The sequence below is a fragment of the Callionymus lyra genome, chromosome 17 (genome assembly GCF_982586985.1).
Source record: "Callionymus lyra chromosome 17, fCalLyr1.hap1.1, whole genome shotgun sequence".
NCBI classification, from domain to species: Eukaryota; Metazoa; Chordata; class Actinopteri; order Syngnathiformes; family Callionymidae; genus Callionymus; species Callionymus lyra.
Genome location: NC_141834.1, coordinates 2,355,048 through 2,499,226, shown reverse-complemented (window position 1 = coordinate 2,499,226; position 144,179 = coordinate 2,355,048). Strand labels below are relative to the sequence as shown.

The window sequence follows — 144,179 nt, the reverse complement described above, 5'->3', positions numbered from 1 at the left end:
TATGATGCTTGGTTCTTACCAAAAGAGGCATTTCTCTTTTTAACCTGTAGGAAGAGAGAAAGAAACGATAACACATATCTAATAAATACAACAGTTGTGTAAAGTCAAAAGATGCATTTTAAAAGGAAAAGCACTAAATAATCGCAACATGTAGTCATTAAATTGCATCTATATATATTATTTTAACATAAATTCACATTTCCTAAAAAAGTTCTTTAGGAACATCTTTATAAAATGTATGAGCCACATCCTGCTTTACACAAGTTGGTCTTCTTTGAGAAAATCTGACAGGGTTTTGGTTCAATAAAAGATATTTATTCAATTATATTTCAACACAAACCTGTCAATCTTCATATCGTGACATTGACACATTATCATTAGAATATTGAAATATATGCGGATGGTAAGAGATATAGTTTAGTCTAATCTGTGTTGAAAAATGTATTTGAGACTAATCTTTTCATTCCACTCGCTGTGCCCCAGATTTGCGCTGCTGCTCACATGTTAGAGCTGGAGTTAGAGCTGGTTCGGACCTCCAGCCCTAATGTTACATAATGGCTGACGGGCTGTGAGAACAAAGAACCAACAAAATTTAAGCCAGATTTGTTCCTAATAGTCTTCCTCCTCTCTGACTAGAAGCTAAGAGGCAAACTCTAAACAAGTGACGGGATCTTTACCTCTTTTAAAATAAACTTTATTTTGGTTCGAGTCATTATTAAGAACCAGCTGCTCTCATTCAATATATATATGTTTAGATTATTTGATTAAAAAGGGCAGAAAAACGTTAAAATTGTGCAAATATTACATTACAAAAAGTCGCCCACTGTGTTCAAAGTATAAATAAAGCGACAATTTGTATGTATCCAAGTGATTTTTCACGTCATGAAACAAATCTTCAGTTGATCAAACAAATATAAATCATTAATTGGTGAGAAATGCAACTGTACCACTATAAACCTTAACAACAAATACATGCTGTGAAATGAATTTATCCCACAGGGATAAGCAATTTAAAACGCAGCTGCACTAAGAAAGCATCCAAAACCTCTTTTATTTGAACACCATTGGGTATGACTGGCATGTCCAAAATGTTTAACCTGTTTTAATCAAATAGGGATTATATAATACACAATACTTTTTAAATTGTAAAACATAATTATTTAAAAATATCAGATATTTTCAGGACAAGATTAGGATTCATATGAAGACGCCACAAAGTAAAGTGTCGACTCTAAGCCAATATTCCCCATAAATGTGCAGCTCCTTTGAAACCAGGGATGCAGAAACAACAACCTGAAGCTGCTCCACCAAACTGAATATACAGTCGGTGCAGAAATTATTCAGACCCCTTTACTTTTGCCTCCTTGTTTCATGGCCTCCATTTCCTTAAATCAAAGAAGTTCATTTTATTTCTGAGTGTGTACCAAGCTTGAGAGAAAAAAATTTGACTTAAAAAAAATGGATCGAAAAAGAAAAAGTGAAGTAAGTCCATAAAATGGTCTTAATTATTAAAACCCCAAAGAGACATCATTTTGGTACAGGTCTGGCTAAGGTTACAAAATAATTTCTGAAGCACTGAAGGTTCCTTAAAGCACAGTGGCCTCCATAATCCTTGTGTTATCTCAGGGTCAAAGTGACCCAAAGGCCCAAAAACAAATGGGTTTGTGGTATCCATTGTATTTGTGACACCCCTTGTGTTGCTTTTGGGTCAAGATGAAGGACCTCCCTGGCGTTCATGAATACATATGCAGTGGTGGAGGTCATTCACCTTGACCCAAAAGCAACACAAGGGGTGTCACAAATACAATGGATACCACAAACCCATTTGTTTTCGGGCCTATGGGTCACCTCGACCCTGAGATAACACAAGGGTAAAATGGAAAAAGTTTGGCACGACAAGAACTCTTCCTAGACCTACCAAGTCAACTATCACTACAGGTCTCCACCACGGAAGCCTCCCTCTCAGTGCAAGAACTATGAAAGCCAGCATTGATTTGTCTATAAGAGAAAGATTATCTGGTCTGACGAGACCGAGATTGAGCTTTTTGGCGTTAATTCTAAGCACTATATGTGGTGAAAACCATGCACAGCTCATCACCTGCCCACCACAATCCCAATGAATGTGACCAAGTACAGAGATATACTGGAAGAAAACATCTTCCCCAGTGCTCTGGACAACTCACTGAACCAAAGTTTCACCTTCCAAAAAGACAATGAACCTAATCACACAAATAACATAACAAAGTGTGTGGACGTCTCTGTGGCTATTCTTGAGTGGCCCAGCAAGAGTTCTGACCTAAACCCAATTTAGTTAAGGGGCTTCACTGTGTGAGTTGTGACTGTTCACAAATGAAAGCAATCCTTTCAGAAAGAATGAAATAATATAAACATCTTACGTAATGTTGCTTTAAAGGATGCCCTAGAACATCTCTGTGACTATCCTCGGCTAGAGACGCACCTGAAACCAATCTCTGAATAGATCTGAAACCAGCTGAGTCTGACGCTTACCATTTATCCTGATGAAGATTAAAAGAAAATGATGCAGGAAAGAGTGCAGCTTGTTGAAATAATCTTATACCTTGGTCTGTTACTGACTTAGCCTCCTACTGACCAACTACTTTGCTTAAAATCATCTTGTTCTTTCTCTTTATTTCTCTGTGTTCTTGTTCTTATTTTATTTTGATTTCTTTTTTGTGAAAAATTGCTGTATTTGCTGTGGCTATTGGAAAAAAAAAAATCCCCAAGGAGACCTCCTGAGGGATCAATAAAATCCTACCTTACCTTACCTTACCTTAAAATACATATACATATGTTAAACAAGCTTCCAAACGTTCATCATGCCTTTGATCACAAAATAAAAAAAATCATTTTCACATAACGTATTGGCGTTTTGGAATACACATAGATTATAGAGCAAATAGAACACTATTGTTTATTTTTCAATACACGTTTAATGCCAAACACAACACTTTAAATCTTTAAATTGACATACTTTTGAGATAAAACTGGAAGTAAAAAACATTAAATAAATTATCAGAGATAATCATGCAATATTTTATTTTTATACTTTTGACTCAGTTGTCAATCTCCTTTCTGCTCCACTAACCCTTTATGGATCAACAATAATAGTAATAAATTAGAAAGCACGTTAACACAATCAGATTAGAGGTTATGTAACCATAGAAGGAGATTTTCCCGTTCAGGCCTACAAGCACAAATGTTTTTTTTTGGTTCTATTCTTACTCATCAAAACACCAACTCACAGAACTGCAATTCTAATTTTTGTCAGACACATTACTGAATGTATAACCAATAAACAGAAGGTCATCTAGTTCTGACAGCATTTTACGGAAATCCTGGCCTAAACCAAACTATCTGAGCAGATCAACTTCAATCAAGAGAAAAACCTAGACTGGAAAATAATAATATATATCACAGCATCACTTGGGCTAGTAAAAATGATTTAACTAAGCTGACTACATAGTATGCTTTGAAATAGATAACTAGTCGCCGAGGCCCAAGGTAGTTGATAGAGGCTTCAGAGAAACTCATACAGAGATTGAACAAGGGACTTGAATTGGAGTGTCTTCATCTGTTTGACTGCTGGCTGAGTACTCAGTGAATCGGTGTCGGTGAATTCTCTGATTGGTTTGAATACTTTTGCCGCCATGACAAGATCTTAAAATGTCCTCGGATAAAGAGGAAGAGGTAGCCTTTTCTTTTCCTAAACACCAAGGCCCTAAACTTTGCAGGCTTGAAGCTCATTCTTTCATGCGATGATCCATCCAAGACCTTGGAGCCGACACCTGCATCCAAGCACTTATGTTGTTGTTTGACTGTTAATACGGAAATAAGTCAGGCAGTTGTTCGTAAGCATTCATAAATATCATGTCATAATACCATGGTCTAGTTGTGTCGAGCACAGAAGTCTTTTAAATTCAGGGTAAGAAAGAGTGGAAGTTTCTCCCAATCATGCATTTCAAGGTCACAAGCCTTCAAGTCTCCCAGCAGAACAATGACATGAGAAAAATGACTCCCCTCTATTGACTGCAGAAGATTAGGGCACTGTGAACTTCTAATACTATAGGTACGTAGGCACAACCAACAACCCTTTGGCATCTACTGGGTCTGATGTAGGCTCTGAGTTATGGGCGTTATAAACAAGCCCACCCTTCGTTGTTGCCACGCACCATATACAACTCCAGAACTCAAAGCTACTTCTATGTCAGAGACACCAGTTTAGACCCTTTATCCCCTGGCTCATTAAACCTTTAAGATAACTGGGGATGGTCGGACTAGAGAGCAGATCCAAAATCGAGACATTGGACACAAGTTCAGTCACCATTTACCACTGCATGACACATTTGCCACTATGAAAGTTGCCATACTTGGTGAGGGAATACTAAATGTTAGACTAACACTAGATCTGGTACTTATAATGCGGCAATTCTACATCATGTAGACCATGACTTTCATGAGTTAAAAACGTTATTATCTCATTTTTATTCCATATTACATGATGAATAAAACAGTTTTTATTTGATAGCAACCTAATTTTTTTTAATGAATATATGTTTATCTTATTTGAGATCATGTTACTATAAATTGTGAAGGGTTACCAAAAAACATGTTTATAGAATATACATGGATCGTTTTTTCCTGTTACGATAAATATTAAAAATAATATTTGAATCTTAACTCATAGGCCATCTCATGCAGTGCCCAAAGAGGTCGCTTAGTTCACCTATTAGAAGGACCTGCTCAGTCCCTTGCTTTTTTTGCATGACAGGTGGCAACTTAAATACACTCTATTTGATTTAGTCAATTTAAATGTAAATAAAAGTTAAAATATGTTGAAACTCAAGGAGGTGGATTGTTGTGTTTTTAAAGCTCTTCATAGAAATAAAACAAGAATTTAAACTCTAGCTTGTTATGTTTGTCTCTACCTGTGGAGACACGTGCACTCACCTGGTGAGCCTCAGGGGCCGCAGCGTCAGTCCCTTCTGGAGCTTCTCTCCGAACGCACCGAGCGCCACCGACACCGCCAGGACCAGCAGGACCGAGTCCGGCCGCATGCCGTCTCTCGCCGTCTCTCCACAGCTCCGAGTGTCGCGAAGTTTCACCGCGGAAAGTTCCTCCACCAGTCCGGCGTCACACTCCGTGACAACATGGTACGACAACCGCACACAGCTGGACTCACAACCGGGTGCCGGGTTGTGTTGCAGTTTTAATCCCGGACAGGAGGCGGAACCGACTGCCATGAAATCCAATAGAGGTTGTGAACCTCAGCCTTCCTATGAGACATTTTTGACTGTGCAAAACATTGATGGATACCACATTTAAGATCTTGACATGGGTCACTGGGACCTTTACTGTTGAAAGGGTCTTAGGCAGGGGTAGGCAATTAAAATTCTTCAAGGGCCACATTAAATTCTGTGAATTTTGTTAGGGGCCGTCAAGCAAAAAGAAAGAAGAATAAATCCCTAAAAAAAAAGGACATTCGTCATTAGGTCGTGACATTTATTAAGCTAAATAAGCCGCAATTTTATTCTTATATGTATTTTGAGTTTTTTTCAAAACGATTCTTCATTGAACTTAAAAGGGATGAATATATACACAAAAATTTACACACAAAAGGGAGGTTGACGTGTTATGTGAAAATGTAAATGAATTATAAATACAAAATACATTTGTTAATGCATTAGAACCATTTATACATGATCATACTTTGACATTAGAAGGGCCGCATTAATACAGTCAAAGGGGCACATGTGGCCCCCGGGACGCACTTTGCCCAGGTGGGGGGTTCCTATCAACGTGGCCCTGCTGGGCTGAGTCAGCAAAAAACATGGATCTGCTCTCTCATAGACTCAAAACTTGAACCGGTTCAAAGTGACAAGTTTTACTTGAAAGAAAAACAGTGTACACGTCAGTTCCAAACTATTTAGAAGCACAGAGCTGTTAGGTCGCTGTTATATCTTCATCCCAGATTCACGAGCAAATCTTACTCCAAAGGTTTGGACCAAACACCAACTTATTTTAGGTCGAGGTCAAGGTTTGCTACTTCATAGATCGTAAAAACATGATGTCCTCGAGTCGTGTTCATGGTGTGAAAAGTCGTAAAAATGTTAAGAGTAGTTGAAAGAACGACAACAAATCAATCAGAGTGGATGAAGTCACCGGTGGTAAAAGGTCGTGGAAAAAAATCCCGGAGATCAAGTCTCATTTTTGATTTGTAGTAGGTATTATTTTAAGCACCTCAGAGCTCACGGTGAATCAGAACAATATGATGAGCTCTGCTTTGTTGTCAGATCAGCAGACTTTTAATGGATTATCCACAGTCGTCTTATGCTTCAGATTCCTCTGCTGGTCAGAGATTATTGTTTAATCCTTTTTTTTTTGGGGATAGAATTTGAAAAACACGGAACGTCAGCATTGGAGCTGCAGCTGCTTCCATGAGGGTGCATGTTTTTTTTTTACACGTGGTCTGATGAAATCTAGTATTTGACAAATAAAAAATGAGTTATGAATTTAAATATAAAAAAGTGTATTATCTGCAGATCATTTTGCAGTAAATCATCATATTGCCATTAATATTTGATTAGCGTTGAATTTGATGAACACATCTCTCAGTTAAAGTTGAATGAATTAATAAATAATTGTTTATATATTAATATTAATAAGCATCATTCATAAGAGCCACTTTTAATGACCTCTGACTCCAAACTATGCTCGATTTATATCTTCTAACGTGGATTCATAAACAGTTTTGGTTACTTAACTTAACATTACCATGTTGTGCTGAATGCATCAAATCGTGCTGATTATCTAAAGACATGTAAATGTCTTTAGATAATCGTATGTATGTTCAGCAGATCATCTCAGAATTCTAAAGATTGAGGGATAGGAACAGATGATGAACTACCTTGACTTGAAATCACAGCAAGGCCCGCGTAGACCATGAGCTCTCCTGGTCCAGCTTTGTCAGAACAGTCTCTCTTGGATTTAGGGCGGGTAGTGATCTGGTCCATGTTGGCAGTTCTAGCAATAAGCCAGTCTGATCTTTACCTCCCTGCCCTCGCCTGCTGACATGTTGGGCCATTTGGGACTCATTATTTGTTGTGTCCTTATCCTTGTTGGTGACGAGGACCGGGTGAAATCCAGCAGTTTTTAAGAACTCACAAGAAAACCATTCATTTTACTGCTCGGGATCTTTCAATGAAAACATTTGGGTTCATGAATAACATTTTTCTGTCGAACAAAGTACTCATCAAGTTTCGTAATTATAATCAGTCATTTCTGTGTCCATCCTTGAATGAGTTCATAGTAATCATCATTAAGACGACGTGGAACATGAAGCTCAAAATCTAATAAGTCTCACAGGGATTGTCGAAGGGGAAATTGGAGGGTTACAGTTGAACGATTCAATTTTTCCAGACACGCCCTCAGAGGAGAAAGTGAGAGCGGAACATTGCAATCTTGATTTATGGTTGTATTTGGAAACAACATTGAATTTATATTTTTAAATCAACTAAGTAATCGTCCTCTCTCAATCATGTCACAGACTGTTTAAGTCAAGGTCAACAATGTGAGGACACATACAAGAGAATGAAAAGTCAAGTGGTCTTTCTTGTGTCTTACGTATTTATTTAAAAAAAAAAAAAGAAACACGATATACATAAAGTGACTTTCTGCCAACCTTTTTCAAGAATAAAGTTGATCCCTCATGACGTCACGCTGCCTGCGCTAAATCATTATCACCAGAAGAGGGCAGCAAATCCTCGCTGCTCTTGTTATGGACGTCTTCGCATATCTTGTCCCTTCCAGTTATTTCGTCCAAGTTTAGTTCAGTTTTGTGGCGGAAAGGTGAAAATGATTTGTTTAAAATATCTATTGATTTGTTTTTTAATTGGACCAATACATTTTTAATTTTATTTTATATAAGAGAAAAACGTTATTTAAAAAATGCTATTATGAGGTAATCAATCGAAGTAAATTACAACTTTTAACTTAAGGTGAATATGTCATGTTTTAGTTTTCATACATGAAAATAAAGATATATACTTATATGTGAGTAGATATTCAAGTAAATAACTTTTCAATTGTAACCATAAGGGATCAGAAATGACACTCATGCTCTCCACTTGTTTGTCAGTAGATTCAAATAGAATTCCTGAACTTCTGCCTCTTGTCTCCTATCATTCAGTCATTAACTTAATCAATATCCTGCTATCAGAATTATCCGGTACACATCATGTGTCTTCCTCCGTCTCTCCCCCACCACTCACATCTCCCCCTCTCCCCCTCTCCCCCCTTTCCCTTCCCACACACAGACACACTCCAGAATTAATCTGGATTTGGTTGGTGGAGGATTGCACCACTTGATGCAGTGCCATCCTCATGTCATTACATAAAGCCCCCCCACCCCACATGTCCATTTATTAGACATTCATCTACTCACACACACACACACACACACACACACACACACACATTCACACTCAAACGCTGTTCTACCAGCTGCTCTGTGAAGCACAATCACATGACAGATTAGAAAAGATGCAAACACATAAACAAGTGACAGAGTCCTCCATGTCATCACTTTAATGTTTAATAACATAATCTGGGTATGTCGTCACATACAGCCTATACGCTGATCGTTCTCTCCACACGACCATAAACTTGCCATTTTTTTCTGACCCGTACTTGACCCATAGGTCGTCTTGTTGGCCACTTTATCGAAATAAACTAACATTTTATTTACCTTCAGAAACGTTAAAGGATTATCCGTGGCTTTATATACGTTTGTCTGGATTATTGAACAACCCGTACATGGATTAACACAAATGCACTTGTATTTGAAAGCAAGAGTGAACACTTACACTTCATCTGTGGCCTTTTCAATTGCAGCTGAATATTAATGGACAGGATTTATTTTTCAATTAAAGTTTTATTTATACCATTTAAAAATTATTATAACGGTACACTTTACATTTTTCTAGGAAACAATTTTTTTTGAATATTTATTTATTTATACAAAGAATGATTTAATATAGTTTTGGGTGGATTTTATAGTAATAAACATCATTTAAACTTAGGTTTTAATTGTAGGATATGTGTTTTTTTTTAACTGCAACCTCTGTTTTGGTAGAGAAATCAGCACGGTTATGTCCAGTGATATCTCATTGACTTTCATAGTGAATACAAGGGGAAATAAAACATTTTCATTTTGTATTCGTCTACGATGATTAATCCAAATATGAAAATGTTTAGAGAAATCTCCAACCCAACTTCAAAACCCGTTTTGTAATCGTCATTACTGATCATTACAGAATAGTTACCACACACTTGGGAGGTGACGACACATTTAGATCTGTTTTAAGAGTAGAGTTCAGTGATGTTTTTTGTTTGGTCCTTCATTCTGAAGTGTTCATTTAATTGAACAAGAAGAGAAGAAGCTGTTTCTGATCTCAATTCAATTTAATTTAAAGTGTCCAGCCAAAACAGAGTTATCTCACGACACCGTTTAAAGAGGGAAGACAACAACACAATTAGCATCAGGCGTGAGAAACAACCTATTTTTTCGAAACCTCGAGCAGCACCAGACTGTGAGGGAGAAGAGAGACAGGGAAATGGAATGATGAGAAAGGGAGGAGAGACAGGGAGAAAGGAGTTTGGAGTAGGAGAACATGGTCCAGACAGGGTTATAGAGAGAAATCTGGATCTGCCAAGTTGAAATAGATCCTGGATGGAGGTGGAGCATTGTGGGTAAGTTAGAGCTGTAGGGTTCTAAGAGACTTTTTTAAGCATCATTGCTCAAAAGAGTTCTAGTAGTCTAGTCTTGAGGTAACACAAGCATGGAAGAGCATCTCAGCAGTCAAGAAGACATGGCCTGATTTTTGAAACATTACAAAATGTCTGTGAGCGATGAAAGGTCAAATGTCTTCCAAAACCTCACTCCAGTCCAGTTTCCTTGATTTTAACCCTCTGGATACTATTGTACAGGTATACTACATTTGTAGAAGCTTTTCGATTTAATCTTTCCAGTTGTCGATAAGAAACAAAAATATCAGATGCTCAAATATTTCCTTGGTTTTTACGGTTGGTCTAGGAATTTAAAAAATTGAGAATCACACAAAATATGACAGTACGGACGTGTTCAGATCAATTGTTAGCTACAAACAAAAAACAACAGGAAAACATCACTTGTAACAACATACATTTCCTGATAAAAAACATTAATTATAATCAATAATAACAACATTTCAAACTCCTTAAACATTATGCCACCAAATTGTTTCATTCAAGGAGGATTGCATTGGTAAATAACCTAAAAAAAAATCCATAAAATGATTGTGGGTTTCGCAAGTATAAAAATGGAACAGGACAAGTGTAAAGATCATATCTCTGTATATCAAATCTCATCTGCAGATCATTGCACAATAACGCCAGAAAAGTCCTTTCGACTTTATGCAAATCCTTTCAGCATTCTTTGTTTGATTCGAGTGGCATCTCTATCACCCTTGTCAAACTGTTGCTTCACATTATCTTTGCATCCACGTGTTCATATCTTGTTTTTCTTTCCACTCCTGAAAGTCACAGATAGAAGCACCACCTTTTTTCCAGTCAATCTTTACTTTTTTCACTGTTTATTTTACCACCAGCAGGTTTTGCAGGTGCTGATGCTGCACAATGAAAAGCGATTGTGGGAGAGTATAGGGATGTCACAAAAGTGCAACATCAACACTTTACCAAAATAGTAAACAGGATGTGGAAGTAGAGGATGATGACCTAATATTGAGCATGGATGAGCAAACTCTGATGAAACAGCAAACAGCTTTATTTCCAAGCCAAAATGGCCCAAGTACAAGATGTCTTCTTTATTTTTCACACAAGATTTTAAACTGAACAGACTGCCTTGAGCTGTTGCATCATCCGAACAAGATTATGGATTATTATCAACTATATTCCTCAATTCCCATCCCTTGTTTTTTTCTTTGCGTTTTATTCTTCTTGTTTAACCAATTTATAGTTTCCCTTTCAATTTTGGACTTAGCTTTTTCATAATTATTACTTGTCCTATATACACTGATTTTGGTACTTCCTTTTTTTTCAGTGTTACACTGTATTTAGTGTCCTACATTAATGAATGAAATATAATAAATAGTGCTATTTTACCTTGCTAAGTATGATTGTAACATATGTATTGCACTGAAGTGAATTTGTCTACAACTGTTACTACTACTCAAAGTGTTTATAGGAGGCACAGGAAACTGGGGCCACCTGTGTTTAGAAGATGCTCAAGCGGAACCCTGGCCTTGTGCCACTGGCGCTATTAGCATGTAATGATGCTTGACTTCACCACCTTCCCTCGTTGGATTCTTCATTTTGTTTCACAGCTGTCTTTGTTCCTGGATCAGAGCGACATCCATGAAAAGCTTCAGTCTGGCTTCCGTAAACATCACTCTACGGAGACAGCTTTATTGAAAGTGTCCAATGACATCATGATGTCGGCTGATTCGGGTCAATACACTGTTCTGGTTCTCTTGGATCTGTCCCCAGCCTTTGACACAGTTGATCACCAGATCCTGCTGAGAAGACTGAGGGATGAAGTCGGACTGTCTGGGTCTGTGTTACAGTGGTTCTCATCGTACCTTTCTGGGCGCAGTTTTAGTGTATCTGCCAATCAAATGAGGTCTGAATCGGCAGATCTGTTGTGTGGAGTCCCTCAAGGTTCTGTTCTGGGTCCTTTATTGTTTTTGCTGTACTTGATTCCCCTCGGTAAAATCATTCAGAGATTTCCAGATGTTTCTTATCACATTTTTGCTGATGACATCCAGCTCTACTGCTATTTTGATCCAACTGAGCCCCAGAAGCTGAACAGCTTAGTCAATTGTTTGCTAGAAATCAAACAATGGCTGAGTGAAAACACTTTGCAGCTAAATGTGGACAAAACTGAAACTCTGGTGATTGCTCCTGATGATAAGATTCCATGGTTGAGTCAGTACTTGGATCAACTTACTTCTTTTTACTTTCAAAGCTATTCATGGTCAGGCTCCTCCTTACATCACTGATTTGATCCAGCCTTACACCCCAGCTCGGGCTCTGAGGTCTGTGGATCAGAATCTACTAATGGTTCCTCGCACACAGTTCAGGACTAGAGGAGAGAAATCCTTCCAGGCTGTTGCTCCTAAGCTTTGGAATGATCTTTCTCTCTCTTTGCGCTTGATGGATCTACTGACTCCTTCAAGAAACATCTTAAGTCGTTTTTATTTGCTCAGGCTTTCCCTTGATTTTCTGGAACTCCTGTTGTGTTATCAGTTTTATCTTGCCCTTTAAAGTATATACTTTATTGAGTGTTGTTTTGATTGTTTAAGCGCTTTGTGACCCTGGTCTGGAAAAGCACTATACAAATAAAAATTACTTACTTACTTACTTACTTATTCATCTCTTGCATATTTAACACTGAACTAATGCTGTGAACATGGTTGTGCTCTTAGACACTCCTTTGACAGTCATCCAGGAGTGAAAATAAGAATGAACTGATGACAGCTGTAGATAGGATGCCATGCTGATGGATTTTAAAGATTTTCCAGGGGAATTTTGATTTAGAACTTATGACAATTTTAGATTGTCCAGATGCACATTTTTCTTAGATTGTCTTGAGTAGAAAAAAGCCGGCACCTCTGACAAAGTCTGTGAAATATTTTGTGATTGAGTTAAAATACTTTTAGAGAAAACTTTTGCCCAAGTCATAACAAATGTGACATTTCAGGTCGAATCACAATAGAATAGAATAGAATAATGAGTTGCAGTTCTCGAGACAGAAGCTACATTTCCACCATGGTGGCGGCTGCTGTTAATTGGCTTAAAGATATGGTTCAGTAACTGACGTTACAATCTTAAACAGTTTTTGATCATTAACCAGTGAGTGGTGTGCGCCCAATAGTGTATGAATGCTTTTGGTGGAAATGTATTTAAAAAAAGAAACAACAGACATCTCAAGGCTTTAAATAATGATAATAATAAAGACATGGATATTTCATTCTAGACTATTTACTCAAACCACCTCATAAAGTTGTGGTAAATGTGTCACATTTTAATTACAGCGTGTATAACGTAAACATCTTGCCAGTCTGGAATGAATGGACAGCGTGTTTAAAGTGTAAAACAGTAATTTGGTTAGGTTAGAATATACATGTAAGTAAATGTTGGTTACCTGTGTTGGTATAACTATTTGACCAGAACTAAACTAAAATGATCTTCACTTAAAAACTAATACAACAAAAATCAACGTCAGAAATGTGTGTTTCTAGTGTCATTTAGAAGTGGTTACTGGTGTTTGTAGCTAAATCAAAGGTCTGGAAAAGCGCTATACAAATAAATATTACTTACTTACTTACTTACTTACTAAATTAACACTAAATTTGAAGTTCAGACACTTTTCTTACTTTGAACACATCATTTCAGTACAGATTTAACAGTTTTGATTGACTAAAACAAGACTAAAATGTTCAGACGGTAAGTCGACTGAAAGCTTGGCTAGAATAAAAATAGTGATACAGAAACTAGAACGAAGGTTTGATTCAAAGACTAAACTAAAACTAAACATGCTAACAAAAATAACTAGTGTGTATAGCTTGTTTGTTCCCTTGTTTCTGCCCTTATCTTGGTCTTTGAGTTGTCTCGATTTTGACACTCTTCGGTTTTGGTATTGGCTGATAAAAGTCTACAAAATCCCTGCTAAACTAAAAATTGTTGAGTATTCAAAACAGACTGGATGGAATGCCTGCTGTTGCCCATGTAAGGATCTAAAAAAAGAATAATTCAATTAAAACATACATGAGAAGGGATAATGTAAAACATTGAAAACCAAATAACCCATAAACTTTCAATTTGTATAGATGTTGCACAAAAATCAACTTGAATGAATTGATTCCCAACATTCTGTACTGTATATAAACCCCAAATGTAGCAATATTCCTGGTAACGTCATTAAAACGTCTGTTCACACAACATTGTAACGAAGTACTTATATCATAAGAACACATAAAAACAGTTGATGAGCTGGAATTTAGTCACAATAACTTAACATTGTAAAAGCAAATTAAAACAAATCAACATCAAACAAGGTTTAATGTTACATCAGTTCCTCTAATTCACTTCTTTCTGGCGGTCCAATGTCACAAGGCTGTTAGACAAACCCCGATTTCTGTGGTTACACCGTGATAAATATTTCAAATGTTGTGATGGATGCACACGTTATCTGTTGTCCGACATCTCTGCACCTCTTTTCTCCAAAATTGCTTTCCTCTGCAGAGAGAATGCTTCCGTCTATTCCGCTGTGACGGGTGAACAAGGACAGGAGAGTGTTTTCATGAGAACTGAACCAACGATCAATTACTGTAGATGGTCCAAACTTCTAAACAAGTTGTTCGTATCGAGGCTCAATTGAAGAGGTCATCAGACCACCAGATGACACATGAATCTGGCTGATTCGTTTACAAAATTAGGTTTATAAAAACACAAACCACAAGCCTGTTAAAAACCTCAATTTTGCAACAGCATTTCTTAAAGTCTTCTGCCCCTTTCACCGTGAAACCAATTACACACCGCCTCTCTCTTCTCTTTTAAGAACCACACTTTTGCATCCTACCTGCATTGTTCTGTATTTGGGACAAGATAGATATCCGCCTTCATATGCAGAATCGTTATTAAGAGTGGCTAAAAGTTTTAGGAGTTACAAAAGGGACAGTTTGTGTTCTCGTTCAACCAAACAGAATATTACGAACTGTACGTTCTAAGATGAACTGAATGAATTCCCATCAATAGCTGGTACTTTTATTATCTGAAAAAAAAACTATTTAAAACATTAATTATCTTTTACTCTTGGGCCTTTGGTGGGACACCATTATCATTTTGGTAACCCATATAATGTAATGCTCAGTAAAACATCTATTTAAAACCAACTGATGACAGTATTAAGCAATGTGTTGTTAAATGTTAGATGTGCTGGTAGTATCATTGGTTATTAATGTACATACTAATGTTTGCTGCTCCTTTGGCATTTCACATGGCAGATGTGTTTCATAACACCTCTGCGTTTCCCCGTGATCAGAGCAGACGACTGCGGGGGATTAGAATACGTGGGCACTAACGTAGAATCCCTGTGGAGGTTTTTATGTGGGGCGACATGAGCCGGTGGTCAAGTTTAGTTCACTGCAGAGTCTTTTGAACATTTGTTCCAGGAAAGAGCTCTATGCACTGGGCTCAGATCCGGTTAATTCTTCTGCGATTAGCATTTGTGTGGACAAGACAATACAGAGAAACCAATTACACAGCATGGTTCAGTCTTTTTCTTCATTATAGCCAGTTATTTTTCTTTATACCAGCCTGGAGGACATTCTGTTGGAGAAACCGAATAAACTTAATTGAAGCACATACTCACTGAATTACATCCATCGAGGAGCTTATCATCTGCATTAGCAAAACATCTTAAAAAGTTATGAATGGATCCCATGAGATTTTTATTATTTAGATTTTATTTATTTTTTAATCATTATTTAAATAACATGTTATGGTAATGTCTCTTTTTGTATTTTAACAATATATTTTTTATTTATTTAGTATTATTATTTTATTTCTGTGTTATGTATGTTCTGTGCCAACACAACAAATGTCTATATATAAGTAAGTAAGTAAGTAATATTTATTTATATAGAGCTTTTCCAGACCAGGGTCACAAAGCGCTTAAACAATCAAAACAACACTCAATAAAGTATATACTTTAAAGATCAAGATAATACTGAGAACAACACAGGAGTTCCAGAAAATCAAGGAAAAGCCTGAACAAATATAAACGTCTTAAGATGTTTCTTAAAGGAGTCAGTAGACTCCATCAAGCGCAAAGAGAGAGGAAGATTGTTCCAAAGCTTAGGAGCAACAGCCTGAAAAGATTTCTCTCCTCTGGTCCTGAGCCGTGTGCGTGGAACCATAAGTAGATTCTGATCCACAGACCTCAGAGCCCGAGCTGGGGTGTAAGGCTGGATCAGATCAGTGATGTAAGGAGGAGCCTGACAATGAATAGCTCTGAAAGTAAGAACCAGAATTTTAAAGTTGATCCTGAAAGAAACTGGAAGCCAGAGAAGAGTTTTAAGGATCGGAGAAATGTGAGTTCTTCTACTTTAGAAGTGTTAGAATTCTCGCTGCAGAGTTCTGAATCAACTGCAGGCGAGACAACTCCTTCTTGTTAAGACATGAAAACAAACTGTTACAATAGTCCAGACGAGAAGAAACAAACGCATGGATTACAAGCTCCAGATCATGTTCCGACAACATTTTCCTAAGTTTAGAGATTTTTCTCAGTTGAAGGAAACAGTTTCTGGTCAGTTTTCTGCAGTGTCGAACAAGAGACATGTCTTTCTCAAATACAACACCCAGGTTTCTCAGGCTCAGTTTGACAGACTGACCTAAGTCACCCAATACTGACTCAACCCTGGAATCTTATCATCAGGAGCAATCACCAGTGTTTCAGTTTTGTCCACATTTAGCTGTAGAGTGTTTTCATTCAGCCATTGTTTGATTTCTAGCAAACAATTGACTAAGCTGTTCAGCCTTTGGGGCTCAGTTGGATCAAAAGAGCAGTAGAGCTGGATGTCATCAGCAAAAATGTGATAAGAAACATCTGGAAATCTCTGAATGATTTTACCGAGGGGAATCAAGTACAGCAAAAACAATAAAGGACCCAGAACAGAACCTTGAGGGACTCCACACAACAGATCTGCCGATTCAGACCTCATTTGATTGGCAGATACACTAAAACTGCACCCAGAAAGGTAAGATGAGAACCATTCTAACACAGACCCAGACAGTCCCATTTCATCCCTCAGTCTTCTCAGCAGGATCTGGTGATCAACTGTGTCAAAGGCTGAGGACAGATCCAAAAGAACCAGAACAGTGAATTTACCAGAGTCAGCCGACATCATGATGTCACTGGACACTTTCAATAAAGCTGTCTCCGTAGAGTGATGTTTACGGAAGCCAGACTGAAACTTCTCATGGATGTCGCTCTGATCCAGGAACAAAGACAGCTGCTCAGACACCACCTTCTCCAAGATCTTGGACAAGAAAGGGAGCTTAGAAATAGGCCTGAAATTACTGAGGTCAGTCGGGTCTAAACCTGTTTTTTTGAGCAGAGGCTCCACAATGGCATGTTTAAATGCATTGGGAAAAACCCCTGTGGAAAGGGAGAGGTTCACCATATTGGTAACCCAGGGGCCAATTACATCAAATACTTTGATAAAAAGCCTACAAGGAAGGACGTCATCTGAGCAAGAGGAGGGTGTCATCTTGTTCACTAGTGCCGAAATATCACCCAAAGATACAGCAGTGAAGGAGGACCAAGAGGAGGAGATGGGCTCAGAGACAGTAGGGGTTCCAAACAAAGGGGGAGAGATTTTCTCTTTGATCAATTTAATTTTGTCAATGAAAAATCTCAACAATGCATTGCTGTCAGCTTCACAGAAGACAGGTGTGATTTGAGGAGCAGGAGACACGAGAGAATTAATCGTGTCAAACAAAACTTTGGGGTTTTTCCTATTTGCTGCTACCAGTTTTCTGATGTAATCAGATCTAGCAGTTTCTAACATCTCATTGTAAGAAGTCATCAGATCCCTGAGGTGAAGTCTATGCACCTCAAGTTTAGTGGACTTCCAGAGACGCTCAGTCTTTCGACAAAGTCTCTTCAGACTCAGGAGATCTTCATTTGTCCAAGGGCACCTTTTTTTCTGAATTTTCAAGTTCGATTTAACAGGTGCCACTTGATCCAGTATTTCAACACAATGACCAGTGAAACAGTGAATCAAACTGTCCACGTCTGGGCAGTCATCAAAGGAAAGACGGTCAAACATAGCAGAAAAACTGTCTGCAGTATCGGCTGAGATGACACGCCACTGAGACCTAACTTTCAAAGGCTTAGGTTCAGGGATGAAGTCCAGGTTAAACAATACAAGAGAATGATAACTCAAATGGACATCATGCACAGATACATTAGAAATGTCCAGGCCAAGATTAAAAACTAGTCAACAGGTCTAAAATGTGGCCTTTTTGATGAGTGGGTTCAGAAACATGTTGCTCAAAATTAAAGGCTTCTGTTAAAGTTAAAAGTTCTTTAGCAGAACAAGATGTGACTTGTTGAATATCCTAACCCTTTGATGAAAGACAACTGGAAGAGATGCAACTTGCTTAACATCTTCCCTAAAAAGAACTGCTCTCCTTGATTTAAACTTTTTCAGATCTATCCAGGACTGAGAAACCCCAACAATGGCAAAATGTCATCATTAAGCAGGAGAACACTGTGGTGGCTTATGTGTGGCAACTCACAGATTCTGAAAGTTACGCAACAGGTAAACACTTTGCAAACTCAAGTAAACGGCTATGAGGCTTCACTGAAGAAGAAAGACGATCAGATTAAAGAACTGGAAAAAAGACTGGATGAAATCGAGCAACAATCACGCGGAGATGATAATGTTATCTCTGGTTTAAAAACTTGCCACTGTGCTTATTCCAGTGTCGCGGCTGGAAAAAATGCTCAAGACACTTTAGCTGTTGTTACAGAAACCCTGGAATCTCAGGTTAGGTGAAATTGTTGGACTTCTGTTCAACATGAGCTTGACCCTGGGAAGAGTTCCACTACTGTGGAAGACGTCCTGTGTGGTACCGGTGCCGAAGACTCAGCACCCTAAGGATCCCAGCTGCTACAGACCTGTGGCCTTGACATCCCACCTTATGAAGGCTCTAGAGCGGCTGGTCCTTAGTTACCTGAGTCCTCTGGTGTGCTCCTCCATGGATCCGTTGCAGTTTGCCTACCAACCTGACATCGGCATGGAGGACGCCATCATCTTCCTTCTCCACCGAGCACTTTCTCACCTGGAGTCGCCTGGAGGCACTGTGAGGATCCTTTTCCTGGATCTAAGCAGTGCTTTCAACACCATCAGGTCAGACATCCTGAGGGACAAGCTGGAGCTGTCTGGAGCGGACACTCACCTCACGGACTGGATTGTGGACTACCTCACCAACCGTCCACAGTTCGTGAGGACCCGGGATGGTGTTTCGAAGACTGTACTGTGCAGTGTAGGGGTCCCCCAGGGAGCGGTGCTGGCACCGTTCTTTTTTTCACTGTACACTGCAGACTTCCAACACCTGTCTCCCACCAGTCACCTGCAAAAGTTCTCGGACGACTCCGCCATCGTCGGCCTCATTAAGGACGGGGATGACGGGTCGTACCGGGGACTTGTCCAGGACTTTGTTGACTGGTGCCTGGAAAACCACCTCAAGATCAACTCCAGCAAAACTAAGGAGTTGATTGTGGATTTCCGACGGTGTCCCTCCATTTCCCCCTCACCACTGAACATCCAGGGACAGGACATTGAGATTGTCACGTCTTACAAGTTCCTGGGTGTTCACCTCAACAACCGCCTGGACTGGGTGGATAACACTGCTGCTCTTTATAAAAAAGGGCGGAGTAGACTCTACCTGCTCCGGAGATTGAGGTCGTTTGGTGTCCGGGGGCCACTCCTGAAGACTCAGTAGTGGCCTCTGCCATCTTCAACGGTGTGGTCTGCTGGGGGAGCAGCATGACAGCAAAGGATAGGGCTAAACTGGACAGCCTTATTAAGAAGGCCGGTTACGTCCTAGGGCGCCCCCTGGATCCTGTGGAGGAAGTGTCTGGGAGGAGAATATGGAGCAAGCTGGGCTCCATGAGGAAGAACTTATCTCACCCTCTCCAGCACACACTGAGGGCATTGAGGGGCTCCTTCAGTGATAGGATGCTCCATCCCCGGTGTGTGAGGGAGAGGTACCGCAGGTCCTTCCTCCCTGCTGCCATCAGACTCCTCAATAAGAACACCTCAAGATAAATATTTAACTGCACCTTTCTTGTTATTTTTGTAAATATGATTGTGAATATATAATATAGTGCAGATTTATTTTCTATTCTATTTAGATTTTATTTCTTTTTCTTTTTATTATTTTTTATTTTCTTGGTACATTGCTCTGGCTGTTGTTGAACCGAATTTCCCCTCGCGGGACAAATAAAGGATTCTGATTCTGATTCTGATGCGGTACTTTTGTCTCAAAATGCAAATAATGCAAATTAACTGTTCTATAAATCTTTCAATAAGGCATTAGATGCATAATTTCCCTTGATGAATTTGAAAGCTAAATTTACAAAAGGGATGCCATGGATTACTGAGGAATTAACTTTTAAAATTAGAAAGATTTCTAGGGAAAAAAAGAAGATAAAAAAGATCTCTTCTCAACCCCTCCCCCATAAATATCCTAAATTATTAAAAATATAAAAACCAATTCACAGCTTTATCGAGAAAAGCGAAGAAAACATATTACTCTAATCTATTTAACCATGCTTCAAACAACATCAGAACTACACGGAATCTCTTAAATCATGTACTAAATCGTACCAAATCTTCATTAGCCGCCCCTGTAGAGATGAATAGTAAGAATGGGGTTGTCTCTAATTCAATTGATATTGCTAATGGCTTTAATGACTTTTTTACATCGGAGGGCATAGAACTGGTATCTTACATCAGACATTCCGATATAGACCCTTGCTCTACTAGAGGCCAGTTTCCTTCACTTCAACATTTTGACCCGCCTACTTTTCTTGAGGTTTGTAACATTTTTTTTCTTTTTTTTTTAATTCCACCCATGGGCATGATGGCATTAAAGCTGTCCTTATTAAAGAGACCATTGATTATATAATAAATCCCCTGAGTTATCTTCATAATCTCAGGTTCTACGAATTGGTGCGAAGCCCTCTAACCGCTTCGTTATTGGTTTATCCTCGAGGCCCCGCCTTGTCTCCGATAAAGCTTAATGAACTCGCCACCCAGCTGGGTGCAGTCCACTTCCTATAAAGGCGGGAAACACCCGCCCCACTTCCTCCAACTGAAAACTCAGCGAGAAAGGCGGTTGCTGGGCGACGAGGTTAGAGGGCTTCGCACCAATTCGTAGAACCTGAGATTATGAAGATAACTCAGGGGTTCTATTTCATATTGGTGCTCCGCCCTCTAACCGCTTTGCTATTGGTTTAAACCCAAGGCGAAGCCCGACGGGATCAATGTACCCCCAGCTATGGCCCAGCCGGCCCAGGATCCAAATCCATTGAGGCCGCGGGCCTCGGGGGAATGGAATCCCTCAAAAACAGTATGAGCTACTGATCCTGTCACCATTTCGAGGAGATAGGCTCAATGACACTGATGACTCCTCGACTCAAGGAAGACACTCAGGGCTAATGGGGAGAGCACAAGCTCACTCTTTCTCTTCGTGGATGTCAGGTCCAGAACGAGTGAAACCTTAAGGTTAAAGGAGCAAGGCTTAAGTGATGAAGTTGACTGATACATACTTTGACTCCTTTCTACCAGTGAGTCCTCGACAGCTGTCCCAGGTTGTTTCCTCCTCAAAGTCCACAACATGTTTTCTCGATCCTATTCCCACATGGCTACTTAAAGAACTGTTCCCCTTACTTAGCACTTTCATACTTGACATTATTAACTTGTCAATAACTTCCGGCTATGTGCCTCAGATTTTTAAAGTTGCAGTAATTAAACCTCTGCTTAAAAAACCCACTCTCGATCCAGAGGTCCTCACTAACTACAGGCCTATCTCTAATCTAGTATTCATTTCAAAACTTCTGGAGAAAGTGTTAACGAGTCAGCTCTGTGATTATCTCCAGGACAATGATCAATTTGAGGTGTTTCAGTCTGGTTTTAGGGAACACCACAGCACAGAGACCGCCCTGGTAAAAGTAAGTAACGACCTACTGATGGCCTTACTGCTGGTTTAAATCTTACCTGTCGGATAGAACGCACTATGTACATGTCAACCACCTCTCATCGACACACACTAAGGTCAGCTATGGTGTCCCACAAGGTTCTGTTCTTGGTCCAATACTATTCACAATCTATATGCTCCCACTAGGGGACTTGATTAGAAGACACTCTATACATTTTCACCGTTATGCTGATGACACCCAACTTTACTTGTCCATGAAGCCAGATGAAAGAAATCAGCTAACACAATTACAGTCCTGTATCACAGATATCAAGTCATGGATGACCAAAAACTTCCTCCTACTGAACTCGGAAAAGACTGAGGTTTTACTAGTTGGTCCGCAACATCTCAGACAATCATTAACTAATGATCTAGCTTTACAAAATGGACTTGCTCCTGCTACTAGCACCACTGTAAAGAATCTGGGTGTATGCTTTGACGAGGACTTATCATTTAACTCACACATAAAACAAATCTCACGGACTGCTTACTTCCACCTTCGTAACATTTCAAAAATTAGGCATTTCCTTCCTTTAGATGCTGCTGAGAAGCTCATCCATGCTTTTGTTACCTCCAGGCTGGACTATTGTAACTCTCTTCTGTCAGGCTGTTCTAAAAAGTCTCTCAGAACTCTTCAGCTCATTCAGAACTCTGCAGCTCATGTCCTGACTAAGACTAAGAGGCGCGAACACATTTCCCCTGTACTGTCTTCCCTACATTGGCTTCCTGTAGAATTTAGAATACAATTTAAAATCCTTCTCCTAACCTATAAAGCCTTACATGGTCTAGCACCAACATACATTAAAGATTTAATCCAAACTTACCAACCCTCAAGGACCTTACGATCCCTAAACTCTGATCTACTAGTTATACCACAAATCTCTAAATGTAGATTCGGAGCCAGGGCCTTCAGTTTTCAAGCCCCTCTACTGTGGAACAAACTACCGGCTTCAGTCCGGAGGTCAGACACCCTCTCTATGTTTAAAAATAATCTTAAAACCTTACTTTTCGATAAAGCCCATAATTAACTTGACTGTTTATCTCTAGCTGTCATAACTAACAAAACTGTTTATCTTAGCTGCTATAGGCTGAAAATGCTGGAGGAGTTTTAGTTTTAGTTTTAGACACCGAGCTCTGTATATCCTTCTTTTCTCGCCGGGGCCGTTCTGGCTTGGCCGGTTCGGGTGTGGGGGTCTGGCGGGTGGGGCCTGTGGGTGCCTTGGGCCTGGTGGTGGTGACCGCTGGTGCCGCGATGGCCCCGTGTGCCGGCGGGGGGGCTGGCCCGCTTCCGGGGTTTTTTTGATGGTGTGTGGGGGCGGGTGCTGGCGTGGGTGGCTGGGGTGGTGGATGGGGGGTTGCGCTGGGGGCGGGGCTGGGGTTGGGGGGTTGCTGGACCCGCCAACGGGGTCGGCGGGTGAACCATCAGGGGTGGGGCTGGGGCTGGCCGGGTGTTCTGGATGACCTTCCGGCCCCGATGGCTTCACCTGGTCTGTGGTGGGGGGCCTGTCTTGGGGTGGGTGTCTGCTGCAGCGGTGGCTGTGGTCCTCTACCCGCCCTGTGTGGCATGTGCTGTGGTCGGGGAGTTTGTCGCCCTTGGTCCTGGGGGTTCGTGGCCGGGTTGGTCGGTCTTTCGGGGGCTTCCCGGGTGGGGGGGGGCCACACTGGGCGGGGCCACATTGGGGGGACGGCGGAGGCATTGGGTGGACCCATGTTACCGTAGTGACCATGTACCGCCCATGCAAGTGCTGCTGTCCCCCTGGGTGCTGCATGGTGGGTGGGGGCGGGGGCTGGGGGTCAGTACGTGTGATGGGCGGGGCCTCTGCACCTTAGAGACCGTGGACCGCCCATGGAATACTGCTGGCCCCCCAAACTTCCCTCATGGGGGAGGTGGGCTGCGGCTGTTGGGGACGGTCTACAGTTCAAAGATTGGGGGTCGTTCCCGGATGGCTGCAGCCCCATTGCCCCCGCCCTGCCCGCACAACCGTGGCCCCCCTGTGACCCGGGGGACCTGGGCCAGTGCCTGGCCATTGCTCCCCCGGGCTCATGCGGTGGCACTCGACCCGGCTACTGGCCGTGTCAGCAGGGTATTGGGGGGGGCTCCGCCGCCGCTGCTGTGGTGGATCCCTATCTCCTTGACTTGGTCCCCTGCTATGGACTTGGTGGCAGCCTGACGGTCTGGGGGTCCTCCGTGGCCCAGCCTGGCCCCGGGGCTCTATCGTTCTTCTGGCTGCCCCTCTGCCCCGGTGCCTGCGCCTGGTGCCTCCCCCTCTCTGCTTCCTCGGTCGTCCTTGCCTGTGCTTGCCCTCTCGCGCCCCCGGTGGTGGTCCGCCTTCTCGCTGGTGTTTGGGGTCGGCTCTGGTGGTTATCTCGCCTGCCGGGTCCTGCTCTCCCGCGGGTTCCTGCCGCGGCTTGGGCCCCTGTGTCTGGATCTGCTGTGCTAGGTATGTGCCCTCTGGCCTGGCTATTTCAACCTCCCCCCCCCTCTCCCCTCTATATATCTTCACCCGTCACCGGAGTCTGTATACCTGTGTATTGTATACATTTGTCCCAAACCCACACCTTTTTATTTCTCTCCCGGAGCCCCAGGGATCCACCTCCAGAGCTGCTGCTGATCCAGGGATCCACCTCCAGAGCTGCTGCTGATCCAGGATCTTCACCACGTCATCAGATCCCGAGTTCTCTCCAGCACCCCCATGGACCCTCCTACACTCTCCTCTTTTCTCTCACTATATCCTCCCTCACTCCTCTCCTTATCCATCTGTCTACCCCCCCATCCTTCCGCCCAGCCGGTCAAAGCGGCAGGCCGTCAACAATGAGTCTGGTTCCGCTTGAGGTTTCTGCCTTCTAAAAGGAAGTTTTTCCTCGCCATTGCTCACTGTACAGCTCACTGTACAGTGTTTTGTTTCTTGCTCTTTGTTGAATTGCTGGGAATCTATTTTTCCTTAATCAACTGTAGTCTTATTTCAACTGTATAGTGTCTTGAGATAACTTTGTTATGATAAGACACTTTAAATAAAATTGAATTGAATTGAATTAACCTTAAGGACAAAATGTCACTCATTTGCAGCAAGCCCAGCCGCCTGTGAGCTGCTGCCATGAGCCCTAGGTAGGGGACACACAGCGCCTGCTAACGTCACATGACGTCAAGCTTCCAGCAACTCTGTTGTCAACCGGACTAATGGTTAGAGCACGAGGCTGGCTCGTGGATGTCTGTACCAGAAGTAGCGAGACCTCAAACAAAATGTCCAGTGGGACTTGGTCAAGAGGCTCAAATGTCAGCTCTGCGAGAGAATCCAACACCAGCTGGAGATCCCGCCGAGGGCTGGAATGCCTCACCGGAGGTCGAAGCCAGTAGGCCCCAGCAAGAAACGCACCACCAGAGGGTAGGTATGCGCCGAAGAACCCGTCGTGCCTTGTTGCTATGGCTGATGTGAACACTCAGTGTCGCCACAGTCCGTCTGCTATCCAGTAATGCTGCAGGAAAAAAACAGAACAGCAGAGACCAATCAGGATCTGGGGTCCAGGGACCTGTCTGCACACCAGTGAGAGAACATCCCTCATTTGGATGCAGCGTGTGGAAAATGTCCGGGTCCAGAGTCCCGCTCAGCTTGTCCCATGCAAGAGCCACACTTTGAGAGGCAGACCCAGCGCCAGGGGTGCCGTCAGAGTCCCCCCTGCCCGGGGAGTACTGCGCCACCACTATTAACCTCAGACTCCCTCGCTTCGCTCCCCGAAACAAGGGGAGGAGGCGGCGCGGAGGAGGGAAAGCAAACAGTAGCCGGCCAGCCAACTTAAATGGGCCAAATGTCTATTTGAAGTTCTCCTTTTGGCGTAGAGGTCCGCCACCGTGTAACCGAACCAAGACCACATCTTGGCAGCCACGACTCGGAAAGACCCCATTCGTCCTGGACAGCCCCCCTTGACAGTCTGTCTGCTACTACATTCAGCGCACCCGGCACATGCTGAGCTTTGAGAGAGAGCAGGTGACGTCTGCCCACAGCCAAATCTTCTTTGCCACACTCAGAAGGGCTGGGGATCTGACTCCACCCTGGCGATTCACGTAACCGGTGGAGCTGTGTGATAGCACTAGGACGTTGGACTGTGACATTTGGGGAGAGAGCAGGACGTTGTGAATGGCTTTCAACACTACCCAGTTGAAGTACACCGGTCTGTTCCAGACACTGCTGGCTTAGGTCTGACCCGAGGTGCCTCCACAACCTGTCAGGGATGCGTCTGTGAACACGTGTGTAGTGTAATGAAGGACGCAACCTAATGGAACTCTCCTTCTGAGGTTGGTTAGAGAGTTCCAAAAAACTTGATGTCCTGCAAAACCAAAGCGGGAAGGCTCACAACCTCCCTCAAATGCATCAAGCCCAGCCGCACTGCTGTGTGAGCTGCTGCCACGAGCCCCAGGAGGGACATAACAGCGCCTGCTGCCGTCCTTCTTTCTTCATGACGGCGAGCTTCCAGCAACTGTGTTGTCAGTCGGAGTATGGGCTGGATACTCGTGTCCGGGAGGCACGCATATCCTTCCTCCCTGTTTAGCAGTACCCCCAGGTAAACTAACTGCGGGACTGGAGTCAGAGCGCTCTTGCTGAGGTTTACTATGAACCCCAGTTAGGCAAAATGGCTCAACATCTTCTGTGTGTGAGCGTGACTTTCTGCTTCTGACCTGGCAACAAGTCGCCAAATAGGTCAGATCCTCACCCCATTTGCTCTCATTGGTTCCAGTGCTGCCTCCACACACTTAGTCCATAGGTCCTGGGTGCCATAGAGTAGCCGAACGGGAGTCGAGTGTACTGACACACACGATCCTTGAGGGCGAGACACAAGACTCTGCTGGCGGACCTGACCTGCTCGCTCATGCAACCTGACCAACAGGGGTGGCCTCGTCTGGTCTCGGGAACGGCGGGAAAACCCTTGGGTGGTGAGTTCATTGAGCTTTCTCAGAGACGAGGCGTGGGCCTCGAGGATAAACCAATAGCGAAGCGTTTAGAGGGAATACCAATATGAAGTAGAACCCCTCACTCATATCCTGTCTCTGTCTCTTAAAACTGGAATTGTCCTGCAGGACTTGAAAATTGCCAAATCCATTCCAATCTTCAAGACTGGTAACTCCAATTTAGTAATTATGGGCCTATATCAATTCTACCTAGTATATTAAAGATTTTGGAAAAGCTTATTTACGTTAGATTATCCAACCATTTAGCAATGAACAATATTTTCACCAATATGGCTTTCGTAAACAACATTCTACTGAACATGCCCTCATACAACTTGTCAACTATATCTCATCAGCCATTGATAATAAAAAAAAAATGCCCTTGGAGTCTTTCTAGACCTGAGCAAAGCATTTTGTCAGGATCCACTTCTGTTTTGCTTTATTATGTCAAGGTACTTCCTGCTTCGCCATTTTCTTTTTCTTTGAGAGTTGACGGGTCCGGTTCCTGACAGTGGTTGGCAAAGTCGCACAGCTGCTGGTGATCAATCAATCATCCCTGAGGGATTTAGAAGCCGATCTCCGGCCAGCAGTGTCAGCGCTTTTCCAGTCCCACCTGGTCAATTTTTGACTCCACTCAGTTATACCTGCTTGCTGCTCCAATGTTGTTCCTGACGTTTCTCTAGTCAGCATTTTTGTTACCCAGTTTTGGCGAGTGTTTGTTTTGACTTCTATATTTTTCCCCTTCAGTGGATTGTGAGTCTTGCTGCCCTGTCGGGATTGATTGACTATTATTTGAGAGAAAGGACTCTGGACTCTATCGCCTTTTCGTTTTGGAATATACTGTTTTGGACCTTGTTGCCATCCTGTGGACATTCTGTTGTTCTTGTGTCTATTAAATTGTTATTTTGTACTTTTCTCCTGTCTGCTGCTTAATGTCTTCTGCTTGTGGGTCACCTTGTTAAGTATTTCATGACACATTTGACACGATCATGTAATATTAATTTCCAAACTCAATAGATATGGAGTGGAGGATGCTGCCCTGAAATGATTCAAAAATTATCTATGTAACAGGGAGCAATATGTTCATCTAGCAGGCATTTCTTCTATGAAAGCGCAATTTAGGATCAGTGTTCCTCAGGGACGAATTCTGGGGACTTTTTTTAGTTTTCATTAATGAAACAAATTAAAACATTCAACATTCTAATTAAAAATGCTCAGAATGAGTTAGCAGTTATCGCGGAGTGGTTTAAATGCAATCCTCAATATGAAAATATTTTACTTTATAATTTTCTGCAATATTAATAAATGCTACCCTACTAAATTGCTAAAATTGTCAGATCATACTCAAATTGAATTGGTTCAACACACTAAATTCCTTAGTTATTAGAGTTAGGGGTCCCAAACGGTCTGATTATATTAATCTCATCTCTAGAAGATTAGCAAAAATGTTTGGCATACTTAAAAGTTATTCCCTTAATTTACTCTTCAGCCTTTTTAACATTATAGTTTTTATTTATTTATGTAGTTTTTATTAGTTATTGCAACATTGTCTGGGCTGCAACTTACCCTTTATACATTAATAAATTAAGAGTCATACAGAAGAACTATCTTAGATTTATATCCCACTCTAATAGATATGCACCCACAACACCGATTTAAAGTACTCACTATTAAAAAGTTTAATGTTAACCAAACATTTTTATTAATGCAAAAGTTTATAACAAACAAGAACTTCCAAAAACTTAAAAAACTCTGCCCTAAGCTTTGGAATGACCTCAGCTTAACACTGCGATCAATGTCTTCTTATACTGCATTCAAAAAGCATCTGAAGGAACTATTATCATTCTAACGTTAAAAATCAATCTTGATTAATGTTTTGTTCTTCTGACTTGTAAAAGATTTGATTTCTACCCAATTTTTCTGGAATGCCATGAATGCGTTGTTTCTCTGATGCATATTTAAGTTTTGCCTTTTCTTGGATTGTTTTTTGCCTCAATGTCATGAGTCTGCTTTGAGCAGGTGAGGATCTCTGTACAAGCCTGTAAAGGCTTTTATCCCACCTTGCATAGTTTTGTATTCCTTAGGAATGAAATTAGAAAGTATTTCAATACTTGTCAACAGAGACATTCTACAAAAGAGATGTCACACGAGAAACACTTCAGGCATTAAAAAATTGGGAAGGGCTGTGGAGACTCTGGCGACCAAAATGTCAGTGATGACTGTATCAACAACAACAACAGCAACGGTTGCCTGACAGCTCCTCTGTCAGCTTTGACAATGTTAACTGTGGCCGACAGCAGCTTTGTAAGCAATGACAGTGTTACGGGAGGTTCAGTGACCATTCTGTCAGCAGTGACAGTGTCCTGGGGTCTCACAACCCGTGAAAGGTCAGCGATGACATTAACTATCAGCAATGAATGAATGCTGAAAATAAATTGGACAATTTAGTGACGCAACATGGATCAACCACCACTAGTTAAATGCTTACCACGGATGAGGTTTCAGAGATGCTTGAGTTGCGATGATAGTGTTTATCTGTGCAAATGTAGGAAGCTGAAGTGATTTTGCCACTTCGGGGAATGCAAAAATAGCTGAGGAAAAGACAGACTTAAGCAGGACGTCCATATGAAGTGAGGAAACACCCATTTTAGTACTAATGGTGAAATGAAATTTGTGGTCTAGTGAGGATTGAGGGGCTTTCAGTAATAACTTTATGGGATTGACGAAATTCCTGGGAAAGGCCATATAACATCTTATGTTAAGCTGAACTCCAGCCATTAATGCTCAGAGATGCAGATTTTTTTTGTGTGTCGTAAGTACATGTATCAACAAATGAAAGCACTGATTTTCTATCATAAGACATGCATTAATGGTACCTATTGTTGCCAGAGATGCAAAACATGAAGACAGAATTTGTGAAAAAGTGAAATAACAAGACCTTACAGTTAACCTGGCCATATGAACATACCCTATAACTTATCTCAAGGAATTAGATTTGAATCATTTCTGGCTAAGAAAGTAACTACTGTCCTTTATCCAGGGATAAAGTGGCATCTCCGAAAAACAACTTCAAATTTTCTGAGCAAAGTGCCTGCACTGTGTAGAGCATATCAGGAGAAGGACTGGATGGATTTTAAAACTGTTAAGCAGAAACCAATTTAGCACTTCAGAAACCTGGTTAAATTCAGTATATGGGCGACCGAATGTCAGACAACACTTTTGACTGATTCTGTCTAGTTTTCATTAATAACATAAAGATGGTATTTTCTTTACATGTATCTCTTGAGTACTACCCTAATTACTTTTTCAAATCTATAGACAAAATAATATATACTTTTTCTGCAATAAATCAAACATATATTTATTGATCTCGAACAGAGGAATTCAGTCATTAAATTAGACAAATTTAAAAAGAGGAGAAAACAACAACCTTGTTTCTTTCTTAAAGATGGACCTCTGCCTCCTTTTGCATTGAGCCAAAATTGTTAATTTAATATTAAGGATTGTTTAAATGATATGGAAATCAAAATGAAATGAAAATATACAAAATGGAAATTGATCTCCAAATGTCTTTATATGAAAAGTTTTATTATTATGTAACATTTGTACATACATCTAGCAGGTAGGAGAGCTTTACAATGGCAACAAAGCATGCATTCTACATCCCGCTGATTCTGATGCTCCACCTGAGGTTCCTGGATCCTGGCTTTCCGGAAGTTTCCTGCGGAGAAATAAAGGGGTCGAGGAAAGTTGACTGAAACACATTTATTTGATAAATGACTTTTTTTGGCAGAAAGTGTAACCTTCGCTCTTAAGCAGTAAGACCCATGCCAGGCGTCAAACTCATAAAGATAAGACGCCCCCTTAAGGTAGGCATCTTAATGGTCAAAGCTCTGGAGAGAAGTCTTGCGAATTTCTCAGAATGATTTCATGAAGTGAGTACCAAAGTGAATACAAAACATTTGAGGCCAATAGTTTACAGGAACTTGATACGACTTAACAATCAGTCATACACTTTAATATGGTATTTTTTTCTCTCTTAATATTTATTAATTCTCGCTAGAAACAAAGGTCTTCAGAGGTTGTGGCTTGGCGAGGATACAACAAAAGGTCTTGAGCCAACTCCACAAAGTGTTTCTCCATTGCCTTATCAAATATTAAACTGGCCAATGTCACGATCAAAGATAAGTGCCACTTTCATAATATTATTGCCTTAGTGTTGTTTTCAGAAGAGCAAGATTGATATCAAATTTTGAAAAACAAGATTATACTGATATCCCGGGAAGAAAAATTGAAGATAAGAAGTACACTTATGTGGAATTTAAATGACTACTCTGTCAAAATTGGACCATCGAGAGCAGTAATCCTGAAGAAAAAAAAAGCAATTAAGGAAATAAAACAGCAATAACAGAAATAATCTTGGATCTGATTGATTTTTTTACTTCAAAGAGTTAAGGATGATAAAACAAAATGTGTTCATGATCGGAGAGATAAGCAGCTGAACTCAAATTAACCCTACATGGCTGAAAATCTTGTCAAGAATCTGACAGAATTGAAAGGAATGTTTGACTTTCTCTACAAAAAAAGGTTATTTAAATGTCTAACATGATGGCTATGGAATTAAAAAATACACACTTAGAAGGTGGCAAAACAGAGTGAAGTATATTTATATTTATTTAAATGTGAAGGCGTTCAAGGTATCTGACACAAAACTACTAGAACAATCCAGATAAGTACAAGTGAATTTTAATTATCACTGGATTAGAATAAGTAACTATATGCTTGGGGTAGAGTAGGTCCAGATCGTGTTGCAACAGTATTCAATCTTGTTAGAGGTTCATCAGGTCTTTTATGACACATAAGGAAATTGATAAATCACTGATATTGGTAGCCTACTAGGAGTATTGTTTTCGAACAATATTAAGGGATTGATTTTGTATGTACAGTACATAATAATAATAATTGACAAAAGCACATATTCCGCTTTACTTTAAGCTGCCGACACTTCAATCACTGCAGCGTGTTCTGGCTCAACTTTTGAATCAAACTTTGATTTGTTTTTTATGAAAAATTGCTGTATTTTCTGTGGCTATTGGAAAAAAAACATTTTCCTAAGGAGACCTCCTGAGGGATCAATACAGTTTTACCTTACCTTACCTTAATCTTCCAATAATAATATATTATTATTATTATATTATAATTTGCTAAAATTAAGTTATTCTACGTAAGAAAATTAAATATTGAAAATATGACATAATTAGAACGCTGTTTAAAAAAGTTTTCATACTTTACTATTGTTTGTTTCAGACAATTTCCTCGTAACCAATGTATTATTAATGTTTTCAAATATGTTTATGTTTTGGAATAGAAATTAATATTCTGCTTCCCCACGATAAAAGTTGCTTTAGCTGATATAAGTTGTTTTATCTCAGTTGCGACAGAAGTTGGTTTGTGTTTCGCTCGGATCGATGAGCGATACACTAGACACATTTATAACCACAATGCAATGCGCGCAGATCTGTGCTGCGTCCGCCCGAACGCAGCCAATCACATTCGCGCTGACAAGACAGGGAAGCCACGTCACGCAGTCACTTCCTGTTTACGTTGTTACGCATGACTCACTCGCAGCGGTTATTCCTGTACCGACAAACTGGCAAATTCAAATTAGATTCACAAAAGAGTGACGACGTGGAAACATTTTAACCACCGTAGAGACCCAACAGTCCGAAAAGCCCCTGGTAGCCGGTTTTATCCGAGGAGGAACCAGAACTAGCAGCGCTGGACTGTAGAAGCTAACAGTTAGCAGCTGGAACTTCAGTGTCACAGGATGGAGAACAAGTACAACCTCAAGAGTCCAGGTCTGTTTATCCAGTTGTATTGTTTTGTTTCTCAGTCTGTGGCATGTATAGATTCAAGCAGCAACACTGTCACCACAGATCAAAACTCGGGCACACTAGTGTTTACTATTATTTCATGATAACAATTGACAAGAACCAGAAGTACAGCGCAGACTGGTTCTTTAGTTTCGGTTGCTGTTTTGTTCTCTGACACTCTTCTGTTTCACTTCTTAGAAATGGAAAGCCCATTGAATTCTCCTGTTTGTACAGGTCACACTTGTCTTCGCATCATGTTACATCCTGCAACGCTCGATGTTTTCAGACAAGTTTAGTTTACAATCCAAATGATAGTTCTTAAGATCGAATAGGAGTAATCTATTTTGTTTACAACAAAGGAACGGAAATGTAAAATCACAGTTATCAGCCTGTTTGTCCCGACATTTTTAGGAAACCTGTTGGTTTAATGAGATTTATTGAAGTAATGACCTTCATGTTTTTCCACAGATGCTAACTTTATACCTGTGTTTACAGGATTCTAGATAAATAGATGGATAGATAAACTTTATTAGACCCTCTGGAGATCTGGAGATGTCCTTTGGGAAATTGGCAACACTTACACTCCACACTTTAATGCCTTAGTCTTGTAATTTCATAAAAAAAAATAGGATGACGCAAAATGCTATAAAAATAAGCATAATGAGCAGAAAGTCAGACAAATGTCAAGTAATTACAAAGTATGAAGGCTTTATTCCGCGTTTCAGATACTGTATGAAAAATATATGAATTCGTTTTTTTTTCAACTTCATAAAATGAACCAAGTATTTAGCAAAAAAAAAAAAAAAATTCATATAACCCAATAACTGCTCTTCCAAGCTTGACAATTGTAAAGGGCAGATTGTTTCACTCTAATTTATCTTGCTCTTCAATTTGATTTGATTTTGAAAGCCGTGTTTATTCCTGGCTGCCATGCTTTATTTTGAAGCATTATTTTGATTACTTCTACTTGGTCAGGTGTATAAAGATGTCCTGTTTCCTTCCGTACAAGATGAACAGCTCATCATGTGGGGTGATTGTGTGTGCTGAACACCAAAGATCGATTTTGGACCAGCAACTCAGTCTGTCTGACTGAAGTTAAAGTTAACTTGAATGACGGCTACACTTGGCCCTCTTGGATGGCTAAAGGAGATATTGGAAGTTTTAATGTTTATTGTTGCAAGGGAGTGTTAATTTAAACAATTATATTTATCTGCTACTAAAGGTCCATGTGTTTTGTTTAAATTGAGGGTGCTAGAATGTATTACTTTATCTTCCTCATTGTTGTGAAAATGCAAGTATTTTTTCTGTTCTGTAGATTTCATGATGCAAAGAAAGAGCGATCCGATGGTGACATAAAAGGCACCGGTTACTAATCTCAGTGCCTGTTTGAATCATCCCGAAAGACCACTACATCTATAATGTTTGAGCTAAAGGGGAACTAGTCTCTACTTACTTTCCAGCGTCGTACCTCTGCCTAGCACTTTGTTTTTAGAACCTCAGAGACCTGCTTAAAGGCCATCTAATATGAAAACCCAACTCTCCTGACTCTCTCGCAAGTTTCAAATGTTAATCTTCCTCTTAGGGATGAAGTAAGATCCTCATCATGATGATGTTCTGGAGTTATTACTTTATAAAGTTCTCCCCCGTCTGAAATCTAGGCTAACCAAAGGTCACGAGTTCGAGCCCATTATGACGACAATAATGGTCTTCACTCCTCCTGCAGCCAGCTGTAATCACGCCGACTTTGTTTGTACAACGAGTCTCTTTGAGATGGAGACTTTCTGGGATTGATAATGTTCGGTGACAAACCTCAATGCTTGACCATTCACAGCAGAATGGGTGTGATTCCTGTAAACGTTCATAAAAGGTTTTTCAGTGGGCAGGGCCTCTGCACATTTTCTGCATGTAAATACTTCAAATATTAAAAGATAGTTTTGTGCAAACAGACACATACTGATGAGTTCAATAGAGGTACACTTAAATGAACACAGTGGTTGCCCGCGTAGGCAAGTCAACAAAAAAGTGGTGGACCTTGGACCTGATCAAAGTTGTCATTTCCTTACACCACCCAGGGCTCTTAGATTCCTCAGCTGGAGAATTTGTTTAAGTTTCAGTTTTAATCACAGCATGCAAATTAACTTTCTGGTTCCACATTTTTTTGTAGCACTATCAATTCCTGTGGGACCATAGTTTTGGTTCTCTTTTATAATTTCCAGTTTCCGATGTGTATTTATAATAAATGTCAAAGGGTTGCTTTCCTGCTTTTGAACTAATACTCACTGATCTTAACTGTATTTTTTAGAAATAAAATATTGTGTCATATTTTGATGTCTATACTTATTGCCAGGGTTCTGACATTTGGCTCTGGGTTGACATCTATCGGCAGATGTGTTTACATGGACTGCTCTCATCAGAATATATGCCTGAACAGAATGACAAATGCTGCATGGTAACACCTCTATTTGAATGAAATGGTCTGGTGGGGACGCTGCACAGAGACAACAAATCTTCTAGGCTTGACACCATTTTCAATTTAATTTTGACCTGTATGTATGAAGTAGTTTAGTATTCCTGTTTGCTCTGATGTGCAATAACATTTGCCTACACTAAAGGAATACATTATTAATGATCATTCTTGCAATTAATATGTAGTCAGAGTTTGGATTGTTTTACTTACACACTCGGCTAATAACATGCATGCAAACTTGTGTAAAAGATTACATTTAATTTAGTAATTTTGTCACATATGCATAGTAATACAAATGCATAAAAAATGCATGATCCACAAAAAATGAATATAGTAAGTGTGATGAATGTATTTTAAAAAGGAGGTATATTTGCTATCAAAATCCCCCCTAACTGCTAATGCTAGATGAAGAAGACATGGCATGAAGATCAGCTTTAGTAGATCGGCTCTAAAGCTGAGCAATTAACCTATTCAGTCAACAGTATTTTAGTTTCACAAGCTCCCAAAGTATACAGTGTTATTCATGAAAAGTCGGGGAAAGACCAAAGTTTAATGTTTTTTTCTTTTTCTTTCCGATCTTGGCAAAGTAGTTTAGTTTACGGGAAGTAATCTAAACATCTCATTGTACATGGCCATAGGTGAATCAGTGATTTATTACACATTTTAATTATAAATAGCTCTCTTTAGTTCTGGATTATTATTATTTTTTGTTGGATTTAGTACGATAAGTAAATTCAACATCCTGACATTATGCAATATTGTCTCCCCTTTCCCTACTGCCCAGCTGTGACTCATCTCTTATTACAAAAACTCAAAATGTGTGTTACGTAAGATGATTTGGCGTCAAAGGATTACCAGTGCCTTGGGCTAGTGACCAGAGGCCACAAGCACTTATTTTGGATAGGGCTTTTCCCTGTCTGCTTAGCTCACTAACTCCGGAAGCAAATGCCAAAAATGGACATGGATAAGAGGAAACGTCACTCAAATGTGTCAGGCTCTAGGCAGATTGACTGACACCTATTATCTCCACATTCAGTATGTCAGGAATGAATTATATTTGCCATATAATGTCCTTCTTTGACTTCTAGATGGATGGAATAGGCCGCTTTGTGACCCTGGTCTAGAAAGGAGCTTTACAAATAACTGTTACTTACTTAATTACTTACCATCAGATTATGGCTCCATCATTAATCGAAGTTTGAATCACAATTTTGCTGATATGGTTCAACAAGCCTGATGGTTGGTGATATTGACTTTCAAAAAACAAATCTATTCAAGCATTTTCTCAGCCTGAAGTTCAAACCCTTTGTTTCCACTTCTTTATAACTTGTGGTAGTTGGTTCATTATAGGCATTTGCTAGAAATAATTAACCAGAAAAAATAGAAAGTAGAGATATACTATGACATGTCTAAATTATAGGTGCGTTTTTGTGGAGAATGAGTTTACTTTGTGTTTTGGGGTGTTTGTGTGTGTTATTGTTCTTTTTGACTACACACCTGCTCCATCTGATGTAATGTAGCTGATGTAAAGTTTATCTTCAAAGTGTTTTTTTATTGTTACATTGCAAAAAGAAATAATCTGAAATAATTTTCTATTTCACTTTTGTGATAGTTATGTTACTTAGATGAATGATGATGAACACTTGATACTCAGTAAAAATACAGGGATTAGACTTGCTATCATGTGTGAGTGGAATAAAACACTTTGTACACCAATCTATGAAAAAAGCATGAAAAAGGAGGGGGAACACATTCGACCTGATGGAATCTTAATCCCATTTTAAATTTTGAAAATTGTCCGCTGCCAAAATGCATAACCAACTTGAAATATTAATTAACTTGTGCCACTGTTTTTCATGGTCCTACTAAATGTTTCCATCCTGGCACTGGCTATACAACCTAAAAAGAAACAATTTATTCAACCACAGATGCAGAAGTCCGAGGAAGTCCGGAAAGTAATTGTGGAACTCTTCTTGACATATCTATTCCAGACAGTGCCTGTCCAGCCCTGTCAACCCATTCCATCAATTCCACTGCCCACTCGTTTGGATTTCCTTAAGGGGAATCATGACTAGCTGGTGGGCAGCAAGAGGACAGATTAACCTAAATATATCAACTTCACATCCACCTCAGTTGTAACACCTTCTCTCAGAAACTTTACCATGAAGTTCAGGTGGATGATATCAAAGTAGGGCTGGGAATAAAATTACAAAACTATCTTTCAAAGAACAAACTTTTCCTTTGTAGACACGGTTGATGGAGACATCTATAGATTGTAAACATGACAAATTATTTCTTAGCTTCATGGTGTAGGTGTATGATCTTGTTGACTTCCCTTCGAGGAGGAGAGGAGGCAGATAAATAATCAAATAAAGAATGCAAGAGAAGGTTGGTTACTAAATAAACAGGTTTAGGTGCTGGGTATCAATCGACACAGGTACTGATGCTGATGCCTTCAGTTTGATACCGGTTCCTAAACTATCCTTTTTTATAACAATTTTACAAGAAAAATTCTAGCAAAACAGAAAGGACAGTACACGTAGTACAAAAATAGTTGAATTTTTCAAGAAATTTCCATTAAATTTCAAATCTAAGTCCAAAATATGAATGGACAATTTCTAGTGCAAAAGAACATGTGCAAACAATATAATATTCAATGCTTTTCTTTTCTTTGGAAAATCATTTCCGCTTTCTTGGGACCCAGCAGTGGGAAAAGTAGCTCTCAGGGTGTGGATGATGCTTAAACAAAGATAGCTGGTTTCTTAGTTTGATAGCTGCACTCTAGCTGCTGGCACTGTCCTCCTCACATCAGTGTTAGAAGCTTATTTGAAGAGAAGATAAACATAACAGTAAAAACAAGTTTATCTGTTTCAATAGCTGACCCAATAAACCCATGAAATAAAGATGCACAATAATATTTTAAATTAGCGTCACATTTATACATGTTAAATTAACTGAGCGATGCACATATTAAGCTGCAATAACATTAAGTAATTTACCTATTGATAACGCAGATATAGAAAAACACTGTACTTGGTACTCTCAGCCCTGAATTACACTGGATTTTTATTTGTTCTTCTGACACCTACTCACTTTAGGGAATTATTTAAGCTGATTGAGCCGATCGAGTCTTTGGAGGGATAGCGTGGGATCACCACCAACCGCGATGTCATGCCAGACCCTATCCACCATTAAATATTTATTAGACTCTTCTTGAACTTTGATCACTCAGGAATTGGGTGTTTATTTATATTTTTTTGGGCTGTTAGAATTTGGTTGAAATTACTTGAAAATAATGATATATAAAAACACACTGCCAAACTATTTTTTTTTGTATTCAGTCAGCGATCTCCCCAGCACAGTGGGCAAATTAAACAAAATCTCTAATTTAATGGGTTTCCAACCTAGAAAGTGGCTTGTTTTGAAAATTGTCCTTTTCCTGTGTAATTTAGTTAAACAACAATATAAATACATTTCTAAGAAACCCATACAAATGAAAATTGTATATTTAAATAATAATAAAAAACACATGCTAAAGAAAGATGACACAAAGACCCCACAACTCTGTTAACTACTGTTAAAACGTGACTCACCTCCAGCACATATAAGAGCTAGGATGTCAAAGGATATAGAGTTCCATGATGTTGGGCCTGAGATTTAGCCTGTGGATGCTGGAAAAGATCATGTGACCAGTAGCTATGAATAAAGCCTGATGCTGGCGGCTTGTACAGTGGCAATGTGGGGCAGTGTTGAGTCCCCAGCTGTCAGGACAATTAATTCCTTGCATTAGGTTTGTTGTCGCCCTGAGCTCCCTGCATGTGTCAGATACAGAAGTTGAACTTACTGTATGTAGACAGGGAGGGAGTGAACCATTGCAAGAATTCCCCTTCAATGGCCTTTGCCTTCCAGCAGACTTAACTAGAAAGACCTCCCTTCAAGACCTGTATGTCCCCAGGACCAAGAGAGGTGCAGGTCGAATCACAGCCGACCCTTCTCACCCTGGTTAGGGACCCTTACACCTCTGCCATCAGGCTGTAAGCTGCGTTCCATCAGGACCAGAACCACCCGCCACAACAATTCTTTCTTCCCCTCTGCATTCAGACTCATCAACACAAACCTGTTTGTGTCCTCACTCCCATAACTGCACTATGTAAATTTCCAATTTTTAATTTGTTAATTGTTGTTGTACTCGTGCTTAATTTTTTATTCTATTATTCGACCTTATCAATAGTAATGGCAAAAATAAAGAATTCTGATTCTGATACCTAGTTTCAAATGGAAGACACTAAGCAAACAGAATGATATAACTAACAAAAAGTAATTTCTAAATTTGTATTTTTTTAGATTCCACAAAGTTGCTTTGCTTTTCTTTTTTTTTTACATTGCCCGGAGCTTTTGGCCTTCTTTCAATGAGCTCTATCATTTTCTCAGCAGAGATAATTTTCTTTTAAGGTTGTCCCCTCACGGCTCATTTGTAGAATTTCTCGCCTTCTTAATTTTGTTTTTGTCAGTTGTGACATGCAGAAGTCGGGTCAGTACACAGCCTACAGTCATGTTTAGATTCATACCACATGAACTAAAAATACATTGTTATCACTTCTTTAAAAACTAAGCTCTGTCAGTCGATGAAATTCAGTAAAACCTGTGGAAACAATCAAGCTATGTGCAGCAATTTAATTGCACCTGTCACAGTTTACTTTATCACATTGTGTTTTTCCATTTTGCTCCAACTATAACATTCAAATCTCTAAATACAAATAAATTTGCTTCACTGCTTACCAGAAGCAATTATGTGTTGCACCTTCACAAATTCTAAGAGGGCAATCTGGACTTGCTACTAGCTAGTTCAGCTCAACTTTTAACATCAAAATGTTTCTCATTGCGTTGATGAAATTGTGCGATGGTGATAGATGCACAAAAGAAACACTCTTTGGATACTCACGGAAAAAGAATCATGCCTAACATCAAAGTGTTACTGAAGAGCAGTGTGGCCTAGTTATTTAAGGTACTTGAAACATAAATCTTCTAAGGCTAGGAAGACTTCAAGGACTTACAAAAGCAGCAAAGTTGCACCATGAAAACTTGAACGAAGCCACCAATATTAAGCTCTTAACTCACAGAGACATCTGAGCCCTGAACTGACAGTCTGAGCAATGCAACTGTTCTTCAAATTCTCTTTGAAATGACCTACTGGCTTGCATATCAATTAACAATTTAAAGTTCCCTTTGTGTCTAATGTCCTTTAACTTTACTCACATTTTCATTTTTCTCAACTTCTGTCAGTAGTTCAACAATATTTTCTTGACTTACCAAAGGGCTTCTCGGGGCACTCCGGTTTCCTCCCACAGTTCAATTACATACATAGGTTTATTTGGAACATGGGGAAATTGAGTATGTGTGTCAATGGTTGTGTGTATGTGTGCCCTGCGACAGACTGGCGACCTGTCCAGGGAGCATTGTCATAAGTCTTCTGAAACACTTCTAAATAATTTGGTTTTGTATCGGCTTTTCCCATATGTGGCTAAGACCGGCCATTTTTCCAATGATTGGTAAGCTGTGTGTTTGAAAAGCCGCTCCCTTCACTGAAGGGCATGTGTTTGTTTTTTTGTCAGTTTTCCACATCCTTTATATAAGCTTTTGTGATTGCGACAAGTGAAAGGTTTGACAGGAAGTTGTACAATTGTATCTTCAAACCGGAATCCAAAACCAATGGCAGGGAGGTATCAGAAGAAGCTAGGCCTTTAAGATTTCTGCAAGATAATTCTGAATTTATTAATTTTTTTGTTATTACTTTTATTGTTTGTTTTTTATTGTTCACTAATTTTGTTTGCTGTAAATTTAGTATAGGTTTTTTTTAGGACATATTTTACTTTAACTGAATACATCCAACAATTGAGTCCAAGCAAGAAAACATATGTTGCCCGAACGTACCACAGGAAAAATTTCAGGAATAAAGTTTTTGGTATTTTAGTTGTATTTTAAGATACTTAACAGGTGTCAAATCGCTAACAATACAGCTGCAGCAGCTAGAAGAAGGGCCTGATGCATGTTTGCCTTAATATTTACTCACTACAGAATGCATTGACTACATCCCTTTACTTTTTCGTTGGATAGACGAGTAATTTTTATTAAATATTAAACAGTAAAATCAATGGATACACATTTTATTCAGCAAAATAAAGTTATCACCAGTTAAAAATGACATTGGTTAAGTAGAAACAAATCCAACACACTGTTGTTGTAATGTTTTTGCTCGGTTATTTAGAATGCAAGGTTTTGTGTGCTGGTGCTCTGGCTACCTCATTGTTTTGCTGTGATCGCACTCTGCAATTTTCCAGATTCCGTGGGAAGATAAATTGACTTCAGACCTTTTTAAATTAAATCTGGAGACATAGCTTGCGACCACCTATTTTTCTGGGTGGTCGAATTCGGAGCAGAGGACTTGCGGGATTTTCATCCTCAGGATCTATGCTGTGTATGTAGATCAACAAAGACATGGTGGCCATCAAATCATTTACATATCTGTGACATACACACACACGCACTTTGCAAATCCAATTGTAATGATTGTTATGTTTTCAAGTACTGTAGTATAGTTCCTTTTCTTTGTTTCATGTTGTTTTCCTGACTTAAATAAAACATATACACTTAAAGTGATAGTTCACCCAAAATTTAAATTTCACTCATTTTATACTCACCCACATTGCAACTAAGATTTGGAATTATATTCAGAGTTCAGTCCTTTCCAGATCAGTCAGTTCCTTTTTAGAGTTATAGACAAAAATGTAAATCCATTTTATTGAAGCAATTTATTGCCCAGTGATGAACTTCCTCCAAAATGATGCTTAAAAACATCAATATACCTTCATACTGCTCATATGTAATGTTCATCTTGTATTGAAGCCTTGACGAAAATAATTGAATTAAATAATTCTATATTTATAATAAACCCTTTGTGGCAGGCGTTTAAACAGTAGCAAGCCACTTAAACAAAAACGCTTCAGTAAACCGTGTAGAGAGTGCACAGTCTACATTGTTTACAGTGTATACGGTAGACAGTCTACACTGTCTACTGTGAACATCATGCTATTCAATCATAGCCTAAAAACACTAACTTACCAAATGTGTGACCAAAATACTGCTCTATTCTTTTGTAAAACTCATTATATTATGTTATTTGATAGTTAGTCACAATGTTTGTTGTGGTACAGCTGGTTGTGGCAATTACAATGTCTTCATAAAATCCAAAATATTTTCATTTTCCTATTTGATTTTACTTGAGGGACTAATTAATTTCCTTGTTTACTAAGATATTCATTAGAGGGGCAGCAGAGAGACTTCCCGAGGAACTTTATTAGGAAAAACAAAAGTTGACATATGCTTAAAAAAATATTGCACCATCCCGCTGTCTTAATTTGCATTTTCATACACCACAATGACGATGTTGAAATAATTAATTTTGCAGCCCTTACATTAATAGTCGGGTCTATGGTTGCGTACATGGATTGTTTGCTAAGTAGTTAATAAATGCCACGTATTGAAGAAATGTGCTGTCTTTTTACAGCTGGCAGATTCTGCCAATCAAACAAGTTGCTCAAGATAACTGCCAAATTATCAGCCATCATGCTCTAGACTATTATTTCTGCAAATCAGGTTGACCAAATCTTAACAGTTTAAATGTTTTTTCTACTTTCTGCTATTTTAAATTTCATTCTCATTACTCCTTCTAATTTAATTACAATGTCTATTTTGTCAACTTGCTCCGTTTTAAATTTAATTAATTTTCTTGGTCAATATTCTTCCCTATATTTACTGTTTATTTGCCTTTTTTAATTTTAGTGATAGTTCTATCATAGTTTATTTGTGCTATTGCAGCAGTTGAAATAGTAATGTTAGTTGGATTAACAGAGAAGCCAGGCCCAAACATGCTTGATATTTTAGCCCAACATTTTTTCAAACAAGATCTTGAATCATATCGAACCTTATACTGACTATTCCTTGCCATGTGGATCTATCTGTGTTTTCCACTCACACACCTGCTCAAAATGCTTAAAACAATTTATAAGCACCAGGTTTCACATCCAAGGCCTGGCATTTTTACTACGGCATCGCCTGGAGGCTAAAAATGGCTCCATCTTTATGGTGCACCTTTTTGGAAACAGGGCCAGAGAAAACATCCGTTAAAAAAAAAAGTGGACGAGGACTTGCTACAATATTTCAAACACCTATGTTCCCCGGAGACCCCTCCCTTAGTTAGCCTGATGGTTTGTCCTTCGCCATAGCAAACATGATGGCCGTATGACCTTCTCTATACCTCTCTATCAACATGCTCCTTCCAAATGATGGATCTATGGTACTCTTTCTTGCCCTAAAAACATACTACTGAAACTGACCTCCCCTCTTGTACTGGCCTCAACAACAAGCGAAAATCCACAGCTAGAAAATATAGGAGCGGAGCTGCCGTAGTGATTGAGAGACAAAGCGGCGAAAAAGCAATAATTCATCACAAAACAGGAAAAAAAAGTATACGTTTAAGAAATTGATGGTAGGTTTAATACTTTTGTGTTGCTACCATTGAACTCGTGAACATATTCTCCAGCCACTTATGTCTTTTCCTTCAGCGCTTTTCCCCTGTATTTTCTCACTCTTTCATTCTACTCCCTGAACTCTCAGCTGCATTTTCCCTACCTCAGCTTTAAGCATTCAATCTCAGGCTGTGCCTTCACTGTCTTCCCATTCCTAATCAGTTTACTTTGTTGAATCATTTTATGCACCTTTTTTATTTTATTTTAACCTTTCCTATTTCTCATTTCATTCTGCTTAAACCATCAGTTAAGGGTTGGGTCAAAGTATTCTCAGTGTCACAGTTATCATAGAAAGCTTCAATCATTTCACACATTCAAGAAAATACCTCAAATAAAATGCAGCACAATTTATTTAAAATGTAAATAGCTTTCATTAATTAATCATTTAAACACCTAGACAGAATGCTTAAATATTCAACCTTTAATGTCAGCTGAGGAACTACCTGTGAATTTTCTACACAGATCAAGGACATTCTACTACATAACCTAAAAAAGGAAAAAAAACCTCTACAAATTAAACATTCAGGTATTAAATTATCATTATTCAAAACGTTGTTCCTCCTCAGTTAAAAACAGAATTGTGCTAACGGTCATATCAGCCATTAGCTTGGGGAACCCTGCAGACAGTGTCCACCCTCGCGGGTTGTTAACAGTAGAGTCCCCTTATCTTCACGTTATATTGATGAAGGTCGTGTTGTAAGGGCATTGAGTCATACTGCCTTTGCTCTGTATCATGACTTCATGACGATGGCACTTTGAGAACATAGCTTGTGCTGTAAGCAAGTCAGACAACTACTTCTGCTCCTGTATGTTACCTTTCTTTCATTTTTTTTTGTTTAACTACAGTAAGTAAGTAAGTAATTTTTATTTGTATAGCGCTTTTTGAGACCAGGGTCACAAAGCGCTTTACAATCAAAACAATCTTCAATAAAGTATATACTTTAAAGGTCAAGATAAAACTGATAACACAACAGGAGTTCCAGAAACTCAAGGAAAAGCCTGAACATTTAAAAACGTCTTAAGATGTTTCTTGAAGGAGTCAGTAGATCCATCAAGTGCAAAGATGTGTCGATCAAGTTTATATATCTAAATCCATATGTGTCATTTCCATATCTCCTCTGTTGCCTTCATGGCCATCAACGTCTGCTCATATAACCATTTTCTCACTACTTCACTTTCAATTCATAAACCTTGCAGAACTCTTTCTTCCCACTCCTGTGGGGTGTTCAGGCAGCAGTAGCCAAATTTCTTGTTATATAACTACATCAAAAGCAGACCCACTTAACTCAGGGGTTGAGTTTTCATCATTATTGAGAAAATCTTAAACCGGAAACTGTTTAAAAATCAATGTGTTACTCCCTGCAAACACAAGTTACAAGTTGAATTAGTAGGCAGCCATGTCACATTACATATTAGGGGATTTAATTTGAATTTAATTTAAATTCGGAGAATGGCTTGAAGCCTCTGTACCTTCTCATTCTCATGTGTAAACAAAAGAGTACAAAACAAACAAACCACAATACACACAATCGCAGACACTTGTGAGTCCACTGATTTACCGGGACTGGTTAATAGCTTCAATGCAAGTCATCTTAATGCAGAAGCTGACAGCACAAGTGCCCTGAACACTGCATGGTGTCGGAGCTTTTCACTGCTCCATCGCCTTGGTCTGCAGCCCAACGGTTATTTTCTTCCACAGCTCACACCTATTTTCCCTCTCAAAATGTCTTCCTCTGTTTTGCAGTCTTCACTCCCAACCATTGCAGCCCTTGCTCAATTGGATTCTAAGCCAATTTCGCCGCCATGAATACTCTTTAGTTCCGGTGTCTTTTCACAATCCCTTTTCCATTTGCAGGTCTGTCTTATTTCCTGTTACAGCGGACTGGCAGCTAAGAGGTGGAGCACTTACACAAGGACAGACCGAATTCAATCAATGAAATCCACTCGGCTCTTTCAAACATGTCATGAGTAGCACTTTGTTAAACCATGTACTGACTACTTCTGTGAATGACTAGATAACTTAAGCGAGACATCTGGCACTTTTTTCCCCCCAGGAATTAGCAAATGCACAGTTGACCCACTCATACGTTCACATTTTCTGTAGTAATTTATATTTGTAGAGCGTATTAATGAGTTTCTTAATGTTTCACAAGCACAGCTGGTATTCACTGCTTTATGACCATTAAGCTTTCATATTACAGAAAACACTATAAAGCTGTTGCTGCTGAAGAATCCTAAGGCCCTTATAGGTCCCCTATGTTCATGCTGTGTATGCCTCTGTCGTCCTCTGTATCTATAGAGGGATCTCAAATCAGCTTGGTTACCCTCTCACTTAGGCCTGGGTGGTATACCGGTTCATACTGAAAACCGGTCTTTATTTTTGTTACAATATTAATCTCAGCCGATACTGCAGACAGTTTTTCTGGTGTTTGACCCTCTTTTCTTCAATGATTGCCTTAACGTGGACAGTTTGATTCACTGTTTCACTAATCATTGTGTTGAAATACTAGATAAAGTGGCTCCTGTTGAGTTAAGTTAAATCGAACTTGACAATTCAGAAAAAACAGTGCCCTTGGACAAATTAAGATCTTCTGAGTCTGAAGAGACTTTGTTGAAAGACTGAGAATCTCTGGAAGTCAACTAAACTTGAGGTGCACAGACTTAACCTCAGGGATCTGATGTCCTCATTCAATGAGATGATGGAAACTGCCAGATCTGATTATATTCAGAAACTGGTAACGGGAAATAAGAAAAGTGTTGATTGACACACAAATTCTCTTGTGTGTCCTGCTGCTCCAATCACCCCTGTCTTCTGTGAAACTTACAGCAATACATTGTGGAGATTTTTCACTGACAAAATTAAATTGATCAAGGAGATAATCCCTCCCCTTTTGTGTGGTCCCTGCTGTCACTAAGCCTGTCCTCACCTTGTGGGTCCTCTTTAAACCTGTAACTCTGGCGCATATTTCGGCACTGGTGAGCAAGATGAAACTCTCCTCTTGCTTGTCTGACGTCCTTCCTTGTAGGCTCTTTATTAAAGTGTTTGATGTAATTGGCCCTTGTGTTACCAACATGGTAAACCTCTCCGTTTTCACAGAGGTTTTTTCCCAATGCATTTACACATGCCATTGTGGAGCCTTTATTCAAAAAGCCAGGCTTACCCGACTGACCTCCAGTAATTTCAGGTCTATTTCTAAGCTTCAATTATTGTCCAAGATCTTGGAGAAGGTGGTGTCTGAGCAGCTGTCATTGTTCCTGGATCAGAGCGACATCCATGAAAAGTTTCAGTCTGGCTTCCGCAAACATCACTCTTTTGGAGACAGCCTTACTGAAAGTGTCCAGTGACATCATGATGTCGGCTGACTAGGGTCAATACACTGTTCTGGTTCTCTTGGATCTGTCCTCAGCCTTTGACACAGTTGATCACCATATCCTGCTGAGAAGACTGAGGGATGAAAATAATAAAATAAGATAACACAGAAAATGAGCACAAACAAAACGGAACCAAGCAACATGGCTGCCATTCATTAACACTAAACTAGCAAATATCGCAGCAGTGTGTGTGAGGGAGGTAGTCTTAACTTCAAACACACTGCATATTTAATGGTCAGCTTCAACACTGTAGGTACAAGTATTTGTATAAAAAATAGTTTTAGTTATTTAACGGGTTATAGCAAATACTGTTGGGGAAATGTGTTCAACTTAAAGCGGCACTATGTAACGGCTATTATATTCTTTTATCACGTTTCACATTTTCTATACGGAATTTGAATTCCATGCACAGTCGAACTCTAGCAATTATTTTTAATGATGCTCTCCACTATAGTGCCCAGTCTGGGAGTTTCCACGTGACCAACAAACTGCACCCCACAAGTTGTTTTGAAGTTGCTGAGAAGATCAAACAAGAAAATGACCAAGAGCTTTTATTTAGTTTCGTAGACAAATCATTCTCTATGATTTTAACTTGGCTTATAGTTAAACACATTTGAGAAAAATACCCCCAGCTTTAATGAGATAACTTTGACAGCAGATGTGGCTATCTTGTTTTAAGTTTCCACATGGCAAATAACATTATCTTTAAGAGTAATGTTTTTCCTCATTACAGTAAAGTGGTGCCAGACTCTAGGCCACACACACGCAATGATAAAAATGTGTATATCTGCAAAAGCGCTGGGAAATAAAGCAATAAGAATATGGGATTAAATAGACATCAAATCTGGAAGCAGCAAAATTCATTACTCGTCCTTGAACATCACAACAAATGTGTGAAGATCTGTTAAGGTTTAACTCTGCCCCCTGACTGAAGACACCGAGTGGAGTAGATAAACAAGTGTTGTCAACTCCTCAGTAAGGAAATTCACTATCGGCTTGAAAATTTTCGTAAGAAAATAAGGAAAAAACTGTGATAGAACACTGTATCGGTACTCGACAGCACTGTACCAATTTTGTTTTGTCTTTTCTTTCACGTCATATTCAATGTTTTTCTTTCCATAGATCATTTATGGTTAGTAAAATAATTTGATCTTCGCGTTTGTTAATTTTTGTGTTGCAATTAAAACTTCCTGCTGACTCCAGTCACTTTTTAAGTTGATGTTTAGAAATATTTTGGTTCCAAAATAAATGAAAGAGTCATGTGGTCCTTCAATTCTGCAAGCATACGGGATACATATATCATTAGAAGATTCTCAATAGACACCCAAAGTATTGTCTATCCTAAAAGTTTCCCAATTACATTATTGTCTAGTATGCAATTCATTTACTTCTTCTTTTTGACAAATTTGTGACAGGCGCTGCTGCTTGTGAGGGTTTTGTGACGGGGAATATGGCTCACAGCAGAACCTGCTTCCTGCTGAAGATGGCAGCAATACTCTCATGGAAGCCCGATCCGTAAAAGGTGGAGTTGTCGGTAGTCGCAGTGCAGGGCCTGCCATTATGCCTGTAGACACGTCCACAGCTGCTATTATAACTAAATGAGATGAGCAACTTTTATGCCGTCAACTTCACAGGCTGAATGGTAATTGTGCTAGTACATAAACTGCAAACAGCTGTTAAAGCACTAGACTTGATTTCGTTTTTCAGAATAGGCTAAATGATTGTACATTATTATAAAGTCTTAGATTATATATTATTTAGCATTCATTATATATTTTAAAGCAATATTTGTATGCTAAAGAAGCATGTATTGAACAATGCTCTTGAAGTCGCTTGCGGTATTAGAAAGGTCAGTGACCAATTCTAGTTGGGAACAAAAGCACAACAGGGTTGTGTGTGCAATTTAGGCCAGTATTAACAACAGGGTAATCATCCATTAAAGGATGATGCATTCATTTTTTTAGAAGATTTTTGGGGGCTTGTTGTTCCTGCGTGTACGAAAAACTTCATCTCTTCTCTCAGGCTATGTTTTAATATGGCTTGGAATGTCTCGCCTGGAGCTGGATACAATTAATGTTTGTTTGTTTAGCTTACGATGTTTAACCCATCAAGAAACGACACACTGGTTGTGGATGCGCCAGTGTCATGAGCTCAGCTTTCTTGCTCTTTTTGTCTGCCATGCGCTATTATCTGATCTTGGAACACATTGTAGTGCTGCACAGTTGGAGGTATGGTGGCTGCAACTATGTATTTTGGAAATGATCATATCAAATCTGGATGCAGAAGCTGAATATGTTTCCCACCAAAATAACGTTTGATCTTTTGTTTTTCTCTGACCAGCGGTCAAACGTCTGATGAAGGAGGCAGCCGAACTGCGGGATCCCACAGAACACTACCATGCCCAACCACTAGAAGTAAGAATTATTTCCATTCAACATATTCTTTCTACATACTTAGTTTATTATAACTCAAAAGATTGAAGCTATACTATCATTTACCGTTACTATGGTTTTAAATACATATTAACAACACTAAACACAGCACTATTTTGTGTTTTTGTGGAAGAACTAAGAAGGAAAGAACTGACAAAGAACTTAAATCAAAGTGATATTTCTATTAATTCCAATATTAAAATAAATGATATATACACTCAAGTTATGTTCTGTCAGTATTATTCTGGGGATTCATTTTGTCAACGGTAACAGAGTGACACACATTTTTACAGTATAAACTTGTGCGTGACCTGCCGTAAATAAGGGGCTTTGCCAAGCAGATTTGATGCGGAGTGGGAGTGTGAGCTGCAAATCGCTGATATGGCCATGTTTAAATTCATGTAAAGTGTTTGTATTTTAAATTAAACACCAAATCTGTGTTGCCTTCAACATCAGAAAAATGATGCTTTTATGATACCGAGTATCAGTAACCATTCCTAGGAGTTCGTAATCCCAATGTAGCTGGTGAAGGAGGCCACCTGTGATCTGTATTCGAGCAAAGCAACCGGCGGAGAAGCTTTCACACTCCCAGTTCTTCATTTTATCATTCATATCATTCACTGCTCTTGAGTCCCCAAAGTTGCTGGAAATGATGTGCTATGCTCCGTTAAAACTTACCACGGAGTTTAAGCAACTATCTTTAAATTCCCCACTATTACAATTGTGTCAGCTCATGGAGTTGCTGATTTTCTTTTTCAATTGTTTTACTCACAGGCTGAACTGTTTGAGCAATTAAGTCGGGACTCATTAGGAAGAAAAAAGTGTGGACGTACTTACTTTGCACGAAAGTGCAGGGGCATTTAAGTCTCATGAAGTTTATTGGAGTAACAGTGAAAGTCCCACTGAAATAAGGATATTAGTTACTCTCTTGACCTGGTTTTCCACAGTTATCCAAGAGGCCTCAAAGGCTCTGCCATTAAAATATGTTTTCTTGTAGGAATTACTAGTCTCCAAATTTCCATTTTTTGTGTTTGTCAATGGTCACAACTGCAGTTGTTTTAATACGTATAATCAGCTGGTCATCTGATGTGAAGCATAGGAATGCATTTAAAAAAATAAAAATCCAGGCTCATCAAATCAAGAGTAATCCCCCCGCCCTCAGCTGGTAACTTCTCATGTATAAACACGAGACCTTTAGAACAATAAGGTCACCATGGAAACAGCCCTGTAGTGTTTGTGTTAAATAATTAAGTATGAGTCGTAAGCATTGCAAATAGTTTGTGAATTGGCTGTCACAGGCTGAGAGCCAAACATGTTTATTCATGAGTGAACAAAGTCATTCCTATTACTGTCAGAGACTATTGAAATTTCAGGAGGCGTTCAGAGGATGCAGAATCTTCCATGGCTACATTCACACGGCTGCTTCAATTATCTTTGCTAGAAGTTAAAATAAGTGCAAGTGCACTCAGAGTGCAGCCATTTCGCATGAAAGTTACATCCAAAATTATTTTGTCAATTCATCACCTTTCATCTTCAATAAAATAGCCTTATACCCTGCGGTATATGTGATTTGATTTTAATTGTATTGTATCATCTACCATGGTCAATCTTTCTGTTTTCATGTTTTTTCACTATTGCGCAGAAATGTCACTCACACAAATGCATTCAAAATAGCTATTATTGTGAGCAATTGTAGCTGTATTATAAAAGTGTGCTCAAATAAATAATAGTCCCACCTAATTAGGTTTAAATTGACTTTCATCCTAGACGGAACACGCAAAGAAATACTTCCAGTACGAATTATTTTTGCAGTTGGATGGTCCAAAATCCAAAATATGTCCATTCCATTCCCCACATAATTTCTCTCCAAAAAAGAACCAATTATTTTCAGTAGGATTGTTTTTTTGGACGGTATGATGTTTTCAACTTTCAGCTGTTAACGGCACACCACCAAAACTATGGAAAAAGAAATCACTTTTTAAACATTTACCAGTGTCGGGTGAGACAAAAAGATGTTGACTTTGTTGCAAAGACACACACACACACGAGTGTGATCTGTTCAATAATTGGGAATGGCTTCACTGCATTTAAAATTTTAGGAAGATACATAATAGAAAACTCCAAATTAAACAACAATAACAATAAAATAAATAAAAAAACAAGGAAGAGTTCAAGACAAAAAGCATGTTGTCTTGAATGTCCTTGCTCCTGCTTGTCCAGTTACAGGGGGCGAATACAGTGTAGGTTAGTAGGTAGTTATTTGGTGTCAAACTGGTTATAATACTATTTCTCTGGTTACTAACATACAAAGCACCATGCAACAAGTGACCTATAAAATCATGGTGATAGAAATAACAAAAGATGCAATGTTTTATTTGTCATCAACATGATTTATCAGTTTTTAGTCTGTTCTTTCAGTTGAAACGGATGTTTTTCCTGTTCTATTTTTACTTAACTTACTTACTCACTTTAATTTGCCTTTTACAGTTTCAAAATGTTTAGGTATTTTTAAATGTATATTGGTTTTGATTGTTCAAGTGCAAAAGAGTAAAAATTTAAGACCGTACTAATTAAGATATTTTCACTTTGCTCTAAATTTTTGCTTACATTTTCTTTTGCAATATAGTAAAATAAATTCTCTGAAAGAATCTGAAGTACACATCATCTAATTCCAGACAGCCTTCCTACATTCCTACATGGTAATCCAAAAGAGCTTCCAGCCTTAAACCAGGGAGCATAGTCTGTGCAATTGTTGCTCTATGTCTCTACATGTTTATTTTTGTGTGTGTGTACAGGACAACCTTTTTGAGTGGCACTTTTCAGTCCGTGGCCCCCCTGATTCTCATTTTGATGGTGGTGTTTACCACGGCAGGATCGTGCTACCACCCGAGTACCCCATGAAGCCTCCAAGCATCATCCTTCTAACGGTAAGCAAAAAAAAAAAGAAAAAAAAGAAGCAGCTCTAACAAATGTCACTCCACTCTCACATCTCATTATTCAGTCTGTGGAGCGGAGCAGAGAGGCGTCAAAATCAGATGATCAAGGAGTGGAAACTAGACGGCATGTCATTTAACCCACTGCCATTTTTGGACACATCACATTAAGTGGCAGTTGTCAGAACAAAGCCACGGCTTCCATCTCACTATCAAAGGGAATCTCAATTGCTTCATAAGAGCAGTGTATGTCCTGGTTGATGCAGGCCACTGTGATATATATACCACATACAACATTAGAATAAAAGCTGTCATGTTTTGCCAGCGTTTTCAGGACTTTTACTGAAAGTTTTATTCTCTTTTCTCCCCCATGCTGATGTTTTACAAGCTACTTTTGAGACGGTTTTTTTTATTCCTGTTTCTCCACCCACAAACCTTCTTCTACTGCTTTTTCTGACAGCCCAATGGAAGATTTGAAGTTGGGAAGAAGATTTGTTTGAGCATCTCTGGCCATCATCCAGAGACGTGGCAGCCCTCATGGAGCAGTAAGTCCCTCTAAGGACTCAACCTGGTCCATCTCCTTTTTGTTACAAAGCAACGAGTCTCTTTCTTACTCTCTGTATGTGGGTTTTGATTCTAAAATATATAACAATGTTGTTTTCATGCATCCAAAAGTAATTATATTTTTATCTTAAATTTATGTCAAACAATAGAAATGTGTTACTGGTCAAGGATTTGTTTTTTTCAATTAACATCATTTAAAAGGTTTAGCTCAGGGGTGACAAACTCAATCATACCTAGGGCCAAAATGATAGATCAGTCTAAAAAAAAACCAAAGCGTCTGTGAATGGTAATATGAGCATAGGTATGATATTGTCTTAATTATTGTCACTCTCATTGGAAGTGTCTATATGATTGTTAACATCCATAATCCCTGTATCATATCTTATATTAAACACTGGCATCTTTAAACGTCACAAATATTAACATGGACATTCATGTTTCTCGATGTGAGCCACTTAACATCACTTCGTTGGCCAGATTTGGCAACCTGGGCCATTCTTCTAAAACACCTTGTTCAGATAAATGCCTTGCTAAGACGAGAGGTCGTCGTGAATAAAAGATACCCATAACTGTGGGGTGAAATGGGGATGTTAGTGGAAAAATACAGATGAGAAAGACTTGCACTTCGGTCTTTGTCGATGTGAAGAATGTCTTCTTAGAGAGGAAGAGAGTGGTATTGTAAGAGGAAGTTAGTATTATCTGGGAATTATGTGAAGTATGTGAAGTCTATGTGTGAGGAACACACTAGTGACGATAAATATTTTAGGAGATAAATGTAATGTACAAAAATCCTATTACAGATTGATCTCATCCTGCTAGTAACCCTGGGAAATGGGGGAGAAAGAAATAAACAAATTGTGTTACAGTTTAGCCTCATCTTTTGTGGTGTGTGAATCATGCAGGGTCACATTCACCGCCACTACTTTATATCAAAGTGCTTCTACTAGCCGAAATCCCATTAAGTCCGTTTTTAGTCTGTTTTCTTCAGGTTTTCTTCAGGTTTCTTTGATGCATTGTCTTTGAACATTGACTTTTAAAGAAAAAAGTAAAGTCGTTTCAGAGAGAAACCCCCGCAGCTGGGTTTGAAGTGACCTCTTTACTTCACATTTGTGAATTCAGACCAACCCAAACACCACTGGCTGCTCTCTTCAACCGCATTACGGCTTATACAGCACTCTGGCGAGTGTAAGTGAAAGAGGCTTTACACAGTTGACATTTGCCTCCATACTAAAGGTGTCTAGAGTAAATCAAAAGCCTTCTTTACCAGAGCGGGACCCTCTCCAACAGCTCCAATTACTCTATGATTTTATGTTCAAAGGATGAGAGCTTTGGAGTGTGATTGTTCAAAAGTTGCTCTTCTTCTTTGTAAACATTATTCTGCTGTCAAAAGTTGAAGAGGAAAAAAAGAAAGTGGGTTGGAAATAAATCATGAAAATGTCATGGCCCTAGCTTCTGACTGCAGCTTTTATCCACCTTTCATGCCAATGTCGTTATCTAAGCTAACCATCACAATTTACACAGTGTTGTGGACGCTGCACTGCTCGCTGTACTAAACTTTGGTTCAATAAACTGGTGCAAGTTCTTTCTTTCGTTTGTTTACTTCCATTTTTTCAATTTATATTGATTTCCCTTCATATCTTAAGATTCGAAACAAGCCCCCTAACTACGACTATGTCAAGACTATCACGGTCATGTTTTTATTCATAAAAAGTAGACATTATATTTATGCTTAAATTAACTAATAATACTCAACCGCTCCACTGGACACACATATGTACATTCTCTGATTAAACTGTACCTTTAAGGTCTCTGTGATATTTAAACTTTTGACAAACTATTAATCACAGCTTCTATGGGACCTACAGTTACCACCTTTTAGGGATATGTACCATATTAATTCAACCTGTAACCAGAGCCACACTGGTAGTTTTCAAATGTATAAACAGTGCTTTGTGAAAAGATTTGTCCAAAAAGTTAAACAAAATAGATTTTTATTCATTCATTTATTCATTCATTTATATGTAACAATTGACTTACTGGTCTGGAAAATAACACCAAAACCAAAATGTGGTGCAGAAAGCTGTGTGACTTTTAGTCTGGTTACCACTGTTTATTTCAGATCCATTGCCATTATGGTAGTGGTACCCATACCTGCTACCTACTGGTCATGACGACTGTCCACAGCTTCCATAAGCTCAACAATCGCAACTTGTCGGTGGTAGTTATTAAGTCCTCCGCAACAATGAAATCCAGCAAGATCCAAGAGATGACTAGATAGAAAGAAGATATAGTGGACTACAACAGCCTTTAAAGTTGATGTTTGGACATATTTTTGCGATACTTAAAAATATAATCTTGTTCCTACAGTGTTGCAATATATTGTATCATTGTCCCGGTATCTTGATACAAATCATATCACTAGATTCTTGCCAATACACACCCCTACTTAGTAAAATATCTATTACACAAAAAAACCCACACACATTTGAATCTCTTATGCAATGTCAAGAGACATAAAAATACTGTCCAATCGATCTGTAGGAAATGATTTAATAGTTATATGTTGATTACACTCAACTTTTATTTTTCTTGCCATAGCCCTCTGTTTCTCTTTTGTTCTCTGTGAAAGCGCCAACACATCGATAGTGCACAGCTGTAGAGGCATGCTTTGGGGGAGAGGTTGCACATTTAAAATTAAGATGCAACCTTCTCATAATGTTTTAAAGAAGATCTTCTCTGTCTTTTCGCTTTGGCTGGTAGTTATGCCGTTCGGGACACAATGAGTCTGTTTGTTGTGAAGATAGTATTTAATAATTTTTGCAGACGGTCTTGTTACTACACTAACAATTCCAAATCTGAGCTTTAACGTCTTTACATGCATTTCTATAAATGCACTTCTATTATGACCTCCTTTTCTTTTCTCTTTGACAACTGAGAGGGTGATGCTTTGTGCGTGTCTGGGGTGCCTACAGGAAAACAATCACACAAGACACAAATCAATACATCATGCTATTTCTGCTCTAATGGTCACAGCTACAGGTTGAAGGCTGACCAGCGTCAGTCTGTTAATTGCAGTGACAGTGTAGTTGCTTTTCATTTTTTGGAAATTATATGAAGCATTCAAACTTTCTCTCTGATATCACTACAGAGTACCCATATGCATTTAAATTAATTTGGAGATGGTTAAAGAAATTAAAGACACCGACATATTTTCCGTCAAGCATCAGGGTTTGTCACCTCAAGTCGCCAATCCCGAAAGTCTCCACCTCCAAGGGACTCACTGGTTGGAGGAGGAGTGAAGTCCAATTTTACGTCTTTATGGACTTCGCTCTCGTAACTTCTAGTTCGCCAAGATTTCCGACTTTACAAAGTAATAAGTTCAAACCATCGTCATAATGAGGGACTTGCTGTATGTTGGAGAGAAAGACTTCAACATTTGAGACATGCGAGTAAGTGGAGTTGGGTTTTCACATTGGTTGCACTTTAAGAGCTATATGGTGGAATTCAAGACTTCCCTCTCAACTTTTTCTGGCAGCTTTAAGATGTGATTCTTATATATCCCCAAGCACTGGCTTTTCTCCAGATTCAGACATTTTTAATCTTCCTGTTGTCTCTGTGAAGGAGACTCTTGCCTCCTGTAACTTGGTTTTTCATATTCTGGTTTGATTGAATTTCCCCACCTCAGCTTCTCAGCACAGATCCCATTTCCAATATACTTTTTCTCTGAGCCTTAAATTAAATGAGTGAGCTGCTCATTTTTTGTTGAAAATGTCAACGTAATTGTATTCTCTGGAAAATTGGGCCCTTAATTTTCTCTGTGATACAAGAAAAAAAACATGTCAATTAGCTAAAAATTGTAGATTCTGCCTTCATGCCGAGTGAGGTCTGGTCTTGAATGTCCATGACGTACAGGACATGAACAGAATGTCAACCGTTTACTGAATATGATATTTTTGAGGTGTGAACTCATTTCCTTAATTACTTATGGCCAATTTTCCCTATTTCAGCACAACAAAGGTCACCATTCTTTTTAAATAAATACAAAACTCATACAAAAAGTAAACTAATGAACAAATATAACATCTATATTTATTTATTTCTCCCATTTTTCATGACCACTTGAAAAACAGTTTATCTGGTGAATGCAGGAATTCATTTTGATAACTGGTAACTTTAAAGAACAATGTATTGATCATTGGATCCAGGGATCACATGGCTCTTTCTTTACCCCCATAACCAGGATTTTTACATCCATCGAAGGGTAAAAAGTATTCTCTGTTTAAATGACAAGTTACTGCATGAAATCTTTAATCCACAGATGAGTTGCGCTGAGAGCAGAGCGATGCCCAAAGTGCACTGGTGTAAACTGCTACAGCACTTTAAATCAGCAGTTAGGTTTTGAAATACAAAGTGTCCTCTTATTTTTTTTTTTGTGACTTGGCATGTCAAAAACAGCAGTGAACTATTCAATAGCTGTCGTCTCCGTCCTTCTACCTCTCTGCTCACTTTCAGCCAATTGAGCATAGAGACTGATGCGTTCAGGTACGTTGTCATTCCTGATGGCAAGTTTGAATAACAAAGTTAGATTCAGTTTAGGGACGGCTTTCTTAAGTGAACTTTTTTCAATTTCAAAGTTCCCCTTTTGTCCCTCACTTTCAAGGTTCCTCTGTATTATTTATTCGAATAACATTAAAGTGTACTTGAACAATAATGAAATATGTTGCAAGTCCATTAATCTTTCAGTGACCAATGTTACATGATGCACATTTTAACTCTACAATTTGGTCCTAGTAGCTGTTTCGAAAATGTCTTACAGGTGCCACATTGCATCGGGTAGATATTTGTTTGTTAAAAGAAGCATTTCTTTTAAGATAAAATTCCCTGTTAAATGTTATTTAAAGAACGGGTGCATTCATATTTCCATTTTTTCTTGTTTATTCATGCAAGATGAAACATGATTAAGATAGTTTAAAATAAATCATCTTTAATTGTGATTAATTTACTGGCAATTCAGGGACAAGGATACACAATTGTGATATATTTTGATTCTGTAAGAACAACCATATATAGAATTTACAGTACTTGACTGGTGTTGCATAATAACTAGACTGCATGACTCTAGATAAAGTTGTTACTGCTTTCATTTGCGTTGAAACCAAAATATGTTCAAACAGCTTTAAAAGCTGCTGGAGTCGAATGTATCCTCTTGTCCTCGGTCATGGCCGGGATCTCGCTGGATTTCATTGCCCCTTTTGTTGTGCTTTGGGTCATTGTCCTGTTGTAGGATGAAATTGGCTCCAATCAAGCGCTGTCCACAGGGTATGGCATGGCGTTCCAAAATGGAGTGATAGCCTTCCTTATTTAGAATCCCTTTAACCCTGAACAAATCTCCCACCTTACCAGCACCAAAGCAACCCCAGACCATCACGTTACCCCCACCATGCTTGACAGATGGCGTCAGGCACTCTTCCAGCATCTTTTCAGTTGTTCTGCGTCTCACAAATGTTCTTCTATGTGATCCAAACACCTCAAACTTCGATTCGTCCGTCCATAACACTTTTTCCAATCTTCCTCTGTCCAATGTCTGTGTTCTTTTGCCCATATTAATCTTTTTCTTTTATTGGCCAGTCTCAGATATGGCTTTTTCTTTGCCACTCTGCCCTGAAGGCCAGCATCCCGGAGTCGCCTCTTCACTGTATATGTTGACACTGGCGTTTTGCGGGTACTATTTAATGAAGCTGCCAGTTGAGGACCTGTGAGGCGTCTATTTCTCAAACTAGAGACTCTAATGTTATTTTTCTTATCTTCTTGCTGAGTTGTGCAGCGGGGCCTCCCACTTCTCTTTCTACTCTGGTTAGAGCCTGTTTGTGCTGTTCTCTGAAGGGAGTAGTACACACCGTTGCAGGAAATCTTCAGTTTCTTGGCAATTTCTCGCATGGAATAGCCTTTATTTCTAAGAACAAGAATAGACTGTCGAGTTTCACATGAAAGTTCTCTTTTTCTGGCCATTTTGAGCGTTTAATCGTCCCCACAAATGTGATGCTCCAGATACTCAACTAGCTCAAAGGAAGGTCAGTTTTATAGCTTCTCTAACCAGCTAAACTGTTTTCAGCTGTGCTAACATAATTGCACAAGGGTTTTCTAATCATCCATTAGCCTTCTGACCCAATGAGCAAACACATTGTACCATTAGAACACTGGAGTGATAGTTGCTGGAAATGGGCCTCTATACACCTATGTAGATATTGCACCAAAAAACAGACATTTGCAGCTAGAATAGTCATTTACCACATTAGCAATGTATAGATTAGTTTAAACATAGATTAGTTTAAAGCACTGTTTAAAAAAACAGTGCTTTTCTTTCAAAAATAAGGACATTTCTAAGTGACCAGTTCAAACTTTTGAACGGTAGTGTATATATAAAAAAAAGGATTTCTTTGGAGAATAAAACAATATTTATATATATATATATACAGGTATATATATACATACAGGTACTATCATGAAAAAGTTCAATATTTTTTGTCTCTCATTTCAGAATGTGAAACCCATATATTATATAGATTCATTACAGATAGAGTGAAACATTTTATATATTTATTTCTTGAAATGTTGATGATTGTTGCTTGTAGATAATGAAAACCCAAAATGCAGTGTCTCGAAAAAATTGGAATATTACATAAGACCAATGAAAAAAAGGATATTTTAAACAGAAATGACAGACTTCTGAAAAATATGTTCATTTCCATGCACTCAATACTTGGTTGAGCCTCCTATTGCATGAATTACTGCATCAATGCACAGGTTGCAGGGGTCTGGAGGAAGAGTGGAGAGGCACAGAATCCATGTTGCTTGTGCACAATCAACACAACCATCCACCAGGAAATCTTTGAGCACGTCATGCTTCCTTCTGCTGACAAGCTTAATGGAGATGCCCATTTCATTTCCCAGCAGGACTTGGCACCTGCCCACACTGACAAAGGTACCAAAGGCTGGTTCAATGACCATGGTGTTACTGTGCAAACTCACCTGATCTGAACCCCATAGAGAATGTGTGGGGTATTGTCAAGAGGAAGATGAGTGACACCAGACCCAACAATGACCTGAAGGCTGCTATCAAAGCAACCTGGGCTTCCATTACACCTGAGCAGTGCCACACTCTGATCGCTTCCATGCCACGCTGAATTGATGCAGTCATTCATGCACAAGGAGGCCCAACCAAGTATTAAGTGCATGGAAATGAACATACTTTCCAAAATCATCAAAATGCCAAGAAATACAGTGTAATAAATCTATATAATACATGGATTTCACATTCTGAAATGAGGGACAAAAAATACTGAACTATTTCATTATATTCCATTTTTTTTAGATGTACCTGTATGTGTATATATATAACTAAGGATAGAATAAATTTAGGTTTTCGCTGAATATGTCACAATTTTGAAATGTGCCAGTTCCGGCATGTGTCATGACAGACATGTCCTCTGAGTCTGGTCCTAATTCAAGCCGCAAACAAAGCAGTTCCACTTGCGTAACGGGACGAGAGAACATGTCCACGTGTGCAGTCTATTGTCTCCTATAACCTTGTCTGTTCACTTTTTGTTTACCTCTTGTTTTTTCTGTTTTTCTTCCAGTCCGTACCGCCCTTATTGCTATCATAGGGTTCATGCCAACCAAAGGAGAGGGTGCAATAGGATCTCTTGATTACACGCCGGAGGAGAGGAGGACGCTTGCCAAAAAGTAAGCACCAAGTCACCTAAACCTACACTTGTTAATGTTTTCTTGCTGGAGACCGAAGTATTGTGGGCTATGTGATATATTATTTTTTGTGTCTACGTTTCTTCTTGTCATTTTAATACTCTTTTAAATGCACTGCAGTTTGTAATATGTGTTTAAAGAACGATATAAAGAGGATCATTGGAACATGGAATAACATAGTTACCATTTCCAGACATGGACAAGAGCTTTTTAATAAAGATGTGTGCATATATCTCCATGTGGGCAGTGCAAGCAGGGATGGAAATAGTCCGCAGACACGCATGCACATACACCCACCTCATCCCCTCACACACATCAAAATCACTGTGCTAAAACTCACAACAACTTCTCCATATGACCAAGAGTGCACAGTTAGCCAGTTTTAATGCATCGCAAATGTCCTTGTATTCATAAGCTATGGTCATTCCTGCTATCAACAACTCAGCAAAAAAGATTTGATGTCGTGCTCTTAGTCACCCGTCTGAAAATGCTTTCGCTTAGTATTCATTTTGCACTGATATGGTTTTTTTTGGGGTGTTTATTTATATTTGTATATTCATGGTTAGAAGAATATAAATATATCAATATATCAATATACACACGCTAACGTTTTTTTAATCAACAGAGATTTTGATATCTTGTATCATACTGTTTAGTTTGTGGAACAACTTATATTGGTCCAATTGGTAACAACGTAAAACACAAAATCCTTTTGAGCTCAATTTACCAGATTTTGAACCAAGGTGATGAAGAAATATTAATCACATTCATCACATAAAGTATGTGTTTTGGACAATTTAACACCATTATCCCGACCGGATGACTCAAATTGTTAAATGTAAATTAGTGACTGGTCGACCACAGATCTACAGCTTCTGTAAAAACTGTTAAGGTAAGAGAGCTCTAATGTCTCACTAATTTGACCTTAAAGGGCAATATTGTATTGTAGTAGTGCTTTAAGGTGTGGGTAGAATCGTAATTACAACTTTAATCAAAATATTTTGGGAAACAATTCCATCCAAGTGATATTTTATTATGGTGTTTTTTGCGGCATAACACTGCAGTTAGAGATTGTGAGCACTTAAGAAGATGTTTGGCTTGGTAAGCTTTGGATTCGTCCAACAAAAAAGAGACTTCTGTTTGCTGTTAAAATGTTATTGTTTTCTGGAGTAAAAATGATGCTCAAACTGTTAATTGCATTAGCAGAATGTCAATGGTAATAAATTCATGATCTGTTGAGTTTTGCACGTTCAAATCCACAGCTCTCAGTCTTCGGGCAAACAAGACAGATGTCAGTGGGATACAAATCTATGTAAACACAGCTGTTCAGTATGAGTTGTTTTGAATATTTTTCTGGAGAAAGTCTTGATTATGAAATATTCACTTCTACAAACGATTGCAAAAATGTTTTAATATGTTAATAAAGAATTCAAGTTATCTAAACATGCATCTCAATGTCACCAAATTAAATCAAAGTCACAGGACTTGACTTTTTGAAGTTTGATGTCAATTATGTTTTGTTTTTTTGCATATAAACTAATTTATTTTAATATATTTTTGCATAGAACAGGCTGTTTACATTTGTAACCATGGTTCTATGAATGCGTTCCTTGCCCTGTTCACTCTGACGCCAAGGTTTGCCTCTACAGCCTGTAGAGGGAAGAGCATGCATGAAGTAGAATTGTTGTTTAATGTGAGGAGACAAAATTAACTTATTGTGACTCAGTGAATCCATTTCCCAAAGTCAAGAGAAAAATTGTAATCAAATCAAATTTAATCGTTTGTAAATAGTTATATTCATCGTAAATGAGTGTCATGGGAAGCTAAGCATTAGGACTATGTATCAATTCTATTATTATTCATAAGGTTTTCAAATACGGGGTCGGACATTTTTGCATCAATGTTGGTCAGATTGTCATTGTTGTAGAGTTCTTGGCAGTTCAGCTGAAAATCTCTCCGAACATTAGAATATTAATATTAAGATCAGACCAGACAGATCCACGCTTATTTAAATTTAAAAATATTCCTGTAGGCATAACAATACCATCTTCAGAATAAACAAATTAAGTAGGTCGCTACCCACACTTTAACTCCCTATTTGTATTTCTAAATCCTGATATCCGTCTTTCTGGTAGGCAGTAGGTCATAGCATAATGGTTATTACCAGCTATATATAGCATATCACATATGGGTATATCTATTTCATCTGAACAAATCATGAAGTGGTCTCTGGAGAGTGGATATATCATGCCTTGTTACAGAGAACCAGCTTCAGAAGTGATGAGCTCAGTCATTAACCCTTTTTTTGGGGAGGGAGCATGATTGGACATGCTCCTGCATTTTCACTCTCTTTCCCTCTGAGAAAATGGTAGACTGCCATCGAGCTAGGGAGCCCCCTCGGTCTCTCTTCTATTTGCAGCAGAGACGGGGGGCCTTCATCAGCTAGAGATTTCATTAGCACATGTAGATGAGAAAGACAAGAACACACACTTGGCTATAAATACAAGCAGGAAGGAAGCTTTGCTTCGTCTACGCGCTCTCGAGAATTTGAGTTGTCATTTACCGTAGAGTCCCGTCACAGCAGGTGAGCTTTTGTCTAATAGTTTGAAACTTCAGGGTCTTTTTAATAAAGAAAAGATGCCAAGGAAGTGTGCCAGCTTAGGTGTGGGAGCACAAACAAACACTTGCTGCAGATAAAGGCTTGGTAGAGAATATTAAAAGTGTCAATCATACCTGACACCTGGTATACATGCTTCTGCGTGGAGACCTACTTTCTAATATAGCTTCCATGACAAAGGAAACATTCAAAGAAAAAAAATGTAGGCGTGTGTTTTAGTTCTGCTTAACTTTTGTCAAACACAACATCAATATAAACCATGTATCACTTCTGCAAAAGAGTTGAGGACTCCTATTTACATGATATCACCAGGGCATGTTGATAATTGTACCTTTTTGTCCGCGCAATAATGCAGATAGAATAGAAGGAAACAAAAGAGCAAGCCTTTACTTTTTAAATTGAGTCACAGTGAATAAACGGGATTGGAAAAAAGTGTGATTTATAATGTTCAGATTGTTGGAGCTGAAGGGTTAGTGAAGTTGATGGAAGACGATAATCTAAAATTCCAGGGCAGGGTGTGTTTACAGTATGTGGAGGAGTTCAGTCGGGTATGTAGGCGCAGGTTATAGAGGGAATTAAAGTTCAGGAAGAGTATTTTATATTTCATTTTACCAACATGTAATCACACCGCAAGTAAAAGGCCCTCTGAGAAAGTGGACTTGTCAAAGTGCAACAAAAAATATATGTCTGTTGACCTACAATATATATATATATATATATATATATATATATATGTATATTAGTCCAATAATTTAAGATAGTAAAATGCATGTCTTACTGTTACCTGGCTTCAGAATAGCCCTTTGTTAGCATGTTACTTTTATTAAACCTACCTTACCTTTATTCAACACCTGTGTTTAACTAGTTAATTTTAACAGAAGTGTTTGATTGAACATGTATACTGTGTTGCGAGCTGATGTTCAAACCATGGGCAGGGGTTAGCTCTACCCCGCCAAACCTCTGTGTGTATGTGGCTATGGAATCTGGGATGTATTAATAATTTAGGACTCGGCACGCAAGATTTACCTATTCAACAAGCACTGTGTACTCTAATAAATCAAAATAAAACACCATGGGGTGACTTTATCAGTGCATTTATTTTTCCAAACTAGCCGTACAACAAAAAATGAACCTGGGAAAATGAGATTAAAAAAATTCTCCTCCACTTTGTGCTTTTAATCTGCACGATCAATCTTGAAAGATAATCCATATGGTTCCTGTCACTATGGCTTAGTGTTGTGGTAATGAAGAGGTGTCAGAGGCGGGTAAGACATTTGTATTCTTCTGAACATCCCAGTACTTTTATGGACAATAAACAAACTTATCACTTCCACAAAACCAGCTCGCAACTTCTTGTTTCCACTTTTATTCCGTAACCTCTGAGTTGCTTCCATTGTTTGCTTGAGCTGTTAAGAATCGTGTTGGCCCAACACTTAATCTACTTGATTGGACTTGCTGTTCGTTCTTAGTGGTCAAAGGTTATGGGAGATCATATTGAGTAAATCTCAACAAGTTCAGCTTCACAGTTGAAATGAAGATTCTCTTACTGTCATTAGTATCAAAGCTTCCACTGCCGCTCTAGATTGTTTACCCCCCCAATTATTTTTAAATATATGATGTTGCCATGCCACGATCTTTCACTTTTATTGCCCTCATTTGCTCGCCCTTCATAGATTCATAGATGTCTGGTGATCATTTTAGTGCCCCCAGGAAAGCGAGTAGGTCAGGACTGGATCATTTCTAACATTAATTGGTGGTTAAAACTGATTTAAAACCAATTCCTCCCGCAGGTTGTAAACTGCCTCATTATTTTAGCTAAAGTAGTCAACAAACAATGCCTTCATTATAGAGTTGTGTGCACTAGATATGCAAATAAATTTGAATCAGACATACGATTATGACCACCTGGCTAATTCTTAATATCTACATCTTGGAACTGATTAATAGTAGTTTGGTGTTCTTTGGTGTAACCCATTAGCTGTTGCAAGACAGCCTCCACCATCCACAGCTCCACAGCATCCCCCATGATCACACATATCCTCTGTGCTGTTGTTGCTTATTTACCATATCCAGAATAAGAGAATGTTGTCCTGCTTAAAGGATTACCTGGTCTTTGGACAGTTATCATCATAACAAGGACCAAACACACTGTCATGACTGAAGTTGTGATTAGATAGATAGATAAATAGATGGATAGATACAACTTTATTGATCCCTCAAGAGGTCTCCTTCGGGAAATTGTTTTTCCAGTCAGCACACAGCAACACAGACGATTAGATCATAAAAGAACAAGAACAACGTTTTTATTAAAAGATAGTTCAAGATTACACAATCTAAGGCAGAAGATAAAGTACATAGATCATCTTTCCCCCAAACTCAGAATTATACAATCTAATAGCATGAGGATTGAATGAGTCCCTGAGTCTATTAGTGTTGCATCTGCGGAAGGAGCATTTGTGCACTCCATCTGCTTCTCTGGTCACTGATGACAGTGTTGAGAGGATGACTGTCATCATCCATGATGGACAGTAGTTTGTCCAGTGATCTCCTCACTGCCGAGCCAGCCTTTCTGATCAACCTGTCCAACCTGTTGACACTCCTCTTGGACACATTCCCACCCCAACACACCACAGCATACAACACAACCCTGGCCACCACAGACTGGTAGAACATGCAGAGGAGCTTCATGCTGATGTTAAATTATTGGGGCCTCCTCAGAAAGTACAGTCTACTCTGAACTTTCTTATACACATGGTCTGTGTTACAGGACCAGTCCAGTTTACAGCCACACACGAGGTACTTATAGTTGTCAACTATTTCCACCTGGTCACCTCTGATGGACACTGGACGTGGCTTTGTCCTGGACCTACTTAAGTCCAAGACCAACACCTTGGTCTTTGAAGTGCTCAGTTGCAAGTGGTTCCTCTCACTCCAGTCCATAAAGTCACGTATCAGACTCCTGTACTCGTCTTCGCTGTTGTACCTGTTGCATCCAACAATGGCAGTGTTGTCAGCATACTTCTGGACGAGACTCGCCTCAGACTTGTATTGTATTTCATAGGAATATTTTATACCTACTATCACAGAGCTGCCAGGTGTCGTACTTTAAGTGTGACTGTCACACCACACACCACACTTGACATTTATATTTATCTATTCAATACTATATATTTATTTCTTCATGATAAAAATATTGGTACTTTATATCTAGCCAATCACGGAATGCACCATTTAATTTTTAATCAATCAGAAGCAAAGTTCTGTTCTTGGCGTCTCTGTCTATCTTTATAATACAACAGACCGTGATCGCTTACTCATAACATTTTAACAAAACAGTGCTGACATCGTAGTGCAGTCAAGCTATCCGTCGTTCGGGCTTCTACAGTTGTGAGCCGCACTTTAATCTGGAGATCACGGTAGCTGTGCTGTAATATCCCAAAAGTCATTCAGAAGTAGAAATTAAACTTCCGTTTTTTAAATTAAGAGCAGCGCATCAGCTCAACACTCCATCTGACTAGTAATCTTACCTAACGTTGTAGATGGATGGATGGATGGATGGATTTAATGTTCATTTTAATTATGGTCTGTAAATATCTTAATGGTAATGAAAATATTGATTGATTGACTTTGTTACCCACTAGATTAGTTGTCCCCAAAAACTGGGCCGGGAACCGGAAGACGAAAAAATTGTTTAATTTGTTTCGTGTTGTTATTTATTTTCCCAAAGGTGTTTTATTAAATGAGCCAATTTGTTTAAGTTTACCTTAAAATAAGTAAAGTGGGGAAAAAAAGAGTAAAACACAAACTCTATATAGGTTTGACAGAGAAACCAGGGCTCCTGCTGATTCAGTGTTATGGTGAGATTTTATAGGCTTAGCATTTATTTTTGCAGGTCATGCCATTTTATTTGTGCTGAGAATGGTGCCGACATTAAACCAGTCAACCGCAAAAGAGGTCTTTGCACTAGATTATTCTCAATATCTAATATATAAAGAATAGTTTATTTATTATACTATGTGGACACAGAAAGAGAAAGTACTCTACTGGTCTGTAGATGTCCAAATATGACTTTTATTTTATCCTATACTGATCTCTTGGTGATCCACTACAGATAGCAGCTGATAATGTGAGGGAACCATCAACCAACCGTAAAACCCATTTGGTGTCTCTCCTTAAGCTGTCAGGGTCCAGAGATTGTCAGCCACACAGGCCGACCCTGTCAAAAATTGCACCTCTGTGCCCCCTCTTGCATGATCAGATTCCAGTTTTGTTTTTGATTAATTAAACAGGAAGTATTGTTGTTGCGCCATATCTTGGCTTGCAACCTTGAGGTAAGGGAACGTGTCTGCGATTATGTGTGTTTCTCAAAGCAACAATCAGCTTTGCAGCTGTGGCATCCATTAGCTGCTGCAGGAGATGATTAGCTTTCCTCAGTGAAAAAAAAGCATGCAGCACTCTTTGAAGTCTCATCTATTTCTGTTTTTTATCTTCACTACTGCGCCAACAAGAGTTTTGCTTGAACCCTGATGTGGAGTTCCTGTAAATAAAAGGCTGATTATCCCCGTCTGAGGATGTTTATTCCATGTCAAGAGAAAAGCTTTTTTATCCTGCAGTCAGAAGGTCTTTAGATGCCCACAGTTAATGTCACGTAGGTTCATTCAGTTTGTTTTCAGCTTTGAGGAAAATCCATATAATTTCATAGCCAACTTCTACAATTACCCAAAAATGAAAAACGGCCTGTGCGTCTAAGTTGGGAACACAAGCCTCCTCTCCGTCTCTGTTTGTGCACGACACATTCTGACCTCTAGTAAATCTTTAATGTGGCTCAGCATCAAACAGTGTTGACTTTCTACAAGTGAACTGCTTCTCACTTTCGCTCGGTGTTGCCTCTGTTTTATCAATGTTGGCAGTCAGCAGTTCTTCAAAAGACCCAGCGAGGACGAGGGCTTGCTTACATCCCAAGGCGTCAAGCAGAGCAATAGGCTATTCGGTTTGATTAAAGTTTGAGTCTCATCTTTTATTAGGGTCCCATTAGTGGTTATAAAATCAAATATAAATCAGTTGCCTCATCCCTGACCTTACGGTTCTCCATGTACCCTAATCTTCTCTCTACACCGACTGTATCCAACTGCAATTGTGTGACTTCTTTTTTGAACTGATGACAACATACTTTAATCAGAATTATTAGCATTATGAGAACATAATGTGAAAAAATTGAAGTAGCAAATCAAACCATCACCCAGTAAGTTGAAGCTCTCCAATCCAAATTGTCAATGTTTTATCCACTTAAATTTAGGAGGCCACCGATGGTCGTTACCAATAATTTTTCTTAGCGACTGAAATAGACAAAAAGTTACCCTTATTTGTTTTTTTTACTAATTACACTATCCCATTAAATAACAATAATACTGATCAATATACAAATATACACTGTGTTCCATATTATTTGTGCAAATTATATTTTTCTCAGATTTTCCTAAATAGTCGATCCACGACAGTCAGCATCATTTTCACGTCATCAACTGTTTTTTAATGAATTCAAATGTTATTGAACAAACCTCCTAATGATAACTTGGTTTTCTTTTTAAATCAAAAAACTTAAAATGCACTGTTCCAAATTATTACGCACGACAGAGTTTTATAACATTTTGTTAATAACTGAAAATGCTCATTTTTAAAATGTGCAGCATAAGGAGGTCATAGTTACTGACATAAAATGCTATTTCAATCAAAATCATCTTAACAGGTCAAGTTGCATTTTAACATAGGATGTGATAGCTGCTTCACAATTCTTGCATCCTTTGACCTTGTGAGTTTTTGGACAGTTTCTACTTAAATGTCTTTGCAGAATGACGGAATAGCCTTTTGATAGATCTTTTGCTTGAGGATGCTCCAAAGGTTCTCAATAGGTTTGACATCAGGGAAGGATGAGGGCCACACCATGAGGTTCTCTCTTTTTATTCCCATAGCAGCCAACGATGCAGAGGTGTTACTTGCATCATGAGATGGTGCAATGTCATGCATGAAGATGATTTTGTTATGGAAAGCACAGTTCTTTCTTTTGTACCATGAAGGAAAGTGGTCAGTCAGAAACTCCACATACTTTACAGAGGTCATTTTCACACCTTCAGGGCCCTTAAAGGGGCCGACCACTCCTCCCCATGATCCTGCCCCAAAACATGACTCCGCCACCTCCTTGCTGACGTTGTCTTGTTGTGACATGGGGGCCGTCCACCAACCATCAACTACTCCATCCATCTGGACTATCCAGGGTTGCATGGCACTCATCAGTGAACATTTCTGGGCCCACTGCAGCCGTTTCCGCTTGTGAGCATTGTTCATGGCGAGCCGAATAGAAGGTTTACACACATCTGCAAACCTCTGGAGGATCCTACACCTTGATGTTCGTGGGACTCCAGAGGCACCAGCAGCTTCAAATATCTGTTTGATACTTTGTAATGGCATTTTAGCAGCTGCTCTCTTAATCCGATGTTTTTGTCTGGAAGAAACCTTCCTCGTTGTGCCTTCGTCTGCAGGAACCTGTGTCTGCTCTGAATCAGCCACAAAACTCTTAACAGTACGATGATCCTGCTTAAGTTTTCATGAAATGGCTAAGGGATCCATACTTTGCCCAGGGCATTGAACTAAATCACGCTTTTCGGCAACAGATTATGAGATGAGTTTAATTGTAAAACAAAAAATGTAATCTTTCTAACACTTAAATAAAATTTGCGTAATAATTTTGAACACAGTGTATTGACATATTAACAATACAAAACTCAAATTGTTAAAACGAAAAAGGGTAAATTGCAAACTAAAAGAGGTCGTGCTGATAACTTTTTCAACAAACAATTCACCATCTTCATTTTGCAATCTGAACTGTCTGAACTGTATGCTGTCCGTACTAGTACATGGACACAGAAAACGACTGCTTGTCCGAAAACAACAAAGTCCATTATTTTAGGGTAATTGTTTTTTGGTAAGAGGTTTAGCATTGTGTTTCGCTTGTAGTTAATCTCCAGCTGGCTTTCGCTTTGTTATTATCTTGGTAGCGTTTGACTTCAGTGCAGTAACTTGAAGGGTCTCGTCAACATCCTGGTAGTGATGCATTTTGTCATTTCACCTCCGGGGCTCACTTGTTGTCATTTTCTTTGATGAAGACGTTTTGTCGTATGCAACATCATAACAAAAGAGTAAATGCTGTTTTGTCGTCTTTACTTCATGATGTACAATTAAAGAAGTGATAACATAACTCACTGTTTATAGATATACAAGTTGCATCTTATCAAATGTCATTTGGTCAGCCGATTAGAATGACATCATAGTGGTACCGATAAATGTTGTTTTTCGACCCTTTATCCAAAGAAATATGTGCACTTCCTTTTCAACTGTATTTTATATTTAATAATTCAAATACATCCTGTCTGAATTTAAGTTTGTGTTCATTTGTCTCAGTGTTCAAATTAGAACATGTCACATGTCAAATTGGACAGTTGACTGAATTTTAAACTATACTGATAAAAAAGTCTTCATTTCCTTCAAAGATTGCTAGCATCAGCAGGAGAAATTAGTTCTCTGTAACACATCCTAAACCTGACGTCGGCACATCTGCAAACAGCGAACTCTCCAGGGCTGGATCGTCTTCACTTTCTCCACTTGCGCTGTCAAATATTATCTCTTAAGATGTGATGATGTCATCAGTAATGTGTGTCAAACATAATGATGAACCCAAACTGAGCTAATAAATTCCAAATTTGATCTCGCCCCAACTGCCAAGAAAGTAACACGGCTTTGAATGTGTCATATTTGTCTTGGTCCACCTGCTCGACGTTGTGGAAGGTCCGTAATTGTTCTTGATAATTAATTACAAACACAAGCCGGTGTATAATTGCATCGGATAGTGGGAGACGGCTCAGTGGAATGTAATTATTGTAGCACCTGGCAGGTCCATTTCTCCGCAAACTTGGCTGCTGAGAGTGAGCTGGAGTGACAAGTGCGTCGCCCACCAGCTGATGTTCTTCATAAACGGAGCCATTACGCTCTAATTGAACTCCTGCTACTGCTTTTTGTTCAGTGATGACCCCTGGACGACATTTTAAGATTGAATTGGAGTTAAACAAAACTGACAGTAATCATAGCAACGTATATAATCGCATGGATCATCATTTAACTATGAAGTAAATGTATTGTTCTGCCAAAGAGATAAGTTTTAATAAGAGGCAGATTTAATTCCACTGTTCTTTAATCTGCTCCCTTTAACCTCTAGAATTGTGTTATATTGTATACGAGTCACAGACACTCTCATAATACGTACAGGATTAGATTGAAAAAAAGAAAGTACAGAATGTGAGGTAAAAATAAATATCATTGTTAAACATGCTAAATGATCGCCTCACACCAAGAAGGTTGCCGGTTTGGAGGGAGTCAACTTGTGACCTTTCTGTGTGGAGTTTGTATGTTCTCCCTGTGTTGCGTGGGTTTACACTTTTACACTGGGCACTCCGGTTTCCTCCCATAGTCCAATAACATACAGAAGGTTGATTGGGAACTTGGGTAACTTGTAGGAATGAGTGTGTGTGTGTGAATGGTTTTGTCTTTGTGTGCCCTGTGACCGACTGGCATCCTGTCCAGGGTGTCCCCACCTCTTGCCTGAAAAAACTGGGATAGGCTCCAGTCCCCGCCGAGACCCCCATAAGGGATTAAGCGGCATAGAAAAAGAATGAATGAATAACATTGTAAATGTTTTTAATGAACTGAGCATAATGAGCATTTTTATGCCCCTTGGGATTTAAAGTACATTTGTCATTTTAATTTGTGGGCACATTGTTCAAAATTGAATTACGTTATTTTGAAATAAACACTACTGAATGCAATAAAATCATCTTTTTCCGTCCAGCCAACTCAGTCGTGTACCTTCTGTCACCTGGCAGGTCGCAGGACTTCTGCTGCGAGGCTTGTGGCTTCTCAATGCGCTCCGCTCTGCTCCCTCTGAACCCCAACAGCAACCCCAGCCCAGAGGACCACCAAGCAAAGAAACTTGCCCAACAGATCAACTTCAAGGTACAAGGTCACATCAAGCAGCTGCTGTTACCATGGTTTCCTCGCTGGCTGTGAGAACTCCGCTTTTTAATTAGAAGTTTTGAAGTTTGAATCCGGATTAATAACCAGCCGTTTTGAGCTGCGTGTCTAGCTGACCATTTGTAATGGACTTTATTTCTTTATTTCAGTGGTCACACAAACTCACTATCTACTATAAAAAGACATGCGTTTTTACTTCTTCGCTGTTATTGAACTGTTAGCTACAAATATTGTTGTCACAACTCTGATGCCAAAGACTATTAAAGCCCTGATAGATGGTGGCGAGAGGGAGTGAGCTGAAGTTGTTTGATGTCATTTCATGCAGGCAGAGTCGTCCAGACCCAGCTCTGAGAGTGCCTCAGCAGGAGCAAACAGTGACTCTCCCTCACTTTCCACGGCAGACACATCTGCAGCCCAGGAGCCTGCAGAAGCACTCGCTGAAGTCCAGGTACTTGTTTCCACCTCATAAACTACACATCCATAAAGCAATGTAACCTCTGGCTCTATTCTAAGAATTCTGGGGTTCATCTTGACATTTACCTGAAGTTTATTGTGAAGTTGAATATATATATTTTTATTTGATCACTTGTTTTGAAGGTCACTCTGCTCAATGTGGAAGAAAGTAATGTTGATGTGACTCTACATCATCATCTCTTATCGTTTTCATTGTACCAGTTTTCTTCATAGTTTTGAAGTCATAATGGCAGAATAATGATTGTGTCAATACTGTTTCTGCTGATATGAGCTAATGCACCCACAAGAATCATTGAAGAAGATAGTGAGGACATGGAGAGTAGAATTGTCAGCAGTCAACACTTACCCTGGACTCGCATGAAATCTGGTTGCTGTGTGCAGCAGTTCTGGATGATGATCCACGTGTCATGAGTTAACTTGATGACATTTCTCCCCTTTTGTATTTTAATTTCATTCATGTCACTTTATTACACTTATTATCATTGTTAGTATTCCTTTATAATAATTTCATTGATGTACACGACGATTTATGCTTGGGATTTTAACAATTTTAAGTGAATAACGAGAATGTTTGAACAATACTTTTAAAGCTCCACCAGTGGCAGATCTAGAGAAATTTGAATTCAGGGCCGAGGTTTAATCACAGGTCCACTTAAGAAATACCAATAAAATTCGATCAAACAATAAAGCTTTAATGTTTAAAAAATGTATCGCAAACAACATAAAATTTAGCTCATTTCATATTTAATTTGTATCTTATATTCATTAATTATATTTTTTTCATTTTCGTTTTTTATAGAGTACGGCACATATGCTGCAATAAATATTAATGTTTAATTTAAACTACCAGCATGTTTCACATCTTCCCTATTTAGCAGAAACAGATGGTGACGTTGATGAGCACATGTGGGTGGTAAACACCATAACATAACGTCAGATCATATTTTTTCTCTTTTGACAAATTTGCATGTTCAGCCTTGTGCGTCACTCTTGCACTCCTGTCACAGTAGTACGGTGTGTTGTTTGCCGTTTCCATATCAAACACTGACTCATATTAGTTACGGTTAAAATGCAAACAATAAGGATCAAATGATTCTTTTAACTTAAAATCTGCTCACGGAGGTGACAGAGGGGCAAAACCTTTTTTTTCCAGGGACACCGACCGTTGCTGGGCCCTTTGTAAAACCGCCTCTGGTGCCCCCCGCAAACTAGTTGTGGATGGGTGCCCTCTCAAAAGGTACAGATTACTAATAAAATGATCCTAACCATTAGTCAACGTGAGGGTGAGGAAAAAAATGGGTGAAAAAGTTTGGATTTTGGCTGAATTATCACATTTACCTTTAATTTATAGTGTTCTTTAATAATAGCATATTGCCAAAAAAAAGTAAGTAAACTTTATATGGTATCATATTTCCTATTTAAAGTCAAAAGGGTTTTGCTGCTCCCACTGTTTCCTTTATTGTAGGAATGGCTCTTTGAGTGGTAAAGGTCGCTGACCCCTGCCCAAACTTCTTTATCAATGTTGACCAGTAAGTGAAGCAAGACAGTAGGGATGTATTAGTTCAAGGATGCTGTTTATTAGGGATATTAGGGTATCACTATCGGTTATCTTTCAAGCACGTAAACGTGGGATTTCCCAACTGGTTATGAAGAAATGATTATGTTTCAGTTTAGCAGTTTCACGTCAGTATATAGTGTTGCATACATCGTCCGAGGACTTTCAGTGCGAGTCGCCACACTGGAAACTTATATTCTATGCAAAAACTTTAAATGAGTCCAGAAGATGGGTCCAAAATCAGTCTTTACTATAGTTAGTTTCATTATCGGTAATTAATAAATGACTCATTCACCTCCCAGAATACAGACTGATGCATGATCTGACCTGGAATAAGATTTAAAGATTAAGCAAAGACATGATGACATGGGATGTACAGGCCACTGTGTGGCTCTTGTAGATCGTGAGGGATCACAACTTTTTACTCGCAGCGAGTCTGAAAGTTTAGCAAAGATACACATTTCCTCCCTCACATCAGTGCATGTAATGAACGTTTGTGGGCCTGCTGAGGGTTTTGGTCTCACTGAGACTGTCTGATCTTAAGTTGCATTTCTAAGTTGTTGCAGAAGAGACAAACTCTGAAGTACCTCTGATAGAATTCTGGATGAGGGACAACAATTTTAAATGACTTGGTTCTAGCTGTTGTTTACTTCTCTTACTGTTGTTGACACAAAATGCCACTGCAAGCAGCTTTTGTTCAGTGAGGACGGCATGAAAAAGTACATTTTTGCGAAACCACAATGGAATCCCGTTTTTGTGTCTGCTGTGCCGAGATGTGCTCGGAGTCGTTATGGTAAAAAGGAGAGAAGGGTTTGATGCAACGTTTCATTTGTTATGCTCTATTTGGGAACTGAAAAGTTGTTTCAATGTTTGAACCATTCATTGCTTTGCTCTTAAAAACCCTCTTTTTACAACCTTTTAGTTGTTTTCTCCTGAACGATTGTGATGTGTAATGATCGTGAAAATAAGCTCATCTGTGTTAATGACTCGCGACACAACATCATGTTTGATTATCAACATTGTTTCTTGATCTATTTACTGTTGAACGTATCCTGAGGGAAGTCGATTCATATTATTGTTAGTATTTCTGTAATTGTCCGTCTATAATGAGTCGCTCATTTAGAGAAGTTTGCAGTTTGCTAATGCTTTTATTTCCTCGTGTCACTGCGTTTTACTTGTTTTTTAAATTGTAAGATGTATATATTTGTCATTGGCCATCTGCAACTGATATTATAGCATTATGTTTCTTAATCTAATAAATTATACGTTACATTTGAAACTTTCTGAAAGGTAAATAGAATCATTGAAAAGAAACCGCCTTTCATTCTAAGAGAAGAACGTTTCAGTGGCTGTACTTAGTGGCATTTAGGGCCATGGATACGCTTGTGTTTCTCTTCATCTCCGCCAGTCTAATCCAGATGTTTCTGCCTAAGAGGATTGGTATGTTGTGCCGCCGGAGGGTAATCTTAGACGAGTATTTCCGGGTTCACCTCCACTGCTCCTTCTCAAAAGTAGGAACATCTGCGGCTCTAATGTAAATACACTTTGTCTGACCCTTGACCTCGGTTTACTGAAGAAGATCTCTTGATCAACTCCTCAGATATCTCGACACACATCAGCACAGAAACGTTACTCTCTTTAAATACAAATACATGGGCTTGGAAATGGGACGTATCATTTTTGTTTACTTGCAGCCATTTTCAAAGAGATTATGTGAGCGTAAACGCTGGATATTTTTGCTCAGAGGTTCTGGTGAATGCAGCTGTGCAGCGGTTCCTTCCTTTATATTTTGTAACTTTCAGTTGTGAAGCTTTTAGTTGATTCACTTTTAAGCCTTTTAACTGGAGGAGAAATGTATTTTTTGCAAATCCTTGCAGCGCGTATTGGATAAGAAACTTTCGGACCCCAAAGCTGTCGAAGAACCTGTAGGGGTTCAATTCTGACTTTATATTATGTGTATCAAGAGTCCGTGAGCATCTGCTATTGATAACAGATGCATTATTTTTTACCATTAATTTCCATCCAAATGTCAATGTAACAGGTCCTGAGCCAAATCCTGCATCTGGCTTAATCTGGGAGCAAAACTCCAGCTCTGCATGCAGTAATCTCATCACCGTCTGCCAGCAAGTGAATCCCCTGCTCTTGTCTCACTGTGATGTTCTCTCCTGCTCCAGGCGGTGGTCCCAACAGAGGAGACCCGGCCCACTACGCCAGCCAACGCCAGCCGCCCACAAAGTCCCCGTCAGCGTCGCGCTCAGCAGCAGAACCAAAGAGAAACCCGGGAGGCGGCCAGCCGACCCGAGGTCATCGCCAGGGCTCGCCAGCAACGGAATCAAAGCCAGGCGGGCTCCGTGGTCCTCATCGTGGTGCTGACCATCGTCCTGGCCGCGCTCATCTTCCGCAGGATCTACCTTTCAAACGAGTACAAGTTCGACTACGATCTGTGACCAAGGAGCTGATGCTCCTCCTCCTGAGCACTCGCTGACACTTTCCCTTATAAGCACAGGGATCTCTCTCCACAGGTGCTCCCATTCCTTAAAGAGGGGTGTCCCCCCTCTCACTTACACCCCCCCGGGCGTTGTTTTTAATCAATGTGAAAATCACTTTAAAGTCTCCTGGAGCTGAATGTCCAATGAAACATCATTGTTTTAATCTTGGGGACCATTCTGATGGAGCTCTGCATGATTCATGTAACATCTACTCGTCTATTTCCTCTGTCGTCTCCGATCTTCTCATCTCCAGGGAGAAAATAAATGGGACTTTTACCCAAATCCTGTGGTGACGAACTTGTCTGTCAAAAGTTTAGTCGCTCAACCAGCTGCATACACGGTGTGAAACTGAATTTGCAAATATTTAAAAAAAATAAATCATTTCATAAAACGTGGTCACACAGGGCATGTATTTAAAATGATCATTTGCTTTGATGACCAAACCCCAGCAGCAGATGAAGGTAAATCCTACATCCAGGAGTCTCAGTTATAACCATATTCTTTAAAATGTTTTTTGAGTCACCTTTAAGGGGCAACATCCAATTTTAAAAACAAAAGCATTAGCTGAATTGCAAAACAAAGCTGCAGTTCATCAAATGTCCACTTGAGCATGGCTAAATGATGTGCACACCCAGCCAAAAAAAACACACTTTTACAGAGCCGTGAACACTAACTTCACGTTCAGAAAACACTGTATGGGTTGATTTCATTTATATATATATTTTTATATATTTTATTTTTATTTCCCTTATTGATTATATCGTAATTTAACTGATAACATAACATTTGCCTAATAAGGGGTGGTGTCCACCAAGCTACAGGTAAACTTCCACTTTCATGTTTGCACAATATTCAATAAAAAATAAATTATATTAATCATACACAGTTGTCAAACATGACATACTGTAGACTTGGTTTAAAAACATGTTCCTGGTTTATGAAAACCCGATCCAGTATGTTCCGCCAGCACATCCTTCCTGGTTGGTTCAAAGCTTCCACGATATTGTCTGCTGCTCCTTCATCCAACCTTCCTCCATCAACACTCCTCACTGACTTGCATATGTCAGAAGAGATGAGACGAGCAGGGGAGAAAGTAGAGCACCGACCACCTGTGGAGATGGGCAGAGATCACCGTCGAAGAGTTCACTTGGATAGATGAGTTCAAAGAGTGTAGCGATGCTAAAACAACGTGGCATAACATGGCAAGAAAACACTGACCAATTCTTCTACCTCAGTGTTTTAGAACAAGAAATACCTCCACGGATACCTTCTGGCTTGTGATGCGTTTGAAAAACAAAAAGCTTTTAGTTACGATTTCCCTTTCATAATCTGAAATTTAAAAGTTCTTCTTTCTCCCAGAGATATATAAGAATACACAATAATAGTAAACATTTTAGTATTTTTTTTTTATTTTTACTTAGGATGAACACATTTGGTGCAAAAATAAAACAATAAAACAAAAAAAAGTCTCAAAAACCAGCTGATTAATATGATTAATATGCACTATGATTAATATTATAATTCTTTAAAATAATTTAAAAACCTTATTTATTTTATTCTGAATTTTGTTTTTCCCCTGTTCATTTTCAGCTATTCTACTAAACTACGCTATATTTGGACGGTGGATCCAGTTATATAATCTATAAGGGATTAGAAATACAGACTCCCATCTGTAGTTTGAGTTTTCACATCCAATCTTTGAGTGAAAAACCCTGAGGCTTAAACAATTATTTTTATAAAAGATCATCGGAGAAGTAGCAGGAAATGTGAGGAGTGAGCAAAAAACAACAGTTTTGGTACAATAGTTGTCTCCATTAAGGGAAGGCAGAGTGACGGCTCACAACGTTCTCTGAAAGAGCGGCAGATGAAGAGTGACCTGAATCAAAAAGAAAAATAGAAATTAACCATCTTCCTATTCTCTCCATATATACCTAATGTTATATTATTTTTCATAATCCCATGAATATTTCAGCTTCAAAATGCAGTTAAATTATTGCACACACTCAAAGGACTTCCAGCTGCGTTTCCATGTCTTTGTCTCGACACCTTTTATTTTAAACGTGTCGTTTCCTTGCAGGTGTTTCAGGTGCAAAAACACTTTCTGCTGTTTTCCTGCATTCTGACTGAAAAAAAAAACACTTCAGTGGTAAATGTCAGCTGGTACTTGTCCTTGTTATCAACTCTATCACATGTTGAATGTCAAGAACTGAAGGTGAGGTAAATGGTGTGAATAAGAAATCTGCATCGATGGAATAATGAGCTTTTTCTCACTGTTGACGCATCATTTTGAGTGACAGCGTCAGAGAGTCGTCAGTCGAGAAGGTCGGGAAGAAGGATTCGCGAGAATATCATTCTGGAGTTCCTGAAAATTAGGTGAACAACCTTTGTCCCCATGAGTTCTCTCATGATTACCCATCTAAACATGGTCTACTGAGTCTTGAGTTTGAACCAGTGAGGTCTTCAGAGGGACTGAAGATCAAAACATAATTCGGGATGAATCAGAAGCGTCCTTTGATGCTCACACATTTATTCACGATAATCACAGGCGCTGGTGTGAGAGAAGGATGCTCAGAAATAACAGCCTCACACACGTCCTTTTCACTTTCTCCGTGTATTAATTAAACACATCTCCTCCTCTCACCTCCCCTCACCCCCTGAGCTAGTTCACTCTCCAGCCTGCTGCACCACACCTCGCCTGGAAACATCAGTCTCATGTGTGTTCGGCTTGATTATTGATAATCACACCCTCGTTCTCATTCTAGACTTGACTTCATTCAGCACAGGTTTACATCAGGACCACATGCAGCATCAGGACCACATGTAGCATCAGGACCACACGTATCATTAGGACCAAATGTAGCATCAGGATCACATGCAGCATCAGGACCACATGCAGCATCTGGACCACATGCAGCATCAGGACCACATGCAGCATCAGGACCACATGTAGCATCAGGACCACATGCAGCATAAAGATCGCATGTAGCATCAGGATCACATGTAGCATCAGGACCACATCCAGCATCAGGATCACATGTAGCATCAGGACCACATCCAGCATCAGGACCACATGCAGCATCAGGATCACATGTATCATCAGGACCACATGTTGCATCAGGACCACATGTTGTATCAGGATCCCATGTAACTTCAGATCCATATCAGGACCACATGCAGCATCAGGACCACAAGTATTATCAGGACCACATATATCATCAGGACCACATGCAGCATCAGGACCACATGTGGGATCAGGATCACATGCAGCATCAGGATCACATGTAGCATCAGGACCACATGTTGCATCAGGACCACATGTTGTATCAGGACCACATGTTGTATCAACATCAGATCCATATCAGGACCACATGCAGCATCAGGACCACAAATATTATCAGGACCACATGTATCATCAGGACCACATGCAGCATCAGGACCACATGTGGGATCAGGATCACATGCAGCATCAGGATCACATGTAGCATCAGGACCACATGTAGCATCAAGACCACACGTATCATTAGGACCACATGTAGCATCAGGATCACATGCAGCATCAGGACCACATGTAGCATCAGGACCACATGCAGCATCAAGGTCACATGTAGCATCAGGACCACGTGCAGCATCAAGATCGCATGTAGCATCAGGATCACATGTAGCATCAGATCCATATCAGGACCAAATGCAGCATCAGGACCACAAGTATTATCAGGACCACATGTATCATCAGGACCACATGCAGCATCAGGACCACATGTGGGATCAGGATCACACGCAGCATCAGGATCACATGTAGCATCAGGACCACATGTTACATCAGGACCACATGGTGTATCAGGATCCCATGTAGCATCAGATCCATATTAGGACCACATGCAGCATCAGGACCACAAGTATTATCAGGAACACATGTATCATCAGGAACACATGTATCATCATGACCACATGCAGCATCAGGACCACATGCAGCATCAGGACCACATGTAGCATCAGGACCACATGCAGCATCAGGACCACATGTAGCATCAGGACCACATGCAGCATCAGGACCACATGTAGCATCAGATCCATATCAGGACCACATGCAGCATCAGGACCACAAGTATTATCAGGAACACATGTATCATCAGGAACACATGTATCATCAGGACCACATGCAGCATCAGGACCACATGTATCATCAGGACCACATGTTGCATCAGGACCACATGTAGCATCAGGACCACACGTATCATCAGGACCACATGTTGTATCAGGATCCCATGTAGCATCAGATCCATATCAGGACCACATGCAGCATCAGGACCACATGCAGCATCAGGACCACATGTAGCATCAGGACCACATGCAGCATCAGGACCACATGTATCATCAGGACCACATGTTGCATTAGGACCACATGTAGCATCAGGAGCACACGTATCATCAGGACCACATGTTGCATCAGGACCACATGTAGCATCAGGACCACACGTATCATCAGGACCACATGTTGTATCAGGATCCCATGTAGCATCAGATCCATATCAGGACCACATGCAGCATCAGGACCACATGCAGTATCAGGACCCTATGAAGCATCAAGACCACAAGTTTCATCAGGACCATATTGTATTATCAGGACCACATGCAGGACCAAGACCACAACTATCATCAGGACCACATGTATCATCAGGACCACATGCAGCATCAGGTCCAGATGCAGCATCAGGACCACATGTAACATCAGGGCCACATGCAGCATCAGGACCACATGTAACATCAGGGCCACATGCAGCATCAGGACCACATGCAGCATCTGGACCACATGTAGCATCAGGACCACATGCAGGACCAAGACCACAACTATCATCAAGACCACATGTATCATCAGGACCACATGCAGCATCAGGACCACATGTGGGATCAGGATCACACGCAGCATCAGGATCACATGTAGCATCAGGACCACATGTTGCATCAGGACCACATGGTGTATCAGGATCCCATGTAGCATCAGATCCATATCAGGACCACATGCAGCATCAGGACCACAAGTTTTATCAGGAACACATGTATCATCAGGAACACATGTATCATCAGGACCACATGCAGCATCAGGACCACATGCAGCATCAGGACCACATGCAGCATCAGGACCACATGTAGCATCAGGACCACATGTTGCATCAGGACCACATGGTGTATCAGGATCCCATGTAGCATCAGATCCATATCAGGACCACATGCAGCATCAGGACCACAAGTATTATCAGGAACACATGTATCATCAGGAACACATGTATCATCAGGACCACATGCAGCATCAGGACCACATGCGGCATCAGGACCACATGTAGCATCAGGACCACATGCAGCATCAGGACCACATGTATCATCAGGACCATATGTTGCATCAGGACCACATGTAGCATCAGGAGCACACGTATCATCAGGACCACATGTTGCATCAGGACCACATGTAGCATCAGGACCACACGTATCATCAGGACCACATGTTGTATCAGGATCCCATGTAGCATCAGATCCATATCTGGACCACATGCAGCACCAGGACCACATGCAGTATCAGGACCCTATGAAGCATCAAGACCACAAGTTTCATCAGGACCATATTGTATTATCAGGACCACATGCAGGACCAAGACCACACGTATCTTCAGGTCCAGATGCAGCATCAGGACCACATGTAACATCAGGGCCACATGCAGCATCAGGACCACATGTAACATCAGGGCCACATGCAGCATCAGGACCACATGCAGCATCAGGACCACATGTAGCATCAGGACCACATGCAGCAACAGGACCACATGCAGGCTCAGGACCACATGCAGCATCAGGATCACATGCAGCATCAGGACCATATGAAGCATCAAGACCACAAGTTTCATCAGGACCATATTGTATTATCAGGACCCCATGCAGGACCAAGACCACAAGTATCATCAGGTCCAGATACAGCATCAGGACCACATGTAACACCAGGGCCACATGCAGCATCAGGACCCTATGAAGCATCAAGACCACAAGTTTCATCAAGACCATATTGTATTATCAGGACCACATGCAGGACCAAGACCACACGTATCATCAGGTCCAGATGCAGCATCAGGACCACATGTAACATCAGGGCCACATGCAGCATCAGGACCACATGTAACATCAGGACCACATGCAGCGTCAGGACCGAAGGTTGGATCAAGACCACATGTAGGATGAACTACTTGGAGCCTGTGAGGGTTTAAAACTACATGCAGCTCATGCCCTGAGGTTTACCTCTCTCTCTCTCTCTCTCCCTCTCTCTCCCTCTCTCTCTCTCCCTCTCTTTCTCTCTCTCTCGTCTAGCTCTCTAACTCTCAGTCTGTTTGGTTCCACATGCTCGGAGCTGTGGTCTCTCATACATTCGACTCCCATCTCCACCCCTGGACTTGCACATTTTACCATCCAGACACCCCGGGACTGAATCGGCCAGAAGATGCCTCGAGTGCGCGGTTCCGGCGCGCTGTTGAGCAGTAGTGTTGACGACTTGTGAAGTCACCATGCCACCCTTCTACACCCGCTGCCTGCTGCTGCTCCTGTGCATGCTGGTCATCGGGGACTGTAGGAAGCACCGGAGCCGAAAGAAACGCTGGTCCGCGCCGGCGGCGGAGACGCACAAGCCGGGCACGTAAGTCTGAGCGCCGCCGGGTGAGAGCCGGGTGTTTACGCGCGTGTCCTCCTCACATTTACGCACGCATGAGAATAAAAACTCCAGTCCAACACCAACAATTTTGGATTTTGGTTGTGACACAGAGTAAGTTTTAGTTCCCCAAATTCCAGTTAGCGGTTGTTTCTATGGCAACTCAAGAACTCATACGGGGTTTTATCCTCCAGTCACCGGGCGTGACGCACGTCATCGCTTGAAAGTGATGGATAAATATCACCAAAAATTGTTAAAAATTGTGGAGGTACACACCCATCTACAGGTGTACAGTGCCTTTCCAGTGCCTCAACAACACCTGAATGCATACAACCCCCCCCCCCCCCCCCCCCCCCCAAAAAAAAAGGAGGAAAAAGCGAGTTTCACGCGTAAAAAATGCAACAAATAATCATGAGAAAACTTTTGTTCAAAGTTGACCATTAGAAGTAAAGCTGAATGAAAACTCTCACAAATACCGCAGGGAAATTTGTTAAGTCGCAACGATTTCCTCTGGAATTAAGATTAGATAAAACTATAATGATATATGATGACATTCGCAAGATACTAGTACAAATAAGGATTCTGCTATATGGAAGTGCACAAAATATAAATAAAACATTTTTGCGTCAATTGATTTCAATCCACAGAGGAGGCCATGCAGCTCAGATGTCAGGTGGTCCTCGAGCGAAACAGTCTTTTTTTTTGGCAATTCAAACTAGATTATTTTGATGCGATTCTTTGCATAATGTCAAATTAAAGCTGTGCAGAAATGGACCAAATATATCCAGGATCCCCCTGAGCAACTCTTATGGATTTATGGTGGCAAAAGAGTCAACAAAAAAACCCCAGTGTATCTCCCTTCAGCCTTCATATAAGTATGTAGTCTGGTTTTTGGACACAAGCTTGTGTCTCAAGTTCACCTGTTATTCATATTTGATGCTTCTGAAGCTGGTGTAGGAGCTGCATGACCGGATTCAATTCAGCTCCTGGTGGTTTCATTTTTATTAATTCTGTCCGTACATCTGTGGCAGAATAGTCAGAAATTAAACATAAAAATCAGCTTTTTTTCTTCAGTCAAGCATGCTTTTGTGATAAAAATGTAATTTAATTTCTGATAACAAAAAAACAAGCCTGAAGTGATATCAACGCGCAGACAGCAGATACCCGCGTTTGTGTGGATGGCCAGGAGGAGTCAGCAGCATTCCTCTTGTTTTCAGTCATGAACTTGAAAGCAACATCGCCAGGAAGCAGAGCTTCTTTCTATTCTGCTGTTAAAACCATAATTAAAAGGGTGAGGGAAAGATTGTACTGTTCATCGATGATTTTCAAGGATTCCATAAATGTTCTATGAATGAGGAAATCTGCAATGTTTCCTAATCAAACCAGTAAAGATGTAGTTCTTCATATACCAATGTGTCCACAGCCAAACAGATAAAAACAAAAATATTCAAGGAATCATTTTTTGTTTGTTTACTCCATCGTCAAAAATTTGACTTTGCTGATTATTTGTTTCACATAAACTCCCTCAGACAATGATATGATCCACTAAGATGTGAGAAGCGCCCAACAAAGAGACACACTTCTGAACACGAGAAACCTTGCAGGAGACGACAACCTTGGTTCACCTGCATGAAGAAAAGCTGTCACAGCCCACAGTTGTTGTGGACAAGAGACACACCAGTGAATATATAGTTCAGCTCAACTGAAAAAAAACCCAGATAAACACAAAACTGCTCGTCTTCAGACTCCGTCACCAAGGCATGTTGTGAGAATACAGACACAAAGTCATTGCAATGCAATTCAAATTGGCAGAGCACATATGAAAACAATCTGAAACACCAAAACACCTGCTGTGTAAAAAGCTCAAACTGACACCACAGCAACGACTAGTCAAACAAATCTGATGTTTTGAGCTGGACAACATGTTTTAGAACATTTTTTGTTAGTTTCAAACGAGTTAAAAGGATCATGGAGGAATGAAATATTTTGTGTTTTTCCGATAAGTACCTTAATATGACTTGATCTTGTTCAAGCAAGATAGACAGCAGATGAAGGATGTAGACTGATGTTTGTATTTGTTGTACTGTATGTTAGTCACATCCTGAGTTGCCAGTAGGCATTCAAACTGTCTCTGTTTACTTGCTTGGTGCATCCTGGATTAAAAAAGCATTAAAGAGCAACTAGTGTGTTGATTTAAGTGTCTCTTAAATAAATCTTTGACCTCTATTGTCCTCATCAGTATGCGTTTGTACAAAACTTACATTTGCTTGAGCCCCGTCCACTGGTTGTTAAGAATAACCAGACCCAATCTACTGTGACTGGTCAAGCGCCAAGGTTTCTCTGCATCGTCAACCCAGTTTCCACCTCCAAGGGACTTGTTTTATGAACAAAGCGGGGCGTGATTAGAGCTGGCCGGAGGAGGAGTGAAGCCATTATTACGTGATAATAGACTCCGCTCTCATAACCTGGCGTTCGCCGAGATTTCAGACGAGGTAGAACTTTATAAAGTAATAACTTCAAAAATAAAATACAATAAAAGACTTACTGCATCTTGGAGAGGAAGAATTTGCCCTTTAAACCTGTTGTTGTGTCTCATTGCTGATGAGGTTCTGTAATAACAATATCTAATATGTTTCAAATCAGATTAAATCAAATGACATTTAAAAATCTTCACTGTTTTGCTATGAATTGTTGATTAAACCGAATCCTCTGACACCACATGAGCTTCGGAAGCCAATAATTTACATGCATCTGAGGGAAATAATTAAATTTTATTATTGAAGCCACATTTTGTTTAGTGCAACAAAAGCTTCGTAAACATCTCAGTAGTGGGAAGAGTATATATTGTTTCTGCCAGAGTAATTATTTTTTATTATAAGTTTGCTTTTCAGGTGAAACATTTTTGTTGGTGGCAGTCGGTGTTTGTTTATTTAAAATCAAATAAGTATGTCCACGAGCAAATATCATCACTACCCTCCCACTATGTTAAATAAACAAACATAAATATCACGAAAAGTTGATTGACATGTTTTCCTGAAGATTTTTTCTCTCCTTTTTAATTCATTAACACCCAGATAGGGTTGTGACTCTTTGTGTACAGACATGAAAACAATTATTTGCAGAAGATGATGAAAATAAGGTCTTCAATTTCAAATATTGACAATGGTCCATTGACTATTTTTGTGTGCTACGTAAACAAGGATTATGGGATGTAAAGGCGGTTGGGTTTCTCTGACTCACTGCTGAATCGTCATCTCTCCTTAGCATATTTAAAATTCAGCATCTGCACAGATTTCAGCAGCCAAATCATTCACTGTTACTGGTTGAATAAAGTGTCACGAGAATATATTCATCAATTCACCCATTTTTATGAGAGAAATACAGGACCAATGATCTAAAATGGATAATAATGTGTTTGTTTCCAACATAAATTCTTTGAAGAGCGATATGACATGTCATGAGATCAAACAATGCACAAAAAACTAGACAAAGAACATAAAACATATGAAAAAAAACGTATTAGTTATATAAAATGTGAAGAGTAACATTATACACAAATGGATAGTTTTCAGATCAAACTGATACAAAAGGACACATATAATGATCCCATGACAGAGACACTGATCCCATGACACAGACAATGATCCCATGACATAGATAATAATCACATCACACAGACAATGATCCCATGACACAGACAATGATTCCATGACACAGACAATGGTCACATGACACAGACAATGATCCCATGACACAGACAATGATTCCATGACACAGACAATGATTCCATGACACAGACAATGGTCACCAGACACAGACAATGATCCCATGACACAGACAATGATTCCATGACACAGACAATGGTCACATGACACAGACAATGGTCACATGACACAGCCAATGATCCCATGAAACAGGCTATGATCCCATGGCACATACAATGATCCTATGACACCGTCAATGATACCACTACACAGGCAATGATGCCATGACACAGACAATGGTCATGTGACACAAACAATGATCCCATGACACAGACAATGATCCCATGACACAGACAATGGTCACATGACACAGACAATGATCCCATTACACGGGCAATGATCCCATTAAACAGGCAATAATCACATGATACATACAATGATCCAATGACACAGACAATGATCACATGACACAGCAACGATCACATGACGTAGACTATGATCCACGAAACAGTGAATGATCCCATGACACAGACAATGGTCACATGACCAAGACAATGATCCCATGACACAGGCAATTATCACATGACACAGACAATGATCCCATGACACAGTCAATGATCCCATGACACAGGCAATGATCCTATGACACAGACAATGGTCACATGACACAGCCAATGATGCCATGACAGAAAATAATCACATGATACATACAATCACCACATGACACAAGCAATGACCCCATGACACATACAATTATCCCATGACACAGACAATGGTCACATGACACAGACAATGATCCCATGACACATGCACTTATCACATGAGACAGACAATGATCACATGACACAGACAATGGTCACATGACACAGAACATGATCCCATGAAACAGAAAATGATCACATGATACATACAATTATCACATGATACAGGCAATGATCACATGACACAGACAATGATGCCATGTCACAGACAATGATCACATGACACAAACAATGATCCCATGACACCAAATAATCACATGATACATACAATCACCACATGACACAAGCAATGACCCCATGACACATTAAGTAATCACATGATACATACAATTATCACATCACACAGACAATGATCCCATGTCACAAACAATACTCAAATGACACAGACAATGATCACATGACACAGACAATGATCACATGACACACACAATGGGCACATGACACAGACAATTATCCCATGACACATAAAATGATCACATGATACATATAATCATCACTAAGACAGAAAATGAGCACATGGCATCAATAGTTAGTGACAACAGACAATTATCCAATGACACAGACGTTGATAAAATGACACATAAAATGATCACATGATACATACAATCATCACATGACACAGACAATGATCACATGACACAAGCAATGACCCCATGACACAATCATCCCACGACACATAAAATGAATACATGATACATTCTATCATCTTATGGCGAAGACAATGATCACATGACACAGACAATGATCCCATGACACATGCAATTATCACATGGCACAGACAACGATCACATGACCCATGCAATCATTACATGACACAGACAATGATCCCATGACACAGGCAATGATCCATGACACATACAATGAACACATGACTCATGCAATCATCACAAGACACATACAATAATCACATGACACAGACACTTTGTGACCCTGGTCTAGAAAAGCGCTTTACAAATTTTATTTGCTTACTTACTTACAATCATCTCAGTACACATATAATGATCCCATGTCACAGAAAATAATCACATGACACAGACAATGATCACATGACATCAATAGTTAGTAACAAAAGACAATGATCTAATGTCACAGGCAACGATCAAATGACAAATAAAATGATCAAATGACTAATCCAATGATCACATGATACATACAATAAGGTAAGGTAAGGTGAAACTTAAATTCTTTTTTTTCCAATAGCCACATAAAATAAAGCAATTTTTCATAAAAAAAAAAAAAAAAAAAATCAAAATAAAATAAGAACAAGAACAAAGAGAAATAAAGAGAAAGAACAAGATGATACTATCCAAGTCTAAAGATAAAGATAAAGGTCATAGATCAAAGAAAAATAACAAAGACAAAGGATACAAAGACTAACATAGAACAGAACATCATGATACTTTCACTCCACTCCTGCCCCCGAACTCAGATTTGTACAATTTAATAGCCTGAGGAAGTAGTCCTTGAGTCTATTTGTTTTGCACCTGGGAAGGAGCATTCGTGCACAATGATCACATGATAAATACAAAGCTGGTATTGCCTTATTTAAAATAAATCTATTAATATATATACAAACTAATTATTATTTTAAATAAAACAGAAACGTTTTAAAAGGGTGAGGAATAATAAAAAAAAATGTATTCATTCTGTCATTTCTAAATATATAAAATGTCTTGTTTGACCACGGTTGACAAATAGTACAATCATACGTGTACTATATATCTATATAAAAAACATATATTTTGTATGTTGTGAAGATTGTATAAACAATAGTATAAATCAATCATATATATACTATTTATTGATGTAAATGACGATGAGAATGAAATGAACAAACAATTGTCCTTACATGTCACTATAAGTCTAGATTGAGACTTTGTTTTTGTTTTGTTGCATGGATTCTGTTTTCTGGCCCCAGAGGGTCTAAACACAGAAGACTGCGCGAGAACACAAGGATGCTACAGTGGCCCACATTGAAAACGACTTTAATAGTTTATACAATTTGAATCCTGTGTTAATAATCTGTGTCCAAGATGCATATATATTTTTCTACTTATAAAATATAAATGCTTAATAGTTACTCACTGTTTAATGGAGTTTGTGCAATTTTGACCAGAATTTATGACTACCCCCCAAAAATACCTCCCTCTCGATGATCATTTCTACACCAAAGTTTAATATTTTGTATCACTGGTATTAACGGGTGAGAGTCGGCTGTTGCAGCGGCATGTCAGAGTGCAGTGGACACACACAGACAAGCTTCCTCATCAATATTTAACTATTTGTGATGTTATTTCAGAAAATTTCCAAGGTCAAAAGCAGTTTTGTCTTCTCATAACTGGAGCAGGAAACACACTGTGAGTGTTATTGGGGTAAATGATGGTCAGCTGATGAAAGGAGAGAGTGAGAATGTATGAGTAGCAGAGGAGAGGATAAGAGGGAATTAAAAAGGGAGAAAATGTAATTGGTTCTCATCAACATTTTTAGGGGAATTTGTAAAAGTTGCTGAAAAAATACAACACAAGTGAGGGTGGAGAGTGATGATGATCTGTATAGTGTCAGAGTTTCATCATAAATTATATCTTTATTTCAATCCACTAAGAGGTCAGGTTGTGTCGCAGATTTTTTTTCTGTTGTCACCATCCCAAGCACATACCTCTCATTCATGTTTGTTTGTTAACAAATATCAAATATAAATGATGCATGTCCCTAACATCAACCTCTCTCTCTCAACTCCAGTCCTCTGGCAAAGAAACCTCAGGATGGAACCAAAAATCGGAAGCTAAAAACCAGCCACCTGCTGCGCATCGATGAGCACGACTTCACCATGAGGCCCGCTTTTGCTGGTAAGATGCCTTTGTGTTTGAAGGGAATCTTTTTTTCCACAGTACTTTTTTTCACTCACAATATTCAACAATGTTCGACAACTACACACCATACCGTAGAAATAAATAAAATAAATTGATGTAGTCAAACTTGAACTTTCATTTGAGGATTTTTTTTGACAAACATGTATTTATACTCAGTTAAATCACTTAAAGCCTTTTCTGTTTTATGATAACCAGAAGTATTTAATTTTTCAGAGATAATTACAGGCTCAAATGTTTACAATTGACTGTTTATATAATGTGGGTTAACGCTAAGACACATGGATTCACTTGTAGAACAATATAAAAGAAAATATCATCATAGAATTATTGCTTTTGCGTTTGACCTTTCACTCCCAGCTATTTTGTTCATCCAAATTTAAACAAGGATTTTTTCCGATTCATTAGAATACTGCATGTTGTACAACAGCGCCTCCAGGTTGTTATTGCTGTTCGGAGAATTTGACAGTTTGATGGGCCCATGAGTTTAAATGTGTCCTTGGTTGAGAACAACTTGAAAGAACTGAGATGGCACTGCCAGGCTTTTGGCAGCATGTTTGCAGAGTCGGACGAGCATCTGCTGGTAAAGTGCTTGATCGAGCATCCAAACTGAAGTGGTGGACAGTTCAGTGTTTTTGTTTTTTTGGGAAAACCTCTGGCGTGTCAGTATTCAGAAAGCGTGTTGGGAAGCTGAAGTCGTGATCAAACTGAGGAATGTGCGCCTCAGGAGGTTTTCTCTCCGCACATGAATGAATTGAAATCCGAAAAAGAGAATATATTGTTCTGCTTCCGTCTTATTTATTATCATTTGTCATCTAAAACTAAATTATTTACAGAACCACAGGGTCATTGTTGACAGTACTTGGCTCATTAACAGTGTCAATACTTGATATATGTATTTGCTTGTATAACTACAGTAGACACTATGATATTTTAGATTGTTCATTATTCAAACACTGATAGTTCATCTTCTTCTGCTCATCCAGGATCTGATAAAAGTCAAAATGTTATTCCCAGTGTTGTAAACACAACAGAATTTGTGTTGTCAGTACAGAATAAAATAATAAAATAGAGCACACATAATAAGCAATAGAAAAACAGCCATTCTACGGCACCTACTACTCATGCTATTCTCTCTTGTTAATGTCAGCATGGCTCCTCAGAGAAGTGCTACTTATTTTTCTTTTAGTTCAGCTTATTGTCTGTCCACCCAAACTGAGCAACTAGCGACATCGTCAATATTTTGGGGGATTGACGTGGAGAGATATTCTACCACTACTGGTTTGGCAATGCATTCAATAGAGGACGGATTTGTGTGGATGGAATTTTATTTTAAAACGATGAGGTGTTTATGTAACTTTTGCTTATCTTTTCAAACGGAGAGGGTTGAATATTAATTCCTAAGATTGCCCGTCATCATGTGTACAAGGCCTGAAGCTCCTGAGGACACTGGCATGGTGCAATTGAAGAATGAAAGGTTTACTCCGGTTTCCTCCTACAGTCCAAAAACATAGTAAATATAGTAACAATATTCGGGAATTTATGGGCGGGAAGTAAGAGTACAATAAATAAGTAAGTAAGTAAGTAATTAATTTTTATTTATATATCGCTTTTCCAGACCAGGGTCACAAAGCGCTTAAACAATCAAAACAATATTCAATAAAGTATATACTTTAAAGGTCAAGATAAAACTGAAGTTCCAGAAATTCAAGGAAAAGCCTGAACAAATAAAAACATCTTAAGATGTTTCTTGAAGGAGTCAGTAGATCCATCAAACACAGAGAGAGAAGAAGATCGTTCAAAAGCTTAGGAGCAACAGCTTGAAAGGATTTCTCTCCTCTGGTCCTGAACTATGTGCGAGGAACCATCAGTAGATTCTGATCCACAGACCTCAGAGCCCGAGCTGGGGTGTAAGGCTGGATCAGATCAGTGATGTAAGGAGTAGCCTGACCATGAATAAATCTGAAAGTAAGAACCAGAATTTTAAAGTTGATCCTGAAAGAAACTGGAAGCCAGTGAAGAGTTTTAAGGATCGGAGAAATGTGAGTTCTTCTACTTGAGCGGGTCAGAATTCTCGCTGCAGAGTTCTGAATCAACTGCAGGCGAGACAGCTCCTTCTTGTTAAGACATGAAAATAAACTGTTGCAGTAGTCCAGGCGGAACAGCTTAGTCAATTGTTTGCTAGAAATCAAACAATGGCTGAGTGAAAACACCCTACAGCTAAATGTGGACAAAACTGAAACACTGGTGATTGCTCCTGATGATAAGATTCCAGGGTTGAGTCAGTACTTGGGTGACTTAGGTCAGTCTGTCAAACTGAGCCTGAGAAACCTGGGTGTTGTATTTGATAAAGACATGTCTCTTGTTCGACATTGCAGAAAACTGACCAGAAACTGTTTCCTTCAACTGAGAAAAATCTCTAAACTTAGGAAAATGTTGTCGGAACATGATCTGGAGCTTGTAATCCATGCGTTTGTTTCTTCTCGTCTGGACTATTGCAACAGTTTGTTTTCATGTCTTAACAAGAAGGAGCTGTCTCGCCTGCAGTTGATTCAGAACTCTGCAGCGAGAATTCTGACCCGCTCAAGTAGAAGAACTCACATCTCTCCGGTCCTTAAAACTCTTCACTGGCTTCCAGTTTCTTTCAGGATCAACTTTAAAATTCTGGTTCTTACTTTCAGAGCTATTCATGGTCAGGCTCCTCCTTACATCACTGATCTGATCCAGCCTTACACCCCAGCTCGGGCTCTGAGGTCTGTGGATCAAAATCTACTTATGGTTCCACGCTCACGGCTCAGGAAATCTTTTCAGGCTGTTGCTCCTAAGCTTTGGAACGATCTTCCTCTCTCTTTGCGCTTGATGGAGTCTACTGAATCCTTTAAGAAACATCTTAAGACGTTTCTATTTGTTCAGGCTTTTCCTTGAATTTCTGGAACTCCTGTGTTGTTCTCAGTATTATCTTGATCTTTAAAGTATGTACTTTTTTGAGTATTGTTTTGATTGTTTAAGCGCTTTGTGACCCTGGTCTCGAAAAGCGCTATATAAATAAATATTACTTAATTACTTACCTACTATGGATTACAAGTTTAGAGATTTTAAATAAGACATTTAAATAAGAAACAAGAGACATTAATTTGTCCAGGTCTATTGGAATATGAGCGATTATTCAGAACGATGTTTGACAGAAACCTGGTTGAACATGACTTGCTCCGGCTTCCATACTTTTGGAGGAAAACTCTCCAGTGCGGGCTGAAGTTGACTATCAGGAAGGCATGCGGGAGGATTCTGAATGTATAACCTGTCTGTGGCAGTGTTGACACTGGGTTGACGGTTGAGTTCGTCATTATTGCTTAACGCCAGAAAACTGCTGGTCCTGACAGAATCCCAGGAATGGTACTGAAAGGCTTTGTAGCTGTTGATCCACAGCGACAGGACTAAACGCCTGTCAAACCTGTGGCCCTCAGGATGATTGTCACCCAGTGCCTGGTCATCCTGCTAACAAGTCACTGCTCTGCACTCCAGCTGTCATATATATTGAACGGTGACAGGAGGTGGATCACCTGGAGCGTTGGTGCGGATAAAATAATAATATCTGCGCCACTGTAAACAAAACTGAGGAGATAGTTGTTGACTAACGGAGAAGCAAGCTGCTCCTGCCATATTTGTGGTTCTTCACCTGAGCAGACCAACACATCCTAAAGGTCAGGAATGTTCTTCTTCCTCAGGATTGAGGATAGTCTGCACCCAAGAAAACCATCTATTTTGATACAATTGTATAATTTCCTGAAAATCAATAGAGGACTCTATTGACATCTTGTGATTGTGCTATTCTCTTTTGGTTGATTTATCAGAACTGAAAAACTAAATATGGCCAAACTTCAGCTTTAAAACCAGCCAGAGCTGACTGTATCCTCTCGTCCTCAGTCATTGCCAGCAACTGTTCCTTTAGCTGACTTTTGCCAATTTTCCATCACACACAAAAAAAAAGATAAATATATATATATATATTTTAATTTAATTATTTTATTTTACACACCTTTTATTTAAATATTGATTTTAAAACAACTATTATAAAAAAAACTCCTATAGTAACTATTATACAAATCCCTAAAAATGCCTTTTTTTAATGTGTTAGGCTCCTTGTATGATTTACTTAATTTAACTTAACTTAACTTTAACTTTACTTTAATATTCTAGGGTACGACTGAGAAAAAGATGTGAAACTCATGTCCCACCAAGTTATTTTACGCGGTCCGTGGATGGTTGGCTCAAATAAAATTTGATTAATGTTCATGTTGGTGACTCGATGTTGTCTTGACCTTTTAAGCATATATTTTATTTGGAATTGTCTTTATTGTTTAAGCGCTTTGTGACGCTGGTCTGGAAAATCACTCTGCAAATTTACTTTTATAATGATGCCGATGTTTAATATAAGATAAAGAAAATGGCTTACCAGTGTCAGCTATTATACAGAGGCTTCGAATAAGGGTAAACCTCCAAGAACAAAAAATAATATCACACTCCTACGCAACGACAGTGACTAAGAGGTTTAGAGGATTTTGGCCTTTTGTTCTGATTGACTTTGACACCCATGCTCTTATACGTAGACAGATTGTTTGTTGCACATATTGCTGCAGTGTCACACAGGGTTTTGAATAAAAAGCTATTTTAGTGATGATGGCACCGCAGTCGCGGCAAATTCCCTCCAAAGATTTAATGTCAATTTAAATACCTAAAAATACTCTCAAACAAAACAAGAGCTGCGTCACGGCGAAACCTTCCTAACGAAGATTTTGCATAAAAGTTTGGAGCGGCAACTTTTGTCTGCGATGACATCTGTTCCCTCTGAACTCATGTCAAGTTGCTCGGGTTTCATCTCGGAACTGTTTACCTGCACATGGCCTCGCTGCTGTTCACACATGGAGTCGCTCCTTTGTTAAAACCTGTGCGTGAAGTGAATGATGAGTGCATGCTGGCTACAGAAGCAGAGCCAAGTTTACCTCTCCCAGCTGCCCCGTTTCCACTCCAGTGAGGAGGCGCAGGAAGACACGTCAGGATGAAATGCACTCGCAGACAAATACAAGACAGACAAACGTGTTTGTTTTCTGGATTATGGAAGTAGATCAGTGCCATCGGAATATTGAATGGTTGAATGATACAACTTTTACATAAATGTTTCTCCATATTAAAAGGTTTCGTTTTGTTTTTATTGAATAATTGAATTCAAAATGTTGAATATTTTGAAAATGAGTGCATTATTTTACACATAGTTCTTTCTAATAATTACAAAAATTTCTAAATTAAAAAGTTCGTAGCTTTTTTAATTCAATAATATCTGTTGCCACTATCATACCTTACTTTTCTTATTGGAATTACAATATCAAACAAAGAAAACCATTCATTGTGAAAACATTGAAACAAATTTTGAATGTTTTATTTCACCTATTAAAATAAAACCAAACCTTTCAACATCTTATTTTTTTAATTCGATCTCTCAGTAAAAGATAATTCACCTTTAATTATAGGAATTATGAATTCAACCATTCAATAATAACTAATCCAACGTTTTAAATATTCAAATTAATGAATTGTATTATACAATAAAACAAATTAACCTTTCAATAAACAGATTAAAGAATTGATTCATTCAATAAAACAAAGACCTTTCAAAAGACAACTAATTGAATTCAATTATTCAACAAAAACGAATCAAACCTTTATATGTAAATATATAAACACTCAATATTCTGATGGCACTGATATACTTCCTCTACATGAATGTATGTCTCAGAGAAAATATTATATTTTATATACACATTTATTAACGCAAATACTTTATTTACAGACGATCAGGGGCTTATTTGAAACATCTCAAAATGAGTTAAACAAGAATAAAACTGTAAATCAGTAACTTAAAGAGAATTGATGATGAAGATGATGAAGATGATCTGATTTTCATATAAATGTGTGACACAACTGCAACACATACACAAGTTCTTATTACTTTCATTAAATAAAAACGTTTTCTGTACAAATGACAAATTAACAAATCATGTGAAAGTGTATTTATATAGGTGTGTTTTTCAAAGGTCACGTGATCACACGGCTTCAGCTGCTTTCATTCTGCAGCTTCGCTTTGATTTGATTTTCACAAAAATCTTCATGACTTTTGTTGACTTGAAGCATCAGACACAAATCATGTTCTTTGTTATATTATAAAAACAAACTCATCATTCCTTTAATTTTTTTTCTGAATAGCATAAAATATCGTATTAAAATATTCATTATAAAATGATCGATGTTGTCTTAATAAATACAGATCATCAATTTGGTGAATGAGAACATATTAACTTGTGTAACTACAACTACTGTGTGTTAATTTATGATCAATATTGATAGTTAATTTAACTCTGATGTGAAAATAAAAACTTTTTACCAATCTTTTCAGTATTGATACATATGGACTTTGACGTTAAAGATGGACCCCATTGTACATGAGGGCCCTGGTTACTTCTGGTTCCAGAACTATCATCTGTCCTTGTCTTGGAGTCGGCAGAATGGAAGATAAAAGTCTAAAGTAAAAAGCCTATACAGCACAATGACGTCTAAATGAATCTTCCCACTGTTTCATGTAGAAATCCAGCGAGTGTTTCATGTTGCTATGAGGCCAGAGGCAGCAGCAGGGGGTCCCAGTGCCACTCACTGACTCTCTATTGTCTCGCCGCCTGCCGCTGCTGCGAGCAGACAGACGTCATTGTCTTATTCAAACATCATCAAACACTGACTCGTGTTTGTTGCCCGCCGCCTGCTCTGCTCATTTGGCTGTGGGAGACGCTGCTTGATTCCGCCTGGCTTCAAAAGCGACGACTGCAGTGTTGCTAATGAAAGCCTCTTACATGGCTGCCTCCTCATCCTGAGGAACACAGCTACGAGGAGCAGAGACGCACAAAGACACATGTAACCGTCCAAACGCACACAATAACATTGCTTCTGGTAGACGGCGCTATCAAAGGACTGGGAATAGAAAAGACAACAATCGTTTGTGTTGAAACAGAAGGAAATGTGGGGAAATGATGTATTTAGATTCAAATTCAATTTTAAGATTGCAAATACAAATGTGTTTTTTCGAAAATGACCCATGGCTGCCAACAGGAGTTTAAGAGAGACATTTTCAACCTCTCACCTAACTAATTACAATTCATCTGGAGCTGCAAAACATTTTGTCAGACTTTTATCAAAGGCTACTGAGAATGAGTAGCTCACAACAATGAGCAGAAGTAATTAAGTAAGTAAGTAATATTTATTTATATAGCGCTTTTCGAGACCAGTCAGAGTGGAATTGATTTTTTCTCCTGTGCTGGTGTGGGCTTTATCTTCGGGTACTCCAGTTTACTCCACTTTAGTGTGAAAAGAAAGATTTGACCCTCCAGAAACCAGTTCTCAAAAAAGCTGGTTCCTCACTCAACCCAGACACATGTCTATTTCAAGCTATTATGAGTGAAAGGGACGTTTTTGTTCAACTTCAGATGGTTAAGGAGTAATAATTGTCACATCAAATCTCATCATTAATACAATTCATTATATAAGATGAAACAGATTTTTTTAAATGAAACTTTAAACGACAATTTATAAATGAAATCTGGTCCCAGCCAGCACGAGACTCCTGATCTAGACTAAATTTAAATGCAAGCGGCACCTTGGAATTGTGGCTATATAAGCTTACATATAATTATTTTCCAAGTTGCAGTCAGAGCACCGTCTCTCGCTCGCCCTTCACTAAATAATACACACACACACACACACACACACACACACACACACACACACACACACACACACACACACACACACACACACACACACACACACACACACACACACACACACACACACACACTCACACACACACACACACACACACACACACACACACACACACACACACACACACACACACACACACACACACAGTTAGAATTTCTGACACATACCCACCTAAGGGATATGGTTGTTCTTTTTTCATATTCAGAGAATTTGAGCAATTATTAGACCTATATATTCTTTGTCTATTTTGTTCTTTTTTTTCTCTTTAGGACCTTACAGTCATGAAGAAAAATGAAATTGTTGAAAATCTATTGAAAATAAAATACTGAAATAGCACATTTACTTTACATAATTATTAATTATACATATACATATTCACAGCCTTTTTCTGTGAAGCTCAAAATTAAGCGAGATCAAGTTATGCAGATTTCCAGCTTTGGTTTGTAACAATTTGGAAATGATTATAATAATGAAAATAATATTTCCTATAGTTGGGAAATGAAGCCTTTATTTTATATTTAATTGATATATTTGTTCTATACAGGTTTCTTCCTTTCTTAGAACATGTTTTGGTTGTATGTTTTTTTTGCTCTGGCTTGATGGACACTGTAAATACTCAGATGCAGATGATAAAATCCACTTGTTGCTTTTGTTAAGTTAATCTGCTATTATGAGTCACGTCATAACGGCAAAGTTATGAGAGAGTGGCCAAGGACAGCAGTGCTCACGATTCAGAGAATTGTTAACACCGACACCAGCTAGAGAGTCATCCGTTTAAATGTCAATTCTATTCAAGTTTCTGCTTTTCTTCTGCAGTCCTGTTGCAAACACACTTCCAGCTGCCATGGAAGAGGAGCTGAAAGTAAGGTGTCAATATTTCTTATGATCCAAACACCTGTTGCCGCCATTGTTCTGAAATGACGACTTGAAACTGACGATGCGAGACAAAGAGATGTGACAGATTGAGAAGAGGATCCAGACGTTTTTTTTTAGTTCAAAAATGATTATCATTTGCAAGTTTCATTCAAAGACTTGTTTCCTTAACTCTCAACTGTCATGTCAATCCCCGTGTTTACTTCGATCTTATCCATCGAGGGGGGGGTGATGATTAGGTTATTTGAAGTTTTCTAAAAACACATTTTCATTCCAGACTTGCTTATCTCTCTGCTTTTAATGTCAGAATTCATTGATTCAAACTGCAGTTTATTTGTTATCAACGTGTGATGTATTTGTGCTACATTTAGATTATCTTCAAAAGCCCTTTGTGACTATAGGAGGCTTTGGTTAAAAATATATAAATGAGATGTGGCCAGAAACAGATAATAGCCAATGACTGATTTAACTTCCAAATTGAGATAAGAAATCAGGAGATGAACTTAAATCAAGTTTAAAAGTGGTAGTTCAGCGTATTAAACAGTTTAAATAAACTACATTTAAAATCCAATGCATTGATTCACTCACCATCTCTAGATTAATTTGTAAATAACTAAAATACAGGCCTTAACTTCCTCTTTCAAAGTCAATTTGATAGACTTTAACTTATCACAACACTGATGGATTTCTTGGGTCCATAGACTTTATAAAATATGGATGTAGTATCTGTGCAGTTTGGCTCATTGCTGAAGCGCACAGCGTTAGACTAAAAATCCTGTGTTCCAGCCCCAACTAGTTAATGTCATTTTAATGTGATCGTCTAGAAATCCTATTGTGATGTATTCGGGCATTAGCCACAATAAGGGACATTGTTTTGACGGATAACTAAACCTTGAAAAATAGGCCTACTCGTCTTTTTTCTTTTTGTTTAGACATTATTTATATTCTCATTTTATTGACACCATATAGTTTATTCTGAAGAATGTACTACCTTAGTATTGCTACGATATCTTAGACAAGCAAGATATTATTTAAAATACTTATTCAGAACTAATATAACCATAATGTCGTTGAGGACATTTTTGCTGATAAGTTTGTGGTGAAATGCTACAGATAAATGCAACTTTATTGTTCAGGATGCCTGGTCAAGTGTATTTTTAGGAATTCAGAATATGCATTTACCTTAATAAAATAAAAAAGACCAAAATAAAGTGTCTCTTAACGTATTAACGTTATATGTGTGCACGTGATATCTTTCCTGGACAGCTGGGTAAGCAACCCGAGCGCACCTTTACTAGAAGCCGCAACCAAAGTATTCCCTGTTTCAAAGTTGGTTCTGTATAAATAGTCTGGTATCAACAATTTAATATCTCTCTTCTAGTCTTAAGATATCATAGAAATACTAATGGTAGTACATTCTCATGAATAAACTCTCTGGTGTCAATTAAGTGAGAACATACTGTAAATAATGGCTAAACAAAACGGAAAAACCCCCAACTATTTATCAATTTTAGTTGTTCCTCAAAACAATGTCTTTTATTGTGGCTGATGCCCAAATATTTGAATAATAATAAGTCGTGGCCACAAATTATTTTTTTCTTCACCGTCTCATGTCTGGAGCTCTGTAAAATTATGATTCGGCGATGAAAATAAAATAAACCATGCCGCTTGTAACAAGAGTTGACTAAAAGTCTATCTGAAGCCAGCCTCAAGTGGACACTTGATGAACTGCAGCCTTTTGCACTTCTGCACCGAGGACCTCCCAGTCTAGATCACCCTTTACCAAGACATCGCAATCATAGAGATGATTTGCACACCTCAATTTTTTACTAAAGCACAAACCAGGTGTAGGAGGTTTAAACCTCTTCACAGCGCCACACGTACAGCAATCTTGAGTCAATATTGAGTGAATAACATGAGTTCAGAGGTAGAAGAGGCATGTGTTAGTGCACAACCATCTTCATTATTGTCAGAGGGAGATAATTACTTGGATATTTATGATTTTTACTCATCTTTTCCCCCCAGAGTGTGAATTGTGAACGAGCGTTGAAGCGTGTATGGACACACACATGCACGCACACTTGCTGACGGGTCGAGTCATTGGTGAACTAAATCCAGATAATTGAAAGGATGTGTCAGAATGCATCTCAGATGGTTATTTAAACACAAAGCTTCAGTTTAATTAAACAATATAAATCACATTTACATAAAGCAGTGGCGGGCCGTGCATTTCACACGTAGGCCTTCAGTGGCGCACATTTGAATGAATCCACCTCACAAAAAATACTTTAAGGTTCTTTATACACAACAGGGATCTGAGCGTAAACTGTTATAGGTCAATGAGACGTTTATCATCAAATAAACATCAGTGCATTATAAGAAACTGAATCAAAATATCACTCCCACTAGTCTGTGTGGTTTCCATGGCCAGTACCCACCTATCCCCCCAAAACACACATACGCTAAAGCGACACACACACACACACACACACAAGCACCACTATTGATCTCATAAAGCGCAACATTATTAAGAAAAAAATGCATTTACTCTCGTAGTTCATGGAGGAAATAAATAAATCTTTTTAAACTTGTGAAAGACTCGTCTCGGAGTTAGCATAACTTTCTTAACAACGTCCAGCTTTTCTTGAAAAGACGAGTCTCAGTGCTATCCAATCAGAGGACGTGAACGTGTCACGTGTTCAACGCGTCCAGCGTCCAGGAAGCTGTGACGCGTGTAGCTTCCCAAGCGCTGACGTTGTGTCGTTAACTCGAATCTGATTGGTTAACACAGTCCTTCCGCTGCCGTTGATTTTAATGGGCAAGGGCCGGCTCTGCAGCGACTGAAGGCCTCGGGTAACACATGACCGGCTGCTCAAATATGATTTTTTTTTATTAAAAATTTAAATTTATCTTCTGATTATGTGTAGGCCAGCAGAGAAGGCCTTGCTGGCCCTGACGGCCCGCCAATGACATAAAGGTCTTCATCAGTGGTTTGACGTTTTGGTCATTTCTTAGATGAGACAAGGTAACGTCTTTCTCTGCAAAAGTAAATGATTTTAAGTCTTTTTTTTTTTTGTGGACATTGTGGCTGTAAATGTAGAAGCCTAGTAGTTGTGGAATGAAATATGACAATAGGTCTGTTTATATAATTTTGTCTTTTAAGCAAAAATATGTTTTATGTAATTATTAAATTCATTCATGTGAGCATGTCCATCCGACCGAGTCACCATCATATCTGACTATGACAGTGAATATGATTGACTGATGCTTGTTCCCAGGACTTCCTGTAGGCATCTGCCATGTGGTGACAGACCTTGTCTCGGACTTGTCAGATTTGCATTCAACAGGCAGCGCATTCCTGCCTCGGCTGGCTGCCGACACACACTCCACGGCACACGCCGGTCCTCCTGCTGTCCACCTTCACCGCCGCTGAGCGATTTAAAGTTGCTAATCCATGAAAAGAGGAGCATTAGCCGCTCTGTTCCTTTGCTAATGTGCCGGAATTACTGAGGGAACAATGGTGACAAGCCTTGCTGAGCTCATGAACAAGTGCAGATGTAATCTGAAATAAATGAAAGCATGGGACAATTTGTGAACTGGCGTTGTGTTTGATGGAAGTGTCTGACAGGTTTCATTGCATTCCACTGCCCTTGAATCACAGAAGCCTCTGTTACGTAAGAGGAAAAGCCGACATAATACGGAAGAAATGCTTTTAGTCATTGCAGAGCTTTTTTTTCAGAAAAGCAGGACTCATCATGCAAATTGGGTATCTTCTTGTTTGTTATTTTGCCATCTCCCATAAAACTTTCATGTATGAGAAATGTTACTTTTAATAAAAAACTTCAGAAGAATTCACAGATACTGCAGTGCTGAGGCTTAGCAGAGCCAGAAGGCTAACACTCCTGTAGAGACAACGTTTGATGGTCACAGATAGAGATGACTTCAATCACATTCCTCTTCTTCATTTACGTTTTTATTTTTGCTGTTGTTTTTTGTTTTTGTGGTTCTCACACTCCGTGCACGCCATCTACAAACAGTATATTTTATTGCTACTGTTATGTTTATCTCTACGTTGTCTTGGCCTTTTAAAGTATATATTTTAACTGTGTAATGTTTTTGATTGTTCAAGGGCTTTGTGACCCAGCTCTGAGAAAGACACTTTACAAATAATCACTTACTAATACACTTACATATATTTTTTGAGTGAAGTTTTCACTCAGGAGAGCAACTGCAGCCAATAATGTTGTCAAGAAAAGACCTGAAATGCAAGTAACAAAGGTCACAGTCAAGGGCGGACTGGGACGGTGAAGTGGCCCGGGAGCATTTTACGTTGTTTTGGACCTAAATCATATAGTAAACATTAACCTGAACCCTTAAGTAGCGTGCAGTTAAATAATTACAGCATTGTGGTGATTTTAAAGAAAAACATTGTTTTTAATCAGGTCATTGATACAATGAGTAGACCACTAGATGGCAACGCAATTTCAACACAAAGCAAATGTTATTTAACAATAAATGGAAAAACAAATATAACTATCTACTACATGAAAACTAAACCCACAACATTTATGAAAATGAGAACTAAAGTGAAAACAGAAAAATAATATTTGATAAAAAAAAAGGAAAAAAAAGTGAAAACTTGACATTTGAAGAACGTCCGTTTTTGAGTCCTCTCTGGAGTCCCCTCTGAAAGATATAAGTAAGAAACAAAAATATTACTTAAATCACAAAATACAATATGTCATGAGTCGAGAGTACATTCAGAAATGCAGTTAAAAAAATCCTGAAGCCTTTGTTAATATCAAAGAGATAAATATTTTAATTTATAATTAAAGCAATGTCAATAGACATCATTTTACTTTACTCAATCAGAATTTATTTCAAACAATTATTTCTAAAAATTTCCCATGATCAATAGCGTCATCGTCCAGTGTCTATGCTGCCTCAGCTTGACTCTGTCGCTCAAACCCCTTTTGCCGATGAGCTTCATGACGTCTATGACGCTCCAACACTTCTCGCCTCGTGAGGACTTGCTGTCTATGAAGGGACATCTGAGGTCCCATGAGAAGGTCTTTGGTTGATTTTTTAGAGGACCTTAGGGAGTATGCCTCGGCAGAATTTCGGTGAATATCACTTTGCTCATCGACTCTAAGGTGAAAGTGTGTTAAGTTGGTCATGCCAGTGATGAAGGAGCCTCTATCCCTAGGATTAGTTTAAGCCGTGCAAAGAAACAAAGAGTGCTCCTGTGTCCTCATCGTACGATAGCCATCTCCTGTTTGAACCATCTTTGTGGAAAAATGCCTTCTGCACTACATGGTTTTCTGACCTTTGCTGTGGGTTAAAACGCAGGAAGAGTTCTAATGTTTCTGGCTTTGGTTTGATGAAATCATCAACTGCTGCATGAGGAGCACTGGCTTCCTTGTCTTGACTATCTTTATCAACAGCAGCATCATCTTCAGGCTACAAAAGATTAGTATTGTTATTTATATTAGTAAATCACTAACACTGCACTGTTAACAAACTATAAGGATGGCAGTTTTTGGTGTTAGTTATTTTCATCCGCCTCACCATAACAATAATGGAGCTTGTACAGAGATCCTCTCTGTCCACAGCTGGATCACCGTCAATCTAGAAGAAAAGAGAGATATTAGTATTGTTAATTATGCTAGTTAACCAATACAAGCACATTATCATCATCAGTACTATATTAAAAAAAATAGTTAATATAAAATATTATTTAAACATGTACATAAGATTATGTAAGGTTATTAAGCAATATTATGCCATAGAATAGAAAACGTTTATTCATCCCCAGAGGGGAAACACACTTTTTCAAAAGCACAATGAAAATAAAGAGCAAGGAAAAAAAGAAATAATAATAGAGATAATAAAATAAAATAAAACGATCTTAAAAATATACAAATTATTTACAATATTAGAAAATTAACACTATTAACATAATAAAAATAAAATAAAATAAAATAAAATAAAATAAAATAAAATAAAATAAAATAAAATAAAATAAAATAAAATAAAATAAAATAAAATAAAATAAAATAAAATAAAAAAAAAACACACGAGAAGAAAAACACACTACGGATTAACATCAGGATATTTAAAGTAGAGAGTTAAATATCCTGACACCAGTTGGGATGAAGGACCTTCTATAACGCTCCGTCCTACACTGGGGGTGCCTGAGCCTGCCACTGAAGGAGCTGGCCAGCTCCTCCACGGTCAGGTGCAGTGGGTGAAGAGTGTTGTCCATGATGGAGGATAGTCTGGAGAGTGTCCTCCTCTCTCCCACCTCCTCCACCGAGTCCAGCGAGCGGCCCAGGACAGAGCCGGCCCTCGTGACCAGCCTGTTCAGTCTCTTCCTGTCCCGGTCCGTGCTGCCTGCTCCCCAGAAGACCGCAGCGTAGTGGATAGCAGAGGCTACCACGGAGTCATAGAAGGTCCTTAATAGTGGTCTGCACACTCCGAAGGACCTCAGTCTCCCCAGGAGGTGGAGGCGACTTCGGCCCTGATATGTGTGGACCAGTTCAGTTTATTGTTGAGGTGAACACCCAGGTATTTGAAGCTGTCCACCAGCTCAATGTCCGAGCCCTGGATGCTCACCGGTTGATGTGGTGGGGACTTTTTCCTGAAGTCAATCACCATCTCCCTTGTCTTACCGGTGTTTAAGCAAAGGTAGTTGCTCTCACACCAGTCAACAAAGTCCTTGATGACTGACCTGTACTCCAGCTCGCCCCCCCCAGACACGCAGCCCACAATGGCCGAGTCGTCAGAAAACTTCTGGAGGAGACAGCTGCTGGAGTCATAGGTAAAGTCCGCCGTGTAGAGGGAAAAAAGGAAAGGTGACAGCACTGTCCCTTGAGGCACCCCGGTGCTGCAGATGGTCACCTCAGACCTGCAGTCCTGCAGCCTCACATACTGCGGCCTGTTGGTGAGGTAGTCCATCGTCCATGCTGCCAGCTGTGTCCCAACTCTCACAGTGCTACCGGCAGCTTCCAGATGAGTCAGTGCCCGGTGCTGCAGGTAGATGACGGCGTCATCCACCCCCATCTTTGGCCTGTAGGCGAACTGCAGCGGATCCAACACAGAGCTCACCGTCGTGCGTAGCTCGCGGAGTACCATCCTTCTCCAAGGTCTTCATCAGATGGGAGGTCAGGGCGACTGGTCTGAAGTGGCTTGGCTCCTTCGCTTGCACCGCCTTGGGAACCGGAACCACACAGGAGGTCTTCCACTGGACCTCAAACAAACAAACTGCGTTTGTTTCTTCTCGTCTGGACTATTGTAACAGTTTGTTTTCATGTCTTAACAAGAAGGAGCTGTCTCGTCTGCAGTTGATTCAGAACTCTGCAGCGAGAATTCTGACCCGCTCAAGTAGGAGAACTCACATTTCTCCGATCCTTAAAACTCTTCACTGGCTTCCAGTTTCTTTCAGGATCAACTTTAAAATTCTGGTTCTTACTTTCAGAGCTATTCATGGTCAGGCTCCTCCTTACATCACTGATCTGATCCAGCCTTACACCCCAGCTCGGTCTCTGAGGTCTGTGGATCAGAATCTACTTATGGTTCCACGCACACGGCTCAGGACCAGAGGAGAGAAATCTTTTCAGGCTGTTGCTCCTAAGCTTTGGAACGATCTTCCTCTCTCTTTGCGCTTGATGGAGTCTACTGACTCCTTTAAGAAACATCTTAAGACGTTTCTATTTGTTCAGGCTTTTCCTTGAATTTCTCGAACTCCAGTGTTGTTCTCGGTGTTGTCTTGATCTTTAAAGTATGTACTTTTTTGAGTATTGTTTTGATTGTTAAAGCGCTTTGTGACCCTGGTCTCGAAAAGCGCTATATAAATAAATATTACTTACTTACTTACTTACCGGGACCTTCTCCAGTTTGAGGCTCAGGTTGAAGATGTATGTGACCAGCTCAAATGTTGAATATCATAACAAAGTTTCAAATGTTGAAGTCTTCCTCTCCAACATGCAGTAAGTCACTCATCATGACCATGATTTGAACTTATTACTTTATGAAGTTCTATTTTGGGAAACGAGACGTGACTGGCGTGGAATCCATAATGACAGCTGTAATCACGCCCGCTTTGTTTATACAACGATTCCCTTGGAGGTTGAGACTTCTGGGATTGATGGCCGAAAGTATCAGATCTATCAATCTATCTAAACAAGATTTAATCTCCAGAAAAACCAAGTGTTTTCAGTGGGCGGGGCTTAAGCACACATGTAAATATTTAAATGAAAAGACAGTTTTGTACAAACAGACTCATACTGATGAGTACAGTAGAGGTCCAAGATCAATTGAAGACACATTTAAACCAACACATTATTTGCCCTTTAAAAAAACAAAAAGGAAGCTGTAGACGGTGTTTCAAAATTTTTCAACACAAAAGAGTTGGAAAATGAACAGGCGGATACATTCAATAAAAAAGACGTCAAAAGTGGAGTACTGCAGCTAAAAACTTCAAGAGAGTGACATCAAAGCAGCCTGTAAGATATTCAACAGATTACTGAGTTCAATTCAATTCCATTTTTATTGAATATCATAACAAAGTTATCTCAAGACACTTGACAGTTAGCGAAGACTATATTGGCTAAAAGAAAAATGGATCACAGTGAATCAACAATGAGTGAATTAAACGACTACTTTGTCAACATTCAAACTGTCACAACTCACTTAGTCTGCTCTAAGTCTGTTTACTATGAGTTATTATTATTACAAACCATTACTGCCGTGATTCATGTGTTCGTCAATGGAAATGTTTTTTCACTGATCCAAGGAAATTAAAAAGAACACATATATCATCATCACATTGAATTATTTTCTCTTCCTCTGCAGCTCAACATTCTGCTCATAGTTCATTCTCTCCTCATCATCATTATTGTTAGCTCAACTCTGACCCTGGCGCTCTTGTTCAGGCACTCAACACTCCCACTGCTGTCCTCCTCGATGCTCCCACTGCCCGCAATGTCGTCTCAGATATTGACCTTTACCACCCTTCACCTCGCTTGGAGCTTCAGTGCTTCATCCCGTTCCCCTCAGGAGCCGACATAATTCTACTTCTCTTACTCTCCAGTGCCAAACTTTTACTCTCCAGACTGGTGTTCTCAACTTTTGATCAAAATCTGCTCCTGGAACATCATCCTATTGAGGCTCCCGTCTGACCTCAACCTGTCAATCTTACTGAAGAAGTGCCACGACGCTACAAGCCTCAGTTGTCTTTTCTTCTGACCTTTCTCCACATGAATCCATGCTCCTTCTGTTCTGTTCCTCGGTAAGACTTCCTCACACACCCTATGCCTTTGTCTTCCTACATCGAGGCTGCCTGGGATTTACTCTTTCATTTCTAATGTCATATGTAGATATTTTTTTTATCTTATTGTTCAAGGGAGGTTTTGGTGAGCAAACAATCAAATTATTCTTCCAATTTACTATTTGATTATTCTTATTGACTCAGTACTTGGGCACTCTATCCTAATAACAAACAAAGGTGTCAACATCTTTTCACAAAATGTCATTTTGCAAGATTGGTCCAAAAGAAAAAAAAGGTAAATTAATAAAGCAATTTGCCAAGAAAACAAGAACCACTTGATGTTAAAAATAACGTTGTAATTATTCTCTGAAAGAAACAACAAATCATATTTAGAAAAACAATAATTGCTCAAAATGTTCTTTCAATTATTGTGAGTGACAAGATGGATCCTGGTTCCACTAATGTGTGATGGCAGAGATCAAAACTTTTTCGGAAAACTGTCAATCTGCGTTTGATTCTTCATTCTTCCGTGACCTGCTTTCAAGGACATTGTTCATGGATGTGAAGGTAAATCATCTGGTGGCCTGATTGTCGTATTCTTTATAGTTGGTAACAGGTTCATGTAATTAAAATATAACTTATCCTGACTGTGGAACGGCGGCTCAGGAATTATTCTCATTCATGCTGTCAGTGCCTTCCTCTCTGATTTCATATAAATCGTCTCCATGGGCTGTGAGCGCTAGACCTTCAAAAATGTATTCACTCTCCCATAGAAAAAGTTGAAGAGCAGATTTAAGCAAAAATCTCATCACCTGTGCCGCTTCAGGCGTGAGAGAGTCTTGTGTTGAACAGGTTCACACTGTAAAAGACTCGATCTCTTCTTCAGCAGGAGGAAAACAAAAACCTACCAGGCGAAATCTTCAAGGTGGAAGTTGTACATTAATATTTAACTGTAAACTCAGAGAAGAAGGGGGCATGAATGTGTGTTGGTTTCATGATGGGAGTGAGGGTGAAGGTGGAACACAGAAGTGATGTCCAGAGGAAACAAGCTCAGAGAATTTCAGATGGAAGAAAAAACTACCCAAAAATAAATATCTTATTCTCCATCTACTATTGAAGGATTTCTGCCACTTTCTTCCACACAAGTTATTTAAAAGTTTGGCATGGTGTTCTGAGGAGTAGTTCCATGAATCGTGATGATTGCATCGACCCAAATGTGCCGCGGCCGACCTCACATTGCCCTTGTTTACCAGTCATGCCCTGATGTCGAACCAAATTGGCGACTCTTGACCTCCAAATGAACCTCTCTTCATCTATGGTGTAAAGTACCAAGCGAAGCTGGATTCTCATCACGGAGGGTGTTCATGCACGGACATTGCTTATCAAGTATGCAGCGAAAAACAACCCTGAAACTTCTTAATGGATCATTAACATTATCGATGTTCGAGTTGGCAGGTTTTTTTTTTTTTTTTCCCAAAACAACCATCCCTGCTTGCTAATATTACTGAAGTGAATATACTTGGTGTGACCTCAAGAGAGAAAAAGGCAAAACAGAATAGACAGAATGTTTTGACGGAGCAGAGGCAGAGAACGGATGAGGTCAAGTATTTATGATTAGCAGTGGTGAAGCATGAGTACCACAGTTAACCTTCACCTCAGCCAAAAACAAACATCAGTAGAAATATGCAACAAGAAACTTACTCAACATTAGTCATATTCATTAATCATTAACAATAAAACTGGAGTTAATTGAGGCTACATGGTTAAAGTCAAATAAAAACACTCGAAGTAGCCAAAATATCACCTTTTTTTTTTAGATATGCTGCAGAATCCTGATGCTAATAGACTTACAAATCCATTGCTGACCAGCTGGTACTTCAGCGGTATTCCTCATAAGTTACCCGTCCGGCAGGAGACTGATATCAATACGGACCAGAACATCATGGTTCAAGAACTCATTCTAACCATCTGAAGTCCGGCTCATGAATTTTGTTTAACTTGATTGAATTGTGAAGTGCATTTGTATAATAAGAGAGGGTGTGGCCTAAGGAGATCCTATATCAGGTGTGCACAATTATTAGGCAGCTTATTTTTCTCAGGCAAAATGAACCAGAAGAAAGATCTCATAGACTCTGAAAAGTCCAAAATTGTAAAATGTATTGCAGAGGAATGCAGCACTCTTGAAATTTCCAAGATATTAAGCCGTGATCACAGAACCATCATCGCTTTGTTGCAAATTCCAAACAAGGACACAAGAAAGATGTGAGGAGAATCAAGCGAGAGGCTACTAGGAACCCATTATCCTCCAGTGCAGTCATATTCCAGAACTGAAACCTACCTGGAGTGTCCAGAAGGTGTTCAGTTCATGGCGAAGGTCAGACAGGCTGAAACCAGACCCTCCCTGAATAAGACACATAAGATGAAACGTCAAAACCGGCCAAGAAATGTCTGAAGACAGATCAAAGGTTTTATGGACTGATGAGACGAGAGTCACTCTTGATGGACCAGATGGATGGGCCTGTGGTTGGATCAGTAATGGGCAGAGAGCTCCACTACGACTCAGGCGTCAGCAAGGTGGATGTGGAAAACTGGTGTGGGCTGGTATTATTAAAGATGAGCTGGTTGGACCTTTTAGGGTTGAAGATGGACTAAAACTCAACTCCCGAACATACTGTCAGTTTCTAGAAGAAACTTTCTTCAAGCAGTGGTCCAGGAGAAAGTCTGCATCATTCAAAAAGACCATGATATTTATGCAGGACAATGCTCCATCTCATGCATCCAAATACTCCACTGCTTGGCTAGCCAGTAAAGAAGGAAAGATGAAGAAATAGTGACATGGTCTCCTTCCTCACCTGACCTAAACCCAATGGAGAACCTGTGGGCCCTTATTAAACGAGACCTTCACAGGGAAGGAAAGAAGTCCATCTCTCTGGACAGTGTCTGGGAGGCGTTGGTTGCTACGACACAAAAGGTTGATCGTCAACAGATCAAGAAACTGAAAGACTCCATGGATGGCTATATTGGTAACTAATGTTAAAAAGTCAGAAAGGTGTTTGTACATTTTGAGTTTTATTATTATCATCACTTAAACAGATTAAAATGAATAAGCGAGTTGAGATATATATTTTTAATTTTTATGATAGCTGACACCTCACTTTTACCTCTTTAAATATATGAGTTTGAGATTAATTAACATTTTGGATTGATCAGCAGAACTGTTGTTGTTCAATAATTAAATGAATCCCCAAAATACAAATAGTCTAATAATTCTGCACGCAGTGTATGTCATTTTATGTTGCCACAACAGAAAATGTCGTGTTTACAACACTTGTAATAAAAGTTTTTGGATTCATTATAGCCAGTCATCCACAGCAAGTGCCAACAATTTTCTCCCTTGAAATGCCATTACACTTTTTTTCTTTCAACTCCTGGTTTTTAATTATTTGTAGTTGTTCAGCAAATAGCTGCCTTGATTAAGTGTATGTCACCCTGCTAGTCACAAAGTCTGTGTCGTTTGCTGCCATTTAAATCTCCCCCTCTAACCACTTTGAAATGGTAATGTAGGTCAGACTCTAGGAATTGATTACCCGTCACTCTCCAGATCAAAATACATACAGTAGCTTCAACTTCACCACATTCAAATCTGTTTACAGTCCCTCTTGAAGGGTGGAGGCACCTGTCAGAGGTGAGGAGCAGCAGCATGACTGAAAGTGTGAGCTCTATAGCATAGAAGTGACACCTGCCATGATGTATGGAGAAGGTAACTTGGGCATAAAGGCAAGAAGCAAAGTGTCAAAGTGACAAAGTAAACATGGATAAGGTTTGGAGAAAAAGTTTTGGCAGTGAAAGGCACGCCTGCTGGGCAGAAACTAGGACATGTCAGATGAAGAATGATAGGAACAAAGAATACTGGGTCAAAGTGGAACACAAGTTAGACAACCATTGTTTATGTATGTGATATAGAAGGACACGATAGAGGTGTGACTAGGAAGTATGTGAAATAGTAGGGTTAGGAATTACAAGTAAAAAATAAGAGTTTTTTTCCCATTTTAAATGCAGTTCTTTCGCTAAAATACAAATGTTTCCTATTTGGTGCAAACAGTATATTTCATTTACATTCACATCATCCACTTAAAGCTATACAAGTTACTCACAGCTGCCACCATTATGTTAACAGCCAAGATGAATGTCATAGACACCTTGTCCTTTTCTGGTCTGTTATGTTTTGCTTCGCCAAAAAAAACATCCATCAACACATAGAAAAGTGGAAATGGATGAAGGGGGAAAACGAGGAGAAAACTGGACGTCTCACAGTGTAAATGTGGATTCTTAATTGTTCTGAATGTCATTGTTTTTATTGCCTTTTGATTGCTGCAGTGTTTTCAGGGACTCTCCAGTGCTTCCATCTGTGCCTCAGATGATGTGATATCACCTCAGTGAATCATTTTGAGGAAAAATCTGTAGCCAGTCTTGAGTGAATTGCCAAATCTGGTTTATGGATGTGTGTGTGTTACTTTGTGTGTGCAACATGAGTATTAAACAACTGCCCTGAAGCTAGTGATAATAATAAAACATCCCAACAGGACACAACAGGGAACATGTCTCTGCCTGACTGGCCTGGTCTCACAGATCTGTGAAGGGTAAACAACTGATGACTGATGATCAAATTATCAGCAGCCATTATGATTGGTGCGACTTTCTTAATTAAAGATGTTATAAGAACAGATCTACTGGGAACATTTAAAGACACTTAAGAAGATTGTCCAATAATTCAACACTTGACAGTTCAAGTTCTGGATGTGCAGCTGTATACAAACATAGCTGTACAGATTAATTAATAGACTTGTTTAAAAATATTGTTCCTGTTAAAATGGCAAAGCCGTAAAATCTATGATGTCCATTGCCAAATACAGCATAAACATTTGTTAAAGCGATATGAACATTCTTGTTTTGTTACTTTCTTATTTTATCTTCCTAATAACTTCAGAAAGTCTTGCCGGTTGAATCATGGGTGAATACATGTAATGGTTATTGAGTTTATAAAAGCATAAATCAAAGCAACAGTAAAAGTGGTGGCAATGAGCTAAGGTGGCTACAAGAAACAAAAAAGGATGTTTAGAAAAATGGAAAATAAAAAATATAAACAAAAACATAAATAAACATCAGGGCCTGACAGACAAACATAGATGTAGCTGATGGGTGAGTAAATGCATAAAAGATTGATGAATGAGGGGAAGGATATATGAATAAGTAAAGGAAAAAGTGTGTAAGTCCACATATACCCTTGGTTTTATTCACACAGGAACACACATCAGAGGCAAATATGATGGCTGACTGGCAACCGCATCTCAGCGGGAGTCATGGTCAGCCTCAGAACCAGCTCTAGGTCTGACTGGAAACCCAAATCTGAACCATTGGCAGCTCAGATCAACTCTGATGAAGAAAAAGTCTTCAATGCTGGTGACAGAAGAACTCTGTTGAGTTCGTAAAGACTCATCTTGTGGAGGGGTTGATAGTTCTGGTTCAGCTCTGATGGTGTCCCCAGGTGACCATGTTGAGCACCATCAGTCTCGTCAGTTACCTCTGCCGGTGTGATCTGATGGTCCAATAACAGTTGGACGATCGTGATTCTGACACGTGATGAGGTCCATATGCTGCATCACTGACTGTTGACATCTGGGCCGGGGCATCACTTAATATCCTCTCTCTCCCGAGTACGGCTTTATGGTGACACCGCTTATGTAAGTCTGGGATTCTCTCCATGGTGCAGATTAACACAGCTCCGGCAGCCAGAGGGACTCTTTTACTGCACAAATGAAAAGAAATTGTGGGGAGTGATGTGGATGATACGCAACAATCACTGACCAATATCATAAAAGAAACTGAATATCTTATACATAATAGTCATACTTGTATGGGAACAATACACATATTTAAGTGCATTATCTGAAAATGTCTGTTAGTTTCCCTCTTGTATTGAAGCGGTTGTTTTTCCTCCACGTTTACAAAAACATTAAATGATGACTCTGAATTGTCCATACTGTTAGATGTGTTTGTGTATTATCACCGTGTGGTGTCATGGAGAAAAGATCGCCTCATTGAATCAGATTGCTGTTAGCGGCTGTCCCATTAATAGATGTTAAGCTACGATAAGTTTCATTCTACGGGGCTCAAAAGCAGAGCTGCAGGATCTTCAACTCCTTTTATCTAATTCCCATTCTAATAACCCCATGAGATGAGCATGATGTGGGACTTTTAATAATCTAGATGTATATCTGTTCTGTTCTATGAAGTAGTCATGACAACACTGTACAATAATGACTGCTGAAATTGAACATTGGATTCACCATCGTTATTTCTTCCATGAAGACAACGTGTTAATCAGAAATAATGTAAAAAAAAAATAGTTGGTTGGTTGATCAGTTGTTGAACTTAATAAATATAAAATAAACACCTAATTGATCTTAAGACAGAATAATGTTAGCAGCTGAATCATCTCCTCCACCGTCCTGAAACGTCAAAACATCAGAGAGTTACAACATGGTCAATTGTTCATAGTTGTATAAGCCATTGATATTTTCACATCTAGAAGACTCCCTTATTTGCATAACGTCATGGCATGTCTCAGAAATAAGCTTCTTCCTGTGTATCTCTGTTAATACCTATTGAGTAGTGCAAAATCCATTTTATTAATACAATAAAGAAACGGATTCAGGCTGAGAAGCAACCCTACAAATGACAACACAGTAGGTATGCACTAAGACGAGATTCCATTCATTTGGCAAAAAGCTATAGAACTGCTTTTTTACACAAGAAGAACTCAAGTGGAGTTACTATAAAAGACTATATAGACTATAAAAGTCTGAGTGTTAGTAACAGGGCCTTACTGCCGTTTAATACAGATGAACGACCTCCACCTCTGCATGTGTTTTTCTGGAAGCCAGGGAGGCTGTTCATCTTGAACCAGAGACAACACACGGGATACCACAAAGACATTTGTTTTCTGGCCTTCGGGTCACCTTGACCCTGAGATAACAGGGAATTTGACAATAAATATTTAAGCTTAATTTAAGACTCTATCTATTTAGTATTAGTGTCAGAGAAAATGGTTGTGTGAAATGCAATAGAGAAAGAATGAAATACTTTGTAAATGAAAGAATTAAAGTTGATTTTTTACTGTTTTCTTTTAATTTTCTTTTAATTTCATCAAAACACCACATCTGTTTTTTGTTTTTTAGTTTTGGTAGTAGTTTTTTGTTTTTTTCTTATCAATCCCCTTTTCTATTTCTATAAATCTGGTTCCTGATATCTTTAGTGTATTTTATTTGCAGTAACTTAGTAAAAAATGGAATCACTGCGAACAGAATTTATTAACACAAAGCCCTCACAGACACATTAACAATTACATCAGCAGAGGAGAATCAATACACATGTTTCTGTTTCCTGCACAATATTCAAACACATATTGTTGTTGTCCTGACTAGAAAGATCAGTTATTCTTTTGTTTGTCACTTGAGTTTTCATGACTGAGCCATAATTAGATTGTAGTCTCTCATGTGTAACATAAATCAATATCGCAACCACAGCAGGGGGTATTTTGTTCTCATGTGGAGTGATGGATGTCGTGCAAGGAACAATGTTGCATTCACTGGCTTTTGTGTTTATGTTAATGAAACGTTTTTCCACCAGATCTGTGTCGTCGTGACTTCACTTGCCATTTATTTTCGGCTGCTATCTTGTTATTAGAGATTATGCTTTCACGATCCATGTTGTCTTCTTTTGTTGTGTGGGTCTGGGCTTGATGATGTAATCACTCTGTGTGCGTTTTTGGAGTGCATAACAATGTTCACATGCACTTTTATGTGTATTTTTGGCTTTTTTTATTGGTGCATTGGATTCACAATGATGAGATGTTTTGTTCCAATATTCAATCACTTATCATTTGTGGCAGGACAAACCTCAATCCAAATAAAAGTTAAATCTGTTCTACACTCTCTCCTCACTTAATGTGCGCACTTTCAATCTATTGGTTTCTAACAGCAGCAGCCTTGAATCTACATCAGTTATTGCTTTTTAAATGACTCGGATAGTGTCTTGCTAACTAGTAATAAAAGCGTCAGATAAAAAAAAACATAATGATGCTGCTGTTTGTCACGTGCATTACAAAGATCGGAGGGAGTCGATAAAATGTTGATGAGAGGAATAATAAAAGCAATGCATGGAGTTTATTACGATGATCATTGCTGATCATCTTCAGCTCCTGTGGATGTTCAGAATATTCAGCAATAATGCGTTTTTTATTACAGGCATTGTGGTTCTCATAAAGTGGCAAAAATATGTACTGGGCTCTGTTTCCACAGTTACACTTGAAGACGCAACAAAAAATGTCAGCTAATCAATACTGCGCTTTTTACGGTTGTAGAAGCTGGTGCTTAGAGCAGGTTGTTAGAGAGCAAGCTGGTGAAGAATGCAATGAAATAATTTGAACTTTTGAGAATCCTTTTAATGTCAGCAACATTACTTGTATATAGTTGACCACAAATGATGCTCTGAAATGTAGTTTGTCGTGTATTTCGTTGGTATTTCTTCCAGAACAAATTTACTTTTCCAAGAATCAAGGAAACAAGCGCTGTAAAATATGTAAATCTTATTTATAGGAAGGAAAGATTGTGCAAAGGAGCAGGAGAAAACAGCCCAGACTTCCCTTTCATAAGAAACCTGCTCTCCCCGGGGAATACTGAGGTGTTCCCAAGTGTGCTGGGATACAAGGTAGTATTTGTAATATTTCCTGAGTCTGCCCTGAGGTGCATTCCCAGTTGGATATTTAAGGAACCCCTCTCAGGGGAGGCATCCAGGACGCATCCTTAAAAGGTACACCTGAACTGGAGCATAGGTTCTACTTTGAGTCTCTCACAACAGACTCTCCCTCAATTCCTAAAAGGAGATTGCAGAGCTCCTCCACTGAAAACTCACTTCGGCAACTTGTAATTGGGATCTTGCTCTCTCAGTCACAAGAAACTATATTTTCGTACCATTTGACACTAGAGCGCAGAAATACAGATCCTGCACCAATCCAATCCACCTCTTCAGCTCATGTTTCATCATTCCCTCATTTCTGGGATCTGCTCAAAGATCTGCTATATCCAGGTCCAGTGAATCAAGAAAAAAAGAACCACAGACGTTAAATCAATTTCTCCTCAAATAATTTCTCCATAAAAGAGTCTCAGTTCACTCACTTGTTAGCATGGATGAAAAGAGGCTCATTTTAGTCCAATTGAGTTCCCAATTTTCCTAAATTACAATTACCAGTAAATGCTCAATGGGCCAGCGCACATTTGGGTCAATGCAATCAGAACGTTTCATCTATTTAACACAACCAATGTTTGAAATACTAAAGTATTTTCCTTTTTTTCCAAGTGACAGCTGTTTGTTTCAATGACATCTTTCAGCTCAAAGCGTACCATTGGTTCATTAACTAGTAGACCTAAACATCATTTTCAGGGACAGAGTAGGGTCTATAGAATTGAACATGTCCCAGCAGTAACAATGGGAGGCATCTTAAGTTCCCCAGTGGTCAGTTCAAGGTCAGGTTTTCTATATGTATGCTTCCTTTTAACACTTCATAAGATCTTTTATCATTTTTACGCGGACGCCACACATATATACCTTCCATTCAGAGACATTCGAGTGCTGTGGTTTGTCTGGACGACGGTTGGGTGGCCCAGAAATTTTTTAATCTAAATAAATCCAAATCTGAAATCATTGTCCTCCTCCCAGTTATCTTAACCCCCCCTGGGACATCTTGTCGAGAACACTTAGCCAATATTAAGAAACCTTGCTGTCCTCTTAATCACATGTGTCAAAGTCAAGGCTCGAATGAATGAATGAACTATCGATGGCCCCCGGGATGATGTTTGATTATCATTAAAACCGCCCCGCAGGCTGCAGCCGACTGCTGGTGTTTTGCACGCACTAATACTCCATTTCCCATAATGCAACAGAAGCCCGTGAACTAACTGCAGTGTCGCAAGCGGGCCTCGGCTTCATAATTTATAAAAAATATTGATCATTTATTTAATCATTAAATAATATTCGGTACACTGTGTTAGATCTTGTTCCAAGGGTTATGTGCAATCATTTAAATGTTTTAATTAAAATTTTAACCAGTCCGGCCCTAGACTTGTAGCAAATTCGTTTTTTTTTTGGCCCTCTGATGTGTTTGACTTTGATATCCCTGTTCTAGAATCTCCCTTACCATTCAATCACCTCATCAAGAAAACTGTTCAATCCTGTTTTTTCAAATCATTTGATCAATCACTTGATTCTTGTATGTTTAAGAATATATTTGTTTTTAAATAACGTATTCAGTATACCCTTGGTCTAGCTCTTACATACATGACATGTTGACCACCAATGAGAGAACAGTCTTAGATCCTCGGACAGGTCTCTTTTAGCCGTCCCATAGTCCAGGCTTAAATTAAAAATGGGATTGAGCATTTCCCATCAACTTTGGAACAGCCTGCTGGAGCAGATAAGACTAGCCGAGTCTATGCCTACTTCTAAATCTCAAAAATGCACTTTTATAGTGGCTTTTATGTGAAATCACATTTCAACTCTAAACTGGATTCTTCAATGGTCTTTTCTTTTTTTTTATTATGTAAATGGTATTCATCCTGTTTTAGATTGTTTTATTATTGTTATATTATTGTGCTGTATTTAATGTACTACTCCATTTTAAAAGAGTGACGATTGTTTTTTGTAAAACAGCACATTTACATCTGAAGCTCTTGTTGCGTTACTCATTGATGTTCTGGTCTTAGAGAGGGGGGCTCAAACAAAACTGAACTGTACTAATTATTTTTAAGTATTCTTGATAGGTAATTCTATCAAGAATACATGCCATTCACCTCTGTTCTTTGGTTCGTACTTAATTTCTAGTAGTAGAAACTTTCTGCACCTACACTGTGGGTAGTAGACTGAGGATTTACGAAGTTGTCCACCTCCCTGACCTCAGCCCAGTAAATCATTAAAAATAAAAGTCCAAGAAATACACATTATTTCATTGTTGCCGGCAAAGACAAGTAAGATGCTGTGCCGACTCGAAGAAAATGTTGTTGCCAGCAGCACCCTCGTTGTCAACAATTACACTCAAATCCGGCTTTGTCTATTTCAAAAAACAATTTATGACGTGTTTTTTTTTTTCTTCGTTCTGTGGGGTAGAATTTGAAGTGAAGACTCTCCAAGCACACCGAGTTGTGCTTCCCTCTGGTTTCCAGTCACACTGCGCCTCTAAATAATTCATCAAGGTGTTCCAAAACAGACCTGATGAAACCAGACGGGTCAGAACACAACGATTGGGAAGCTCACCGCTTCAGACACAGGTCTCAGTTTGTGTCTGGACCATGACAAATGTCCATCTGTAAATAATTAATATTCATTAGCAATTGATCCTGATGAAACTCTTGATGGTGTGACTCACTAGTTTTGTTGTTTCAGGTCCTGCCGTGCCAGTGGGTGTCGACGTCCAGGTGGAGAGCTTGGACAGCATATCAGAGGTCGACATGGTGAGATTTTCATCCAAGAAGTAATTGTAACTGATAACAGTCTAAACTCCTTATAGTGCTATTAATATTCAGCATCATGACATAATCTAGGCAGCAGCTGTCTTGTCGAGTTCCTTCTCTTCCAGTACAATTTGGTCGAAAAACAAAGGTTGAAATGAAACGTTATCCCCGAGCGTCTCAGCCAGCAGCAGCATGTCAGCGCTGGATTAGTGACGGCTGCAGAACAGAAGGATGATTTAATTACATTACTCAACACGCACTCGTTCTGACTTCATGCAAAGCAAACAACTTATGTGACGGAGCTGTCGTCCTCTAATTCTGATTACTCAACTGAAAACAGCTGCTAATTGGCGAGAAGGATAATTATCTGGAGAACCAACCTCCCCGGTGAAGGACACAATCCAAGAGTTTTCTTTTTCTTCAACAAAAAAGTTGATTTGAAAGTCTTTGTCTGTCTGCTGCCATATGTTGGCGTGGAGCTCAATTAGCTGATCCCAGTGAGGATGTCCATGTGTGGGAATGTTCATTAAGCCACTAGATTCTGTCTCAGTAATCCTGCTAATGACATTACATGTCTGCCATTCCATCATTCTGGTACATTCATTTTTTTTTTATTTGGCTGCCTTTCCTGTTTGAATGTCAAAGCAAGTCTATTCACATTTCAATCAAATGCCCTTGAGTTCTATAACCTGTAGCTACAGAGACAATAATAATATGAATAGATCTTGACCGTTATGAGGATCTGCTCTCGTGAGCCACACTTCTTGCATCAACATTAGGCATCAGCCAGAAGGGACCTCCTGGCATTCCAGTGTCCATTGAATGTCAGAACTCTGGCCAGGAAGGAGCCGGAGCTGCAGTGTGAGGCTGAGATGACTCACCTCAACACACAATCCTGGCTCCGGATCAAAGTGTTGCTTCTGTCCACCTGAAGTTTGTCAGACAGATCATTACCAGCTGGAAGTTGGTGGGTCTTGCGGTTTTGCACACAACATTGCATGCACCCCGCTGGAAGTGAAACTTAGAATAAATATTAGCTGTCAATCAAATAAATTGTTTTGCTTTAAGTGTATTCCAGTGAAATGGATTGTTCTAGACCAGGATTCTGGAAGTGTGAGGCACACTGTGAAAAATAGAACCAGAAAAAGCGATGTTTGGTAGCTAAACGCCTACATGTAAGAGGCAAAGCAGATACATTTCTGGTACCATAAGCGAAAGTAAAACACATTTTTGTTAAAATATTGAAATATTTAAAAATATGTGAAAACACACAAACAGGTTAAAGTATATCTTTAAAATATGTTAAATACATGCACATATGTTAAAGTATATATTTAAAAATATGTTTAAATATATATTGTAAATGTAAGAAATAAGCACAAATTCTAAAATATATATTTAAATATAATAAAAGAAAATGCACATATATATATATATAGCATAAGAATGTTAAAATCATGAAAGGAAACCTTTAAATCTAATAAAATGTATTTTAATTTTCAAATTACTTTTGTAAAAAATACAAAATAGCACATAAAGATGTTTAAAAAGGTTTTAAAGTAACAACAGTAATAACAACAACAACCATAGTATCCCAAGAGTTATCATTCAGAGGTAAAAGGCCAGATGTTTATTTATGCTATCATCATGTTGCTCTCATCCCTCAGCAGTCGGTCCCGGATGACCTTGCTCACCTTGAAAAGATCACTCGTGCGTGACAGGACAAAGAGACGCTGATTTTCATTTCCCAAGGATGTGTCATTCCAAGGATGGCTAAGGGCTGTTTTGTTTTCTGGGAGTGTCCTTTTCAACTGAGACTTAAGTTCCTGGTCTAGATTAATCCAAGAAAATGAGACTGTTTATCCCATGATCCCTTATTGTGGATCAAGTCAGAGGGGCAGGAACGTTCCCAATGCTAGACTTCCTCTTCAGCAGGTGATGAAAAAGAAACAAAATTATTTTCTCCTCCCTCCTCCCCCCTTCTTTCTGCCTCATTACTTTGCTGATCCTCACATGCAGTTGAAGGCACATCTCTCAGCGTCCTGATTAAAAAATGTTTTCCCATTCATTCAGCGATTTTAATCCCAGGTAACCGAACACGATGCTTGTTCTTTGAAAAGGTGGAACAACTTCATCATCAGCAGAATCAGTGTCTGGCCTTTTCTGCACCAGAGAGAACTATAATAACTTCACGTACTTTGCACTTTTGGAAGATGATCCTATAGCCCAAGGGTCTCAAGCACAATCCCAAAACGTATCAGTTATCAGTCGAGGTCACAGGCCAAATAAAAGGGTATATTCACCTAAATCTCAAGTACGATGAAGTATGAGTCTGATTGTGATACGGTCTTTTCATTCCTTTACTTCAACAGCCGTTTCACTCCTATGGTTATTCTCTGCATTCTCTGTTCCCTACTTTAGCTTCAATCTTTTTTGGGTGCAAAATCAATGACACAACCTTAAGGGGGGCCACACGTCTTAAGTTTGACACATGTGATATAGTCGTACAGAATGAACTTAAACCTGTACTAAAACCTATGACCAACACCATTTCTCAGCTGTTCTGATTGGTCCATATTTGGGAGATATTTCTCAAGAAGATCGGATCGACAATTTGTATTGGACTTTAAGAATGTTCTTGTATCGACCACCAGTAAAGGCACTATGGTTAAAATAATATATTCATATATGACTCTATAATAACGTGCACTAATAGACACTTATTGTTGTGATGCTACTGGGAATATTAAAAGTATCTGCTGTGTTCCAGACTGAATAAACGAGGTTCTGATAAATTTCTACTTTGACTTTTTAATATCTCAAGAAAGGCATTTTCACTGTTTCTGTTCTGTACTTTAGTGCATTCTTAGGAATTTAGAGAAAATAGGGATCTGGGCTTTAGTTCTTAGGAGAGGGGTTTCCACAGGGAATAAAGAAAGATCTAGTGAAGTCTTCTTAATTCAAGGCTGGTTCTTGAATCCTAGAAGGAGCAGCTACATTTCCTTGAATTTGAATTTGAATATTTTATCAGCGTTCAATCTGCAGTAATTCAGTGAAACATAGCTTCTATTTCCTAATTTAAAGTCTCTTTCAACAGCATGCAAGATTGATGCATCCTTAATTGAAGCGCCGCGTCTTTTAAAAGGAAGAAAAAAGCCTGTATTAAACTAGTTTATCTGTTTGAACATACTATCATTATGAATGTGTGAGAATACCTTGAGTTGTGAACTGAGTTCACTTAGAATCAGCAACTTATTTTTTATATTTGATCAATGCTGTGAAAAGTATACACTCAGTGAGGAAATGCTGCAGGTTTGTCCAACGCCAGGACACTGGGACATCAACAACAAAACAAAATCATCATCCACTCTCCTCAGTGATGCAGCTCTCGCCGAGCCCTATGAACCCTTTCATAGACCAACATACTCCAGATTAGTTCTGATACTTAAACGCCTTGTTTTCTCTATATATGGACATTCTGGCCTCAGACCTACTTTTTTATGATTGGTTTAATCAGGGGTCACAAACCTTGGCCCACGGGCCATTTGCGGCCAATGATATTTTTTTATATGGCTCTCCATTTAAACCCTTCTTTTTATGCAGGGTGACCAAGGGACTCCCACTTTAAACAATGTTTAAAAAAAATCATCTGAAATGTTAACATTTATTTGGATTCGATTATGTACTTAAGATAGTTAAAATATACTTACATTAGAAAAAAATATGTATATATATTTATACATATATAAAAATATTGAAAAAAAATTGCCAAAATTCAGGGTGGTACAACACATTCACAAAACATAAAAAACTAAAAATAAATAAAGTTGTGCAGGATTTTTCTATGCCCCACAGTAGAAACAAGGTGAAGCAGAAACAAACAGGAACAAAATAAAACAATCTTTTTCTGTCCAAACCTTCATCTGTGATTATAGTCAAAGATGCCCACATGTTTCCTCCTCATCTTAATAGTTTACGCATTAATAGGTTAACATAGATAAGCTTTCCAGAAATCTGGTTGTCTGCAAACACAATCACATTCAAGTTCATAATTTAGATCAAACACACAAATTATTACACACAAACTGTGACCTCAGTAAATTTGTTATGTCTTTTTTCTTCTGTCTTGGTCATGTTGAGCAGTCAAAGCCAGGTATATCAGTTGGCTCTTGATTCAAGTAATAAAGCTTCTGTCCTTGTTAGACGAGATACTGAACGAGCCCAGAATTAAAATTAGTAACGCCCTTGATCAAGTTCCCAACTGATAGTTAAGAAATCCTTGAATGCAGCTTTAGCTGCGGTTGTCACTGTTAGTTAACACAAGAAGCGTGAGCTAGTTCTTTGAATACTTATTCTTGCAGTCAGCTTGTTAAATTTTTCTGCCATTATTACGTAAAAGATGCCTTTTTCTAGTTGTTTTTTTGCATTACTGAAGTCTCCTGTTGGGTTTTCTTTGGCATCTCTAGTGTATATAACATTGACCTGCTTTTAAACATGCAATTTCTCTTATAGAAACCGAATATAAACACCAATGATTTTGAAGATTTTTGACGAAACGTTCATTTAAGCCAGGATGTTCAAAGCTTTACAGTAAAAGAAATAGAGCTTTTCAAAGTAACCGATGATCTACTTTTAGATCTTAATTCAGCCTTTAACACAGTTGATCATGTCATTTTACTGGACTGGCTTCATTTACAACTGATTTGGATTGAAACATCATCAGGTAACTTCTCAAAGTCTATTGCAAAATTTACATGTGGCATTCCACAAGGTTCTGTTTTAGATCCCACCCCATTTTATCTCTTTAGTTCGTGTTAAACCCTTGATCAAATAATCCAGTGCCATAAATTATATTTTCAATCCCATGCAGACGAGTAAAATCATTGTCTACCAAAAGTGATTCTTCAGACCGTTGTTGCTTGTCTTACTTATGTCACCATGTTCCTTACAGCTGAACCAATCAAACAAAAGGGATTAGTATTTTCCTCTCAGAATTCTCCCAACTTGTTTTTTAACAGCCTTGGTCCTGGTGCAGCCCAGACTCCCACTTGACTTCTTAATCTTAAGAAAATGTTGCTCCCTGATTCATATTTCTTTATTATTGTTGCTTTGAGGGCTTTATCCTCAAATGTTATTTATTTTTAATTTCAGTTGTGACTCAGATGAGAGTCGGTGTGTGTGTGTCTTTGGACACTATCTCTTGCTGATAAGAACACTGCTTCTTGGCAGACGTTGTCTTTTCAGCTGCGGCAAGGCAACTGAGCTCCAAATCCTAGTTTCCTTGTTGGTGGGAGTGGTTTCGCTTGGAGGTTGAACTTTTAAGACTTCCTTCTTTTCCTCACCGACCCTCCCATTGTATTCATGTCTTCTATAGACGCACACACATTCTTACGTCATCTTGAATTCTATTCACTATTGGGTTTGATTACTTAATTGAGGTATATATGAATATATACAGTTAATAAGTGGTAAAATTGGTTTAAGAAGAAAAACAAACAACTCACATTTCAATTTTCTCCTTCTTCTGCTGTGTTCAATAACAATAACACAATTAACATTGATTGTTGGCGCACTGCTGTATGTAGTAATGATCTTGACCATCCTCTCTTCCTATTTCACATTGTCAATTGATCAACTCACAATTGGTCACATTGAGTGTAACTTTTGTTGTTTTGTGTTGCTAATACTGCTTATCTAAAACAAGTGTGTCACTGACTGCTTGCACGTGTGTACGTTTGTTGATATCTAGTTCTTGTTTTCTCTTCTTCTACTCTCAATTTCTGATCTTTGGTGTTGTATTTGCTATGCTGCCCCCTGCTGGTTTGCTCTTTGTTTACTTCTTAATTGACCTTTGTTCTGACTCAATTGGTGTAATTATTTAATTATTGATTAATTGAATCAATTGCAGCAATATTGTTTTCTTAGTTTTTCAATTATTACTTTAAATACATTTTATTATTTTAACAATTAGTCATAAATTTACTATTTTATTATTTTTAGTAAATTGGGGTTGGGATTTTTATCTTTTTAATTATTGGAGGAATATTAAGTTATATGTTGTATTTGGTCTTTAGACAGTCACTCTTATTCCTCTTTGTCAATTGTGCTATATATATATATATATATATGCAACTAATTAGGAAGTTAAATAAATAATAAATATGTAAGATTATCAGTTAATCAAGTGACTATTTGAAATGTGTGTTAAATCTAGATGATTGATTACAGTAAAGTTGTCATTTCCTTACAGGCCTGAAGAATTGAAATGAGGATATGCCATATATTCTGGCTACTTTTTTTTGGCCTTGGTCAGCATGTGTGCAGCTGAATTCTGTCGGAGTGGAAGCTGAAAGATGTATTTTTAGAAAGACGAGAAAGGAGGACATTGCGGTAATCAATTCTACAGATGATAAAAGCATGAATTGAAGTCTCTGCATTGGCTTGAGAGACAAACTGGTGCACTCTAGAAATGGTAACATGTGTAGCTGGAAACTGAGATTTGAGCCAAATATGATACATTTTTCACTTGTTTTTAAGGTTTAAAGGACAAACTCAGAGTTTCCTCTCCAGTGTATCTCTATGTGGACTAAAAACGTGTCGTGATTGAGCTAATTAAAGTTGTCTTGCCACCAGGAATGGACATAAACGATACAATGAAGGGAATCAATGGACTCTCTTTAATCAGGAGGCATAGAAATGGAAAATAATGTGTCTTCTGCATAGCATTGAAAATTGTTGCCGTACACTATAGTTAAGTATTTCGTATATATCTTTGGAAATCCTAAAACATTTTACTGATTAATATTTTGGGTAGACATGGCAGGTGGAATACAGATATGCAGGTATTATTTTTGTCTCCTACCTGATCCACTATTTCCTTCTACAGAAGTATGCTATTAAACATCAAGAGTCAGTTGATGTTTAACCTGTATTCAATTGTCTCTATTTTGTTTAACTAATCCTGAATCTGTGTTTTTAATCATCTTCATAGTTAATAAAGGTTTTACAAATAGCACTTACCATAGAAGTTCGACTTTTGTTCCAGAATCCATATTAAATTTCCTGAAGTAAAAAGTCCATCTAGTACCTATAAAAACTATGTTTAAAATTTTGAAGAGCCAGCTCAGTAGCAACTCCTAAGCAATCTTTCTAATTTACGTTTTTTTCCTTACATACTACTCGGTCCATGGCTGCTACCTACATGTTGGCTGGTGCAACACAGAGCCAAACCTCAGGGGTCTAAGAGTCTCAAAACTGCATGAGCCGGAAAAACCAAGGACATTCCCAGCAAGATTGACTGGCAAGACTGAAGCGGAAGACAACCAAGTCACGGGACCAACTGCGTGAAACTTAAAGTTTGCAAAGATGGAGTGACCCCCATACTCTCCAGAGGATCTTGACCTGCAGCGTCACAGACACTATAGCTAATGTCAAGATTGACAAGCGACAGCTTGTCCAAAGGGGCATCTATGACAGGCTTAAAACAAGGACCCTTGAGGAATCCACAACAAGATGGAAATCCAAAAAGGCTCACAGTAAAAACAGAGTCTCCTTGCCTCAAGAACAAATTGGCTAAATGAGGGTGACTCTGAGCTAAAACTGAGGCAAACATACAAAGCCTTAATGTCTGTAAAGCCCTGAGAAAACTGTGGACACCGACATTTTGTCACTGTTGAGGCAGCCAGACGACACAAGAAGTGACTCCACCTTCCCTGGCATGAACCCCTGAAGTTTCTCAGGGCCTATTAAATCTGCTTACAAGTCGACATGCAACTGTCTTCACGCAACAGCAGAAGTGGGGATTCAAGAATTGATTCATTTGATAGAAATACATTTTTCTATAGTAAAATCAAATTGGGGTTAGACTTTGAGTTTTGGCCATCGAAAGACTGTGGTATTACATTACTCATTTTATGAACTGTTGAAATTCCAATTCTGTCATTTGAACTTTATTGATTTATAAGATTTGAATTGTCAGTAGGGAGAACAAAAACACCTTATTAACAAGAACAATAGTTGTCAGTAACATAAAACCGGGAAAGAGTTAATCCGCATATTTTCTATGGAAAACAACATGACTGGTGGTGCACATTCAGAAAATAACGAGTGCCAAAAAGTTAAATGTTATGCAATTTCTAAACTGACCTGCATCAAAATTCATCTCTGTAAACAAGCTCTACATTGCACTATTGACATTGCCTGCAGACCAACTAGAAAACTTTCTATATTAAGCCTTTGTACAGAGGAGTTAAAAAAACAATTCTGGTGCTACAAGTAGAGGTGGGAGTGATGTCTTCAGAACTGAGGAGATTGCATTTGTCTGTGGGTGGCTTGGTCCTTTTAAAGAGACATAATGAAGGCCACCTTGAAACCATGTTGAGAAAAAGAAAGTAAAGAAGGTTAAATTTTTTGGGTTGGAAAAGAAGCAAATGAACTTGATAGAACAACAACATCAGAACAAGATACCTGCTCTCACTGATAAAGCCCTGGATATAGTTGAAATAATATATCCAAAAATCTGTATTGTACTCAAACATAGACAGATGCATCAAAATGTTCAGGCGGTAGAATCAGTATTTTGTTTGTTATTCAAGAAACGCAACCTCAAATTTGAGCCCTTTGGTCACACAAATTCCAACTGCCTGTCATGCTAAATAAGCAACAAGAGCATCATGTTAAGGTTTAAATTTCAGCCCAGGCTTCCATAAATACATAAGCAGTGGCTGAGGTGATTCACCATAAACAATGGCAACACAAGGGACCACAGACACATTTGTCTTCGGGCCTCTGGGTCACCTTGACCCAGAGACAAAACAAGCGTTAATGGAAAGACGGCAAAAATATTTTCTAGAAATAAAATGTAATTAGAAAGAAACTGTGGAAACAAAGAGAACTAATTTCACCAATAAAGTTGATTCACAATCTGTACTCCATACCAGTAAATGCTATAAAACATAAAAAGTGAAAAGTAAATATCACATCATATTTTGGTGTGGATGGTGACCAAAAAGTATGTTAGAAACGTCACATTAATATTATCAACAAAATGGTAGAAAAACAAATTAATGTAAGAATTATATCTTAAATAAAGGATGTGAAACAAGGTTTGGATAGTTACCTGGAGAACCAACCCCCTCAGCTAAACAAATATAGCCTCAATATATCACAGAGGTACACCGATTATACTTTGCCAAGTAGCCGCCACCATTCTCCAGGGGTCAATGAAAATCTATAGGACCAACTTACTAGAACTCTCCCATAAAGAATTGCATGTATTAAAAGACAGTTTGGAATTCTGCCATGATCAAATGGAAAACCTCACAATGAAAAAAAAAAGAAATGTACAACATACAAAGACACTGTTGCTCTTACTAAGGTTATTTTTCTTTTTGCACAATGAATTCTTCATCCGCTCAATTATATGTTTTCTGTTAGAAGGTGTACCAGGAAAGAAATGAGAGTGAACAAAGCCAAAGTAAAAAAAAAACTTTGCATTTCCAGTCCCAAAAAACACCAAAGTGAAAAACACCTCACTTCAAAATTGAGGGAAAACACTGAAATGTGCGGCATACATTCCACACTTGAAGTGACGTTCATGTCAGTTCGGTGACTCTATTGATAAAACACGTACAGCCGCTTCTGTGCAAAAGCCGACGAAAAAATGGGGTGAAGATATTTTAATAAGTCTCCCTGTGGAGTCAAATATGTAGCAAAAAAAAATTGAGCTATACTGTTGCTAGCCTGCAACTGGATGTTGCTTGTTTTATCCAGACAGTTGCATTTGCTTTTCTCTTGATGCAGTAGATTCTGGCACAAGGTCATCAAACATATCTGCAAAACCCAACAGGTCCAAAGAAATGTATTTGTTTTTTTAAAGCCAGATAAAAAGACCCATTGAGATCGAGATCTCTTTCATAAGAGCGGCGTGGCCAAGAAACACAGTAGGACACATTTGAATAAAAAGGAAGGCCATAACTACACAACTGAAGAAAAGTGCTTTACCAGGCAGGAACCAGTGTGTAGCATCTTTCAGACAAAGAGGACATGGAAGCTTTGAAAAAATATTTTAAAGTGGTAAATAACTCTTTTACCAAGTTTAGTAATCTATATCTATAAAGTGCGATGAGTCAGATTGGTTACCCTCTCACGGGTGTTACAGGACAGGGCAGAAAACCAAGCCCTCAGCAATGTCTTACAGTTGTTCGACACCATGTTAATTTCCCTGATCCTCTCATAATGTTTTGATAAAGATGGGGCAGAAAGAGGGGAGATGTGGACGGTAAGTAAAACTGTGTGGACCGTAGAAATATAGTTAACAAGGATATGTATGTTATACATGTTAAGTTAGTCACCTATTCATCTCACACATTCATCTCACAAATTGTTGGTGCTGAAGTGAAACAACATGTTTCAATGAGCCTTTTTAAAACCCAAAGAGAAGCAGACACCTGCAGAGAAAGAAAGATTTGAATGACTCTTCTTGGCGTGGCAACACATCCTTCACTCGCTTGAATCAGATACAAATGCGGAAGATTATCAGCCTGAGCAGTTACAGTGGTGACGTGATGAACATAATCTTGCACCAGGCAAATATCTCAACATATGCTGAACACTTCACCATGCATGCATGCTATACATAATCCAGCTGCATCATCCTGTATAATCTTGGCTGCATGTCATGATCCACAGGCGCTTCACAAGTACATTGAAGATTAATCCTGCGGCTGTTGTTTTCTTTCTCTTCCCGTCATCCCAGGATTTCACCATGACCCTGTATCTCCGTCACTACTGGAAAGACGAGCGGCTGGCCTTCCCCAGCTCCACCAACAAGAGCATGACCTTCGATGGGCGCCTTGTCAAAAAGATCTGGGTGCCTGACGTCTTTTTCGTTCACTCGAAGAGGTCTTTTATTCATGACACCACCACGGACAACATCATGCTCAGGGTCTATCCTGACGGCCACGTCCTCTACAGCCTGAGGTGAGGATGATACAACTGAGCAGGTCCTGATGCAACATTAGTGGAGTTGCTGTTGTTTAAACTGGTTTGTTTGTTCAACTCCTCAGAGTTACCGTCACGGCAGCGTGCAACATGGACTTCAGTCGTTTTCCTCTGGACTCTCAGACGTGCACGTTAGAGCTTGAGAGCTGTAAGTATTTATGTAGCTTGATTATTGATCGAAAACATCATTTTCCTTTCCAAATGTCTCACTGAACACACTTTGAAAGGAAAAACTTGAGCACTTTTGTTGACACTGATTCTCGGTGGACCTGGAGAAGTAGGGGAGAAGTAGAGGGTCCATATCAAAAGAACTCTGTTAACTTTTTCAGCATTTTGACCTTGAATTTGACATTTGCGGAGGTCCCAGGATGTTTGAGTGTGAGCATCTGGCTACTGCAGCTTCCTCACCTCCTGACATTTAAACAGCAGTGAGTGATGTGTCTCGATCATGAAATAAAGTTTTGCCCTTTTCTTACTCAAGGGCATATTTTCTCAATATTATTTGAAATTATTTTGAAGAAGGTTGAATTATGACATTTATTTATATCCCCTCAGAGCTGGTTAATAAGAGCAGATGTCAGAGGAAGAACATTTGGACTCGTTGAGACACTCAATTTATTTTATGTCAGCACTATATTTATCGACCACTATTCAGATAGAAATGAAATAGCATGACTGGCAAAAAAACAAGTTTAAGTTAATGAGAAATACACTCTGAGCTCTGTACTTGTTACAACATGATGTCTTTCCTTTTATGTATATGATTGTATGCCGACGATGGTGTTCTGTATGTGTGTGTGTCTCCTAGCTTTTATGACAATATGGGAGTGATTATGTGTTTAGCATCATTTATATGAAACAAGAACTATGACAAAGTTTTTTAGTCATTGTTTCTAGTTCACAGGTTTATTTTGGAGTAAACCTGACCAAAACAAGCATCATAGAATTCCAAGAGTCACAGGCTCATATTACTTCAGAGAAAATCTGGTCCTCTTTCAAAATGAAACACCTTTATGACATATATAATCAATAAAACAGAGATTGTATAAATGTTTTTTTCTTTCTGTGCGGCTCGGTAACACACATTAGGGACCACCGCCGTAGGGCATATCATAAACAAGGGACCCTTAGTTACAGTTGGGCAGTAATTTTTGTAGTTTCTGTTTTTATTGATCTCACAATTGTGGGTTAATTGTTTTATCTGTTGCAATACAGCAAATAAACTTGGTCTTTGGTGAATCAAATATGGGAGAGTGATCTCAGTTGCATCAGTCATTAGTTTTTATAGATGTTCGACAAAGGTTTGTTGGGTGGTAAAATGTATCTGAATACCAAACCAAACAGAAGTACATTTCAATCCTGTTTTATTCCCTAATGATATTATCCAGTTCATAGTGGTTTGAAATGTAATCTGATTTTTTTTTTAATTCACTATTTTGTAGTACATGTCTGTTATTGTCATAGCTCCATAAAATCACATGAATCCTCTCACCTGCTTCTGTAAGGGTTCCATATCTATGTGTTTTAATGGGCTATTCTAAATTTCTTCTAGGTCTGTTGGCTAAAAAATGAAATGGGAGAGTAGATAATAAAACCTTGGATATTAAGTTTTGCTCTATCAACAGCCAGTCTATTTCTTGCTCTTTAACTGCCCGTACCACTAAGGCTCAAAGCTTTAATTTTGGTGACATCAATCTGATTTAAAAAGATTTTAACCCAAGAACATCAGTATGATTTGTTAGAGATCGTCACCCATGCATTTGTGATCACATAATTTAATTGTACTATATTGCTGCTTCGGTAGTTAGATAGCTTCACCCTGCTGATTTAGTGTCTTTGAAGTTTGGTTTTCTTCTACAGGGGCACATTTGGGTGATGTTCAGCCGACCCCAGTCATCAACAATTTTTCGGCTGGATATCACCCAAGATGATACAATTAGGCAAGCACGAGTGAATTCATTTCGATTCCGTGTCTGATTTGTTGCCTCAGCTGGAAGCATTACATCTTCTCCTGCCTTCATCAAACATGAAATAGCATCAATAAAAAGTGGTACCCTCCAAGTCTCCTTAGGCTAATCCAGACTGTGCTCAATGTTCTCTGGCTCCATTAGCAGACATCTGTTAATGAATCGACTTCTGTTCCTCAACGTCTTTGGCAGAAGCTTGAACCAGACTCTGACTCTCTCCGTAGTAGAAGATGAGGCAGCTGTCATGCTCCTGGCTCTGATCACAAAAGCCTTTGTTGAATGAAAAATAGGGTGTAACTTTTAATGGCTGGATTTCTCAAGTGGCAGGTATAAGTTACAGGTTTGTGCTTGTTGTGTTGCAGACGCCTACACGGACGAAGACCTTATGCTCTACTGGAAAAGCGGCGATGAGTCACTGAGCACGGACGACCGAATTTCTCTATCTCAGTTCCTTATTCAGAAGTTCCACACCAGCTCACGACTGGCTTTCTACAGCAGCACAGGTACAACTGACAAGACTTCTGTCAAAGATGTAAATACCATCCATCCATCCATCCATCCATCCATCCATCCGCCGATCCATCCATCCATTGATGTTGATGACTGAGGTCGGATGAACATCACCAGAATGTGTACCTGTTGAAAAATAACAGGTATTGTTCCATCCATCCATCTATCCATCCACCCTTCCGTCCACCCATCCATCCATCTACCTACATATCTACGACAAAACACACAAAAACTGTTTAATATATTTACTGAAATGTTGAATTTAGCACATTTAAGAGCATGTAATAAACATACAATCTTCAATGAGATTACAAGTTTAAAAAAGGCAAAGCTGTTTACATACACTGGAGATGTTTTTTTGGATATTAAGAGCCGCCAAGTACAAAGGGTATTAGTCAAAACGACAAACGTTGACTCTTATGTTGCACTTAGTGGTCATTTCTGTCACATCAGAGTCAATGTAAATGATCAACTTTGATCAACAATAAACACAAACACAGATGTCTGGAATTAGATGTGTGGACACCACAGAATTAACAGCGTGGAGATCAAAAACTATTAAAAACAATTGCTGCTTTGTTAGAAGACGTTGTCGGCGGTGCAAAAAGACAGGAGCTTTCAGAGACAGAGAAGATTTAATGGCAACAGATGAAGTCTGGCAGTCACGGTTCCACATTGAATTACCCCCTGGGCGAGACAGCTTGTGAATATAAAATGAATCGAATGTGACACGGATAAGATGTAGATTAAATAAGAAATAAACATGTAAATATATGATTCTCATTGATCGAAAATGTTCCAGGCAGAATTCTCCTTGGTGATTATGACCACATGATTGTTTTGTATCACCTGCCATTTTACACAATTCAGAGAACCAATAACACACAGCAATGACATGCCTGCATAATGTAACCGACAGAATGATCCACTTATAGGGCACCTAATATGTTTATTTAAGTGTCTCTTTGGGTTTGTTGAACCCAAAAAATTACAAAACACTCACAATCTCAAGTAGTGCTTTTAAACACATCCAACTCACTTTTGTAGACATGAGATTGTTTGTCCCCTATTTATGCAGATGACAAATATTAGCAAGATCGACACTAATAGGTTTACCTTTCATTTTGCCCTATTTGTTGGCACATATTTGTCCCGCTCATCTCAACTTAAATGACACTACAGTGAGACGAAAGGGTCCTTCATAATTTGAATCATACTTGAATTATCCATTTGAGGTCTTAACCTCATTTCCCAACTAGAAGTTCTGCAGAGTATTTGCGAGTGTTTTGTCATCAAAGAAAACCTAGAGGTGGCTGGCGAGCAGGTTGGGTTCATGGCGTATTTTGCCATGGTTACAGACTCGGTTTAGGAAAACTATAAAGTCTGACCTACTTCCGGGAAAACAAAATTAGGGTTTTCGCTAAACCTGCTCTGCTCTCTGAAACCTCAGATCTATCTTGAGAATCGCCACAAGAGAACCAACCAGGGACTTTGATACACTGGAAACATGAGGCCAACAGAACTTTTCCTACTGAAAATGTATATGAGCTCTTTTACTGTCATGAAATTAATGCAGTTGTAAAATATTTTTTACAATAAGCATTGCATATGTCCGCCTGTTAAAGGTCAAAACCTTTTATATGATTGATTTTATTTGTGATTTCCAAAAATTTCAAATGAAGACCAGCTTAGTTTTCCCCACCCTGTTTCAACCTGTCTTTTTATATCAGTGTTCGAAAATGAAACCTTTTCCCGTCATTGCACTCATTTACTATAGTAATGTGTAACCCATGCATGCAGTCTTCAGTAGGAGTGTATACTGTATAAGCAGTACAGGCTCCTTTAAACATGATTTGCAAAGAGTGACTGGAAGGGAGGAATCTGGTACCTCCCTATGTGTGCTCGGTTCCCAGTTGATTGGGGTGTACAAAAGAAATTTGGATTTCTGGATTTGAGTGTCCGCCAGGTCTGAGGAGGAAATTAACACAGGCCTTTGAAGATGAGGCCCCTGGACACCTTCCATCTGATGTTTCTTTATTGCATCCTGAATCTAGTGCAGACAAATGGAAAGACAAAATCACTATTGATTGGGTTTTAGTATACATCAGTCTATCAAACAGATGTGATTCCAAATAATAAAAGTCAGGGGATATGTATGCTTTAATGCACAATACATTTTTTTAGGCTCCCACACTGTTAGAACAGTGCAACTGCAATGTTATTAAACCTCAACCCTTGTTTGTGTACAAAATGAGATCAAGGGGGTATGTTGGCTCAGTTTCTTGTTTCATCTTCCAGGTAATTTAAAAAAATCTGTCGGTACTTCATATGAAAACACTGTCTCCCACACACTGCTATAAAGTTTGGTGGTCACATGACACTCCCAGACTATCTGGGCGGGTCATCCAGACAAACATATGTAGTGAAGAGTATTGTTGAAATTAAGCTAGTTATTTACACAAAATGGGGGATCCAACATGATAGAAAGATATTAAAATTAATAAATGATCATATATCCAGCCAAAATGCAACACTGAGTTTTTAAAGACAGTGCTGTGGAACAGTCTTTCCAGTCACCGCTCCAGTCTCTCTTGTGGAACATATCTTCTGGAAACAGCTCTGAACAATGTATTAAATTTATCTGTCAATGTTTTGTTTTGGGGCATAGCAGTTTGGAGTGCAGCTGTGAAAACAGATCAGTTGGGTATTCTGATGTGGAATTATAGAGGAAAACAGAGCACAGACAATAGAGGCAGAATATGACATATATATATATCTGGAAACTAACTCCTGTGCATCCCATCTCCAGGCTGGTACAACCGTCTCTACATCAACTTCACGCTGCGGCGCCACATCTTCTTCTTCCTGCTGCAGACCTACTTCCCCGCCACACTGATGGTCATGCTGTCCTGGGTGTCCTTCTGGATCGACCGCAGGGCTGTTCCTGCCCGGGTTTCCTTAGGTAATATATGTCTCAATGAAGCAACTTTATTAAAAAAAAACTCATTAAATGTTCTGTCCTACTGATTCACTGTACCCCACAAGAAAAAGCATGTTTTATAAACAATTGTCTTGGTAATAATGGCATCCCAAGGGACTCAAAAACTTAAGATGACTTCAGAATAACTGACATGTATGTAGCAGGTGGACTGATATATCAATGAACCCTACTCAAACTGATAGAAAATATGTGGTGCGCTTTATGCCTTTCCAAGTGCTCCTGGGTCATTGGTGGAGAAGTAACCTATCATAAAGTGCTCTTGGGTATCTTCAGCATTCAGCTGTTCTACGGCCACACCAAGAGATGTTGAATTACCAGACCTTTATGCAGCATCAGTCCGGACCTGACTCTTACATTCAGCCAAGGTTTGTTAGAATGCTGTCATGGGAGAGAATAAATCTTGAGCATACTTGAACGTTCGTGTTCACAGAGGTATGCTAAAAGGAGGCCGACATCATAATGATGCCAAGTTGACTTAGAGACATTATCAGTTTGCATAAGATATCTTTCTCTATGTGGGTATAGTCGTGTACTAGAAAGAAGGCATATCTGGTCCGTTGGATAAGACTCCAGCTCGCAGAAAAAGTGTTGGCGTAATATGCTTTTATGTAGCGCTGTTTATGCACTTTGTATCATTAGTTTTGTGGGAATATTGACATTAATGATAAATATTGCAGTCCCTTCATTTACTTTTTCTTATCGTATTCTTCATGCATGCAGGTGCGTTGCAAACAAAGGTTTGCTTACAGTCTCTACTGAGCACACACTGGAGGATAAAAACAAGGCCATAGTTATCCTGCAGGTTCCAAAGCAAGGCAACTGGATTGTGCAGAGTTTTGGGAAGATGTTTCACCTCACCAAATAGTTGAAGCCTCTTGGATGAGAGCTGTTCAAGCTTTGCTTTGAAACCTTCTGAAGAGTTAAGATTTAGTTTCTCAGTTTTTTAAAATGAATAATTACCATGGATATGTTCAATTTTGACATTCACTTTAATCGGAGGTCAGCAACCCGCGGCTCCGGAGCAGCATGCAGCTCTTTCAGCCCTCCGATGTGGCTCACTGAGGGTTTTGAAAATAAGTATTGGTATAAATGTGAGTATTTAATTCAAATGGTATGTAGCGTTTATTCCAATGATGTATGAAAAACGAGCAGCTCTCTCCTTTTTATTGTTACTCTAAGACGTAACTTTGCTGATATAAAAACAACGTTAGTTATTCACGATCAGTGCAGAACTCTTCGCTCAAATTGAATTAAAAAAAATCAAGACCTGGTGAACATATTTTACATTTTACCTCAAGTCAGTCAGTTACAACTATTATTATAAAGCGGGTTAAGTTTTTTTCGTTTTCTGCATTGTTGAAATAATAATAAAAATAATAATGATTGTTGTGATTTATTTTAAAGCAGTTCTATGCGATTTTTAAGTCGAGCAACGCCAGTGGACTAAAATGGTTGTGTTTAGCCCAATGACCACATTTCCCATTAGCACTCGCTAAACGTCACAAAAGTTGCCATGTCCCGGTTTGCAGCAATTGGAAGAAGTTTCTGTTTCCAGACTTCCATTGGCTAAATGAAGGATGGATGATAAAATAATCCTTTTTAAATAACATAACTTTAACTTTGTTTTTGTTCCGTAATTGCCCCCCAAACCACCACAACCAGTGCAATATGTAGCATGTTCACACCATCCCCAAGAACTTTTACAGTGAAAATAAAAATCACACAAAGCACCTCAAGTCACGTTATATGAGTCATTCAACTAGTTTTAAGTTTTATGAAAATATTTTAGTACAAAAATATTACGGTACCAAAGCTACCCAGAGCTGCTTTAATGTATAAATAACCCTTCACAAGAAAAGACAAAAACAGACATGAGTCAGTTGAACAGGACAGACTGCTGTATATTTACAGTACAAAACGTTGTTATGATAATTATCAATGCTTAAAGGAATGGTTCACCGGGTATTCAGACTTCACACATTTTCTTCTCGCCCTTGTGTCAACCGAGGCTGGGATTCTCTTCAGAGTAATCGGTTCCTCTTTACAGGGATGTTTGTTCATTTTGGTGAGGCGACTGGAGCTTGTTTGTCTTCGTCTTCGTCCAAAAAGACATCTTGTATTGAAGCTTCGACATAAGTGATTTAGGCTGGTGTCACAGACTTATTTAGGTTTTTTGGAAACAATCCCTCATATTTAGATGTTTATAATTGGATCATTCTGGTTGACGATGGCACATAGAGGTGGCGCCGCCCTCCCACCGATTTGGCTGTGTTTTTTATTTTCTAATCTTTTTTATATTTTATATATTTGTTATTATTTATTCTTTTTTAGTTTTAAAATAATCATCAACAGTGATGAGTGATGAGTGTGTTTGTAGAAATCTTTATACTGATAAACTACATTTGCATTGATTCAGTCATTCGTCATATCCTGTGGTTTGTGGCAAAGAGAACAGACCATAAGTCACATCACGTTTATGTAACTCAACCAATCATACATGGTGGAAAAAGTGACGTATAAGCTTCATCTCTAAGTATGATTTGGGGTGCTAGAAAAGGTGACCCCTATCGTTGAAATACATAAAAGTAAATGTCCACACTAATATACCAGATTAATAAGATCACTTGGTAGCGTGCTACACTTGAGAACCTTAAGGACACGGGTTCAATCCCTGCTCCAATTTTCTTTTTTTTTAATTGAATTTATTTCTCTTTGTGTGAGATAATGATTAGTTGGTAGAAATTATATCTTATGTTCTGGTGCATAGAAAGGTTTTCAATAATTTTGCTATAGTTTTTTTAAGTAATTTGGTGTATTCTGATTGTAACAGTGATCAGCACTGGATAGACAGCGGCAGCTCTGCGTGCTTGGTTATGAATATCATGTTGTTTATTATTATGTTCATGTTGAGAAAGGTGAAGTCTGCATACAAGAGCCGCACCTTAAAAAAAATTCACCATCCGCCACTACATGAGGGTGAGTGGAAGAAGGGAGAGGTTTGAATTTTGAGTAAACTATCACTAACTAACGTTTATTTTTAGTTTGTTTATATATAGCATAAAGGCGAACAAATTAAGTGAACATTATGTGGAATGATATTTCATTTTAAAAGAGAAAAAGAAAGACTGCAATTATAAATTGTCATAGGAGAAGGAAGTTTGATTGCATTCTGAATTTTTCCCCCAACCGCTATCAAGAATACAGTAATATATATAATATCTTTTTTCAAATTTTACATTTATGGGAAAGTCCTGATTATTGAATTTAGCTTATTTTAAATAACAGCTTGTAAAACTGCGACAGAGATATACCAGCAACCTAACAGCTCTGTGCTTAAGAAAATAATTCATATAGACATGTAAACTATGTTCTACATTATTAAACAATTTCTTGAAGGAGATCTCCAGAGAGATCAATAAAGTTTATCTAATCTAATCTAATCTAATGAGTTCCTGAAAGCATTTTCAACGATCCTATCCTATTGTCTGTTCCCCAGGAATCACCACGGTGCTCACGATGTCCACCATCATCACAGGAGTCAACGCCTCCATGCCCAGAGTGTCGTACATCAAAGCTGTGGACATCTACCTCTGGGTCAGCTTTGTCTTCGTCTTCCTGTCCGTCCTTGAATATGCTGCGGTCAACTATCTGACCACACTGAGAGACGGAAAAGACCGGAAGCTGCGGGAAACAGCCAGAGAACAGGTAAACATGTCCGAATGAGATTCTCTGTTAGCTTCCATGTCTCAGCCTTAAATTATATACTTTATTGAATATTGTTTTGATTGTTTAAGCGCTTCGTGACCCTGGTCTAGAAATGCGCTATACAAATAAAAATTACTTACTTACTTACTTACTTTCTGTCAGTTTAATTTTTCAAGCAAATCATATAATCAGGAGTTTTTTTGCCATGTTAACTCATGTGAAGCTTTGACCTGCACAACGCTTCATGCAAAGACTTATTTGCTGCATTTCTGTCCTTGATCCTAAAACAAAGACCTGTCCACAAAGGCTTAGTCAATCAAAAATGTTTTTTCCAGGCAACAGCAGCAGCATTAATACTCTCCTTAAATCTCCTTAGAACTCTTCCTATGCAGCAAAAAATTCTGGACGTTTCATGAACACTTCAAAAACACTGGGGTTCAATTAAAGAGCCATTTCACACACATACGCCACATTTGGGATCTGAACTCAGCTAAGTAAATAACTGCTTTGATTAATTGCTGTCACAGGGTATGCTCTGTGAAGAAACAAATCTGACTGACAGCAGGATGTGTCATGGGGTTTTGTGTTTCATAATTAAAAGTTGTACAAATAACTTTAAACAGGAATCGAAAGTAAATAACATTTTTACTGGATACGTTAATGAGATTGGAGAGTGAATGAAAAGTGATATACTTTGTAACGTTGCAAATACTAATTCCTACTATGTTCATCAGTTTAGGTAATTCAAACAAGTGAGTTTTGTTTGAAGTTGCTCTAAATTGATTTAAATTATTTATACTATCCATATTATTGATCAGTTTAACTAAAAAAGACTCATCCTAGTGCCACTACAGATAAGTGGGTTCTGGTTTTGCTGGGAATTTTGTATTTGCTTTATGAGGTGAACATCGCAATGACAATAATTTATGGTAGTACAGTATAACAACAATTATTTTTTTCTTATTTTGGAAATTTAAAATATATTGCCTTTATCATTGATTTATAATTCTTAAAGGATATTAAAAACCCAGACTTTTTTTACAGGAAATAATGGTTTCCAAAATTCAATATAAGAAATACAGTATCCTTCACCTGTCAAAACCAAAAAAGTGCAGAGAGATTCCAGGGTTGGTGGAGTGTCTTTTAAAGTGAACTGATATTGTATATAATTCAATTTAAAAAAGTCTACATTCTGCTTATCTTAGTGAGGAGAAGGAAGTTGTCTGGTATTTACTTTTGAAAAATAGATCTGCTCTCCAGAGGTTCTCCACCTGGCAAAACTTTTCTTCTTCTCAGCCTTGTTTGCGAGCACTGTGCAAGTGCTGATTATTGGCTGGGAACTCTGCCGTTGCTCTGCATGTGACCAGTCAGTCCATGCTGGAGACGACATAGTGACGGCAGATTCAAGCCGACTGCACTCGGGCAAAAATTATCCAGATTTTTATTCAATATCTTATCAGCAGGAAGATGCTGATAATCATCTGAGTTGAACTTTCAGACCAGGTGGTCATCGATCACCAGTCTTCATAAAGTATTACCTCCTCAAACATATATCCTAACCCTTGTGTTGCCTGTGGGTCAATGTATTTTTTTATTTTTTTATTTACATTGGTTTTCAGGCCTCCAGGGACTCCTTGACCCAGACATTAGAGTTATTTATGATTCAACTGCCAAAAGAAAAATCCAATTAAGTTTTTCTATCTGCAGTACATAAACACAATCCATCCATCCATCCAACTATCTGCAACAGATACTCAAGAAATAACTTTGTGCAACTAATAGTTGAATTGATTCTCACGAGTTAAATGTATGAATGATCCATTTGGCAAATAGACTTTCTCTAGAGAAGGTTAAAGAGTGCTTGTAGATGAGCACATATTACAATGTCATAATAATTTGTCGCTCTCGTCGAGATTTTCAGTCAAGGGAGGAATCAGTTAAGGAAAGAGATTGTCAAGTGGAAATATCATATTGCGACAGCCTATCAACCTACAGTCGCTGCTCCTCTCGTCCTTGATGCTCCCAGGAGCACTCATTATCCATCACAAAAATGTCTATGGCCCAAAGACATGCTGGTTCTTGAAGTGGTCATGAGAAGAGTGGTCAGAACAAAAGCCCTGATTTTTTTATCTCTGCACACTGATGGAAACATCAAGCAGCCGGGGCACATACCTGAAGATGTAGCGGCTCTCTGTTGCACTCAACGTGTTTTCAATTAATGTAGTGTTGACGGAACTTATTTCTCTGTCTTTCAGGCACAGTCTCAGGCACTCGCCTGCAGCTGCGGCATGTCTCACACCCGCACCATGATGCTCGACGGTACCTACAGCGAAGCTGATGTCAACAGCCTGGCAGGTTACACCCATGCATCCATGGTCGCCGAGGACAGCTCGGAGAAGCAGGAGCGGATGGTGGTGCACCTCTCCATCGACAACGAGTCCACAGGCACAAAGAAAAAAAGCAATCGCAGCTTCAAAATCATTCAGAACACACACACGATAGACACATACTCACGCATGATCTTCCCTGGCTCCTACATCCTATTCAACCTCATTTACTGGTGTGTGTACTGCTGAGTCAGCAAAGCTCTGGTGTCATACAAACTCAGGTGGAGTCCAGCTGTACTGGAAAAAACCACCTTCCATCCTGCGTTCGATCATTTAGGACCGGTCTCTGCTTGGAACATCTGACTTCATAGCTTCGTCACATCACATCGGCAACAGTCTGACCCCCCTGATGTCTTGATGCCTAAACTATTCATCTGCTCAAACTACAATATTTGGATGTCTGGTTTGATCGTGTATCGGAAATTGAGCAGATCACAACCATTTTATCTAGTGATACTATTGTGTTGCACAATAGGTTTCAAACTTGCTTATAATGCTCCTCAAGTCGGCAAAATCCGTGGTCAAAGGAGTCTGATTTCATACTCATGGCTTCTTAACAATTATAAATGATGCTGTATTTATACTGTTTTTAGCACAGCAATGTATAATGTCTGCCTGAGAAAAACATCTAGTAACAACCGATTTGTCAAAAAATGGCCAAAAAACAAATGAAAATACAATATATCTATATACTTTTGGTTTCATTCATTTCTTTGCTTTTTTGTGGTTGCTTGTTGATGTTGATGATGCTGAGTTAGAGGAGAACGAGGAATAAACATCAGAGAAACGCTTTATAAATAGTTGTGGTGTCATCTTTGGACAAAACAAAACAAAAAACAGCCATGTATTAATCAGTCTGAATCAGCATACCAAGTCTATTGCTTTGTAAACTGAACAAAGTCTGTCAACCGATTTGGTTGTTAAAAAATAACGCTCTGTATGTAACCTGAACTCTACTTTCACCTTATATTTTTGAAAGCCTTGATGTTATTTTTGTTATTAAGTAAACATGATCTAACATTGGAAAAAAACATTTTTCAAGATGAAAAAACAATCAACTTGCATGGGTTC

The 144,179-nt window shown here is 39.0% G+C and overlaps 2 protein-coding genes across 2 annotated transcripts; both read left to right on the top strand.

Annotated features, from left to right (window-relative positions):
* Positions 1 to 32,379: 32,379 nt before the first annotated feature.
* Positions 32,380 to 77,265, top strand: ube2j1 (ubiquitin-conjugating enzyme E2, J1). The gene is made up of 8 exons (XM_087778761.1): positions 32,380 to 32,649; positions 49,429 to 49,502; positions 52,316 to 52,447; positions 52,914 to 52,998; positions 60,655 to 60,760; positions 72,326 to 72,455; positions 72,799 to 72,921; positions 76,677 to 77,265. Exons 1-8 carry the CDS (start codon positions 32,619 to 32,621, stop codon positions 76,947 to 76,949), a joined length of 954 nt encoding a protein of 317 aa, XP_087634887.1. The 5' UTR covers positions 32,380 to 32,618; the 3' UTR covers positions 76,950 to 77,265.
* Positions 77,266 to 83,395: 6,130 nt separating this feature from the next.
* LOC148062069 (gamma-aminobutyric acid receptor subunit rho-2-like) lies at positions 83,396 to 143,906 on the top strand. The gene is made up of 9 exons (XM_087813277.1): positions 83,396 to 83,664; positions 90,881 to 90,987; positions 120,470 to 120,537; positions 131,294 to 131,517; positions 131,604 to 131,686; positions 133,868 to 134,008; positions 136,825 to 136,977; positions 140,513 to 140,721; positions 142,977 to 143,906. Exons 1-9 carry the CDS (start codon positions 83,537 to 83,539, stop codon positions 143,295 to 143,297), a joined length of 1,434 nt encoding a protein of 477 aa, XP_087669403.1. The 5' UTR covers positions 83,396 to 83,536; the 3' UTR covers positions 143,298 to 143,906.
* The last annotated feature ends 273 nt before the right edge of the window (positions 143,907 to 144,179 follow it).

Coding starts and splice junctions, on each gene's coding strand:
- ube2j1 (XM_087778761.1), top strand. CDS start 32,619: ATGGAGAACAAGTACAACCTCAAGAGTCCAG. Junction 60,761..72,325: donor AGGAGGACGCTTGCCAAAAA/GTAAGCACCAAG, acceptor GTCACCTGGCAG/GTCGCAGGACTTCTGCTGCG. Junction 72,456..72,798: donor CCCAACAGATCAACTTCAAG/GTACAAGGTCAC, acceptor CATTTCATGCAG/GCAGAGTCGTCCAGACCCAG.
- LOC148062069 (XM_087813277.1), top strand. CDS start 83,537: ATGCCACCCTTCTACACCCGCTGCCTGCTGCTGCTCCTGTGCATGCTG. Junction 90,988..120,469: donor CATGAGGCCCGCTTTTGCTG/GTAAGATGCCTT, acceptor TTGTTGTTTCAG/GTCCTGCCGTGCCAGTGGGT. Junction 131,687..133,867: donor CACGTTAGAGCTTGAGAGCT/GTAAGTATTTAT, acceptor GTTGTGTTGCAG/ACGCCTACACGGACGAAGAC.